Raw genomic sequence first — 141,373 nt, 5'->3', positions numbered from 1 at the left:
ATATAAAAAAACCCCGGTCAGCCATCCATCTTGCCGTCAGCAGAGAGCGGGAGGCCATCTGGGACTTCACTCGGGGAATGCAGTTTGAAATAGAAGAGTTTTTAAATCCCTTCTAAACTGGGCCAGGGAGGTGGCCGAGCGGAGCTCTGTGGGCAGCGTGTTCCAAAGGGTCGGGGCAACGATGGAGTATGTCCTCCTCATAGTAGAGGAGAGTTTGGCCCCAGGAACCCTAAGTAATTGCTGCCCAGAAGTTCTGAGGGTGCGGGGCGGAATGTATGGGGAGAGGCGGTCCTTCAGGTATCCTGGGCCCAAGCCATGTAGGGCTTTATAGGTAATCACCAACACCTTGTACTGTGCCCGGAAGCGAATAGGCAGCCAGTGCAGCTCTTTAAGCACTGGTGTAATATGGCTGGTCCTGGAAGTACCAGTGACCAGCCTGGCCGCCATATTCTGTACCAACTGTAGCTTCCGAGTGTGATACAAGGGTTGCCCCATGTAGAGCGCATTGCAGAAATCCAATCTAGAGGTTACCAGAGCATGTACCACCGTTTCAAGGTCCCTCTGGGCCAGGTATGGGCGCAGCTGGCGAATGAGCCGAAGCTGATAACAGGTGTTCCTGACCGTCGCATTCACCTGAGATGTTAGGTGAAGTGACGAATCAAGAAGCACCCCCAGACTGCGCACGGAGTCCTTCACAGGAAGCGTGATCCCGTTCAGGACAGGTGGAACCACCGCCATTCCTGGACCAGGGGAACCTATCACGAGTACCTCCGTTTTCTCTGGATTCAGACTGAGTCGGTTTTTCCTCATCCAGCCCATTACTGACTCCAGGCATGCCACGAGAGGAGAGACGCCATCCTCGGTCACTGCATCAGTCGGAGACATAGAGAAGACTATCTGGGTGTCATCAGCGTCGATCCTTCTGTTGAATTTGCTCCAGATTAGTACAGTATTTCTAAAGGACCCATAATCATAATTCCCACATACCATTGAATTCCCATATAACTTCAAATTACAATATCATATGTGCAACCTAAATGTATTTACAAATACATTGTAAAAATTTGGCTAAAATGTGATATTTTAAAAGAAAAAATTAAAAATAATATTTTTTAAAAAAATTAAAATTTTGAATTTTGATATTTGGAAAAACTTTGGGGCTTCTCCTTTCTCCTCCCACTGAGCTTCACCCCACTCCCACCATCTCTTAAAGCTTTTTAAAGGGAAGTAGGTGAATGCCACAGCCTGTTTCTTTCAAGAGGTAGGTGTCTGAAGAGCAGTAGTGTCACTCCTTCCACAGTCACCTGGTGTGCTCCACACCAGCTACTGACACCATTGGGTTTGAGCGCTGGACTAGGACTCTCTGGAGAACAGGGTTCAAATCCCTACTTGGGCATGGAAACCCACCAGGTGAGCTTGGGCAAGTCACACCCTCTCAGCCTCAGAGACAAACACTGTCTGAAGAAATCTTGGTATGTTTGTCTTGCGGTTGCCATAAGTCAGAAACAACCTGAAGGCACACAATGACAACATTGTGATTATTACTGCTCGTGTTATGTCCTTGCAGCTGTCAGAAAGCTCTGATGCCACAACAAACTATAATTCCATAGCATTCAGCCTTGGAAGTTAAAATGGTGTCAAACTGGATTATTTCTGCAGTGCAGATGCAGGCGATGGAGTTTCTTACACTAGAGAGATCCTGCTGAAAAATGGGATTTAAACTAGATTCGAATTTTTTAAAAAACCGCAAATGCGGGATGTTTATCACATATAATGATCCTCAAAATGAAATAATGCAGAGTTAAACCAAGAGCAAAGCAGAGAAAACTGGCAGCTTTTTACTTTCAGGAAATTCCAAAAGTAAAAAGCTGCCAGTTTTCTCTGCTTTGCATTTGGTTTAATTTTGCATTATTTCACTTTAACTGCGATGTTGTCTGATAAACTTCCTGCATTTGTGGGGTTTTGGTTTGGTTTGGTTTGGTTTTTTGCTTTAAATCCCATTTTTCTTTGGGATCTCCCTAGTGAGATAAACCTTATTGTCTCTGTTTTTTGAACAGTGGCTTCATATCATTCAACTACCATCATCAATCATCATCATCATCATCTCTCCTTTTTTCCCAGTCTAGGCTCCAAGGCAGCCTACAAAAGTATAAACAGATGCAATTAAAAATCCACATCATACAAAAGTTAAAAATACAATAAAACAATTGATAGTATTAAGATCAGTTAAAAGCATGGCCATTAGAAAGAAAAACAATATAGGCAATACAATGCATTAGGCAAGGCTTCCCCCCAGCAATCAGCTGTCAAATATTATGCAAATTCAACACATTAATCATTGCACTTTTTCTACCATTGTGTTTCAACTTCAGTGCCAGTACCAAGTTAAGAGTTCTTTTTCCCCTAGCTGGTGTAAAGAGAGGATGACTTCTAAGCAGCATTTTATTCCCTTCAACCTGGGATTTTCCAGGTATTCCAGGACAAATGGCAACCCTAATATGGGAAGACCTGCTCCATCAGATATTTGTGAATTAACTTTTGTTAATTGCATATGCATCTTAAGTTTTATAAACCTTAAGAATGCCACAAGCAAGAGTCCTACTGTCATGAGCCACAACTGAGTGTGTAGTTCCAGGCCTCTCCCAAGGGTTCTTTTGGTGCCAAACACTGCTCTATTGTACTGCTATAGCATAAGACTTATTGGTGGTAAATGATGCAGCAGGTTGTACACAGCTTTCAGTGATGGGTTCCAGCATCCACTCCCAGCCACTGGTAGAACTAGAACTCCAAACTAATTCTACACAAACTTATCTCTCAGCTGACAATCAAATAAGATCCCCATTGCTGGACATATGTAGAACCCTTGGGCTGAGATCCCCTCTCTGTAGGCAAGTCCCATGGAAGAAGAGCTCCCAAAGGTTATATAGTGCAAAATCAAATAAAGAAAATGAAAGTGTGCAAGTATGATCCGTCTCTTGCCCTCCTCCCCCATAGCTATGGTACCTGTAGAAGTAGGTTAGCAACATAGAAAAATTCAAACCCCCATCTATTATCAGCCTTCATATCTTTTCCCAGCCTCAAACTGCAAAGCAAAAAATATCCAGCTAGGTCACTAATACAGTGGGCCCTCCACATTCTCTGGGGTTAGGAGCACAGGACCTCTATGAAAATGAAAAAAACTATAAATAATAAAAAACCACATTTTATAACCTGAGAGAATACCTCTCTAGGAATCTCTGTGTCCTTCGGTGCAACTCTGTGGCCAACATCCAGCACATGTTGGCCAGAGAATTGCACTGGAGGACCTTCAAATGCCTAGAGAATTATTTTCTCTAGGAATCTCTAGGTCCTCCAGTGTGACTGTATGGTCAATGTCCAGTAGAGCCGTGCTTGAGGACCCAGAGATTCTTTGAGAGAACATATTAATCAAATCCATGAATAATCAAAGCCACAAAAGTCAAACCCACAAGTGTCCAAGTTAAGTCTTTCATGTTACTGGACAGCTGTTTACATTTGGCTAAGATGCCAATAAAACTGCCTGGTGGCAGAGCCCAGCTAACTACACCATCTCCTGCATCCTTCAACAACCAAAGGGACTTTCATATTACACAATGATACTGCTATGATTCCACTTTAACTGGCAAGGTTTCATCCTATGAAATCATAACATTCACAGTTTAGGAAGGAGCATTTAGAATTCTCCAAGAACTCTAGTGCTTCATCAAACTACAAACCCCAGGCTTCCATAGAATGTAATCATTACAGTTAAAGTGAAAACATAGTACTATAGTTGTGTAGTGTAGTGTGTAGTGTGAATACTAGCAAAATTCATTTGGCTGAGATAAAGAAGAAGGCCTTCTCAGCTGTGTTACCCACCAAATGGAAAGACCTTCCCTCTAAAATCAGGAAAGCTTCTCTTCTGAGATGTTTCTGCCACCAGCTGAAGACATTCATTTGCTCCCAACATTGCCAGTTATCTCCAGCAAAGCACTGGAGTTAGGGTTAGGGTTCCCAGGATTTAAGCCCTAGTTACTTTATGATTAGAAGAGACTGTGGCATCATCTCCCCCAACTCCACTCTCTTGTTCTCTTGGGGTTTAGCTGAAATTCCTGCAGTAATAGTAAGCAATGTTGATTTTCCCAGGAATTATATATTGTTATAACCTCTGCATACCCTTGCACTGCCCTGATTTGGCAAAGATAGTCCTGATTAATCCAGTTGCAAAAGAGCAGGAAAGGCCTTTGCCAGCCATAAATGCAACATATTGAGATGATTAGGCCAGCTGTGCTGCTTTATGGCTAGCTGTAAATTACCATGGCTAATGCCATGCCGTTGTTGTTGTTGTTGTTGTTGTTGTTGTTAACCTTTATTTATAAAGTGCTGTAAATTTACACAGCGCTGTACATACAATCTTTTAATTAGACGGTTCCCTGCCCTCAGGCTTACAATCTAAAAAGACACGACAGAGAAACACTCCAAAATCTCCATTTGGCATGGCTTCCCTAACTTGTTCTGTCACTTTCTGTGCTTCAACCCCAGACCACCTTAACCTGCTCTTCCCAATACTCTGAGAATGGTCTTAGACTAGCTTAGCTTTGCCACTGGCTGTTCCCTTGGAATATAAGTGCATTCATCTGGGCACTTGCCTCTAATGAGGGCATGTGTGCCATGAAATTTGTAAGACATTTTGGGTTGGTGATGGCTTGAGAGGCTTCTGTGGACCACAGAAATAAGCAGGATGGCATTTTAGCCACCTTAGGTCTCTATAAGATAGAAAGGCAGGATCAAGATCATCATCATCATCATCATCATCATCATCATCCTCCATCATGTTTCCCACCCCTAACCTACCATTCCTGAGGATATTGAGAAGAACTTGATGGGTTTGTGTAACCACCTGTATTCCTGACTGTTCCATACCTGCCAACTGTCCCAGTTGGGCAGGCACTGTCCCAATGAATCTTCACTTGTCCCACCTTTTCAGCTGCTTTTAAAATGTCCCAGTTTCCCTCCTCCTCCTCCTCCTATTTTCCCCCTTTGTCCTTGGCTTTCTTCTATTACTGCAATCTGAGTTCAAATCCAGAGGTACTAAGTACAAAGTACTGTTTGGGAGATCAGGTTTGACCCCTTGGACAGCTCATTCAAGGTTTGGGGAGCATCAGATATTGGCAGCCGCCACCATCACTGTGCTTATCTATTCAGAATTGCCCCCTGCTCATGTTCTCTTGCAAATGGTATTCTTGAGGCACACATGTGGCCTTTTGAAGCAACACTACACATTTTCATTCTTTGTCTATTTGTATTTGTTTCTTTTCTGTCTCTGTGGACAACATTTCTATTCAACCAGTCCAGCAAGCTCGCAGTCTTGGTTTCATCTTTGATTCTTCTCTGTCGTGTACCCCTCAGATCCAGACCACAGCCAAACCTTGTAGATTCTTTTTGTACAATATTGCCAAAATCCGACCATATCTCTCCGCCTCTACTGCCAAAATCCTGGTCCATGCCCTAGTGGTCTCACAACTTGATTACTGCAATGTCCTCCTGGCTGGGCTTCCTCTTTCTCACCTCCGTCCTTTAATCTCTGTCCAGCATTCAGCTGCTCGCATTATCACTTCCACCCACCGCTCTGACCACATCTCTCCTGTGTTGGCATCCCTTCACTGGCTCCCCCTCCCTTTCCACATTCAGTATAAGCTCCTGCTGTCGACATTTAAAGCCCTCCATGGACTGGCCCCTCCTTACTTATCAGACCTTCTTTCTCCTCACCTTCCCACTTGGGCCCTCCGTTCTGGTAGTCAAGGTCTGCTGTCCCAGCCCAGGATTTCCTCTGCCCCATCTCAGATTTGCCCCTTTTCACTCGCTGCCCCTCACTCCTGGAACCTTCTTCTCCCGCGAACAAGAGCCATCACTTCTTTAACCAGCTTCAAAACGGAGTTGAAAACCATCCTGTTCAGAGAAGCCTTCCCAGGCATTGCATAACTGTCGCTTACTATTTGATGTGCTTTTGGTGCCTGTTTATCGAACCATTTCCTGTATTGCTATGTACTGTATATGTATTATCCTACTTGAGAGTATGTATTTTCCCTGGAAGAAGATTAACCATCCATTATGAAGCCAAGCCCTCCCTCCAGTCCATCTGCCTTGGTCCAGGCCTTGGAGGTAGAGAGGAACTGCTGGACCTCTTATCCTTTCCCTCCACCACTCCCTTCTCCTTCTGTGTCATGTCTTTTTAGATTGTAAGCCCGAGGGCAGGGAACCATCTGATTAAAAAGATAGTATGTACAGAGCTGTGTAAATTTACAGCACTTCATAAATAAAGGTTAATAATAATAAATAATACTGTGAAGTCTCAGTTCTGGGGCAGGGATGATATTAACAAATATGATGATGTCAGTGATAATGATGATAATTCATTTCATCAATAATCTTTCTCTATTATTCAGTGTGTTGTCCAGTGAGAATCAATATTTCTCCTCTTTTTAAATTTCCTGTCAACATCCTTGCAATTTTCTAAACTTCTAATATTAACTAGGATTTTAGTTACAAAAATTGACATTACTTGAAGCATGCCATATTCTCCAGTGATGCCTCCTGGATTCCTTTGTTCTTGGGCAGAATCCAAATCATTAATGATCCAAAACTCCAGTTCGTGATGTCTGCTAGACTATGAAATCAATAACAAAAGGAACAGAGATGTCTTCAACCAACAATTATTTATTAGAATCTCCTGGAACACATCTGACTTAGAAGGAACAGTGTGTGTGTCTGTGTGTGTGTGTGTGTGTCTGTGTGTGTGAGTGTGCCTTCAAGTCACCTGTCAACCTATCATAGAATTATAGAGTTGGAAGAAACCACAAGGACTATCCAGTCCACCTCTTGCCATGTAGGAAGACACAATGCCATGAATGGGAGCCTCATTAATTTTACAGGATTTTATTAGGCAGGTTAAACCACATTGCTAAAAATTCACAGCACACAAAATGTAAACGAAAAAGCACCTTTGACAAATATTAAAACATCTTTAAAATATAAACAATATTTTAAAGCACATGGTGTTATACAAAGCCTGTTTCCACTTGAATAAATTTTAAAAATAAATCAGTTCTCAAAGGCCTGAAGAAATGCAGAAGGATAGCTTTGAAGGTACCAGTCTAACCTCTCTGAGCAAGAAGTATCAGAGTCTGAGAGCAGCCACCAAGAAGATCCTCTACCATATTTCCAACAAGTTTCCCTTGAGAGGGGTGGGACAGAGGGACAGGCCTCCCCAAAAGATCCCAAAACACAGCAAACTCATATGGGGTCATGTGTGTGTGTGCTGTTAGGAAGGATTGAATTAGGGGAATTTTAATTAGCTCAAATTACGAGAGGCATGTCCTAACAACACACGCACAGGATCGTGTCCCTATGTGTATACCAGAGGTCGCCTAGTCCACCCCCAAGAGAGAGACTCAAATGCCAATGATGTGAAATTAAAATATGAACATTTATTAAAGCCACACAACAAAAGGGATCACACACGCACACACACATTCAATGCTATAGCAAGGGAGGGGTGAGTTTGGGGAGGAAAGGGAGGAAGAGAGAGGCACCGTTGGGGATATTTATTTTAGACGTCTTCTCCAAGGAGTCGGATGTGATGGTGAGACACGGCCGTGGGGACGGGAAAGGAAAGAGCAGCCACGATGGCTTTGGAGCTGAGTTCCGACGGGCAAAGCTAACTAGAGGCCCAAATGACAGTGAGCTTGGCTTCACTCAAGTGATTTCAGCAGAGCAAGATGCTCTTGGAACTCAGGCTTGGAACTGGAAGCTCAAAAAGCCCCCTGAAGGGCTGGAAACTGGGACCTTATATAGTGTTAAACATATCCTCAGGCGATGGCTGCCTGCTGGACAAAGGCGTTGATGACTTATCTTTGTCTGAGCCTAAAGCTAAACTATGGCTGTACAATGCAAGAGGTCTGGCACTTTTCAGGAGAGCAAACACCTTAATGGCTGAGCCGTTAAGTTAATCACCGGCTCATTAGGGAGGAAGCCACATCTATTGTCTTCCATGTGTAGGTCTCTGCGAATCTGGTTTTGCAACTCCCGAGACTTCCTCTGGAAGATTTTTGAATCTATCCTTTTTCTGAGACCATGCCTTTGCAGGGCAGCTGTCTACATGGTCTGCTCGCCTTTAGGTTAATGGCGGCTTGCTGTGGGGTCAGTTAGGGGTCATCTCCCATCCAAGTACTAGCCAGGGCTGACCCTGGTCAGCTTTCAAGATCAGATGGGATGTGATGTCTTTAGGGTATTTTGGCCTCTACCATATGGGATCATACAGTCTTTTACCTGGGCCTACAATGGAAAATGTCTGTTCTGCTTTACTAGTCTATTTAGCTCATGAAATAGCTTTTGATTAGAGATACATCAGGATCATGACACACCGTAACGATCAACAATTCTCTCCTAGTATGGATCGGTTTGCATGCATGAATGCACATTTCTAAAATATGCAGATCTGGAAAGCATGAAGATGTGGTGAATCCTACCCTAAGGAAACCGACCACAGCCAACATTTGAACATGCGCATGGTCTGAGACAGCAGGTGAAAGCTGAATCAGCTGTACCGATTCATTCCTCTTATTTTAACAATGAAACCCAGCCTGACAGCCTTGGTGGTGCTATAAATAGTAGACAGCATGCCTAAGATATAGCTCACCAGTTTCATCTGGACTAGTTTTCACTCTCTGATGTGCCTTGCTTCCCAAGGGTTTAAAGCGGAAGTGCTCACGTCAAACCTTCCTGATGCATTTCTAGGCCACCCCAAACCTATTAAGAAGACAGCCTTAAATATTATTATTTTCTCCAGCGTGCACATGAGAATCAGTTCTGCGAGGCAGCTGCTATGGCATCTGCTTTCGGGGAGGAATGAACACTGGGGACACATGTCATTTTATATATATTGTATGTTTATTTACAGAAATATGTATGCAAGCCTGTGGGAGCAAAACACCACCAGATATCTTCGAGGAAGACAGTCATCTTTCAAACGACATCTGCACTTCCAAAAATGAGCAAAGTCATTTCACAGCTTCTGCTCCCAAAGGCCCTTATCACAACTAAGAAAAGCCAGTTGTGCTGGCTGGAGATACTGGGAACTGTAGTCCAGCAAACATTTTGAACATCATCGTCATATGCATGCATGGGGGGAATGTGGACTAAAGATTAAAAAAACTTACCTTGTGCAGTGATTTAAAAGAAAATCTGTGTAAAATATATAGATGGTATCTACGTAGCTCCAAATAACTGTTGAAATTATCCCAGAATGTTTCAAATCAATACGTATTTGGGAAATTCAAGGTAAGGAGGGCTTCTTTTTTCATATGTAGTGAGCTTGTAAGTAGATGAAATATTACTCTTCTAAGATTTATATGTTAAACAAAAAAAAACATAATTAAATATGTTACCAGAAATATTTTTGTTGGGTATCATGGATAAAGAACTGGAGACTAAATATGGATTACTTCTTCCATATATGACAACAGCAGAAAGAATATTGTTTGCTTAAACTTGGAAACAGGCTAAAACACCAACTATGGGGAAATAAATTAAGATTGGTGAATTAAACCAAATGGCCAAATTAACATGGGTTTTAAAGGGTAAGCCAATTGAAGACTTCTTTGAAAGATCGGAAACCATTTGTGGATTTTTATTTTTATATTTTGAGCGATATGAAATCTAACAATGTAATAATCTGTGGTTGTATTTTTTAATAATTTTAGTAGTATTATTTAGTTGGATCTGTAACTGGAGAATAATATTTTTCTTTATTTTATTTTTTTTTCTCATTACAGTCAGGATTGGGAGATTCAGAGTCCTAATATTTATTAGTTTGTCCTTTTTTTCCCCTTTCTTTTCCTCTTCTGTATGTATGTTATTTCGAATGTAAATTAGATTGTGTGTGTTAAAATTAAGTTTAAAAATTAATAAATAAATCTCTCCAGTCTGCTGACACTCTCGAACTGAAGTCAGGGGTTTAAAAATAAATCATGTGTCAAAAATGACAGCCAGGAAATCTTGAGCCAGCTGGATGCTATATTTAATAATGTCAAATTACGTTGTTATTTTGGAAGAGTATTTTAAACAGCAGCCCAGTGTAGAATGTGCCATTCTCCAACATGAACCCTGAAGCATTGTAAGTTGTGGCCATTAACAAAATGTTCAATCTCATTAATAATGCAGGGGAGAGAGAGAGCAAAGGAAGCATAGAGACAAGGAATAATCAACAATATATTTACAGTCAGAACTATAAAGATTTTTTAAAGTAGTTAGATCCTTTTCTTTATTATCATGTTTGAAAAATAATTCATTCCTGTTCCTCAGTTTTGTGTTTAAAACTGGATTCGGTTAATTTATTGGATTTGTCTGCTGACCATTTCAAACCATTCCAAATGATAAAACCATACAATAATACTACTATACAGTTACCATAAAAACATTGTCATGTCATATTATATTGAAGTTACATTGAGCCAGAGTAAAATTATCCCATCCAGTTTACGAAATACTTCCCCCTCTTTACAGTCGGCCCTTCTTATACACTGATTTTTTATACACAGATTCAAGCATCCACGGTTTGAAAATGTTCCAAAAAAGTATATACTGTATTTCAAATATCAAACCTTGATTTTCCATTTTTTATAAGGGACACCATTTTGCTATGTCATTATATTTAGCATCCACAGATTTTGTTATACATGGGGGATCTTGGAACCAAACCCCAGCATATAACAAGGGTCCACTGTACAACGCATTCTTCCTTGCTGGCAGCCTTGGCTACAAATAGTGTTCTTCCAGGGAAGATATAAGGACACATACCTGTGCATATGTCCTTAAAACTTCCCTGGAAGAATGCTAGAAGAACCCTCTTCTTCCAGGGAAAATTCCAGCAAGATTCTTCCACGGAAGATTCCAGGAATAGGCTGTGCATATGGAGTACCCGCGTAATAGAGCAAATTATCTCATCCAGTGCCATTTATAAAATGGGTATGGGGTGTGCAGCTCACATAATGGTTTCCAGAGGAAAACTGATCCTTTTCGCCCTCACACATTTGCCCACCCTTGCTTTAAGACTACAGCTGTCTGTGCACAGTATATTTTGATTTAACTTTAGCAGGAACTTATTGACAGTAAAAGCAGTTCAGTAATGGAATAAATTGCCTAGAGAGTTGGTGAGGTCTCTTCGGGACGTCTTCAATACCAGTCTGGACAGCTATCTGCTGGGGATGCTTTAGCTGGAGATCCTACACTGAGCAGGGGGTTTAACCTGGTCGTCCATAGATCTCCTCCGAACTCTACGATTGTATGGTAATGTGTTATATTTCAACATGGAAAAATGTAAGGTACTGTATGTAGGACTTTATCACATGAGGAAAATAGGGGGGAAGCGGGGGTTTAAACTAACATTATCCCATGAAAATCGTGTGATCACGGTGAAGATTTTCACATGCACCATGATTAAAGAGGAATTTAATGGGTAATAACCAGCAACCAGCAACAAATCAATCACAGGATTTCCCCGTGAATGATTTGTTGTTGGTTATTACCTGTATATTGCCAGGATAGGTCCTCTTTAATCTTGACGTCATGTTAAAATCTTCACCACAATCGCGTGATTTTCACAGGACAATATTAGTTTAAACCTCCACTTTGCCCCATGTGATAAAGTCCTCAGGCAGAAAAAAATGAAATGCGTAGATATAAGACAGGGGACACCTGGCTGAACAAGATTGTTTGTGAAAGGAATTTAGGAGTCTTAGCAGACCACAAGTTGAACAAGAGTCAACAGTATGATGCAGCAGTTTAAAAAACCAATGTGAATCTAGGCTGCATCAATAGAAGTACAAAATGACATCCCTTCAAATATTTAAACAGGACTATTACATAACCTTCTCTTCTCCAGGCTGAACATACTCTGCTCCCTAAGTCACTCCTCTCATAGGGCATGGTTTCCAGACCTTTCATAATTTTGGTCGCCCTCCTTTGGACACACTCCAGTTTCTCAACATCCTTCTTGAGCTGTGCGGCCCAGAACTGGACACAATATTCCAGATGAGGCCTGACCAAAGCAGAATAGAGTGGCACTATTACTCCCCTCAATCTAGACACTGTACATCCATTAATGCAGCCTAAAATCACATTGGCTTTTTTAGCTGTTACATCATACTATTTTAATCACACGCATCAGGCCCTGGGGTTACAAAAGATCCCCATACCATATGTACACTTTACTGGGGAGTAGCAATAGCACTTACATTTCTAAATGCTAAGCACTCTCTAAGTGGTTTACAATGTGTTAGCCAATTAGTAGATCCCATTCAGCTCAATAGAGTTACATTTGAACAGAGACATATATAGGATTGTACAGTTCCTCAGCTAACAGCACAATCATTCCCATGCATGTTTACTTGGAAATATGTCCACACTCATTCATTTCACTTACTCATTAGTGAGTTGCTAGGTTTGGGAAAATTGTATCCCACCCATAGGCTCGTTACAGACACGCTAAAGGGGCGTGCTAGGGTTAGGAAGGGGCATGGTAGGGTTGAGAAGGGGCGTCACTTCCTGACGCCCCTCAACCCTAGTACGGAACGAGTCCGTACAAAATGGCGGCGCCCGTCCACATGGGGGCCACCATTTTGACGTCGCAGATGCATAGCGTCCGGACGTCGCATGGAGGAAGTGACGCCGTGAGTGTGTGACTAGCGCCTCGCAGTGCCACTTCCCGGGCCCAGAAAGAAGCGCCATTTCGGCGCTTCTTTCTGGTTGCACCCGGGAACCGCGCGGTTTGGCCGCTGCGGTTCCTGGATGCAGCAAATGGCGGCGGCAGCAGACCGCCTATTTTGGGCGGTCTGTAACGTGCCAGTGTCACTGAACTACAGCTCCCAGCATTGGACACCATTGGCTATGTGAGCTAAAACCGCTGGGACTAGCAATCCTTCCATATCTGGAAAGCCACACAATACCTATCCCTGTCCTATGTTGAGAGGAAGGTTGACTGAACATAGGGGGACTTATTTCTGAATAACCAGGTAGCAATAAACATTTCACACAAGAAATCAAGTTGGTTTGTTTCATTTGGGTTGGTCTTTTGACAGTCACCACCACAGTAAATGCAGCCAGCTTGCTTTAGAAAATGAAAACAGCCTTGTTTTGTGTGTGTTGGGAGAGGGAAGGATAGGGCAGAATAGCCCGCAAAAAACCAACAAACACTACTAGTTTTTGTGTGTGTTGCTTTTAAAATGATTCAGCATTACAAGTCTCTCCTTACACAGAAGCACCCCTGCTCTTCAAGTGCACAAAGAATGTGAGATTCAGCGGTAGGTGAAAAGAGGCCTTCGCAGCTGCTTTCTCTTTTCTTGCAGAAGCAGGTGCTCAAATATTTCTCCCTACCCAAAACAGTCTTGTCTATTTAGCCGTGTCTGCTAGGAAATGCAAGGAAGGGTTTTTTCCCCTCTTTTCCGCTTGGTGTTTTGCAAAGAAGAGATGTGGCACAGGGTCACTATGGTAACCAGCTGCTTCCCTGAGCAACTCCATCAACATCTCTGGGGTTGTTGCCACAGTACCGAGCGAACCATCCTATCACAGAAAGGCAACCATCAGAAGGAAGAAGCCTCTGAGGAAATTAATTGTAAAAACTGAAGCTAAAATAAACCAGTTCTATGTCCTCCAATATTTCATAGATGAAATTTCACTAGGCTGTGTGTGACCATGCAATATCAGAGTGTGGTCAAAATTAAAAAACAAAAGTTATTAATGAGGAAGAACAGACATGCTAGGAGAGGCTGCAGCAATTTGCTTTTGCCTGAGCCTACTTGGGAAGGGCGAGATCCTGCCCCTTCCTCTCCTCTCCCTACTGCTAATTTTGTTGAGCGCACATTACTTTTGCACTTCAAACTCAGGCTGAAGCAACTGAACTGAGCTGAGGACAATGGAATCAAGTGTTAGAAAGAGAGACAAACTGGGACATGTTTAAAGCAGCTGAAAAAGTGAGACAATAGAGGATTAATCTAAACTGTCCCAAATCAGGATAGATGTCATATTGAGGAGGGAACAAGCTTGTTTTCTGCTCCTCCAGAGAATAGGAACAATGGATGCAAGCTCCAGGAAAAGAGATTCCACCTCAACATTAGGAGGAACTTCCTGACAGTAAGGGCTGTTTGACAGTGGAACACACTCCCTCGGAGTGTAGTGGAGTCTCCTTCCTTGGAGGTCTTTAAACAGAGGCTTGATGGCCATCTGTCAGGGATGCTTTGATTGTGATTTCCTGCATGGCAGGGGGGTTGGACTGGATGGCCCTTGTGGTCTCTTCCAGCGTTACGATTCTATGATTGTGTGGGATGGAGGATATGAAATACTGAAATAGTTGCACCAGAAGTAGATAATTCATGGAAGTCTGAGCGCTGCAAACATACACATACATACACACCTCCCCTAGAAAATGCAACTCAGGAATTATAATAATCATGTGACCATCCAGATTTTGCTGCATCTCAGGTCCAAGTCTTAAGCAAAGATAAAGAATTCTGGGAGTTGTGGTCATATGGAATCCAAAGAGTCCACTCCTTTGTCCACTCTCATCTAAAATGAAAAAGGCCTCACATAACTAGGGGAGGAGACAGTTTTGCTAAATTTTGGAGGGAGGACTGATGCATTTTGGCCTCAAAAGAGACCAGAGGCATTTTTGCATGACACAAATACAGCACTGTGACTCCACTGCAATTGCCATGGGTCTAGGACTGTCAGACTGGAAAGCAGAGAAGGCTCCTGTACCTTTAACAATGGAGGAAATTTCCACAGGTACAAGTTGAGTCTCCCTTATCTGAAATACTCCAAAAACCAAAACTTTTTTCATGGGTTGCTGACAGTGTGACATTGTTGCTTTCTGATGGTTCAGTGCACACAAACTTTGTTTCATTCACCAAGGTATTTAAAAATATAGTATCGAATTACTGTCGAATGTGTGTATAAAGTGTATACCCAAACATAAATGAATTTTGTGCTTAGACATCTCCAAAATATCTCATTATGCCCATATATGCAATTATACCCATTTGTTTATAAGGATGTTATCACACAGGAGAAATTGGGGGAAATTGGAAGGTCAATGCAGTGTGATCCTGGATGCAATCATGCAGATTCACGTTATTGCGTGAGAGGTTATCACACGTAATCGAAGTCAATGCTTGGTCAATTTGAACCCAATCCAGGGTCAACCGAGAGATGTGTAAATTTGGGGAAATTCAGAATTTACAAATCCTGTTCCACTCCAAAGTTACGTTCAATTCGAATTTGGCAGGTATGGAACACATGTCTTGGTCACCCTTGGATTGCCTTTAAATCAGACTATAATTCCCGAGCTCCTTTGCTGGCTGCAATTTTTTCCTCCCTCCTTCTGGATGTGGGGGGGGCTTTTCTCTCAGACTCTCGGAGTATTTCTGGAGCTGTTTTGGGGATGAAGCAGCCCTCCCTCCTACCAGAGACACACACACTGTTTCCCTCCTCCTCTCAACCCTTTCCGGCTCTTTCCCTTTGCAAACTCATCCTCTCCAACTGGAGGGAAGGGATTGGCTCTCTCTTTCTCTCTTGTGACCCTGTCACAGGGTTTTCTTGGCAGGTTTATTCAGATGGGGTTTGCCATTGCCATTTTCTGAGGAGGCTGAGAGAGTGTGACTTGCGCTAGGTCACCCAGTGGGATTCCATCCCTGCCTTCTAGGGTCATAGTTCAATGCTCAAACCAAGTACAAGGTTGCTTTGGACTGGTTTTGAATTGGTGAACTAAATAAGGGGTAATGAATGCACAAATAACGTGAATTGCATAAATAATGTGAAATAAAGGGTAATTAATGAACAAATAATGTGAAACAAGGCAAAACCACGGGAACTTGAGACAAGCCCTGCTGGAAGTGTAAAAAGATCATGATCCGATTCTGCCCTCACTGCGCATGTGCAGGGATGCTAATTCGAATTCTAGACTACGAAGGGTACGTACTCATATGATAACTTCTTTTGCATTCGCACTACTTTGGCTTTGGGATGGGCACTGTGTTCTTTTGTGGTGTGATAGCCATCCACTGTGTCCATTTCCGAATTGGCCCTACTTTCTTTTCTTTCGAAAATGAGAGACATTCCCCCCGTGTGATAATGTCCTAAGAGAGCATGAGGGGAATAATGAAAGGGGACCACCTATGTACCCTAAGAGGCTTTAAGCTTACACATACCTGAATTTTGTACTTAGGGAATCTTAAGCTAGCAGCCAGAGTGTGTAGTAGTTTGAGCTTTGGGCTACTACTCTGGAGACCAGAGTTCAAATCCCCACTCAGAAATAGAAACCTGCTGGGTGACCTTGGGCAAGTCACACTGTCTCAGCCTCAGAGAAAGGCAAAGGCAAACACCTTCTGAACAATCTTGCCAAGAAAACTCTGTAATAGGTATGCCCTAGGGTCACCATAAATTGTAAACAAGCACTTGAAGGTACAGAACTACAACAATCTCAAGCTGACATGAATCTGAATTATCAGGGAAAGCTATAAATAAAATTAATAACAACAATGCAGAGACATCTTCCATCAGATATGAGATGTCCAAAAACCAACACAGTAAGTTCCACTGAACAAAGAACAGACATCTTGTTAACTGACCTTCTAACTTGATAGCAGTGGCAGAAAGGGGAAGGTCCTAAACCACTTAGGGAGTGCTTAAGGGCACTGATAAGCAGTATAGAAATGTACTTGCTATTGCTATTGTTATAAAGCAATACTAGCCATAAGAGACACTAGTAGCCATCCTGATTTGAAAAGGAGATAGTAACCCAGGTCCCATCTGACAAAGAGCCATGAAATTAGGAGGGTGATGTGATAAGGAATGCCCAGATTATAAATTATTGAGAAATTATACCTTTCTCTTTCAAAATATATTTCAAAATAGTGTTTAAAAGGTATAATAAAATTGTTTTTAAAGGTGGAGTATGGGGGAGGGAATCTCTTATATAATTATATAAAATGGCAAAATCAAGGTTGCTTATTAGAATTTATATTTTTAAAAAATATTTTCATGCTGTGGATTTTGAATCCGTGGAGAAAAGAAACATGGATACGGAGGGCTGACTGTATCCCATCTTTACGCTTGAAAAAGAGAAAGTGGGAAATAAACAAACAGACATACAGAAACATATTTTGAGAGAAACTCCAAACTAAGGAATAATTTGTCACGGATGTCTGTGTGGCAAGGTCTGCTTTCTTCAGATAAGGGCAGAGCAGGCAAAGGAGCCCAAGCTGATAAAAAGTGCTTCTAAACTTTCACACTGCCTGCATCTCTGCTGATAGTAGCAAGTCTGGGAAATGTCTGAAAGTGTGCCTATAGTTGTTCTGGGCAGTGCAGCCGTCCCCTGCTTTGGTCATACTCCTGTGTTTATATCACTGGATTTTCCCACCCATAGAATTTCTGTCTGATCCAACTTAAGCTTTGGCTTGTTAGCTTTCCTCCATTCAAAACTGCCTCCAATCAACAATGCAGGAGGCTATATTTCAGAGGAAGGAACTGGCAAAATCATCTCTTGAGTATCCCTTACCTAAGAAAATACTATGAAATTAATGAGGTCACCATAAGTCAACAGGCGATCCCATAAAAAGTGTTGGTCACATTTACAAGATACTTTGGTTGGACTTTTCCCAGTGCAGCATGTGCTTGTTTAAAAGTCCAAGGAAGAAGCCCAAAGTTTGGGGAAGTAACAAGTTGCTCTTTTGGGAAACAACTCCCAGGAACTTCCAAGTTCTTGGAGTTGAACATTCGGCCTTCCTGATCCACTGACTTTTAATCCACGGAGTCAAGCAACCATGGCTTGAAAATATTTTTAAAAAATATAAATTCCAATAAGCAAACCTTGATTTTGTCATTTTATATAAGTAAATAGTAGAAAAGTAAATGTAAGATAGTAGGGGGGAAAAGGAAGATCACATTTCATATGGATAGACTCAATCAAGGAAAGCACAGCCCTGAGTGTGCAAGACCTGAGCAGGACTACTGATCACAGGGAGACTTGGAGGTCTCTCATTCATAGTGTTGCCTTGAGTCGAAGATTACTTAATGGCAATTAACAGCAGGCACCTCATTATCTGTTTCAAGAAAAAAAGAAAAGTACTAAAGTTTGTTACTGAACTTGTGTATCTTCAACGCATTTCTGACTTATGGTGACCCTAAGGCGATCCTATCATGGAGTTTTCTCAGCAGAATTTGTTCAGGGAAGGATTCCTTTTGCTTTCCTCTGAGGCTGAGAGAATGTGACTTGCCCAAGATCACCCAGAGGGTTTCCATGGCTGAGTGAGGATTTGAACCCTGGTCTCCAGAGTCATAGTCCAGTGCTCAAACCACAACACCATGCTGACTATTGTTGTTGTTGTGTGCCTCCAAGTCATTTTTGACTTACAGCAACCCTAAGGTGAACCTATCATGGGGTTTCCTTGGTAAGATTTGTTCAGAGGAGGTTTGCCATTGCCGACCCCTGAGGCTGAGAGCACGCAACTTGCCCAAGGTCACCCGGGAGGCACATGGAGGCAAATCCCGTGCAGAAATGGGATTTTAAAATTCACTAAACTCCCACAAGTGTGGGTGGTTTTTCATACATGTTGGTGGAAAGAGAAATAACAGAAACATAACCTGAACGGAAAGCCAACAAAAACCACTCCTTTCAACTTTCAGAATTTCCCAAAACTAAAAAGGAGGGGGTTTTGTTGGCTTTCTGTTCAGATTATTTTCACGCAAACGTCATCTGAAAAACAACCAACATTTGCTGGTTTTTCTACTTTCTGTTCGGGTTAACCCTGAACGTCACGTGAAAAACAACCCACAAAAGTGCATTATTTTCACTTTAAATCTAGTTTCTGCACAGGACTCGTCCTGTGTGATAAACTCCCCAGTACAGTTTCATGGCTGAGCTGAGAATTGAACCCTGGTCTCCAGTGTCTCAGTCCAAGGCTGAAACCACACTGGCTCTCTCATCATGCTGACTCCTTCAAGTATATTACTGAAAATATCTTTCTGCTGGTGTTGATCACTGTTTTTGAAAAGTACACAAAACACCTTGTTCAGGTTCTTGCTTTGGTGCGCCACCAGAGGGTGATGTTTCCTTGGAGGAAAAAAGCAGCCACGAGTTCTTAAAATAAGAACAACAACAAAAGATTGGGAAGACAAAGATTGGGGTTAAATGAGGCCTTTGCTTTGGTTATTGCACTAAACTGTAGTGTTTATTCTGACACACCCAGGCCCTGAACATATGACCTTGTTCTTCAGATTCATATTTACTTGGAAGAAAGTTCCATTTGTTCTAAGGAGAACTTAGATTCAATGCTTAGGAGAGCAACAAAAAATACATGTTCCAAAGTAAACAGAGACTCAAATCAGGCGTCAGTGTGAAGGATATTTGCCCATGTGAATATTAAATGGAGGGGGGAGGTCTTTTAAATTCATTTTTAAATTTTATAGATCTTTATTTAAAATATTTTCCATTTTAAAAAATCTAAAAGGTGTCTTGTTGACACCTTTGAGAGTACTATATTCATATCAGCATCCGCTTTTGTAGGTTACAGTCAATAGCGCTTTGATATCTCCCCACATAATTTTCACTTGGCACTGGAATGAGTCCAGCACTGGTGCCAATCAGGTCTCCAAAGGGAGAGCAATCCACAACCAGGGTGCCAAAGTTAAGAAGACCTTCCCTCATGCCCTCACAGTCATCCACCTTTTCCAGGACCTGTCCTACATTTCAACCTCCTGTCCAGGAGGAATTCTAAAATGTCCTCCATTCTGAGAATGACTAAGAAGCTCATTGAGTAACACCACATTTGCAGTTCCCCTTTGATAAATGCATCTACTTGGCATCTACTTGGAGCTGTGCATGTGATCATTCTTGGGTTGCAACCCTATCCTACTTTGGTCATATTCCTGTGTCTAGATCAGTGGATTTTTCTACCCACAGAAATTCTTGTTGTGATATTGGTGATGGTGTACCTCCAAGTCATTCCCAACTTTTGGGCACCCTAAGGGGAACCTATCATAGGGTTTTCTTGGCCATATTTCTTCAGAGGGGAAGTTGCCAATGCCCTCTCCTGAGGCTGAGAGCATGTGACTTGCCCTAGTCACCTAGTGGATTTCATAGCTGGGAATTGAATCCTGTTATCCAGAGTTCTAGTCCAACACTCAAATAAAGACTCTTTATCATTTATATGCTGGTCTTTTCATTTCAGCATCTGGGTAGATTTTCCATAGATGTATAGGCTGCTTAGAAATAATCACTAACCAGAACCACAGAGAAAAGCTTCATCATTTTTACTGGAGAATCCAAGGATGCACAACATTTTCGAAGTTCTGTCTGCTTCACTTGAATTCAGATGGCTGCACATTTTTTGGCAGGGGGAGGCTGAATAGATGCAAATTTACACAGGAAAGTGAAGACAATGAAACGCTGATGCAAATGTACAAAAATCCACAGCAAATCACATAAAACACTTACATGTAGACTAGCCACTACATTTGCCATTAACAGGGTTTGCACTCTTCCCTTTCCCAAAGGTTAATTCTATGTGGAAGCAATGTCTGGGGGCAAAGCACCAGAGTGGGAGACCCTATGAATGTTGCTGGTTTGTTGTTGTTGTTGTTAACTGCCTTAGAGTTGACTGCAACTCATGGTGATCCTGTGGATGAGACATCATCAAGATCCCCTGTCCTCCACTGTTCTGCTTAGGTCTTGTAAATTCATTCCTTTGACCTCCCTAATTGAGTCTATCCATCTAGTTTGTTGTCTTCTTCTCTTTCTACTTCCCTCCACCTTTCCTAGCATCATTTTCTTTTCTAGTGAATCATGCCTTCTGATGATGTGCCATAAGCCTCAGTTTGATTATCTTGGCTTCCAGGGAGATTTTAGGCTTGATATGTTCTAGGTCCCATTTGTTTGTCCTTTTTGGTCATCCACAGTATCCTCAGGACTCTTCTCCAGCTCTACATCTCAAATGTATTGATTTTCTTCTTATCCATTTTTTTCACTGTTCAGGTCTTGTATCCATACATGGTGATGGGGAATACAATGGCTTGGATGATTCTAACTTTAGAGCCCAGTTATGTATCTTTATTCTTTGGGGTCTAGTTCTTTCATGGCTTCCCTTCCCATTCCTAGCCTTCTTCTGATTTTTTAACTGCAGCCTCCTGCTTGATCATTGCTGGTTCAGCATCAGCCAATTCTAACTCCTTCAGCTCAGTTGTGCTCCCAAGCGATTGAACACTGGGATCTTTACAGCTAAGCTTCCAGGTCAGTGGGACAGTGATCTAGTGTGGATTTGAGTTCAAACTTTTTGGGAACTCCCCAAAGTGCTGAACTCAATCCCCCCAACAGTTTCAACACCTTGAATAATTCCTTTAAAGTTCAGATAAAATCCACAGCACATCCACCACTCCACTGAAGTAAGAGCAGTCAGCTACCACTTTGACCTGTTCCTCCGAGCAAAAAAGTCATGAAGCAATTGTCCCACTCAGATTTCACACCAGGAAATGCTCTGTGCTTACTGGCATCTGCCAAGAGCCCTCCTGTTTGTCTCAAAAGGACTGTGTTTTCTTTGTCTGTTGAAAGGGGTGATGCAACCCAGGGAGCTGGCTGTAAGTATAAGAGTCCCAGAAGAAATGAGGCAAGTTTCCCCTCTTGAAGAATCTGTGTTTGCAAGGAGGCTGCTTGTGAAACAGCATCGTATATTCCCATTTCTCCTGCAGATGCCAGACAAGAGAATATGCACATCACTCTTGAAGCCTGTTCTATTATATCATGGATTGAGTTGGGAATCATACAGCCCTCCAGATGTTGTTGGATTGTAAATCCCATTATACCTTGGTACTGATTATTCTGGCTAGGGTTGCTAAGACTTGCAGTCCATCGCCTGGCGAATGTTTCTCTGCAGATGTTCTTCCATTATTCCTTGTTCTAAGTCCTCCTCCTCACCAATCTCATTGTGCACAACAGTATCTTGTTGTTGTTGTTTTCATCACAAGAAGATAGAATGGAACAGTGCTTAGAAAAGTTATTTTTTGAAGTACAGTTCCCAGAGTTAGAAATTTTATTTTTTGATTGCAATGCCAGTGCTAGCTTCTCCCAGTGTGACCATGCATACTAGGTCCATTCTGGGATCTATCATACAAAAAGCAATATCTCCCAAGTTCTGGGAAGGAAGCAGCAGGGTTGGACTGGCTGCCACTGATCTTTAGCCTTGTAACTTCAGAGCCTTGTTTAGATATATTTTGCCAGGCAAGACCCTTTGGTTTGTTTAACTGAGTGATAGAAAGAAAGGATGGTGTGAAATAACTGGGTTATTTTCCTTTCATGCTCCATGTGTGTGCCACTCTAATGATTAATGGGCCTGCTTGCATTCTGACAAGGTCCAGAGCTTATTCAGCTCTCTGGTGTGACACAAACCCTCCGGGATTTCTTGCCAAGTACATGGTGTGTCTTGAAAAGCCTGTTTCTTGGTGTGTACCAAAATGATAAGAAAAACCCCCAACAATGAAGCAAGAGATTGCTTTAGGTCCACAGTTAAAATACATATGAAGATCTGCCATGGTGGCCAGGGTTAGATGGCACAAAGTTCAACCGTTCTCCTACCTTCCAACTGTCCTGATTAATCCCTTGCCATCTCATGTTTTCAGCTGCTTTTAAAATACCCCAGTTTCTCTCTTGTCCTCCCCCTTTGTCCTCAGCTTACTTCAGCTGCTGCAAACTGAGTTCAAAGTGCAAAAAATAGTTTGCATTCAATTTACTCAGCAGACAGGAGGAGAGGGGAGGTGGGAGGCAAATCTTGTCATTCCCAGTATGCTCAAGCAAAAGCAAACTGTTGCAGCTGCTCCTATCTTATGTCTTCTTCCTCATTAATAAATGTTGCCATTGTGACCATACTCTGATGTTGCTTGGCTACATGTGCCCCAATTTTTCACACATGGCTCCATTTTCATCCATTAAATGTTGGAAAGTATGTGTGCTGGATTTCCCCCATATTCCTTTAAGATTCCTTTAAGGAATAGAATCATAGAATCATAGAGTTGGATGTTGACAAACTGGAGCACATCTAGAGGAGGACAACTAAAATGGTGGTCTGGAAACCATCCCTTATGAGGGAAGACTTGGGGAGCTGGGTATGTCTGGCCTGGAGAAGAGATAGTTAAAGGGTGATATGATAGCCCTCTTTAAGTATTTGAAGGGGTGTCACATTGAGGAGGGAGCAAGCTTGTTTTCTGCTGCTCCAGAGACTGGAACACAGAGCAATAGATGCAAGCTCCAGGAATAGAGATTCCACCTCAATGTTAGGAGGAACTTCCTGACAGTAAGGGCTGTTCAACAGTGGAACACACTCCCTCGAAGTGTAGTGGAGTCTCTTTCTCTGGAGGTCTTTAAACAGAGGCTGGATGGCCATCTGTCGGGGATGCTTTGATTTAGATTTCCTGCATGGCAGAAGGGTTGGACTGGATGGCCCTTGGAGTCTCTTCCAACTCTATGATTCTATGATTATTTGTCCCATCTTTCACCTCCAACTCCAAAGGCGTCATTCAGCCACTTCATACCAGAGCTGGAACAGGTTAAGATTGTTAAAAGATGAAGAGGATGGGGAGGTTAAAATGGAAAGTAGCGAAGGGAAGGAGTAGATATGGACTGGAGTGGACAAAGAGAAGAGAGGGTTGAAAGAAAGAAGAAATATTCAAAGACCAGATTCTAGAGCCATGGGAAACACACAGAAAAGGAAGTGATTGTTCATTATTTTGAATGACACCACTGCCAATCTCTCCCAGCTTTAGCAAATACAGGCTAGCCAATAAAAGAAACCAGGGTGCTAGACTCAGACTCTTGGAGACCAGGGTTCAAATCCTTGCTCAGCCATGGAAATGTAATTTGGTGGCCTTGGGCACTTCATACCCTTTCAGCCTCAATGGCAAAACTCCTCTGATCAAGAGCTCTTCCACACTGCAGAAATAAAGCAGTTTGACACCACTTTAACTGTCATGGCTCTGTCTTCCCAGGAATCCTGGGATGTGTAGTTGTACAAGGTCTTTAGCTTTCTCTGCCAAAGTGTGCTGGTGCATCATCGAATTACAAAACCTAGGATTCTGCAGGATTGAGTCATGGCAGTTAAAGTGGTATCAGACTGCTTCATTTCTGCAGTGTGGATACACTCCAAAACCATTATTATTATTATTATTAAACTTTATTTATAAAGCACTGTCAGTGTTTCCAAAAAAACCCATTCTTGGTTTGCTTTAGGGTCTCCATAAGTCAGCTTGAAGGCATGCATCAATCAATCAAAGAGCTCAGCAGCATGAAAGTTTACACAATCACTGAAAAAAGATAAGCAACAATATTTTGTGAAAAGCCTGTAAAAGCAGCACAAAAGATAATCCCATCCACCTAAACCAGGAATTAATATAAACGCATGCAGGAATAAAAAGAGGATTTCCCAGAGGTAAATCCAATCAGAAAGTTTCCTGGAGTGAAGGTTTCACAACTATGCTCCATCTATTTACATGCTCCTTGTATCTCTCACCTTTCCACTTACTCCACCTGAGATAGGAGAGGCAGGGCATTGTAGCTACAAGTGGGTTGATGTTGACTGAACTCCCCTCCTAATTTCAGCATTAAAGAGAGATTAAAACACATTTAAAGCATGTTGCAAATAAAGCAAAAATGGCAAGTAATTGTGGGAATGATTATCCCACGCAATTGCGCAAATAAAGGGATGTCGGAAATGCAGTCGCTGAAATCCCGAAAGTAAAAAAGATGTGCATTAATGCTTCTTTGTGACCACTTTAATGGCGGGTTTTGTGCGATGTCGTGTGCAATCGTTTTGTGTAATTAGGTGATTTTTCCAGGATATTCATGGAATAAACTCTCCTTCGTGTGATAAACTCCTTTGGATTGTCCTCAGAGACAGGCAAGGAGTGAAACTACATGACGCACTAACATCAGTTTCTAAACTGAGGCTGTTGTACTTTGGACATGCCCAGGGTTGGACATCCTCCTTTTCCAGGACATGTCCTACATTTTGGACATCCTCCTTTTCCAGGACATGTCCTACATTTTGGACATCCTCCTTTTCCAGGACATGTCCTACATTTCAACCTTCTGTCCAGAGGAGGATTTTCTGGAAATTGGTAGTTTGTTATGGCACCAGAGCTCTCTGACAGAGAGGCCTAAATTTGTAAGATTTGTGTCAAAACACACTGGAGACATAATCCAGTTTGAGACCGCTTTAACTGTCCTGGCTCAGTGCTAGGGAATCCTGGGAACTGTCACTACAAAAGCCTCTGAGGAAAAAAGACTGAAGACTAGGAAAGCCCATGCTGCCCACTTCTTTCTTTCAGTCACGTTCAAAACACACTGCAGAAATAATCCGGTTTGAGACAGCTTTAACTGCCTTGCCTCAGTGACAGGGGATCATGGGAATTGTAGTTTATTGTGGCACCAGAACTCTTTCTGGCAGAGAAGTCTAAATGTCTCACAAAACCACAGTTCCCAGAATTCCCTAGCACTGAGCCAGGGCAGTTAAAGCGGTCTCAAACCGGATTATTCCCTGCCGTGTGTTCTGGGCCCTGTTGACTTCGAAGAAGGGCTTCCTCGTTCCCCAAAATCAAGGAGGCGAGTGGGCAGCCGGCTCCGAAAAGCGAGGTAGGCTCAGTTCCAAGACACGCGTGTCGGGGAGCGCGTGCACGGCTTCGTAACGTGTGAGCGGGAGGAAACGTGTCACCTACTTTCCCCCTCCCCCCAGGAGCCAGAGGGGCGTGGTTAGAACAGGGGGCGTGTCCCTACTCTCCCCTCCCGGAGCCTCTCCTTTGAGAAGAGGGGCGGGATTAGAATGGGGGCGTGTCAGTGTACTGTGACGTCACCACGGGCTGCATCTATAAAAGCCAGCGCCTGCAGCCTCCGCCTCGAACTCCCCCAGCGCCTCTTGGTGTGTCTTTGTGGACGTGGAGCGTACGCCCAGTATCTCCTTTGCAAATGGGCTCCGTCGCCTAGCCTTCCCCCCCCTGAGCCAGGTCACCTGTGGTCTCAAGCCGGTCGGGGTCTGCTGGGCCCAGCACTAAGCAGGGAAAAAGGTAAGCAGGACTTTGGTGGAAATGACACAGACATCTCCCCATGGAGGAGCCTCCTGCTGCATGTCTCTCTACCAGCGCTGAGACTTCAACTCCCAGGGTTCCTGAGCATTGAGCGCAGGGACTGGGACTTCTGGGAATTGAAGTCCCAAAATCTGGAGGAGGCTCAAAGGTTCAGAACCACTGCTACATACGTTGCATCTGGGGAGATAGTGCTTTCTCTGTCAAACACTGTAGTTCAATTCTGTTGAATGTTCCTTTAATTCTGATTTTGGGGGGCAGGTTGTGGAATGGCGGTGTGTTTTTCCCATTGTGAACCGCTTTGTGTCCAAATTTGTTTTTTTTTTGGGGGGGGGGGGGTTGAAATGTAAGTAAATATGATCATCATCATCATCTGTATATCTTCCTTCCTTCCTTCCTTCCTTTCTTGCTTTACTGGATAAATGAAGGTTTTTGTCCCACTTGGAGTCCCAGTTTTGTTGGGGGGGGGGGAATAAATAAATCATCTGTGTGTGTGTGTGTATTTACACACACATATGCATGTATTTATATATGTGTGTGTGTGTTTTTATTTCTTCCTTACTTTACTGGACAGATGAAGATTTTGCCCCACTTGGAGTGCCAGTTTTGTTGGGAAGGGAATATAAAGAAATAATGTGTGTGTGTGTGTGCGCGTACGTGCACCTATAGACACATACCTATATATGTATGTGTTCATCTCTGTGTGTGCATGCATGTATATTTCTCTCTTTTCTGGACAAATGAAGAGTTTGACCACTTTGAATCCCAATTTTGTTGGGGAGGAATATAAATAAACCGGTGTGTGTGTGTGTGTGTGTTTCGCTTTCTCACTTTTCTGGACAAATGAAGATCTTGCCCCCCTTTGAGTCCCAATTTTTTTTTGGGGGGGGGCAAGGAGGGTATAAATAAATGTTAACATCGTCTGTATATTTCTTTTCTTTCTCTCTCTTCCTTGCTTTCTGGACAAATAAACCTCTTCCTTGGCCCAAGGCTGCCTTGTCAAGGGAAACTTCTCTTTCCCACTTACAAATTGTTATTGCAGTTGCTAATCTGCCTGTTTTAAGAGACCTGCCTGAACCTGAAGCCAAGGAAGCTTGAAGCAAAGCAGGCAGAGGAATCCAAATGGACTCTGACCCTGAGTAGATTTTAGAAGGGAATGCCCCATAACTCCTCCATTAAATCTGGGGGGAGAATTGCAACCAGAGTATGCGGAGGACTTGACTTCTGAGTAATTTCCGTGCCATAGGACTGGGTTCTTTGGAGTCCTGAGAGAGGCTTTGGGAAGAGTAGATTTCAGCAGTCTTTGGGGCAGCCATCTCTTAAGTGCCATCTTTTCATTTTGGTTGTCTTTGCATCAGGATTTATTATTAAAAAGTTGGCGTTTAATATCCTTCAGGGTGACCAGACACGTCCTCCTTTTCCAGGACATGGCCTCCATTTCAGCCTTCTGTACAGGAAGAATTTCAAAATGTCCTCCATGTGGGGCATGGCTATGGCTGCCTCCACACTGCAGATATAATCCAGTTTGATGCCACTTTAACTGCCATGGCTCAGTGCTATGGAATTCCGGGAATGGTAGTTTAATCCAGTTGGTTTGACACCATTTTAACTGCCATGACTCAGTGCTGTGGACTTCTGGGAACTTGTCGTTTGTGCTGTAGTTGCAACAAACCACAAATCCCAAAACTCCATGGCACTGAGCCACGGAAATTAAAGTGGTGTCGAACCAGATTACTTCTGCATTGTGGATGCAGCCAAGGAAGCATGAGTTTATATTTATATGAGCATCTTTACCTTTTCTTTGCCTATCATTATTATTTTTAGTGTCCTACATTTTGCTGTGCCTTGTCCTCCTTGGTGGTTAGGATCTCTAGTCATCCTGTATATCCAGGGTCCCCTGTTTGTGGGAATCCAATTTAACTTGGAGGGAATCGTGTCCAACAGTGGCTTGCTTGCGGTCTTTGGTCTGTGGCCATATTGGTTAAGGACCTGAGAGTCAAGACATCACTTCCATGCGCGCCCTTCGTTTAGCCCAAGACTTTGGTTTTGTGAGAGTTTCTTGTATTTTTATTTGATTTTATTTTCTTCTCCCATCCTTAAAGTCTTGGCTCAGAAAGACACAGATCTCTGTCTTTGGGCAAAACAAGGTTGGGGAGGAATAGTGCAGGCTCCATATGGTTAGTGTGCAGCAGCTGCAAGCCAGTTCAGTCCGGTTTTTTGGCAGCTTAGCTGTGCAGTTTTTCCCATCAAGATTTTCTTTCTCTCCACCCCCTGAAAAACACACACTCACACACATGCACTCTTGATGTGAGAACTCTGCAACAAGGAAGACAAAGGATCTGAAGATCTTTCCACCCACAGGCAGTTAGTTGAAGGCAGACAGAGAAGTCACTGTTCTAATTTTTGCTTCATTTTCTTCCTCTTGCAAAAAGCTGCCACAAAAAAAATATGAAGAAAAGGGCTTTTCTGTCTTGGGGGGGGACACTTTAATATGTTTCTTTGTAACTGTCAGGTTAATGTTACGGCCCTAGACGATTTCCACATGAAAGGAAATGACTGTGTGTGAATCATTTCTACTAGTAGTAGGTCAGTGGGGTGTGTATGCGCTCCAAGACTGGTACAAACCAGATTTCTGGTTTCCTGTACACAGCCTTAACTCCTTTAATGCCATGAAACTCCCCATTTTAAAGCATAAAAGGCTGATCCGAGCATCTTCCTTGCAAAGCTCTTCACCAGTAGATAGTTCCTGGGACGGTCAAGGGGTTTGGTGAGACCAGCATAGAAGAGATTTGTCATCATCACATACTCCTTTAAAAGTCCTGCAAGGGTTTCTCATCTTGCCACTGAAGAGCTTAGAAAAGTTACTTTTTAGCCTTTGATACTCAGAATCCTCCTACTCAGTGTGGAGTACCATTAGCTGGTGGATTCTAAGAGTTGTAATTTCAGAAAGTAAGCTTTCAAGCTCTTAATGTATTGACTACTCAAGATTCATTGTTGTGTGTCATTTCTGACATATGGTGACCCTAAAGCAAACCTGTCATGGGGTGTTCTTGGCATGTTTCTTCAAGCAAGGTTTGCTCTTGCCATCCTCTGAGGCTGAGAGAATGTGGCTTGCTCAAGGTCATCTCATGGTTATCCATGGCTGAGTGGGGTTCAGACCCTGGTCTCCAGTGCCCTAGTCCAACATTCAAACCAGTACACCACACTGGCACTCAAGATTAGTGTATCCATATTTATACTGGTTGAGACGCCATTACCTGAAATGCTTGGGACCAGAGATATTTGGGATTTATTTTATTTTTGGAATACCTGTATTCATATATCCCATTATATATGTGCATCATGATATATCTTGGAGATGGGACCCATGTTTATACACAACATTCACATATGTTTCATATACACTGTATATATTACACACAGCCTGAAGGTAATTGTATGGAATAGTTTTAATAATTTTGTGCATGAAACAAAATTGGTGTGCTTTAAGCCATCAGAAGGCAAAGGTGTCACTTTCTCAGCCACCCATGAAAGAAGTTTTGGGTTTTTTGGAATAATTTGGCTTTTGGAATTCTAGATAAGGGAAACTCAAGCTGGATGTACAAATGGGACCTTGAACAAGCTATTGCTGTGCCTCCTAAGTAAAATAAAAAATATTCAGGCATTATTAATACAACATGTGCTATACTACTGTCTCCTTGGGATAGGTGCTGAGCTTGTTCTTCAAACCTGAATTGTCTGTGCATGCGAAATATCTCTTGTCTTTCATGAAGAGGCTTTACCTAGTTGCAAAGCATCCAGGAATGCCAGAGGGAAGATTCCTTTCATTTGACCAATTCTGCCTTCTTTTCCCACAACTGACCTACTTTTCTCTTGAGGTTGGCCTTTGTGGATTTGACCAGACCGGTTGGGTGACCGTAACCTATTAATTAAAAAGTTTTCTGGAAACGGGTAGTTCCCCTCTATCTTGCAGAGCAAGACAACTGACTACTAAATATGGGCAAAGTATCTGACAGTGTTTAGGAGAAGGATGCAGGCAAAATATTGGCTGGTTCTGTGAAGTTAATCCCTGCTCCCTCCTGTCTCTTGTTTCCATCGCCTTTCCAGGCGCCAGGTCTGCAGTGGCAGAAGCAATTCTCTGACAGGCAGAACCAACCTGTTTTTCTTCAAAGTCAACTCCAACTTACGCTGACTCAAGTCCTTGGCAGGACTTGCTCATCAGAGATTTGCCATTTGCAGAAGAGTTTACCGTATGCAAGGTCACCTGGGGGGTTTCAAGGCTGGGTGGGGATTTGAACCCTGGTCTCCCCTAATACAGCAGCCATACTACTACACCAGTGGTTCCCAAGCTTTGAACCTACAGATATTTTGGACTTCAATTCCCAGATTTCCTGACTGTTGTCCATGGAAATTATAAGAATTCATGAACAGGTGAAGTTCCAGTAGACTGGAAGAGGGCAAATGTCCCCAGTCTCAAAAGGCGGGAGGAGAAGAGGACCCAAATGATTACCACTCAGTCAGGCTGGTATCAATACCAAGAAAGATTCTAAAGCAGATCATTAAACAGGCAGCCTGTAAGCACTTAGAAAGGAATGCCGCAATTACTAAAAGTCAACACGGATTTCTCAAAAACAGGTCATGCCAGACTAATCTTATCTCTGTCTTTTTTGATAGTGTTAAAAGCTTACTAGGTGAAGGGAGTGCTGTGGATGTAGCATATCTTGATTTCAGTAAGGCTTTCATCAAGGTCCCCCATGACATTCTTGCAAACAAGCTAGTAAAATGTGGGCTAGACAATGCGACTGTTAGGTGGATCTGTAGTTGTTTGACAGACTGAACCCAAAGGGTGTTCACCAGTGGCTACTCTTCATCCTGGAGGGAAGGGACTAGTGGGGTGTCACTGTAGAGGACCCAGTGGTATTCAACATTTATCAGTAACTTGGATGATGGAATAGTGAACATGCTTATCAAATTTGTAGATGACACCAAATTAGGAAGAGTAGCTAATATCCCCGAAGAAAAGATCAAAATTCAAAATGACCTCAATAGATTAGAAATCTGGGCCAAAATTAACAAAATGAATTTCAACAGGGAGAAATGTAAGCTATTACACATAGTGACAGAAAAAAATGAAATGCACAGATATAGGATGGGTGACACCTGGCTTGAGAGCAGTGCATACAGAAAAGATATAGGAATCCTAGTACACCACAATCTGAATACTTGATTCTGCTTTGGTCAGGGCTCCCCTGGAATTCTGCGTCCGGTTCTAGGCACCACAATTCAATAAGTATTTTGACAAGCTGGCGTATGTTTAGAGGAGGGTGACCAAAATGGTAAAAAGGTCTGGAAACCATGCCCTATGAGTGGTGGCTTAGGGAACTGGGTATGTTTAGCTTGTTTCAGATACTTCTCCAGAGACTAGGAGCAATGGATGCAGACTAGAGGAAAAGAGTTTCTACCTAAACATTAGGAAGAACACTCTGGTTGTTCAAACCCCCCCCCCCCCCATGAAACACCGCCACAAAATATTTGTTGTCCTTGACCTGTTAGCATGACTGAAGGGGATTGGACTGGATTTCCTTGGGGTCTCTTCCAGCTCTATGATTCTTTGGAATGTAATGTGATAAAGGAAGGTAGTACAGTAGAGTCTCGATTATCCATACTTTGGTCATCTGATATTCTGGATTATCCGACGTTGCGGCTGCTTGGGGGGCGTGGCTGTAAGCATTTCTGCGCCCCAGACACGCTTCCAAACATGGTGGCTGCGGTGGGCAAGGAGAGAAGGGCGAGTGAAGCCTTGCCCCAAAACATGGCCCCAAGTGTGGCGGCGGCAGCAAGTAGGGTGAGTACCTTCAGACCCCAAAACAAGGGCCAAAGCATGGGCAACAGGGAAGGCGACAGGCACAGCCAGGCCCCCAAACACGCTCTCCGGATTATCCGACATTTTCGGTTATCCGACTGTCAGCCCAACTGTTTATGTCAGATAATCGAGACTACTGTACCTCTGCTAAATAAAGTTGGTAACAATGTGTGAATGTACAAAGTCCTCCAAGCACAAACTATTCATGTGTTAGTTTTTTGTGGGATTTTCGGAGTATGTGGCCATGTTCTAGAAGAGTTTATTCCTGACGTTTCACCAGCATCTGTGGCTGACATCTTCAGAGAATGCTGACCTGGAAGAGAGAGTGTGTGTATGTGTGTGTGTGCGCATGCGCACACACACAGAGTGTGACCCTGGGTAAGGAGGAGTGATTCCCATGGTCACACAGTATATATATACCCACTCTCTTCCAGGTCAGTGTTTTCTGAAGATGCCAGCCACAGATGCTGGCGAAACATCAGGAATAAACTCTTCTAGAACATGGCCTCATAGCCCAAAAAAACCATAAAAAACCATGGATACCGGCCATGAAAGCCTTCGAGTTCATAAATTATCCATATTGGCTGCAATTCCTCTCTTTTATAGGTGCTTTATTCTTTAACATCCATTTTTGATGTCTTTTTGTGCCATCTCAAACAGTTAGTGTATATTCTTGTGAAGTGTCTTGCTGCAGCATAGGGACACTGATTATCAGAACAAGTTGATTAAATAGATTCTTATGGTCAGTGAACTAGCCTTCAGAAATTGAGGCAGGTTCAGTGCTGACAGTCAATTCCTTGCACAGATGAGATTTCAATACTGGTGCCATTCTCTAAATGCTGATGACTTGTAAACTGAGCCATCGGATCATGTGTAACCATATGGAATAGAAGTTCACCTGAAATAGTCAGACACAGTGGGATACATGCTACATTTTAAGGGACTAATTCCCCACACACTGAGGGATGTTCAGATGATTACCCCTTGCTATCTATGTCTCATAGATCTCTTCTGAAATGCATGATAGCAAACAAACCTGTTCATATGGACTTGCTTTATAGCTTTTCCCACCTTCTGATATGTTTTTTGTTTGGTCTCCTAGGGTTTACAACTTGCACAAGAACAAAGATCAAGAAACATGGCAGCAATCCCGTCAAGCGGCTCCCTTGTGGCAACCCATGACTACTACCGAAGTAAGAAAAGGGATGGGGAGGGTGGTACTTGCATGATAGCCATTCCAGGTTCAGTCTATGGCCCCTCTCAGGATCTGGGTGGGTTTGTTGCTGTTGCATGCCTTCAAGTCATTTCCACTTTTGGCGACCCTGTCATGGGGTTTGCTTGGCAAGATTTGTTCAGAGGAGGTTTTGCTGTTGCCTTCCCCTGAGGTTGAGTGAGTGTGACTTGGCCAAGGTTACCCAGTTAGTTTCATGGCCAAGCTGGGAATTGAATCCTGGTCTCCAGAGTTGTAGTCCAGCACTCAAACCACTATGCCACACAAGCTTTCCTCAGGGTAAGTACGACTGAAAAACATTGGTTTCAGACTTTGTAGAGCCACTGCTGATCAGAAACTGGTATGGATGGGAATCATGCAGCCTTCCATGTGTGTCTGAACAGTAAGTCCCAACAGCCCTATCCAGCACAGCCAATGGTGAGGAAAGCTGGGAGTTGCAATCCAACAACATCTGGAAGTCAATGTGATTCCTTTTTCCTCCTAGGAAATGGATTGTTATTCTGTCTCTGTACAGTGCTTGAGCCTCGGACCTGGATTAGGAAAGCACTGAACTGGAAATGTCAGTAGCATATCTCAGAAAGACAACTGCAAATGTTAACTTCAGCACAAATACTAAGGTTTTAAAAATAGGGGTCAGGAGGACACTGGAAATGTGTAAGAGAACTAGAGAAAAATACAGTGTGCCCACGTTATATACGGGCGCATTATACGCTGCTTTCTGCATACACTGAAAGTAGTGCTGCTTCTTCCGGCACCATGCACCGGAAGAAACAATGGTGTGCATGGCCACCGCGAGCACAAGCCCCATTACTTATAATGGGGCTCGAGCCAGCATAGTCAGTGCAAAGGAAGGCAGTGAGCTGCATTTTGACAACACTTGGCATTCCACATGATTCGCACCTCAGCCTGGGAGGTTTTTATCTGAGTCTAGTGTTCTGGTTAATTGAGAGAAGGGGAGATATGGGAAGTATTTGTGTGTGACGATGGTGGGACTCTTTTGTAAAACAAAGTTTAAAGGCTTCAGCTTTTCCCTTGGGTGGATGCACCATGACTTTGATTTCTTGTAATCTGGATCATGATGCTGTAATCTAATAGCTGTGCCTTGAATATTGGCAGTCCATTGTCATCTGGATACCATGTTGTCAAATAGCATGTGATTAAAATTAGCTGGTTTTGGATAACATGGACAATTTGAAGGTATTGCCGGTGTTAAAACAAACCCAAAAGCTGTTTTTTTCTTCAGTTCTTCAAACTTTCTTCAATTTCCCCCCTGTATTTATAGCTCCTACAGTACTTGAAGAAATTATTATGCACAGAAATACATTTTTTGCAGAAATAATTTTGTGAACAACCCACAGTTTCCAAATGGTTCTGCAAATTTTGTGTGTGTGTGTGTGTGTAAAATTTGCTATTTGTTGTGTACAACCCAGCAGTCTTGCACATGAAACCCATGAGGATATCTTGAAACAGTGTTGTATTTTTAGAGTAAACGTAGTGTTTAGCTGAACCCCCATAATTCTCCCATGAAACCACACCTATTTCTTGTGCTGAATAATTTTGTGCAACACTTTGGGATTTCTGAATACTGGGAAAGAACAGTCCAGAAATATTTATTCCTAAGCAATGAGAGAGCTTGTGGAAATTATTGACACACACTACCATGAAATAGTTAAATATTTACATCCCTATGTTCATTGATTCTCAACCTTTGGCACTCCACATGTTCTGAGCGCTGAAAATCCCTTCCAATTTGTTATGTCTGCTTGGGGCTTCAGGGAGGTGAAGTCCAAAATACAGGGATCGCTGTTAACAAGTTGAAATCCTATTTGAAAAACCAGGTTCTATTTGTGCCACCATAGTTACGTCATGAGTGCGCCAATGGTGTGATGTACGGATGCTATGCATCTGTTATGTCATAATGGCAGCGCCTGTGTACATGGGACGCCACCATTATTGTGCCACTGGCACATATTAGGGTTAGGGACCATGTGATTGCTGCACGGTCCCTAACGCTAATATCAGCGCTTTTGCACGGTATGTACCGCACCAATATTTTGACAGCAGTTGATTCCAGGAGCCGGATTGTCATTTGGCAAGTAGTTTGGCCAAATGAAATTTAAAAACTGGAATAACGTTTTGGAAACATCTGGAGGACGAATGGTGGAGAACCACTGCTCTAGATAGCATTTTATTCTTTCCTTTGGTAAAATACTGTCACATTGGTGCTCTGGAATGCATTTCCTAAAGGAATACTACTGTCTGATAACATCAGAATAGTAAATGTGTGGGATTTTTTTTCAAATGACAAGAAACATCCAGAGGAGCTTTCTGGTGGTAAGAACTGTTTGGCTGTGGAATGGACTGCCTCTGGAGGTAGATGGACTCACTCCCCTCCACTTCAGGTTTCCAAATAGGTTGGATACCCACTTGGCAGGGATTTCTTTAGGAGTGTATTTGTGGAACTGGATAGATGGCAGTTGGAGTGTGTTTGAACTCTACAGTCCTACAACTTTACAAGAAAGGTGGAAGAGTTTTCTCAGACCAGGGTGCACAGATTGATCCATCTGTCTGGTTAGGAAGGATCTGTTTCTCTTTTTTATGATCTTGCAAGACCTCTGGCAGACAGAGTGTTCAGGGGAGAGGCAGAGATTTCCGTAGCTTTTCCTAGAGTGTATAAAAGCAGTGGATGAGAATCATGTGATTTCCCATGTCCAACAAAATCTAAAAGGACACATGATTCCCACTCCTTATTTACACAACGAAACTACTGTTTTGGATGACATCTCTTAGAATTCTCTCCCCATCATGACCATCTGACAAAATCTTTTTTTTCTTTCTCCATTTCTTGGTGCTAGTAAATAAGTGTATGCATCTTGCTTGACCACTTCCTCTCTAGATAGTTGAGGTGTTCCTTCACAGTAATGTCCATGAGTTTTTTATATGGAGGAAAAGATGTTGCATAGGTACGAGTTTCCTAAAAGGCCGCATCCAACACTTGGCTAAACAAAAGTTGCTGTTAGCTGGTGGATTCTGAGTTGTCATTAGCTGGTGGATGGATGCATTGATCTGAAAGTGGAACAGCAGTTGAGTTGGAGGTATGGATTGTCCAGATTCTACTATTCTTTGCCAACAGTTTGTGAGAGCAGCTATTGAACCAATGAGTCTAATGCTCCATGACAATTAAAAAATTCATTAATTGACAAATAGTGTATTTTAGACCATTCCCGTGCTCTTAAACCGGTGTCCTCAGACTTGTGGACTGAATTTCTCTTGAGCAATCCAGCTTTATGCAATTGGAAGGGGGCTCAAAGGCCATGAAGTCCAACTCCTGCCATTCAGGTTTACACAATTGAAGGGGTCTCCAGAGATGCCTATCAAACCTCTATTTAAAGATCTCCAGAGAAGCGTCAACCATCATTCAAGGCAGTTTATTCCAATGTGGAATAGCTCTTACTGACAAGACATTCATCCTAATGCTTAGATGGAATCTCAGTTCTTGCCATTTGACATCCATTAGCTTGTGTTCCAGTCTCAGAAGCAGCAGAAAGCAACCTTGTAGCACCTAGAACTGGTATTCTAGCTGAGGTCTGACCAAAGCAGAACAAAGTGATACTGTTATGTCTCTCAGTCTCAAAGGAGAAGCCAGTGCTGGAAAGAATGTTGTTAGTCTGTACTTCTGCTTCCAGACAATCTTTTGTGAAAAGTGGCACTAAGTCAGGTGGAAAACAAACAAACAAACAAGCTTCATTTATATACCGCCTAAACAGTGTCTAAGCGGTTTACAACTGTAAGCTAATTTGCCCCCAACAATCTGAGTACTCATTTTAGCGATCTCCTTGGAAGGATGCAAGCTTGAGTCAAGCTTGAGCCCTTTTGCTGGTCTTGAACTCACAACCTTGTGGTTTTGAGTGAGTGACTGCAGTATAGGCATTTAACCACTTGCAGAATCTTCCCAATAATGTCAACCTGCACCTCTCAGCATTCCTACACAGCTGGGAATTATAGTTCAGCAACATCTGGAAGCCATGCAATTTCTACCTTGGCATTAGATTTGTAAAAATGTATCATCCTCCAGGTTGAAATCAAAAGCTCCAATAAGTGTCAGTGTCTCTTTAACAGACCTCCATTTTGTTGTTGTTGTCTGTGTTCAAGTCTTATGACAAGCCTATCATGGGTCTTGTATGCTTGACAAGATTTGTGCAGAGGGAATTTGCCCTTGCCATCCCCTGAAGCTTGAGTGTGATTTGCCCAAAGTCACTCAGTGGGTTTTCATAGCTGAGTGGAGATTCAAACCCCGGTCTCCAAAGTTGTAGTCCAACCCTCAAACCAGAACACCATGCTGGCTCTTTAGACCCCCAGAGCAAAGATGGGGATGATAAATGATAGCCATTAGGGCTGAAGGGCGTGGTATAAAAACCACAAACAAACAAACAAACAAATGTTTTCTGAAACTTCTTAACCTATGGCCCCTTGAGTCTCATTCTTTCAAGAAAGGCAGGATAAACATTGACTGTATCAACAGAACATCCAAGCGTTGAAAACAAGCATGCAGTGAACTCTTGAGAATTCCACTTTTTCGTTCCAGCTGTAAATGCATAACAGAAAAATGGCACTTTTCTTGTCTCTTTCCCCATCCATTGTTACAGAAGGAATAAATTATGAGTGAGACATTAGCAAGCTGACACAGCCCTTTTCCATGAAGCTCAGTTGCACAAGAGTGCTATGCAAGAGCAATTACTGTGTCCAGAATACATATTGCATTGTGGGAGTCAACTAACAGTGAGTCCCTTTAGCTGAAAGTGTTAACTTCTGGCAGTGTAGGTGGCACATGGAACTGCACTTAAAAAGCCTTTAGAGCACAATGGTTCAAGAAAGTACAGAATGCTGGCTGTGAGTATTTTAGCATCCAAGGCTCTTGGCATTTGAAGCATATCCTTTTCATCCCTAGCACAAACAAGCTCTTTGCTTGGATTCTACCCAATCGCTGCACCCTCCCCACTTTAGTTATTTGCTAGAACAGAACCACAGTCCTTTGTTATGAATGTTCTGCTTCAGCCAGTTGTGAAATTAGGAGAATTGCCAGATGCTCTTAGAAGCAAATGTCATGTCAGCATAGAAGGCTGACTTACATTAAATAAGGCTGTTCATCCATCTTGTTTATCCTTGGTATGTATTTATTGAACATATGCACCACTTTTAACCCAGGATGGACTCCAAGGCAGCTTACAGTAATTTAAAACAGGATTTAAGCTAAATATCTTACTTCAGAAAAAGCTTTTTTTAAGTAGTGGGACACCTTAAGTTGTTGTTGGACTGCAGCTCCCAGAAGCCTCACCAGTATTAAGAACTGCTGAGAGTTGCAGTACAGTAATATCTGGAATACCCACAATTCCTCGCTAACGTATTCTTCTCTTGACAGTGTTATCTCCATGGTTCTTGTTTTAATATAAAGTCGAAGGCTTTCATTGCTGGCATCCATAGTTTTTTGTGGGTTTTTCAGACTATGTAGCCACGTTCTGGAAGAGTTTATTTTCTGAAGATGCCAGCCACAGATGCTGGTGAAATGTCAGGAATAAGCTTTTCCAGAACAGAGCCACATAGCCCCCAAAAACCACAAAAAACTATGTTCTTAATTTAGTTTGGTCTCAAGGGGTAGACGTGATCTTGCCCTCCAGAAGTTGGACTTCAGGTTCTTTAAGTCCTAGGCAGCATAACCATTGGTGAGGAATGGCTGGGAGTTTTAATCCAGAAAGCACCAGGAAGGCCACATGTTCCCATCCCAGAGTAGGCTCTCTTATCTTAATATCTTATCTTAATAATAGTATCATAACAACAAGAAGAAGTATCTTAATAATAAACCTGGGGGAAAACAAAGAGCCAGAGGCCGAACATTGTGCCAGGATGTGTGGAATTTTTAATCAGATGTATCAGATATCCAAAACATTTATGGTATAGTGCCATGATCATATACTCTTAACTCATTCTTTTCCAAGCAGGCAGATGTGTTGGACTACAACTCTCATTGCCAGCAGCCTCTGTGACCAATAGCTGGTAGTGATGGGAGCTGTAGTCCCAACCCATCAGGTAGGTGCCTAATTGGCAGACGCCACTCTAACCAGGAGTGTCTGTCTCTTCTCCCATTTTTGCAACTCATTGTGCATTTAAAACCTCTGAAGAAAGTTCTCAAATACTACAGCAGTGTTGTGAGCCCCATGACTTGTTGAGGTGATCTTGATTTTCACCTCCTCAGATGTTTTATGGTTGATACCTCTTGCTAAATCGCTTGGGAACATGGAACTCTACCTTGCATAAAAGTGGCCATTTCCAAAGTGCAACAGAAGTACCAATATTGTCAACAGGCTGTGTGGTTTGGGTGTCTCTAACAGGGTGTGGTGTGTCTTGCAGGGCGTCTGGGTTCCACTTCCAGCAACAGCTCCTGTGGAAGTGCAGAGTACTCTGGGGAAGTCATCCCACATCATCCAGGTCAGTATCTTGGCATCTGTTGTAAGCTAATTGAAGTCCCAGTTTTGGGGCAGGGATTGTTGTTGTGTTCCTTCAAGTTATTTCTGATCTTAAGGTAAGGTTTTCTTGGAAAGATTTCATCAGAGTGGGCTTGCCCTTGCCTTCCTCTGAGGCTGAGAGAGTGTGACTTGCCCAAGGTCACACAGTGGGTTTCCATGGCCAGGCAGGTAGTTGAACCCTGGTCTCCCAGAGTCCTAGTCCAGCACTCAAACCTCAACACCTGGAATCAGCTATGGAGGCAACATCTGGCCCATGGTTTAAACCACATTTTCAAAAAAAAAAGACTCCTTTTGATTTTTTCAAGATTAATAATTTGTTTTGGTTTTTTTAAAAAGTCTGGCTATTATAGCTATTTTCCAACCCTCTTACTGGAACAACAATGATGGTTTGAGTTTAAAAATTTTAACTTTAACAGTTTATAGTTGTTCATTGTTAGACTTGTATCCAGTGACAATTGCTTCTTTTTAATCACTAGCTAGCCTGATCAAACTCATTGAACTGAATTTACCGTAATCTCATGGTTGACTCTAACAGTTCAAGATGCATTTATTGGTAGCTAAATGTGGCTTGAAGGCACATGCACAAAGTAGTGTGCTACAGTAGTCAGATTGTAGGACTTGCTGCCACAAGGTGTAGCAATTACTGCCAGTTTATCCTGATTTTAAATTCATGGAGGACTGAGCTGTCATTGGTATCTTTTATAGTGGTTTGTATCAATTCTAGTGACACAAGCACTATGTGTGTACATCTGTTGGTGGAGAACCTAAGGTGGAGGGTGCAGTTACTAGAGTCCTGCTGGTGGGCATCCCAGAAATAACTAACTGGCCAGTATGCAAACAGAATATGGGATTAGATAAACCATCATGTTTTTATGAATTTATGAACTCTGTCTTGGAAACCCTCAGACTGGACTGGTCATCACAAGGAGTGCTACTATATATGAAATCTCCCAGTAATGAATGAATGTGCATTTTATAGCAGAAATAGCTTTGCTGTTTCACATAATGTGAATTGGCTCCATCTCTCCATTGGTAATTATTATTCGATTTATTCTGCTACTGTATTTTCAGAGGGTCTCTTTTTCTTAAAACAGGACTCCCCAAGTCTGATCCTGGACACTGGTGGGCAAGCTTCTTCTTTGGAAAACCAACCCATCCAGTCATGACAACTGTATCGGAATCCCCAGAGAAGTATGTGGCAGTGGGGTGAAGTTGGAAACAGATCCATATGTGTGAAAGGAGAGTGAGAGTGCACCCCTTCACACTACACAATTATAGTGCTGTTATTCCACTTTTATTGCCATGTTTCCATCCTATGGAATTATGGGATTTAAAGTTTGGTAAGGCACTAGAGTACTCTAAGAATTCTAAATGCCTGGCCCTGAAGTACAAAAGTCATGATTTCATAGGATGGGCTATGTCAGTTAAGTATAGGTTGCGTTTCTCTTATCCAAAATGATTGGGACCAGAAGCATTTGGAATTCTTTTTTCTGATTTTGGAATCTTGGTAGATACTTAACGAAATATCTTGGGAGATACACACATAGCCTGAAGGTAATTTTTTTCATAACATTTTTAATAATTTTGTGCTGGAAACAGTTATGTACACTGAAAGCAAAGGTGTCACTATCTTAGCTACCCATGAAACAGATTTTAGAATACAATAGTCCCTCCACATTCACTGGGTTAGCAGTGATGGACTCCCATGAATGTGAAAAAATACAAGTAAAAAAAAACCACTTCTTTTTACCTAAGAGAACACCTCTCTAGGAATCTCCAGGCCCTCCAGTTCAGCTCTATGGTCAACATCTGCCAGAAGTTGATCATAGAATCATGTTGGGAGGACCTACAAATGTTTTCTCCAGGAACTAATAGGTTCTCCAGCACAACTTTAATGGTCAACTTCTGGCAGGGTTGTGCTGGAGAACCTAGAGATTCATAGAGAGAACATATTTATCAAAATCGCAAATAATCAAATCCACAAAATTCAGAGCCGCATATGTGGAGGGTCAACTGTATTTTGGTTTGGAATTCCAGATAAGGGAGATTCACTCTGTGGCGCTTTAATTCTGTAGTGTGACTGCCAGATATTTGACCAGAGTTGAATGGTTGTTGGAAAACTGAAGGACCTTCTTACTGTGGGTGGGTGGGGGATACTGATTTTTGAGAAGCAAGGATGTTTTTTAACCCACCATGTTTTCTTGTTCTCCTTCCCTTTTGCTTTTACAACTATGTAGCTCAGGCACTTTCCAGGTGGCAAACGGCATGATCACATGTGGCCTGGCTCAGGAAATGATGAGGAAGCGCCACGCCAGCGAGCCCAGCAAAACCAACACTGGTCCCACTGCGTGAGGAAGCTGATGGCCCACCAGCTGGCCCTTCTGACTTGGAAGGCTAGGAGTCAGAGTCCATTTTCCACTCCCCCTCCCCGTAGAGTAGATAGGCTGCTTCGAGTACCACTTTAGACGTAGGTTTTTATAAAAACAAAAATGCCAACTTAAAAAAAACAAAAACAAATCTTCTACACCATCTTTTCTACTCTTTTCCTTTTTGGTTAATGCAGCTACGTCTTTTTTTTTTTTTTCAACAAAGCCTTGGTAACATGCTCTCCCTTTTTTGGGATTTTTTTTTTTTTTTTTGTATTTTGTACTCGTCTACAGAAATTAATAAAGCCTGAGCAGCCTTTTACATGATTAGTGTGTGACTTGATTTCTTGTCAAATTTAGCAAACTTTGAGAAACAAAAAAATTCTGTGCTGGTTTTCTGACTGGCCCTGCATTCACACTGCAGAAAAAGTCAAGTGCTCTGACATCACAAGAAACTACCATTCCCAGAAATCCATAGCACTGAGCCATGGCAGTTAAAGTGGTGTCAAACCAGATTATTTCTGCAGTGTGGATGTAGCTGATGCCATATAGCTCATTGTGGTCAATCCCTGAAAACCTGATAGAATCAGGAACGTTTTACTTGCTGGTGGAAGCAGAGCAAGGAGGGAGCCATCCTTGCCTTCTGAAAGAGGGCAAGGGGGAGTTCCAAAGCCTGAGATCAGCCAACAAGAATGCCCTCTCCTTGTTGCTACTAAATGAGCTTGGAAAGGATCAGAGAGAAGGACCCCTCCTGAAGATCTTCTCTTTCACTAATTTTATCATGCCTTTCCCTCCTAATGTGACTCAGGGCAGCTTAGAAATGATTAAAACCAGTAAAAAGCCAGTATGGTGTAGTGATCTAAGTGTTGGACTAGGACACTGGGAGACCAGGGCTCAAATACCTGTTCAGCCATAGTAACCTGCTGGGTGACCTTGAGTAAGTTACACACACAGCCTTTGAGGAAGGCAATCACAAGCCACATCTGAACAAGTCCTGGCAAGAAAGCCCCATAATAGGTTCAGCTTAGGGTCACCAGAAGTCAGAAATGACTTGGAGGCACACAATTTTTATACAGAACATAATTTTTTAAAAACTGATTAGATAGTCTATTGTTAAAACCACTTAAATTCACTTAAAGACTTAAAAAGTCAACAAAACAGTATAGCATAGAAAACAATTGAAAACCCATCACTGTCAAATTTAAGAGCTTTTAGGAAAGCTAAGAGCCTGATGGAATAGTAATGTTTCTGCTTGCTGAGGGAGGGAGTTCCCAAGTCTGGGAGCACCAACCAAGAAGGCCCTCTCCCTTGTTCCCACCAAATGAGCCTGATTGGGTAGTGGGATGGAGAGAAGGGCCTCTTGCAAAGTTTAGAGCTCTAATGGGATCAAATGGGAAGCTGTGGTTCTTCAAAAATTCTGGACCCAAGTAGACATATTGGTTGGGGGGATTGTTTGGAGATGCAGTCCACAAAAGTAGCATCAGGACACCTAAGGTCCAGGTTGCACACTGCCCTACTGTACCTCATCCTGGTGCTGTCCATTTTGATTATCCTCAGCTCTCAGAGGTCTTTTCCATCTCCTCTACTTGATATATTTTAGGTGGAGATATCAGGGATTGAATATAAAACCACTGTTATGGAAAATTGGTGGGAATTATGCAGCCCTCAGATGATGTAGAGACTGCAACTCCCTCAATTCCTCACCATTGGTTTGGCTGAGATTCATGGGCCTCACAGTCCAGCAGTACATGGAGGGCTACACTATTGACAATCTGATGAAAAATGAGATCTACCACTTTCCTTCCTAGCCAGCTCAAGATAAGCCTTGGTCTAGACCATCCTGTGTGTGTTGTAGAGGGGAGATGGTTAATTCAAAGATGTTTCCTTGGAAACCAGCATGTCTTCTTCCTTTGTGAAGCCACAGGTTCCTATATAGGTAGAGAACACTTAGGCCCATTACAGACGGGCCTGCAAATATGGACTGGGTCCGTATTAGGGTTAGAAAGGGGCGTCACTTCCTGACACCCCTAACCCTAATACGGACTCAGTCCGTACAAAATGGCGGCGGCCGTTCCACATGGCCACCGCCATTATGACGTCACGACCGTGCCGCCTCCAAATGAGCGCCCTTTCCACGGTGCAAGAAGGAGCTCCGAAATAGAGCTCCTTCTGGGATTTGCATCACTGGGTGCAGCCTTTACATGGCTGCGCCCAGCAACGCAGAGGAGAAAGGGGCCAAGCGGCCCCTTTCTCCTCCTCCCACCATTGCCGGGTGTCCTTGGGGCTTGAAGCCCCAAGGACACCCCTTTCCAGGCCGTGGGGAAGCGGCCTTTTGCCGCTTCCCCATGGCCTGCAAAGCAGCGGATTGGAGCCTCAGAGGCTGCTGGTCTGGCAGCTGAGGCCCTGATACAGCAGGGAAAGGGGTGGGTGCAGGCCGCCCTAAACGGGCGGTCTGTAACCCGCCTTAATTTCTCAAGATGTCTTCGCTATCTGAAGACTGTAGGCTTCAACTTAACCTCAAGGCTGCAGCTGCATGATAATGTTTTTCTAGAGCCCTGGTTTGAAAGGGGGATTGCTTTTCATATGGAGCAGTCTTTTGCAGCATTGCTCCATGGAAACATCTAGCTTTGGATCAAAACCAGGACTTCTGTGTATTGCTTTTGTTACTGGCCAGAGACATGGTGATCCTATGAATGAGACACTCCCAAGAAAAAATAAGAAGAGTCTGCTCAAGTCTTGCAGACTCAGGGCCATGGCTTTTTTGATTGAGCTAATCAACCTGTAATGCGATCTTCCGGAGATATGACTCATTAGAAAAGATAATAGAACTGGGGGAAAGAGGAAGACCACATTACAGATGGATAGACTCAATCAAGAAACCCACAGCCCTGAGATTGCAAGACCTGGGCAGGGCTGTTGATAGTAAGGTGATTTGGAGGTCTCTCATTCATAGGGTTGCCATGTATCAAAGTCAACTTGATGGCAATTAACATCAATGTTTTCCTACTGCCTTCTGCTTTGCCAAGAGTTTCCAAGTATGATAAACTCAGTTGTTTTAGCTTCTAGTGAAATTTCAGGCTTCTGTGTATAAAGCAGGTGTTCTGTTTCACTAAGCTGTGACCCTGTCTGAAAGTACATGATTAACCAGAGGCAGCTTCAAGACCAGTTGCATACACATGAGGCATGAAATTCCTGAAAACCCACTTTCATATCCATATTGTCAAACTCTTGCCTATATCCAGTAGCACTTGAGAAGGTTTTCTGTAGTTTTGGTTTTCCAATGGACTTGTCAGCTTCCAGTGACAACTAATCTAGCTAAACCCCAATATCAGGAGCAGAATACCAACCAGCAAGGCAATTGGACTGTGGGTTGATAATGGAATTAAAGCAGTTCTGAATGAGGGTGAATAAATTGCACAGAAGCGGAAAGGAAGTTCTAGATCTCTTTGACTGCATAGGCCTTTGTTCTGATTCAGTATGGCTTTAATATTATTGAAACACTAAATCTACAAAAACGTATGCTACTTCTTTCATACAGTCTCAAAGTTGCTGCAAGATCCCTTTGCATACTTGTATTCCAGACTAACATGGTGATGTCTCAGAATTCTTCAACTCAGGCTTTGGGCATAAAAAATTTGCTTGGCTTGCATAAATTAATTTTGGGGGGAAAGCCTCCCCTGGGCCTAAAAGGCTCAAAGGGGAGTGGAAACATGGTAACTATGCCCCCATTCTCCCCAGAAGACACTGAAGGGGGGATTTTTTAAATCCCTGGGGGCCACATAATGGCCCAGGGGGCCACATGCATCCCACAGCATGCGCTTCTCCACTGAACCATGAAACCCACTGGGTGACCCTGGGCAAGTCACACTCTCTCAGCCTCAGAGGAAGGCAATGGTAAACCCCCTCTGAACAAATTTGCCATGAAACCCCCATGATAGGTTTGCCTTAGGGTTGCCATAAGGGAAATAAGTTGGAGGCACACAACAACAACAACAACAACAAAACTTAACACAAGCCTGCAGCATGTCTAGTTCATTTGCTGGTGCTGCATAACTAGTTCACAAAACCTTTTCTCTGTTGCTAAAGCAACACAGAGACATTCTGCCCACAAGTGCTAGCCAGACAGTGCTGTGCAACTGAGGTTTCCCCTCAAACAACAACCCTATGTGTTTTCTTTGTTCTTTTTATAGGCGTCTGTTTGGTGCCTCTTGTATGCTTCGCACATGTAGATTGTGTCAGTTCCAGGCGGCAAGACAAAGCTCTTGAGAGCAGCAGCAGCTGTGGAGGCCCTTCTCTGTACAAGCAGCACAATGTAGCCAAGGGCAAGTCAAGTCGCAGCTGTTCTCTCGCAATTTAGGGCATGCCAAAGCCACAGCAAAACCACCTGGTATGCTAGCTGTTTTGAGGCAGCAGCGTACAACAAGCCTCGGCCTGCTTGTTGTCTTTTGATGTCTGCCTCCCTTTCAGTGGTGTAGTGATTTTAAGCCTGGAAGGCCAGGGTTTGAATCCCTGCTGTACCATAGAAACCCACTGGGCGATCTTGGGCAAGTCATACCCTTTCAGCCCCAGAGGAAAGTGAAGTCCTTTGAACAAATCTTGCCAAGAAAAGCCCATGGTAGATTTTGTCTTAGGGTCACCATACCTTTGAAACAACATGAAGACACTCAATGCATCCCTTTTACAGATTTCTCCAGATTAGACTTTAAAAAGACGATGCAAATCATTTCTGACTTATGGCAACTTTAAAGAGAACCTATCACAGGGTTTTCTTGGCAAGTTTTTTCGGGGGGGGGGGGGTTGCCATTGCCATCCTCTGAGGCTTAGAGAGTGTGATTTGCCCAAGTTCACCCAGTCGGTTTACATGGCCAAGCTGGGATTCATACCCTGGTCTCCATAGTCATAGTTCAACATTCAAACCACTACACCATGTTAGCTCCATAAATGTTGGTGCTAATGCTTTTTTGCCCCAAAATTGCACAGAATGCCATGTGAAAATAGACAAAAATACCCCCATCAATGCCCATAAACACACCAGGACCCCTGTAGTACTCTCAAATGCCTCTATTTTCCTCTGCAGTCCTTCTCAAAATGGCAACAGGGAAATATATACAGTGTCATTTGTTGTCACCATTTTGAGAGGAACTGCAGAGAAAAACAGAAAGGGCTTATTTAGGGTGGTAGAGCCTGCAGAAGAGTTTGGACAAGGGAATGGTTATCTAGGTATCCCTCCAACAAGTTATCCACCCTAGTTTAATCCCACAAGGCTTCTTTCTTTCAGACATATTACTGGTGGGGATTTCAAAATCTAGAAGTTATGTCAGAGCAGAGAGTCCCTTTTCACCACCATTGAAAGAGAGTGCAATGTTGCCAAGACATGTTTAGCAAGAAAATAACCAAAATAACATCCATCCACTGGCTTGTGTAATAAGCTTCGGATGTCTCTGTGAGTGTTTTTTTGTTCCAGGCAGAAACTGGAGAGGGAAAATGCATCCTTAGTCATTTCTGAGCCACTGGAAATTGTGCCATCAAAATAATAAAGAAGCCAAAGCTTCGATCCCATGCGTCATCGCTGGAGAAGAGGAAGTTTGTAAATAGAAAAATCCAGTCTGACTGTACAATTCCAGTTTTGCCCTTGTGTTGCTACATACAAAATTAGACCTGCCAAAAGCAGTTTTTAGTATCTTCGGCTAGAAAGGATGTGTTTTTGGCTGCATATGGAAAGCTAACATCACATGCTAAGTCTAAGACATTTTAAAAACACATTAAAAACCTATGTGGAATGTGGGGCCCTCTGATGTTCTTGTAACCCTCATCATCCTTTGGCACTGGCCTTGCTATTCATGATTTATGGGAACTGTAGTCTCATTGTATTTGGAGAGCCCCATGTTCTCTAGCCCTGTAGTAACTGTAGTGTGCACAATATGAAACACCTTTGGGAATGTGCATACTCATCACAATGCTAAGGATGCCAAGTCTTGCTCGGTTCATTTCCAGTATAGCAAGGCTGTAGGAAAGCATACAGTTTTTCCGCAACAAGCAGCAAATACTGGAAGGGCTGATTGGAGAGGCTCCATGTTGAGAAACATTTGGATTACAAAATAACAGGAGTTGTCAGTGAGGATCAGGTTACATTGCGTTTACAAAGCTTAAAACTGCTAAATGCAAAGATCATTTGCAAATGCAGCATATGGTCCAAATTGCTGTTCCTGTTTCCATTGTAGGTTGTGAATACAAGGACTCCAGTTTTAAACATTTTGAAAGAAATGATTGCACTGTGTTCTCAAATTGTTATTGGAGCTTTTTCTTTCTACTGGGTGACCTTGGGCAAGTCACATCCCCTCAGCCTCAGAGGAAGGCAATGGCAAACCTCCTCTGAACAAATCTTGCCAAGAAAACCCCATAACAGGTTCACCTTAGGGACGCCAGAAGTTGGAAAGGACTTGAAAGCACACAACAACAACAAAAAGGACTTCACCCCTGTGTGAGAGCAAAGGGAAGATGAAAAGAAGCCCTGCCTAAAATTAACTTAACATTTCAGCAGAGCAATCCCAAGACATTTTGCTGCCTGAGGCAAACAGTGAGTGCTCCCTTCTGTTCCACCTAACCAACAAAGCTTCAGCACTGGAGACAGGGCATACTCTTTTATCACATGGAAGTAGTCATAAATGCCTAAAACGGTTTGCCTCTTCACATATCATTGTGGGATTTTTATAAGCAACTTGTAAGGGAGCATCATTCAACGCCTGTGTTTTTTGCAGGGTGGGGGGTAGAATTTCAGAATACTTGTTTCCCCAATCCATTATATGCTCAATGTTCTCAACAACTCTTCAGAAAGTTAATTTTTTTCAACCACAACTCCCAGATACCCTCTCAACCAACATGGCCCTTGGAAATTCTGAGAACTATGGTCCAAAATAAAAAAGTAACTTTCTCAAGCTCTGGTTCCCAAATGCACTGTCCCAGAACAAAAGTTGGGGCAGAATTCCCCATGTGGGTGGAATCAATGGAAAGCACAATGCATCCATAGGTGTGCAAGTAAGAAAACAATTGTTTTATTATCAATTGTTTTGATACGTAGACCAAGAAATATTTGAGCCCTATGAGTTTCTGATGCAGTTCATCAGTGATTTGGGGACAAGGGAGGAATGTTCTGATGCCAGAAATTAAGCTTCACCAGCTAGGCATAGTTAAGTAATAGAAAATATAGAGGAAAAAGCGAGAGTTTAAAAGGGCCTTTGAGGTTGTTTAGGTTTTGCACAGTCAACATGCAGGAACCTGCAAAGCTGGTTTAATCATTATATCAAAATAAACAGCAAAAACAGAGGATATTTGGCCAAGGTGAACTAATTCATGTAGAATTTCGCAGCATGCAGAACACTTCTGTTTGTGAGTGTTAATGGTGATACATAAGTAAATGTAACCTCCAGATTCTGTATAGTTTAGCTCCCATTGCCAGTTGCTTGGGTACAACTAATAGGGAATAGCGATTCTTTCATGTCTTGCCTGTTCTCTGCCTGATCATAGTTGCAAAGAGGTTGCAGGCATGGATTGCAACTTTCAGAATCCCTAACTAGCATTACCAATCCCAGCCACCTCTGTGGATGCTGAGGATGGAAGAAACCATAAACTGTACATCCCAGCAAGCCAAAAGGTCACAGATTTGACACTGAACCATTTGGCAGCTGCAGAGGTAAACAATGACCAAGCCACTGGGACAGAGTTTAGGATTCTTCATTTTTCCTCCTCCATTTTGTTACCATGTTTTTATAGCTAGTTTCATATCCTTGGAGCCACTTTTATAGCTAGTTTCATATCCTCACTAACAACAACTGCTCATTGCTGGCCTCTTTTGACACTTCTGATTCAGTAGTGATCTTATTTCCTGTAACTAAATGCTTGCTCTCTGTTTCTGTATATTTGACCAGCAGTGGGCTGATGAAAGAAAGGAACAGACAAAGATGATCTTTAGAAGTCATGTTTGCTGTAGTGTGCCTTCAAATAATTTCTGACGTATGATGACTCTAAGGCAAACCTAAATGGATTTTTCTTCGCAAGATTTGTTCAAAGAAAGTTTGCCATTGCCTCCTGAGGCTGAGAGTGTGTGACTTGCCCAATGCCACTATGGTTTCTTGTTGCTTGAGCCCTGGCAGCAGCAGTGCATGGGAAAAGACAAAAGGATCTGGAAACATCCCCCCAAAATTAGAAGTGAAATAGAATTGGAATTTTGGGATGTCTAACAAAAAACAGATTCCCCCCATAAATTAGTCCAAAGCATTTCAACAAAGGGACATTTGTATAACATTCCTCAGTGGCTGTTAAAAGAAAAGGGCATATGTGAAGTTACAGTGTTTATAATTATGTCTCTCTCTCTCTCTCTCTCTCTCTCTGTGTGTATTATTGTCCTTTTTTTCTTTTTAACAGTCCCAATAGAAGGCTTCACAAACATTTCTTGCTAAAAAAAGAAAAAACTCAAACATACACAAAAATACTGTTTCTCTGTTGCCAACTGCAGCCAAACCAAAGGTTTGCCAGGGGTTCCATCTTTGATGGAAATCTTGCAGAGAAGCCTTTTACTCTGTGTTCTGCTACTAACATAAACATAAGCATGGAATTCAGTGGTAGCCTAAGTTCAAGATAAGGGACTTGGTACTAACTGTCTGTACCTTATGTGTTGTCAAGAACATTTTGAGAACATTTTCTAGAGACTCTTACATGTGTAGTTTGTTTTTCCTAGTTTAAACATGAGAATAACATATGCAAAGTGTGCTGTTGGTCAAAGAGGTTTCTCTCTCTTTGCTTACACATTATGCATTGTGGAATACAAAATGTTTTACTTTTTGGAACGCATCTACCAGAATCTTCCAATCAGTATGGTGAATACTCCAAATTGTGAGTTAATGTGTGTACGAGGTTCCTCTTGCTCATTTCAACAATCTGACCTTAGTTTAAAACCTTAATTACTGAAGTTTTAAACTAAGGCGGGATACAGACGGGCAGGGGAAGACGTCTTGGAGATGTATTCTGCTGAATACAGAGCCTCCAGACCGCCCACCCCGGGGGCGTGGCTCAGGTGTATGGGGCTTCCACATGGGGGGCAGTGAAGACGCCTCACCTGGGGCTGTTTCTGACCCGCAGTTTCCAAACCGCCACCTCGGAGGACGCTGCAAAGAGAGAGGCAGCTTCCTCACGGGCGGCCAAAAACGGGGCTTTTTTTTTTCCTTTGCCGGCTGGCGGATGCGCAGCTGCAGCGCTAAGCAGCGGCGGCAGAAAGCCTATGGGCACATTTAAAGTGCCCAAGCCCCTTTAAAACTTTTTTCCCCGCTCTGCCCAAGAACAGTGGTGGTCTCCTGCCAGCTGGTGATCAGCTGGTGTTGGCATCCTTGCCCGCTTGCACTTTGCCAGTGTCACCAGGATCATGGATGCCTCCTCTCCTTTGGTCCCCGCGCTCCTGCTGAATCTGCAATGCACAGCCACAGCTGTCGCCGCTGCCACCGCTGTCCCCCTGCCATCCCCCATCACCTCCCTTGTACATATGTAAATATTTACAGTTTTAGGGGTTTTTATTGTTAGGTGAAAATGGCACAGGAATGTGTGTAGGGGCTCACTTTAAAGTCCAAACTTTCCAAGCAGCGCATGCGTACATGTTGCTCTAGGGTTAGGGTTAAGGTTAGGGTTAGGGTTACGAGTCTTAAAATGCACTGCAGCTGTGCTGCAGCTTCCACACCTGCATGGCAGCTGACGCTGCAATTAAAGCCTGACTGCAAACTGCGCATGTTCCAGGACCCCGACTCATTATGCGACGCAGCAGACACAGAGCTTTTAAATGGGCAACTTAAATTAGCGGCGTAGCTATTCTGGCGTACCGGTGCAGCAGCTTACAGACGGAGCTGTGCAGCTGCGCGTCAAACGGAAAAGAAGCGGAGAAAAGCAGCACCTTTTTAATGCCGCCTCTTCCCGCTTGGGGTGTGCGGGGGGGGTGTTCATGGCGGCATTCAGGTAAGGCCCGTCTGAAGGCTCTACCTTCATGACGTCATGAATACACCCCTTTTTGCCCGTCTGTATCCCGCCACTGATACATCAGTTGTTCTTCAGAAGCATTGTAACTTTTCAGTTATCAGTTGTGGCTGGACTTGGCCAAAGAAGGACCTTATCGCACACACAATTTTAAACGTTCTGGGGATGAAAGGAGGACGTTCGTGTGCGCGCGCGTGCTGCAGAAAACGGAGTTTATCACACACGAATACGTCTTCCAAGAGGCCCTGTTCCGTCCCCCGGCGCGCACCCGTTCGCATCCAGTCCTGGCGGGCGTGATTTTTTGCTGACGGATGTGACCTGAGTTGTGCATTCAGCTACATGTTCTGTTGTCCAGTGTTGCCATTTGACACACAAGCCTTGCTTTGCAGAATCAATGTGCCATTTTGCCCATGGGTATTTACCTGATTCAACCCCCAGTTTAAGACACTGATCAATGTTTTTGTAGAAACCTTATGTGGGAACTGCCTCAGGGGAAACAAACACATTAAAAGCCACATGTATGTTTAAACCAAGCCCTTTTATTTGCTAAAGGTGTAACTCCAATTGGCAGTTCCCAAAGCAGCCCTGATCGTATCAACTATTTGTTTGATGTACTACACAATTGAATTTGGCCTCACTCAAACCTTGATCCAGTTATACAGTCCAGTAAACAGGTTTATACAAGGCTACACACAAGGAAACAGCAGTCTGATAGCTGTTGTTATGTACAGGGATGACTGCACAACTTGGAGCCCATTAAGGCCCAAATCAATACTATATTGCACCTTTTGCCTTGACAACCTACTTGTCTACCTGGTATATTGTTGTTGAATCTCTGGGTCTGGCCCTGAGTCTCCAGTTTTCATGGCTCATCTCCAAGTGGGAGATAAGGGCTGCATCTACACTGCAGAATTGATGCAGTTTGATGCCGCTTCAACTGCCATGGCTCAATGCAATAGAGTTCTGCAAATTGTAGTTTTGTGAGAGATGTAGCCTTCTCTGTCAAAGAGCCTTGGTGGCACAACAAATTACAAACCCCAGGATTCCATAGGATGAAGCCATGACAGTTAAAGCAGTGTCAAACTGCATTGATTCTGCAGTGTGGCAGCAACCAAGGCTGTAAACTCTCCAGTTCTGAGGGGTTCAGCTCCAGGCAAGAGGAAAGGGCTTGTGTTCAAACGTCTTGCTCAGCTCATAGAGTAACAGCCTGCTATAATTCACAAGGATTAATTGATTTATTGCCTATGACAGAGTGTCTTGGAAGTCTCTCATTCATAGAGAGACTTCTCTATAAGTCATAAGTCAAAGCTGACATGATGGCAAATAACAAGGACAAAGATGATTTGTTGCTGCAACCTGGAAAGGCTCCCCTGGGTGTTACTTAGGGTTTGTCTATACTTGCCAGAATACTCTGTCCCCAGAATATTCTGACCATGAATTTCCCAAGATTTCATCCATTACCTTGTGGGTTTCCAGCTCTCTTCCCCAGCAGCAATGGGTAGCTGCTTCCCCATGCAATCCTTGTTCATTGCCCAGCTCCACTGCTGAGATCAGAATGAGGTGCCAAGCCATGCTATCAACTCTGGGCACATTGTTCTGATCTGAAAATGATGGACCATCAGTGAAAAGTGAAAAGGAAGGGCGGGGGGACAGAAAATCTGCAGCAAAGGATGAGTTATTTAAATGCAGTTTAGGGGGGGAAAGCCCTGAATTGAGTGCAGCCATCATGAAGACAGTCCATACCCAATTCAGAGTTTTGGCCCTGGTGTAACCAAGATGCAGTGAGCCCATAGGGAATTTGGTGTAAATCATCAATGCAGACAAGACCTTAATTAGTGTTCTATTTCTCTCCCTGTCTTTGTGGTACCAGAGCTCACCCTCTATCCTACTCTGCATCTACCTGCTGCTTAGATGCAAGTAGGCTAGATTAAATATTCCTCATGCTGGCTCCCTAAATATGTAAAATGAAATAATCCACTCATTTCATTTGGAAACAGCTCTTTTAGCTAAGATTCCTGTCTTTAATTTTCAAACAAGCACATAGGTCCTCTGTGCATGTCTGGGTGTTTGAATGACAAGCTGTCAGCAACTGTGGTTGGTTCTTAATGCATAATGCTCAATGCCATCACCAGGAGCCACCCCTAGGTCTCAGGTTTTGGCCCAGAAACCTCAGAGCCTGGGATGATCCTGAACAGGCAACCCTGAAATGAACTGAGATGTCTGGGTATTTTATTATATTGAAGCATTGTCATGTAAACACCTATGCAGACTGAAATGGTACAGCCAGGACATGTTTTACTACCCCTTTAAGCAGCTGGGATGGGAGGCTGCCAATGAATACCAAGTGCTAGAGGCTATATTTAAGAGGAAGGAACTGGCAAAGCCACAGCTGAGTATTCCTTACCTAAGAAAACCCTATAAAATTCATGGGGTCAACAAGCAACTTGAAGGCACATACATGGGCTTCCCATACATGGACTTGAGGTCACCCGGATAGGAAGCCCCATTTAGATGAATGGTGTGTGTGCCCATGGCACGAATGCTGCACTATGCACAGGAGTGCACCCCATTAATCTAAATGGGACTTGAGCATGCGCAGAATTTGCTTTACGCGGGGGGTGGGGTTCTGGAACAGATCCCCTGCATAAAGCAAGGGTCCACTGTATATACACAGACACAAAATAGTATTTGCCTTCTTTGCTGCAGCATCTCACTGCTGGACCATATTCAATGTATGATCAAGAATAATCCCAAAGTCCTTTTCACATGTAGTACATACTGAACCATGTATCCCATCTGTGCATTTGGTTTTTGTGGCTTAAATGTAGAATTTTGCATTTGTATCGAATTTCATTTCATTAATTTAGTTTTATTAATTTCCACCTCTGTGTATTCCTTGCCTAAGAAAGCTCTATGAAAATAATGGGGTCGCTATTATGGGGTCGTCAAGCGAATTGAAAGCACAATACATACACATGCCCTTCAGCATTTCACAGATGAAAATCAGCACACAACTCGCCAAGCAATATCAGAGTGTGGTCAAGCTGCAGAAATTATTAATGGGAAAGATCCCATCTAAGAGTGGTTTCAGCAGTTTGCTTTTGCCGGAGCCTATTGGGAAGGGCAAAATTTTCTTCCCCTCTCTGCTAAGTGAATTGAGCACACTTTGAACTCAGGGGTTATTCAGATGTTGTTGTTGTTTTAAAATGCAACAATGCAAATAATCTCACTCACGTATTCCAGTTTTGTTGTTCACACTACAGAACCATATTTATGCGCATCTCTGCAAGTTCAGTTGCTCACACATGTCAGCACTTGAATAAAGATTGAATCAATGAGGCGGATATATTCGAAATACGTTCAAGCCATGTAGAGTTTTATCCTGGTTTATCCTGAGTCTATTTTCATCGGTTATTCACACAGCCAACGATGGGAATCTTTTGAAAAAACTTGGGAAAATACTCATGATCGATTATCCCAGGTTAAGTGGGGTTTTGAGCAAAAAACTTAATCAATGCATTGGAAATGCATGTGAACAACAAAGATGCTTCCTGGATTATTTTCACTATCTGAATAACCAGGTTACAGTAAATGAAGTAAGTGGAGGACAAAGGGGAAAAGTGAAAAGTGAAAAGAGAAGTGTGTACACTTTAAAAGCAGATGAACATGTGGGAAGACAGAGGATTAATTGGGATTAATTGAGGAAGGAAATGGCAAAACTACCTCTGAGTAAACCTTGCTTAAGAAAACTATGAAATTCATGAGATCACCAGAATTAGCAGGTGGCTTGAAAGCAGTTCTGAAGGCCTTATGAAACTAATAATAGATCAAATGCTGCTAGGTTGCACTATGTGTTCTCTGCCCTGTACTTCCCAGAGAGTATTATATCAGAAATTCAGCTGCTCCTCCCTCATCCTGAACTGAAACCAAAGTTATTTTTAGATGTAATATTTTTGCAAGTACTTGCAAGAGCCAAGAGTAGAGAGGGGAGAGCAGCTTAAAAAAACACCATTTGCCTTTGGAAAGTTGGTATTAATAAGTGCAGGAAGGACGGTCTGGTTTTCATTACAATCTGCCCAAAAAGCTCTTGCTGTCAAAATAATAACTTTGGGCCATAAACTGGGAGAGGGAAGGAGAGGATGCACCTGTTGAATATCTGCCTGAAAACATATATTGCTTACCATGTTGCTGTTAAAAGGCACACAGGAAAGAGAAGAACATGATATAGTAGTAGACCATATGAAAAACATGATGCTTTTCAAAATGTTCAACATATTTGAATTTGTTGAATGCAGCATTCAACAAAAATGTGGGAGGAGGGTTTAACAACAAAGTGGCAATACAAGGGATCACTGAAGAATGAGATGAAAGCTCCCAAGAAAGCAACATATTCTCTTCTAAAGTCATCTGTGCCAATGGCCATCTCCACACCCTGGAGCAGCAAATTAATTCACTATATTAATTATGTGTTGTGCATCCTGTACATCTACTGCCAGTCATTTCAACCAGCTAATGAGTCCCAGTATTAAATCTCTCCCACTACTTCTTCATTATCCCAAAGGCACCAGATCCCGCCTGATCTTGGAAGCTAAGAAGGGTCAGCCCAGGTGCCATAGTGTCTATTTCAGAGGAAGAAACTAGCAAAACCACTTCTGTGTATTCCTTGCCTAAGAAAACCCTAAGAAATGCATAGGGTTGCCATAAGTCAACAGGCGGTTTTAAGACACACACCCCACTTCCTCCATATCATTCCTAACTTGATTTCCTTTTCAGCGAAACAAACAAATGAAAACCTTTTCAAGTAGGGACAGTTTTTCTTGTTCTGTACCTTCAAGTCATTTGTGTGTTAAGGTGACACTAAGGCAAACATATCATAGAGTTTACTTTGGCAGGATTTATTCAGGGAGAGTTGCCTTGGCCTTCCTCTGACAAGAGTGCGATTTGCTCAAGGTTATCCAGTGGGTTTCTGTGGTTGAGTACACATTTGAACCCTGGTCTCCCAGAGTCCCAGTCTAACATTCAGATCACGGCACTGGCTCTTGTAGGGATAATATTCCAATAATTTGATAATTTGCCCTGCACTTTTCTGCCCCTTTGCTATCTCTATTATATCTATTTTTAAAAAGTACCAGGACCTGAAGCAAAATACACAGGATTGTGCAATGTTTCTTGCTGTCTATGTATCCATGGATTCTTATCCCAGCATCCATGCTTGAAAATATTAAAAATATATAAATTCTAAAAAGCAAACCTTGTTTTTGGCATTTTATAGCTAAGGGACACTATTTTACTACATCATTGTATTTAATGGGACTTGAGCATCTATGGATTTGGGTATCCATGGGGGATCCTGGAACCAAACCCCAGCACATATCAAGGGCCCACTGTACTCTCCAATATTTCACAGATGAAAGCCAGGACACAGCTGCCTGAGCAACATCAGAGTGTGCTCAAGATGGCAAAAGTTATTAACGAGACAGGAGAAATAAACTGGGAGAGGTTGCAGAAGTTTGCTTTTGCCTGAGCCTATTGGGAAGGACCAGATTCCACCTTTCCTCTTCTCTCCCATCTGATGAGTTAATTGAGTGCAAACTACTTTTGCATGTTGAAGTTTTGCATGTTGGCCTTTTACAGCAATTGAGGTAAGCTGAGGACAAGGGGGGAAGTGCAAGGCAGAGGAGGGAGAAACTGGGACATTTTAAAACAGCTGAAAAGTGGGAAGACAGAGAATTAATTGGGACAATTGAAGGGCATGTAATTATTGTTGCCAACTCTTTAAAACCCTCCAAAAATCAGTATATTATCTATCCTGCAATTGCACTGGCAAACAAAGTAGATGGCATTTCTTACTTTCTGTAAAAGTTTCGCCTGTATATCTCTGCTTAATAAGCAGCCTTTCAGGCCAAGCTAAGGGTATGTAGCTGTGTGTATGTGTGTGTTCTGGCCAGTTGGCAAACCCTACAGCTAATGGCGGCTGACCTTGCGTTGTTTCTAGTTGGCCAAATAAGGATTGGGAAAGGTTTGCTGGAAAAGCAGGCAGGCCACTGTGCTATCAAAATTAGACGGAACCACGTGCTGCGAAGCCTGATTCAAATCAAAGACTCTTGCAAGGAAATTGCAGTCCCTTTCAAGATCCAAATGTCACTAAAGGCCTGCTGGCTGCAGTCAAAGCACAAGCTGGTTAATTATAATCAGTACTTCATGATCCTCATCACACAAAACTGCTCCATATCCATCATTGTTCCCTTAAAGTTGCCAAGTCACAATGTTGCAGTGACAGCAGATGCTGCAATTAGTGGAAATTCTGGTGAGACTATTTTAGACGTCTGCTTCAGTAACTCTTTGCCTCCTTTGCTTTGACCTGCTCTCTTCTTTCCTGCCAGGCTGCACCTACCTTTGCCTCATATTGGTTCAGCCACCTCCCTGTTCCCCAAGCAAACTGGAAAGGGTATGTCCCTGGCTGTACTGGCTTAACCAGTCAGGTCAGAGGCTCAACAGGTTTATCACACTGGGACTAATTTTGGCATTAAAGAGAGAGTAAAGTGCATTTAAAGCAACCCGCAAATAAAGTGAAAATGGTGAATAATTGCATGAATAATTATCACACACAATTGTGCAAATAAAGTGATATCGGAAATGCATCACTGAAATCCCGAAAGTAAAAAGATGTGTGTTGATGCTTCTTTGTAACCACTTTAATGGTGGGTTTTTTGCGACTTCGTGTAAAATCGTTTTGCACAATTACACGATTTTTCCGAGATATTCACAGGATGAACTCCTGATCTCCTTGATGTGATAAACTTCTTAGTGCAAGATATCTTTGCAAGATAGCTAGCAAAACTAATGCTAAAGTCAAGTCTAGGAGGAGACAAATCTCTGCATGCTCCTGATCTCCTAACAGACTTCAGTAAATATTTCACCATTCCATGTCATTTTGTTTCACCATTTCATGTCATTCTACATTTTTTAGACCTTCATAAAACTTTTATTTCAGAGCCAGCATGGGGTAGTGGTTTGAGCATTGGACTATGACTCTGGAGACCAGCTTGGCTGTATAAATCCACTGAGGGACCTTGGGCAAATCACACTCTCTCAGCCTCAGAGGCAAACCCCTCTGAAGAAACCTGCCAAGAAAACTCGATGATAGGTTGCTTTGGGTCGCCATAAGTCAGAAACGACTGGAAGGCACACAACAACAACAATTTTTATTTTATTTTGTGCAAGATAAACATCTTGAACAAACAGGTTTGGGGGCAATAGGGAGTGTTTGAGCCTGAGGCTACTTGCCGCTGTATTTTATTTTTTCCCTTGGGCTATGGCATTGCTGATCTGCTGTTCATTCTGGTTGTTCAGGCAACAAGAAAAGCTGCAAGTGCAATTATTATGAAAAGTGTCCATCAGGAGCCGCCTCTAAGGAAAGTTGCCTAGTATGAACCCTTGGCTTGGCTGAGGGACAATATGCAATTATGTAAGAGGCAATTTGTCCTTAAAACAGTCACTATGGTAATCTCTGCTCCCTTTTTATATCCTTAGAGCCCTTGCCCCATACTCCTCTGCGACCGAATTTGCACAAAGCAAAATGAATGGCAAACTGTCTTCTGCTTCTGGTTTGTTTTGTGAGTTCAGATGAAGTTTTGATATCACAAAGTGAAACCACATCGTCAGTTGTAAGAAGAAGAAGAGTCAGAATGACTGGACTTTATCACACGGAGGAAAATTGGAAGTTTAAATGGGGTTTATCCCATAAAAATTGCACAATTACTATTAAATCGCAATTAAGGTTTTCAGACACGTGTTTAAAAAGCCATTATCCTGGGAATAACCAGAGAATAACCAGGCAATAAACAGCAAGAAAGCATTTTTGGGATTTTCCCATGAATGAGTTGTTGTTGTTTATTGCCTGGTTATTCACAGGTTAATGACACTTTAATCGCTTTTCAATGTGACGTCGTGTGAAAAGCTTTATCGCAATTGTGTGATATTTCTGGGATATTCCTGGGATAATGGCCATTTAATTGCAACATCACACTTCACTCCTTTCTTCTCTCTATCTACCTGAATTACTGAAAACGACATATCAACTGGCATCCAAACTGTCATTCCAACAATCACTACTCACTCCCAGCTTTCCTTAATACAAGGTGGTGTAGTGGTTTCAGTGTTCAACTAAAGCTCTGTTGAACTGGCTTTGAATCCCTGCTCAGCCATAGTAACCTACTGGGTAACCTTGGGCAAGTCACACTCTCTCAGCTTGAGAGCGGGAACAGCCCCAATGGTCCAGCCAGGTGCCCAGGGTTGCCCTCAAACTCCTCTCTTAACACACAATCTGTTTTGCTTTCCCCTATCCAGCTGCATAATTTTTCATGCCCCCTATTTATCTGCTGCTGAACCAGAAACACTAAAATACAGTAATGTCATGTCTTGGTACACTGTTTTTTGCTATGTGAACCTGACACTGGCATCTTCCAAGTTTTTAGTACCCTCTGCTGGGAAAAAGAAAGAATTACAACATCATGGAAAGAGCCAACTTGGCATAATCAGTGGTTTGAGTGTTGGGCTATGACTCTGGAGACCAAGGTTCAAATCCATGCTTAACCATGGAAACCCACCTTGGGCAAGTCACACTTGTTATTGTTGTTGTGTGCCTTCAAGTCATTTCTGACTTATGGCAACCCTAAGGCAAACCTATCCTGGGGTTTTTGTGGCACGATTTGTTCAGAGGAGGTTTGTCATTGCCTTCTCCTGAGGCTGAGAGCATGTGATTTGCCCAAGATGACCCAGTGGATTTCATGGCTGAGCTGGAAATCAAACCCTGGTCTCCAGTCGTAGTCTGGACGCAAACCATGTAATGTCTTGATACACTATTTTGCACTATGTCATGCTGGCTCTACTTAATTAAATTGGTCTAAAAGTGATATAGTTTTGCAGAATGGATACATCCCTGAGTTGGCATCCTTTTAGTGACGTTGTTGTTGTGTGTCTTCATTTCAGATTTAGTGTGACCCTAAGGTGAATTTATGTTGACAATATTTCTTCAGAGAGGGTTTGCCATTGCCTTCTTCTTGGGCTGAGAGAATGTGCTCTGGCCAAGGTCACCCAGGGGGTTTCTGTGGCTGAGTAGGGATTTGAGCACTGGGCTTCAGAATGATAGCCTAATGCTCAAACCACGAAACGGCACTGGCTATCTGCCTTCTACCTTCTGGTTGTTGTGTGCCCTCAAGTCATTTCCGACTTCTGGCAACCCTAAGACAAACCTATCATGGGGTTTTCTTGGCAAGATTTGTTCAGAGGAAGTTTGCCATTACCTGTCCCCTGAGGCTGAGTAAGTGTGACTTGACCAAGGTCACCCAATGGGTTTCCATGGCCTAGCGGATCTCCAGAGTCCAATTCCTCTGCTCAAACCACTAAACCAGGGGTAGGCAACTGTTTTGAGCCGGGGGCCGGGTTGCTGTCCCTCAGACAACTGGGGGGCCGAAGCCAAAAAATAAATAATTAATTTTTTTTTTTTAAAAAAATTAAATAAATAAATAAACCGGGACAAATGTAGGACAACATTTTCAAATGGTGGACACTTTTTTTAAAAAAAGTGGAGGACACGCAAAAAAATTTGCTGATTTTTAAAAAAATGTTAATATAAATGCATGTTTCTGAGGCGTCTATAGACAATTGCTCCCCTTGCCCCTGCGCGCGAGAGGCCAAAGGCCCCAGCGGCAATCGGCGGCAGGACTGGGCTGGGGCCGGTCCCAAGGCCTCGCCGGGCCGCATCCGGCCCGTGGGCCGCAGGTTGCCTACCCCTACACTAAACCATCTTATTCTTTTTCTAGTGAGCAGGGACATAGCTAGGGGGGGTTCAGGGGTCCAGACCCCCCCCCTTCAACAGGAGGAGAGAAAAAGGCACTTGTTAGAGCATGCGCGTACATGCTCTCAGCCCCAAATAAATGCCAGGGCCCACTTGCTCTTGCTCTCCTCTAGGCTTCAGGAGGAGCAGAAGTGGTGCCCTGGTGTTTGTTTGGGGCTGTGCGCATGCACGCGTGTGCTCTAACAAGCGCCTTTTTCTCTCCTCCTGGTCCTGGCAAAGCCAGGAGGAGCGCAAGTGCCGCCCCTAAACTTTTTGCGGGGCCTGAGGGGGAGGAGCCAAAAAGCCCTGGAGGAGAGGGAGGGAGGGACAAGAGGCTGCTTCAGGCTGCATCCACACTAAAGAAATAACCAGGTTTGGCAGCGATTTAACTCTTTTGTGGCTCATGGCTATGGAATTCTGGGAGTTAGAGTATGTTCTGGGGTCCAGATATCGAGGCTTGGCTCTATTCTGGCTCATGGCTATGGAATTCTGGGAGTTAGAGTATGTTCTGGGGTCCAGATATTGAGGCATGGCTCTTTTCTGGAGTCCTTTTATAGGACACATCCTACATTTCAGACTTCTGCCCAGAAGGAATTTCAAAAGTCCTCATTTTTTGTAAGATGACCAGATGTCCTCCTTTTCTAGGACGTGTCCTATGTTTCAACCTTCTGGCCTGGATGAATGTAAAAATGTCTTCCAATTTTGGTAGGATGACACACATCCTCCTTTATTCAGGATACGGCACACTTTTCAGCCCAGGAGCAATGTCAAAACATCCTCCGTTTTATCAGGGTGACCAGACATCATCCTTTATCCAGGACACGTCCTACATTTCCACCCAGGAGGAATTTCAAAACATCCTGGTTTGTTCAGAGTTTGCCTTTGCCAGTCTTCCCTTAAGGCTGAGAGAGTGTGACAAGTGCTGTGATGTCCCTTGTGCGCCACACCATATGGACATGATGCATGAGCCACATCATCGACACGTACCCCATGTAAGATATTTAGCCTTCTCTGTTGGAGAGAATCGGATTTTCATCAAATCCTGGTCTCCAGAGTCATAGAATCGTAGAGTTGGAAGAGACTGCAAGGGCCACCCAGTCCAACCCCTTTATTCTGCCATGCAGGAACTCTCAATCAAAACATCCCCATTGATAGATAGCCATCCAGCCTCTGCTTAAAGACCTCCAAAGAAGGAGACTCTGCTGCACTCCAAGGAAGGAGTGTGTTCCACTGTTGAACAGCCCTTACTCTCAGGACGTTCCTCCTAGTCTAAAACACAAAGCTATATCCCAACCTCTTATCCAGGAAGAATGTCAAAATGTTCTCCATTTTGAGCATGACTGAGAAACATGAATTTATATTGTTTTTTATTAATGTTTTTGGCTTTTAGTTGGGTGTGTTCTCCATTTTTGAACATCCTACAATTTGTCCTACATTTTATCGTGCATCATGTCCTACATTTTTCCTACATTTTGTGTCTTGGGGGTGCTCTTAGCCTCTCAAAATGGTGGCACTTAGTCTGGATCCCCCCTTCCCAAAATCCTGGCTACGTTCCTGTAGTGAGTCATGCCTTACTTGATGGCATTGTTCACATGTGGGTTGCCCTGAAAGATGCATGCCGGGTTCCATCAAAAAGCCTCCAAGTATGCTCATCTTGTCAAAGGCACTCATTAACCGTCTGCCTCCTTCAACCACAGACCCATTAAGGAGTAATATTTGCTCAGAGAAAAGAGCCAGGCACTCCAGTCTGTTAAAGAACAACCAAATCTCATCCACAGTGCAAACATTTTTTTCCCCCAGAGGTGGTTCTCCAAGGTCTGTCAGGAGGGGACTCATGGCTTTCTGTTTACTGTCAGGATGGACTAGAGATCAACCATTCCCCCAGCCATCTGTTAGGCCAGCACTGATGGTCTCATTAACCTAGTTGGCAAAGCAGGCATTTCGACAGCAGATTGGATGCATTAAGTGTGGTTTGCTGGACTTGGGCAAAAGCAACCTTCCTCATTATAGTGCAGGTGTTCGACTCAGTGGCCCAAGAGGCACCTTCCTGCGCTATTGAGTCCTAGTCCAGCACTCAGACCATTACACTACACTAGTATTATTCAATATTGCTAGTTAATCAAAATTATTTAAATACAATGGTCTGGAATATTTCTAGTAGCAATTATTATGGCTTATATAGTAGAGAGTGCAACAACATCCGAAAGTCCTGATGAGAAATCTATACTCAGGACAAAAGGCTACTGAGAACAAGGAGAAACAGAATGATTCCCAATTGGAAAAGGAGTCAGACAAGGCTGCATCTTATCACTCTACCTGTTCAAACCTATATGCAGGACATATTGTAAGAAAAGCAAGCTTGGACATAGGAGGAGGAGGAGTGAAAATAGGAGGAAGAAATATCAGCAATCTAAGATATGCAGACGACACCATAACATGAACAGAGAACCTCCCAGACCTGGAACAACTGCTAATGAAGTTCAAGGAAAAAAGTGCAAAAGCAAGCTTACTGCTGGACGTAAAGAAAACAAAAATAATGACCACAGAGAATCTACACAAATTCAACCTAGACAATGAGGAAATGGAAACAGTAAAAAAAATTTCATACCTCGGATCAAACATTGATAAGAATGGGGATTGCAGGCAGAAGATTAAGAATAGGGAGACTATCAAAGAATTAGAAACAACTGTAAAATGTAAAGATATACAACTGAGCACAAAAGTTAGAATCGTACAAGCCATTGTATTCCCTGTTACTATACCATACATGGATGTGAGAGCTGGACAGTTAAAGAAGAAAAGAAGAAAATCAGTTCATTTGAGATGTAGTGCAGGAGGAGAGTGCTGAGGATCCCGTGGATGGCCTAAAAGACAAACAAATAGGTCCTAGAGCAGATCAAGCCAGAGGCTCCCAGGAAGCCAGAATGACAAAACTGAGGCCGTCGTACTTTGAACATATCATGAGAAGTCATGACTCACTGGGAAAAAACAATAATGCTGGGAAAGGTGGAGGGAAGAAGAAAGAGAGGAAGGCCACATGATAGATGGATGGACTCTATTAAGGAGGTCACAGATATGAGTTTACTAGAACCAAGCAGTGGAGGACAAGGAGGCTTGGAGCTGCCTCATCCACAGAGTTGTCATGGGTCAAAGTCGACTTGAGGGTGGTTAACAATAACAAATATTGGGCCAAAACAGATGTCTGTAAAGGGGCAGCTCTACACCACCCCTTTGAGCACCGGATTGGGGCTATAGCAACTGCATGCCACAGCCCTAATCTGGCAATTTTCTGGCCCAAAAAGAAATAGCAAAATACCGCTCCTTTTGGGGGTGGAAAAAAGGTGCCTTTTCTGCAGTGCTTTTCAGCATTTCTGCGGTGCGGCACATATGCCTCAGAAACACTGCGACGCCATCTGCTGTGTGGTCATTGAGGTAGCATGGCATCAGCATGTGTGCTGTGCGTACACCATGTCAACCCAAAGCTGGCATTTTTTGCTGGTCTGTTTTGGCCCATAGCAGAGATATTTCAAGTGAGAGTCATCATGGCAATCAGTGGTTTGAAGTAGTTGGTAAATGTGTCCTATTTTTTCCTTTTAAACATGGTAACCCTGGAGCAGCTTTTTCCAAGCTAGTGCTGCACTGGAACTTCCAGAATCCACTGGCTTGTGTCCTAATCTCTGGAGCATCAGAAAACAAGCTTGCTCCAAGTTCTTCAGATATTTAAAAAAATGGCTATCATTTCACCTCTTGGTCTTCTCTTACCCAACTCCCAAAGCTGTTCTTCATAGTGCTTGAAAATGGTAGTTTCCGTTGTTGGTGTACGTGCTTTGAAGTCACCTGTTGGTTTATGGTGATGTCACTAATTTAATAGGATTTTCTTAGGCAAAGAATACTCAGAAGTAGTTTTTACCAGTTCCTTCCTCTGAAATATAGCCTGCAGCACCTGCTATTCTTTGGAAGTCTCCTATCCAAGTACTAACCAGTGCTGACCTTGCTTACCTTCCAGGATACACAGGGTTTGGTGCCTTCAGAATATTATAGGCCACTCAGTTGCATAGAGTCCATCAAGTAAATATAGTTGTTACTTCCCACTGGATCAATGGGAACTTGGTAAATCTATTCCAGAAAGGACTACCAATGAGATTTAAATCAAGAATGAAAACTTGGCAATGCTTTGGGGGTTCTTCTGAGATTGATAGGATCCCCAAACCTCTGACTTGCCAGTCTCCTTCCCCAGATCTCTGCTAGGAAAAAAAAAAATCTGGGGAAAAAAAGTACATTTTTTTGTAAATTTAGCCCTTCGGAACTGTTTTAGGGTCCCCTCTCCCGACCTGATAAATCCTCCAAACTCTAGAAAACAGCATTTGAAATGACATAATGAAAGTATTTCGGTCAAGGAATACCAGGTGCTGTAGACTAGATTCAAAGGCAGGCAATGGAAAAGCACTTCTGAATAATCCCAGCCTAAGAAAACCCTATGAAATTCATGGGTTCACCATAAATCAATAGACCACATGAAAGCACATACTTTAGTTTTTTATATCCATTTGCTAATTAACGATAACACTTCATGCCTTGGATGACATGTGTTCTGCCTTAAGAAAACATTTGTTGTTGTTGTTGTTGTTGTGTGCCTCTAAGGCAAACCTATCATAGGGTTTCTTGGCAAATTTCATCAGAGGGGGCTTGCCATTGCCATTCTCTGAGGCTGAGAGAGTGCGACTTGCCCAAGGTCACCCAGTGAGTTTCCATGGCTGAGCTGGGATTTGAATCCTGTCTTCCAGTGTCCTAGTCCAACACTCAAACTACTACATCACTGACTCTATGTTATAAGAAAACAGGCCACCACAAATCTGCGAATCTTTGTTGGTTTCTACAGCCCACTTATAGGATGAAATAAACTGTGTGGGTTATTTAAAAATAAAAAGGGACAAATTGAATTAATCTTTTAATACAATAAATTAACCGATGGTGTTACAGTATTTATTTGACCTTCCTTCACAAGTGAGGTAAAGAAAACTGTCCCCCCACCTACCCATAACATATTTTCAATAAACACAATACAGCATACCAGGCAGCATGGAGCTGTTTTTAATAGTCCCCAGAAATGTAGCCATTTATTGTGAAAGATTTGGTTAGCACATATTTCTCTAAACGACTGCATCGCTAAAGGACTACATCCTCATCAATTGAGGTTCTTCACTTTTGTTGTTGCTGCAGACACACACAGTATCCAAAGTCTCCTCTTTGGGCATGGCCCCATGCAATTCTAAAACCACCGTAGAAAAAGTGCAAATCTGAATTACAATATTGCAGATTGAGTATTGCACCATCAGACAATATTGCAGGAAATACAAGAATCCACTGAACTTTTTCTTCAGAATACAGCCTTCATTTTTGACTGGACTTCTCTATTTTCTGCTTCACTTACTTCTTTCAAATCCAGTCACAGATACAGAAAAACATATAGTTGTCCCATTGTGCATGAGTTTACCTTCCTTGTGCATGATTGTGCATGATGATTTCTATATCCAGGTGGACATCCATGCATCTTTTGTGAGTGCCAATTACACATGTACTCCTTGGATTACAATGTGCAGTACAAAGTAGACAAAGTGACATTAATATCCTGTTTCTGTTATCAAAGGCCATTTTATGCCACTATCACATGGAGTCTTGCTCACATATCCATTAGATGTTTGTGAATTTCAAAGATGCTGGTGATTTCCTTTCCATACCAAAGTTGTTGTGAAATATTAAAATGAAGAGGGGTCGCTTTCATTCTGGATTCTCATAGTTGGTGATACTCTGAAGTTCCCCTTTGAGATTCTTGAAGTCTGGCCGTTCATTTGGATTAAGTTTCCAGCATTTACACATGATGCCATAGATTGTGGGAGAACACTTTGGAGGGCAGTGCATCTTGAAGCCAGTTTGGACATGCTTGAAAACTTCACTGTTGGTCATACCTGGCAAAGAAGGTAAAAAGTGTGTGGTTAATAATAAAAGATGACAAACAAAATGCCACTGTATCAGTGATCCTTTTTTGGTTGATTGATCTCTTTCAAAATCTGATATTTCCCCCCAAGTAAAACCACATGAACCACAAGGTTTGTGTCTTTGTACCTGGGTATGGATTTTGCCCAAGGGTCATGATTTCATAGAGGAGAATTCCAAAGGACCAAACATCAGATTTGATGGAATAGCGTCCATGGGAAAGTGCCTCTGGTGCTGTCCATTTGTAGGGAACGTTGCTGGAGTAAGAGAGGTAGATGTCATCCTGTAAAAAGAGAAGAACCAAATGTACTATATTGTTGTATTGTAAGTTTTTAGTACAGTGAATTCCATATTTCCCTATATCAGCCTGCCCAGACCCTGAGATTTTCAGGAAAGGATCTTCTTTCAGTTCACATTTTATTTATTTATTTATTTATTTATTTATTTATTTATATCCCACCTTTCTCCCAAAGTGGGACCCAAGCCGGCTAACATACATGGCTTATTGGGAGGTATGAGAGGACCTTCTTAGTGGTTGACCTTCACCTCTGGAACTCCCTCCCCAGGGAGGCTAGAATGGCCCACACTTTAGAGTTGGCCCTCCACATCTGTAGCTCTGTAAGTCCTCCAGCACAATTCAGCTGGAAGTTGACCATAGAGTTGTGCTGGAGAACCTAGACAGTCCTAGAGAAAACACTTCTCTAGGCATTTGTAGGTCCTCCACCATGATTCTATGATAATCTTCTAGCATATGTTGACCATAGAGTTGCACTGGAGGACCTGGAAATTCCTAGAGGGGTGCTCTCTTAGGTAAAAAAACAATAGGTTTTTTTTTTTTAAAAAATGTGTTTTTTCTGCATTCACAGCGGTCCTCGACCTCTAATCCCCACGAATGTGGAGGGACCACTGTATTATTCTTCCCTGGACAGTCTTCTTCTTCTTCCTCTTCTTTATTATTATTATTATTATTATTATTATTATTATTTTCTGTGATGGCACCCGATTTGTGGAATTCTCTCACCCTGGAATTCTGATTGTCACTAACATGCAAATAAACTTAGCACTTAGCTTTTTAAAAAAGCCTTTTGGCTTAACTGATTTTATCCAGGCTATTTTATACTGACTCCCATCCTACACACACGCACGCACGCACGCACGCACGCGCACACACAAATCCCATGCTAGACTGCAAATATACCTTGATAAGCCTGGCCATTCCAAAATCTCCCACTTTGCAGATGTTGTTTTCTCCCACCAAAATGTTTCTGGCAGCCAGATCCCGGTGGATAAAATTCTGGGACTCTAGGTAGCACATCCCCTCTGCCACTTGAGATGCCAAATCCACCAACTCTACTTTTTGCAGCCACTCTCCTTCGGGACCTAGAAAGAAGCACAGGAGGACTTTCTTAGATGTCCATCTCTTGCCACACAGGGTTCTTCTGAATGTTTTGTATCAGCCAGTCAGTCAGATGAAAGGTTTTCCCAGTGTACTCATAGGCTTGTTTTAAGCTCCTCCAAAAGCTAGAACACAAACTGATTGATTCAAATCCAGTTATTCAAAAACAGGAAGAATGCCTCCCAACTTTCCTGTGGGACAGAGTTCAACAATTTAAGAGCAGCTACCAAGAAGGACCACTCTCACACCCTTCCTAAAAATATCTCTGAGGACTTTATCACACCAGCCAGTTGTCTTGCATCAATCATGTCATTGAAGCAAACAGAAAAATACTGGCTTGAAAACAATCACTATTACGCTTCTCTGTAAGTGTACTATTCTGCTGCTTTGGTGATCCATGGTCCTGCACTCGCTTTTCTGCACCTCTTCACTAACCTCACCTTCCTTTCTGTGTACAATCCTATCCAGTGCATGTATCCAGTACCTTTTGATTTATTTACATATTCATTTTGCTATGATTGCCAGATGATGAAAAATATATTTTTTAAAAAAATAAAGAATTAGAAAAGCAAAGGAAAACTAAGTAAAAGCAACCTCAATCTGCTTGGAAGTAGTGAGGAGGGCAGGGGGAGAATCATACCCACTCGTACCAAATGACTGCCAAAATATCAGGACTACAGCAAGAAGGACTTATTACTGCACCAGAGGAAGTGATATTGGGAGCCATTGACAAGTTTTTCCTATCAGTGAAAAGGTGCACTCCACAAACAACTGAAATGCAAAGCAGCAATAGGAGAGACATGATAAATACCAGCAAAAGAGGCCATTATACTGCTGTAATTGTGATTTACCAGTCTTGTGTGATGAAGTCCCTCCCCTGAAGGCCTCATTCTTTCTTGTCGTGACGAATGTAGCAGCATCGGACTACATATAAATGTGTGATCATATACAAAAACACAAATGCAAGAACTTTCAGATATAGGGAATAAAAGACAGTGCTGCCACCAGTGAATGAGAAGAGTCAGCAAAAGGCCTCACCTCGGAGGAATTCCAGTAGGTTCCCTTTGCTCATGATCTCTGTGATGATGTACACAGGGTCCCCGAGGGAAGAGATGGCATATAGTGAGAGAATGTGTTTGTGCCTCAGTTTCTTCATTGCCTCGATTTCATTCTTGAACATTTCCTGGTGCGTCAAGTCAGCTGGAAAAGGGGAGACAATTTAGATATCCACATATGAAAAAAGGACAAGGAACTGAGGCATGATATTCAAATGGAAACTTCCTTGTTTTCAAACTCCAACAAGATGTGAGAAGTCTTGTTTTCCTCTTGTTCTTACCCATCCCTCCAACCACCTATTCCCACATTTGCTTTCATGGCTCCTCCATTACTTTGTCTCTCTCAAATGAAGACAAAGAGCATATCTCTTACATATCACAGATCTCATCCAGGACACATTTAGCCGAGCAACATCAGAATGTGGTCAAGATGACAAAAAATATGAATGGGGAGGAATACACAAGCTAGGAAAGGTTGCAGCTGTTTGCTTTTGCCCGAACTTCCAGGAAAGGGCAAGATTCCACCTTTTCTCTAATCTCACTGAGTTAATTGAGAGCAAATTACTTTTGCACTTTGAACTCAGTTTGCGGTAATGGAAGTAAACTGAGAACAGAGGGGGAAAGTGGGAGGTGGAGACAGAAACTGGGATGGTTTTAAAGCAACTAAAAAAATGGGGTAACAGAGGATTATTTGGAATTCTCCCTGCCAAAATGGGTCAGTGGGAGGGTATGTATTGTACATATGACCTTTAGTTTCTTAATAGAGGTTCTGTCTAATATGATGCACAGGGGTAGTTGTTATGCAGGAGTATAAAGGGACAAAGCATAAAATTTAACTTTAGAAAAAGAGAGAGGATCATCCTGAAGTTGTATCCATCCAAAGGAGATTTCCTTGGGTACTTTTCTTATTGTTCCTGTTTGACTTTCTGGTTTACGTTTTGCATACTTATTATTAACCTTTATTTATGAAGCGCTGTAAATTTACACAGCGCTGTACATACAATCTTTTTAGTTAGACGGTTCCCTGCCCTCGGGCTTACAATCTAAAAAGACATGACACAGAAGGAGAAGAGAGTGGTGGAGGGAAAGGGTAAGAGGTCCAGCAGTTCTTCTCCAAGGCCTGGACCAAGGCAGATGGACTGGAGGGAGGGCTTGGCTTCATAATGGATGATTAATCATTTCCCAGGGAAAATACATACTCTCAAGCAGGATAATGCATATACAGTATATAGCAATACAGGAAGTGGTTTGATAAACAGATAACAAAAGAACACCAAATAGCAAGCGACAATTATGCAATGCCTGGGAAGGCTACTCTGAACAGGATGGTTTTCAACTCCGTTTTGAAGCTGGTTAAAGAAGTGATGGCTCTTGCTTGTGGGGGAAGAAGGTTCTTTCAGTAGCAGTGTTACTAGGGAGCTAAACTGCACATTCCTTTTTAAAATATGCCTAAAACATCTTCAGAGATGGCAAAGTATGGGTCTCCCAGTGCTGTTTCTGTGGCCCTTCACACCTCTAGATTTCCATACCCTCCAATTGTCCCAATTTAACAGAGACAGTCCCAATTAATCCTCTATCATCCCACTTTCTCAACTGCTTTTAAAATGTCCGTTTCTCTCTTCTCCTCCCACTTTGCCCCTTTCTCTGCATCTTACACCAATAGCTGCAAACTGAGTTCAAAGTGCAAAAGTGGTTTACACTCCATTAACTCAGCAGTGGGAAAGGGAGAGGAGGAGACATAATCTTGCCCATCTCAGTTGGCTCAAGCAAAAGCAAACTGCTGCAAGCCTCTCCTAGCTTGTATTTTCTTCCTTTTTAATATCTTTTATCATCTTGACCACACTCGGATGTTGAAGCCAAATGCATCCTGGTTTTCATCTGTGAAATGTTGAAGAGTATTGAGCCAGTATGGTCTAGTGATTTGAGCAATGGATTATGACTGTGGAGAGCAGAGTTCGAATCCCAGCTCAGGCACACCTGCTTGGGAATCTCCACCTTGTCCCTCAAGGCTGGCTGAGATAGATTCGCCAAGACAAGAAAGCTATGGTTGGTACTTGAACTCTACCCCACTTATATAATCAGTTGGAAACCCACTGGCATGCTAAGCATGCAAACGCAGGAACCTCTCCAAATGTCACACCGATGGCTGAGTCACCCAAAACCTGCAAATCTTCTTGGATTGTGAATCACTGTTCTCACGAAGCTATCCAAGATCCTTTTACTTAGGCCAGCTCAACTTGGGAGTTCACTTGTTGTTTTCTGTTCCCCTGGGCACTTGCCTCTGGATCTATTTTGTTATTAAGCTTTATTTTGGTTGTGAGTGGAAGAGACGGAGAAAGGAAAGGCAAGTCTCAGGACAAGCAGCATGAGAGACAAAAATGTATGGGGGGGCTTTAAAATCGGGGCACTCATCTCTCCCGATCCCCATTTGGTTCCACCAAAGCTCACTGGCACTACATGAAAGGTCTTTGCATCTTTGTCTAATTGTGCAAGGTTCGTGCTCCAAAAAAATCTGGTGGGTGAGTGCACTCGAGCACCTTGTATATTTGGAGGGAAGCAGGGAGTAGGACATTAGCATCATGAAGCTGTGAGCCAACTTTTTGGCCAGGTCCTGGAAGAAGCAGAACACAGCCTAAGGGGAGAAACTTCTCTGAGCCATCTTTCAGTCCCAAGAACAACAAATGGCTTGGGAAAACTCACCATGTGTCATAACATAAAGCTAGGTGGGATTTGAAACTGTTGCAACTGTTGATTGTAGCTACTGTCACATTTTGATGCATACCTTACCTGCCAAATTTGGGTAATCCTCCTGTCACCCTGGCTCCAGGTTGCCCTATTACCCACTTTGCTGGGTTTTACCCAGATTCTTGACCCATTCACCCAAATTACAGAAACAGGCACAAGGATAATCATCTGATTCAAAAGCAGTTCTAGGCTGCTTGTCAATTCTTGCCTGCCCTGGCCCATGAAATCATAGGGGTCCTGCATTGTGACATCACAATGCCTTGCCTCTTGGGGTGCATCTACATTGTAGAAATAATGCAGTTTCACACCACTTTAACTTCCATGGCTCCATCCTACCAAATCCTAGGGTTGATAGTTTGGTGAGGCACCAGCACTCTTTGGAAGGGAAGAGTAAAGACTTTGTAAAACTATAAATCCCAGGAAATCGATAGGATGGATTTAAGTGCTAGAACACTTAAAGTGGTGTCAAACTGCATTATTTCTACAGTGTAGATGGACCTCTGGTCTCTGCTTTTGTACCTAAAATCTCAGGGGATGCTGCTGAGTTGGCCAGTGGCCACCCTGGTCTTAAACTTGTGGAGTTTGCTCACTCCTGGACTAAATGAAGTATATAAATGAAGCTGTTATTGCTATTGCTATGAACCAAAAGTCTGACTTCTTCCTACGCCAAGCCAAATTCTCACCTCTAGGGAGGACTTTGATTGCCACTTTGACTTTGTTCTTCCAGTATCCTTCATAGACTTCTCCAAAGTAACCTGCACCCACCTTCCGGATGAGGCTGAACTCTTCCTTTGGCCTTTCCCAGTCATCCCAGTGTGGCATTGACTTTGGTTCTTGCTGGAGTGAAAAAGAAATGGCAAAACCTTCATGAAGGGTTACCCAGAGAGCTACATCAGGGCCTTTTAAGCTGTCTATTGTGGGGGACTGTAGATTTTTTCTCTCTGACATGTTAGGGACCAGAATCATATTTGTAGCCATTGGCTGAAACTGTTTCTTTCTTTCCTAGAAACTTTGTATAAATCAGCAGCCAATGGTTTGTGAACAAGCAGCAATCCACTACTTTGACCAACATTGATCTGCATAACAGTGGAGTCTTTGAAAGGATTTCTTCTTTGGTTTTTTCATTTAAAAAAATAATATGACAGTGACTTTTAGTATTCTCTCTGTGTTGCTTAACTGCTCAGCTGTTGAACCACAGAAGAACTTGGACATATTTACACTACATGTGACTGTTGGTTTCATATAAGCTTAAGAGTTAAACTGTTTTAATTGGTTTTGAATGGCTTTAGGAACTAGTTTAATCACTATTAACTACAGCTGGCTCTCCATATCTACAGATCCTTTACTCACAAATTCAATCAACCACAGCTTGAAAATGTTTTTATAATATATAAATTCCAAAAAGCAAACCTTGGTTTTGCCATTTTATATAAGGGATATCATTTTACTATGATGTTATAATAAATGGGACTTGAGCATCCACTGATTTTGATATCTGAGGCGGTCCTGGAACCAAATCTCAGCAGATACCGAGGGTCCACTGTATTTATATCCTGCATTTTCAGAACAAAAGCCATCAAAAACTGATAGGTAAGACAATTAAACCAGCAGATCAATAAAGTCTACAGTAATGTGCAAGAAAAGCTACACAAATCCCAGTAATGAAGAATTATATACCTGTCCCAATTAATCCTCTGCCATCCCACTTTCTCACCTGCATTTAAAATATCCTAGCTTCTTTCTCTTCCTCCCACTTTCCCTCTTTGTTATCAGTTTACTTCAATTGCTGCAAACTGAGTTCAAAGTGCAAAAGCATTAATTAAGAATTAACTCAGCAGGGGCACGGCAGGAAAAGAAGGGGGCAGAATCATGCAGTTTGCAAAAGCTGCAGCCACTCATAGCTTGTCTACTGTCTATACCATTCTGACCATGGTCTAATGTAGTTTGAGCATCTGTGTCTCAGTTTTCATCTGTGAAACATTGGATCGTGTGAGAAATGGCTGAGCAAGAGGCAGGATGCAAAGAATCCCTGCTTGGGCATGGAAACTTGCTGGGTGACTTTAGGCAAGTCACACTCTCTCAGCCTCAGAGGCAGGCAAAAGCAAACCCCTTCTGAACAAATTCTGCCAAGAAAAACCTCATGGTAGGTTTATCTTAGGGTTGCCATAAGCCAGAAAAGACTTGAAGGCACACAATAATAACAAAGAATAAGAGGAAAAAACAAGACTAGCCAGGTCCTACTTTTTTCCACTTCTCTTTCTGGCAACTGGAAATTCTGGTTTGGAGTGGTCATATGCTGTCTGGCTGGAATGTTTGACAAGAGGAAATAAAGCACAATTCAGCCAAGGTCTGATTTCTTTTTATCATGTGCTCTTCCATCAAATCTCAAAGGGCCAAGTAAACCACTCCAGAGCCTGGTATTATGTTGACTAGCAAGACACAAGAGCCAGTGTGGCATAATGGTTTGAGTTTTGGACTGGAAACCAGAGTTCAATTTCTGCTTGGCCATGAAACCCACTGGGTGACCACCAGGGCTTGAAGGCACACAACAACAACATCATCAAAGCCCCAGTTACTGTCAGGAAGAGCTTTAAGCCATCCATGATGGTATTTAGGCCTATTAAGGGTATTACTAGAGAGCCAACATGGTGTAGTGGTTGGAGCATAGTTTATCGCATGCAAAACTAAAGCGACTTACTCCTGCCAGCATACAGTCACTTACGGGATGCTACTGGGAATTATCGCACAAAAAATGCCACCGATGCCACAGGGTGACTGCATCTTGGCTGCATCCAGGCTCCTAGCTGCGCTCAGCCAGCCGCTTTCTGTATTTGAAAAGTGGCCAGCTGAGCATGGCTAGGAGCCTGGATGCAGTTGCCCGGTAGCACCGACAGCATTTTTTGTGCGTTAATTCCCAGTTGCATCCCATAAGCAATTGTATCCTGGCAGGGGTAAGTCGCTGTATTTTTGCATGCAATAGCATTTGATTCCTGCTCAGCCATGAAACCCACTGGTGAACTTAGGCAAGTCACACCCTCTCAGTCTCAGAGGATGGCAATGGCAAACCTCCTCTGAACAAATCTTGCCAAGAAAACCCTATGATAGGTTTGCCTTACGGTCGCCATTAAGTCGGAAATGACTTGAAGGCACACAATGCACAATACAGGATATAAGTGTGATTAGCTGGAAGTAATACTGGAACAAAGTTATGCTGCATTGCCCTGTAGGGAGTAATGTCTTTCTACTTTCTACCCTTACCTTATAGCAAGGGATCAAGAGCTTCAGCCCATGAGTGAGACCTTTCCCTCTGTAGTGCTCAATGAGAGAAGGCAGATCTGGAAAGGACCGGGTGGCATTCATGTAGAAATTCCCCTGGGTGTTACGCAAAATCTTGTAGTGCCTCACCAGTGAGTCATCTCGCACTGTGAAATTGTGGGAAATAAAGATGAAGGGCAGAGTTGTAGGAGGGAAACACCCATGTCATTAAACATGTTGATATCTTCCAATTCTCATAAGTGCTAGCCTTTAAACATTGGGCAAGATGCCAGCTCCCACACACAGCATGGGCACTCAGGAGAGTCTCTTTCTCTCTGGTGGCATGACTGTGGGTAGGGCTTTGGAGAAACATTCCTCCTACTTTGTCTCTCTGCTATACACCTGCAGCTGACTGATGCCACTTTAACTGCCATAGCTCCATCATCTGAAAGGCCATAGAGTTCCCCCAGGCCTAATCTTCTGTGATCTGTTTCTGAGTATATCTATTGTGTGTTACATTCTTTTATTGTACACTGCTCCAAAAGCAGCCAAGAAATAATAGCAACAAATAAAAAATGAGTATGAAAATCACAGATGGCTTCTCTTTGTTTGCATCTGGTCACTCCAGTAGGAAAGAAAATCCAACATCCTTACCTGACAAAACATATTCAGCTCCCTTTTTCTCACTGATGCGGATCAGAAAGGCCCCTGTTTTATTTTCTTCTGACATCAGCCGATGTACTGTTTCAGAACGGGAGATCTGTCCAAAAAACCACCTATAGGAGCAGGATATGAGCATAATAAACTGAATATGTGGATCAGATCTACAGGCCTACATAATCCAGCATTTTGCTTCCCACAATGGCAAAAAGAGTTCATACTCTTCAAGTCCCAATTTGGCAGGGACAGTCCCAATTAATCCTCAGACACCCCACTTTTTTAGCTGCTTTTAAAATGTCCCAGTTTCTTTCTCCTTCTCCCGTTTCCCCCCCTTTGTCCTCAACTTACTTGAATTGGTGTACATTGAGTTAAAAGTGCAAAAGTAGTTTGCACTCAGTTTCCTCAGCTGGGGGAGTGGAGAGGGTAAAAGTTTGGTCTTCCCGGTAGAGTTAGGCAAAAGCAAACTGGAGCACGCTCTCCTAGCTTCTCTGTTCTTCCTTATTAATAACTTCTGCCATCTTGACTGCACTCTGATGTTGCTTGCTCACACATAAGGACAGTATGCTCAGTGGTCTTGGAATTTTAGCTAATTCTTGGAACAGAGGAATTAATTTTAAGAAGTGTGAGTATATTGGAATGGAATGGTGCCCTCTGGAAGAGAGCATGACCAGTTAGCCTACAACTCGAACATGAGCACTCCACACTAGAACATCTCTACTAACATAATTTCATTATGAAAGGGAACACACCTAAATGCAACCTTCACCCCTTGTTCACACACAAACACACATTGAGATTTCAGTGTGGTCAAATGCAAATTTATTTGTTTTGTGAACATGCAGTCTCATAATGACATCTTTCAGTGGAACCCCTGTGATAGCTTACAACAAAGCAATAAAAAGAATCAGTGCCTCTAACAACACATTTTTTAAAAAATTAACAACAATTCAAATATGTTAAACTTCTGAGAGCAACAGCTAAAAAGCTACTGTTGTTTTTATGTGCCTTCAAGTAGATTCTGACATATGGTGACCCTCCCCTAACATTTTCTTGGCAAGACTTATTCAAAGGAGATTTGCTATTGTCTTCTTCTAAGCCAGTGGTTCCCAAACATTGGTCCTCCAGATGTTTTGGACTCCAGCTCCCATAAAGTCCAGCCAACTTGGTCAACAGTCAGGAATTCTGGGAGGTAAAGTCCAAAATAATGGAAAAGTTTGGGAACCACTGCTTTAGGCCAGTGAGAGAGTGTGATCAGGTCAAACAAAATGAAATAATCTAAAGGTACTTTGTTATTGTGTGCCTTCAAGCAGTTTCTGATTTATGGCAACCCTAAGACACCTATCGTAAGGTTTTTTGTGGTTGAGAATGTGTGCCCAAGGTCATCCAGCAGATTTCCATGGCTGAGTAGGGAATCAGTCCCTGATCTCCAGAGTCATAGTCCAGTGCTTAAACTACCTCTCTCAAGTCAAAAGGGGAAACCTGTGAAAATCCAGATATTGTTGGATGTCCACTCCATCACCTCAGTCATGGAACAGGCCGACTGGAGCTGATGGGATAAGAATGTCACGAAGGTCACAGAGTCCCTAACTTTGTGCTAGATGACTAAAAAACCCAACTTTTTTTTGCCAAAAAACCATAAAATAATCAAGGTTCTAGCAAAGAAAAAAAATCCAGTCTTTTGTGGGTGTGCAACACACCTGTTCTAGAGTTGCAACATGAGGAAAGATCACATCAGATGGTCTCAAAATGATGGTGCCAAGATCCCTGTTTACAGAAAATGGTTGTAATTACTCTGGTACTCATGTGAAGCAAATTCTGAATCCTGCTGCAGTTTTGCATTAGTGAGGAGACTTGAAGATGCTGTGTAACACCTGTTAGCGTGCTACAGTTCTTTCTTTCTTTTTTTCCTTCTTTCCTTCCTCCCTGGAAAAGACGCAAGGCAGCTAACACAGCTGATATTAACAACAAAATTTAAAACCTTCTCTTTGAAATACTGTCTTTGAATAGGGAATGACTAAAAATTAGGAAACGTTTCCTGATCACTAGAGTTGTTTGATAGTAGCAGTCTTCAGCAGATGGGTCCTCTACTTTCCTAGAGATTTTTAAGTAGAGGTTGGATGGCCATTAGGGGCCATTTCACACTACAGGTACTACACACTTATAGTTTTATGATTCCAATTTAACTGCCATGGTTGCATCCTAGAGAACCCTTGGTTTGTAGTGAGGCACTAGAGCTCTCCGGCAGATAATTTTCTCTAAGTCTCCCTCCTTATACTGCAAATCCCATTATTCCAAAGAATGGAGCCATGGAAATCAAAGTAGAGGTGCTATAACTGGAGTATGAAAAAGTCAACAGAGATGTTTCAGTTAAGAATTCCTATGCTGGCAGAGATGGCATGCAAAGACACACCCAGCATCACAACACCATATAGTGTGCATTGTGTCATTTCATGTATATGTATTAATATGCCCTGGCCTGTTCTCTTCCACCAATCATGATATAAAGAAGTACCCTGGTTCTTTGTCAGTGTCTAAACATCCAGCTTTCCATTTCAGGCAAATCCACAGTGGCTGGGTGAAAAGAAGGCCACAGCCTGGAGTATTAGCCACATCCAGGCCATCAGAAGGACCCCCAAAGAAAGTTCTTGCCAAGTCAGCTTGGACAAAGTCCTGTTTAGCTCAGGCAATGATCAATAATACAAAGGCATGTGTATCTCTCAATACCTTCTGCAGGACCTCACATTCCTGCCAGTTGTTAGTGTTGCAGTAGCAGAAACCAGATACTTTTGCTTTAAAGCAAGGTGTATAGGAAGCATGCACCTTGTTTTTAATCTAAGACAAATCAATGATTCCAGAAGGGTACAGGAGATGACAACATATTCCTTTGACTCCTGGCATGACCCACCCCAGTCTAGGGGCATCCATTTGTTTTAGGGCATTTTAGGTACTTTCACTTTGTACATACAGCTTGGCTTGCATACTTGAGATCACCCAGACCCTGAAATCTCTCCTTCTGGTGCACTGTGCTGAGTTTGCATTTCACAGGCTTATCTTGGGAGGTGGGGAAAAACATTAAAATATGTTATCAGTTGAAGATAAAGTCCTCATACACTAGAAAGAAATCTTTTTTCTCTCTGGGACAATAGGTTGGAATGAAAGTCATTTGTTCCTTTTTAGCTCTGTTGTTCTCCATCACAGATGGGAATTATGCAGGCCTCCTGGTGCTGGCTGCAAATCCCAGAAGCCCTATCCCATTTAGCTAATGGTGAGGAATACTGATCGTCAGGCAGTTCAAGGTGCTTGAAGTCACAGGATCCTAAACCTTATGTTTGATCAAACTTATTTCCAACATTCCTTCAAGTCATAGGAGGATCTCAGACTTCATGTTTTGTAAAACCTAAATAAAAAACTTATTGGACTTGGTATTTTCTTTGAGGGCTTACATTTTAATTCCTGGATATTATACCTTACTCATATATGATTGTTCCCTTGATATTATCTATTTAAAGTTTAGGAGTGGGATGTCTAACATTATGGTCTGTTTAAAATATTTTTTCTCTATTTTTCTTTATTTTCTAGATGTCTTATATGGTTTTATTATTCCACTGGATGGTTAAAATGTATTATTGGAGTAAACATATGCAATTTAAGAGTTTAGTGAATTTGTGCATCATTATTAAATCAGTGTTCATAAGTAGCAGAGTTTCCTTATTTGTCTTTCTAGTCACAGGGCAAACAAATCTGAAAGACTACATGATTCCCACCCTTATTCTATCTATAGTCATGTTTCTCAATGACAAGCTTTGTGCAGAATGCTTTGAAACTGCACCGCACACATTGTTGTAATTCCTCCTAAGAGCCAAATAAATAAATCAGAAAGTGAGTGGAGCACTCAGGTTTCTATATTTTATTTTGTGATTATGTTCAAATCATGTTTCTAGTTCCTTTGGTTAAAAGGAATAGGTTTGACAGTAAGTACATGATGCTCAGATGCTGCAAAGGTGGTAACATGTAATTCTCACAGTGGAATTGCTGTCTTATTATACACTCCTGAATGCCTTTTCCAATGGCTAGCCAAAGTGTTGCATAAATGTACACTCATATCATATCAACCCATACCCACCAACATTTCATAGATGAAAACTGGGACACATGTGGTCAAGCAATACCAGGGTCTGGTAGCAAAAGTTGTTAATGAGAAGGAATAAACAAACTAGGAGAGGCTGCAGCAGTTTGCTTTTGCCTGAGTCTACAGGAAAAGGCAAGATTCTGCCCCCTCCTCTCCTCTCACCAAGTGAATAGAGGGCAAACTGCTTTTGCATTGAGAATTCAGTTTGCAGCAACTGAAGTAAGCTGGGGAGAAACTGGGAGGAAGAGAGAGAAACTTGGTTCTTGTTGTGTGCCTTCAATTCGTTTCTGACCTATGCCGACCCTAAGGCAAACTTATCAAAGGGTTTTCTTGGCAAGTTTCTTCAGAAAGGGTTTGCCCTTGCTTTCCCCTGAGGTTGAGAGAGTGTGACTTGCCCAAGGTCACCCAGTGGGTTTACATGGTCAAGACAGGATTTGAACTCTGGTCTCCAGAGTCATAGTTCAATGCTCAAACCGCTACACAATGCTGGCTCTCACTTTGACATTGTGAACTCAATTTGCAGCAACTAAAGCAAGCCAGGGATGAAGGGGGAAAGTGGGAGGAAGAGAGAGAAACTGGGACATTTCAAAAGCAGCTGAAAAAGTGTCCTTGTATGTCTTTCCCAAATGACCAGCAGCAAGTGTAACATATACATATATCTGTCCTTGTTTTGCATATCTAGCCAGCTTTTATAAGTGCAAAACAAGATGGGAAGAGACGGATGGAGGGATGGTGAAATCCAATGCACATAGAATCCAAGTCTGGCCTTTTTAAAAAAAAACCTGTCTACCACACTCTCTCAGCCTCAAAGGATGCCAATGTCATTATCAAACCCACTCTGAACAAATATTGCAAAGAAAACTCTGTGATAGGTTCGCTGTAAGTCCGAAATGACATGATGGCATACAACACACACATAGCAGTTTATCACATGAAGGAGATCAGTTTATCCCATGAAAATCCTGGAAAAATCATGTAATTCTGCAAAACTTTCACACAACCTTGCACAAAACCTGCCATTAAAGTGGACACAAAGAAGTATTAATGCACATATTTTTTACTTTGGGGATTTCAGTGACAGTGCCTTACCAGTATCACTTTATTTGCGCAAGTGCATGTGATAATCATTCACGCAATTACTCACCAGTTTCGTTTTATTTGCGGGATGCTTTAAATGTGCTTTAATCTCTCTTTAATGCCTAAATTAGCCCCAATGTGATAAAACTCTATAGATACACACACACCAATGAGTACTTACGGTTCTGCTTCCATAGTCTCTTGCTTGGCCAAGTAGTTGGAGGGAACATAACCTTCCTGGAAATTCTTGCCTGCGGCATCTAATTTCTTGGCCCACCACCATTCTCCTTTCTTCTCAATCACCTGGAAAAGGTCTCCTGCCCGGAAGCTTAATTCAGTTTCTGTCATACCATTAAAATCCCATAGACTGGTATAAAGCCTGTTCCTCATTCTTAGTGGTGGGACTGGCTTGGAAGTCATGATGCTAATCAGGGCAAGAAGGTGAAGTCCTAGCAGACCAAGGGAAAAGGCCTCTCTTTCTCTGAGATGCACCACAACTTCACGAAGCCTCTTCACAGATACATACTTGTTCAGTGAGGTTCTCCACACTGATCCAATACAAGGAAGTCTTTGCAAACCTGCTGAGTTGTCTTCTTGGTACCCGGTCAAGGCGAGACTGCCAGGCGGAGACTCTGACATGTGGGAAAAACCCTTCTCCACTTCCTCTTTATGGGAGAGCAATGGTAATAATATATCCCAGACCTGCCTTTTTGCTGCTCCTTGAACAGAGAGAGGGAAAAAAAGAAGAGGAAGAAGGTGGTGATGACACACAAAAACAATGTGAAATGCTCTCTGGTACAAAGCTGAGCTGGCTTGTGGAACCTGTTCTAGGGATGCTTAAGTAGGGGGGAATCTTACCATACCGCCCATGTTTCACAGGTGAACACTGGGACATGTATGGCCAAGCAACACCAGAGTGCTGTAAAGACAGCAGAAGCTAATAATGATGGAGAATACACAAGTTAGATGGGGATGTGGCAGATTGCTTTGCCTGAGCCCATTGGGAAGGAAAAGATTCTGCATTCCTCCTCTCCTCTCTGTCCCCACTATGGAGTTCTAACTACTCTGGTCCAAAACACACTAGAGAAATAATCCCATCTGAGACTGGTTTAACTGCCCTGGCTCAATGCTAAGGAATTCTGGGGACTGCAGTTTTGTGGAACATTTAGCCTTTTCTGTCAGAGGTTTCTCGTGCCACAGTAAACAACAGTTTCCAGGATTTTTTAGCATTGAATCAGGGCAGTTAAAGTGTTCTCAAATTGGATTATTTCTGCAGTGTGTTTGGGACCTTAGGGACTTTGAGTTTGCAGCAAGTGAAGTAAACCAGGGATAAAGGAGCAAAAGTGGGAGGAGGAGAGAGAAACTTTTAAAAGCAGCTGCAAAAGTGGGGCGGGGGAGAATTAATCAGGATTAAACCCTATCAAATCAGGGGTCAATGTCATGCAGCCCTCCAGATGTTTAAAGACTGCAACTCGCAGCAGTCCTGTAGCTGGCACAACAAATGCAAAGATTCCTATAGCTGGCATCTACAGTTTACAATGACTGAATGGTTGCAGAATTCTCACAGCTGTTCTAAAATGTCAGAGGGAACATGGAAGGCTGCTCATCACCCCCATCATTTCCAGAGGTATGTTAATTGCCTCTGCATATCAGTTACTGGGGATGATAGGTCCTGTGGGACTCGCTTCTTGTTTGCAGAGGCAGCCCCATGAAAACAAGGGCAGATCTTCTGCGAACAGAGCAAATTTGTCTGCTTATCAAGCTTTTTTGTTGCTGTGTGCCTTCATGTTGTTTCCAACAAATGGCGAGCACAAGGCGAACCCATCATGGGGTTTTCTTGGCAGGATTTGTTCAGAGGAGGTTTGCCATTGCCTTCCCCTGAGGCTGAAAGAGTGTGAATTGCCCAAGGTCACTATCAGCAGGGTCAAACCTTCTCAATATTTGGATCTCCAGTTGGCTGAGATGGACCAATAAGTCTGACTCAGGGCAAGGCAGCTCTGTTTTGCAGCAGAAGCAACTGGAGAACAGAACTCATGGTGACAAGGTACCAGGTGCAGCACAATGAGCTACACCTGTTGAAATTCGTTCTGCTAAACATCTGTTAGAGGGCCCCACCCCCTTTTTTGTTTCATTTGGCTTCCTGTCCCTATTGGCTTGTAAGCTCCCCATAGGCAACTGATAGATCACTGTGGGAACAGATTGATGGACTAGATAGATAGGCCTTTCATCTAATGATCTATCCAGGGCTCCTCTGATGTTCTTGAGAGAAGATGGTGGGTAAGAGCTGTTGTGATAAGCCAGCATGCTGTAGTGGTTTGAGTGTTGGACTATGATTCTGGAGACCAGGGTTCACATTCTAGCTCAGTTATGAAAATCCACTGGGTGACCTTGGGCAAGTCACACACTCTCAGCCTCAGAGGATGGGAAACAGAAGAACCTTGTCAATAAAACCCCATGATAGGCTCACCTTAGGGTCATCATAAGTTGAAAATGACTTGAAGGTGCACAACAATACCATAGGGCTGTTCTCCCTTAATTTCATTCTACACTACAATTATTGGTCCTGCTGAGCCACTGCTACCTGCGTTTCAACCTGTACTTTGTAATATGAGGTACCAGCTTATTATGTACTAATTGGAACAAACCTGTGAGTTATTAGGCTTTTTAGCCTGTTGCAATGTGCTGTCATGTTGGTTTGCATTTATGCTAGACCTATAATAAAGGTCTTCTAAGAGATCCTGTTATTAACAGCCCTGCGCAGGTCTTGCACACTCAGAGCTAGGGCTGCCTTGATTGATGCAATCCACCTGCACTCCACTCTTCCTCTTTGCAAACTTCCTTCCACTTTCCCCTGCATTGTTGCCTTTTCCAATAAGCATGAGGTTGTGGTTTGAAAGGAAGGCAAAAGCAAAATCTCTCTGAACAAATCTTGCCAAGTAAACCCCATGATAGGTTAGCCCTAGGTGCAGCCATAGACAAGCCCTTGAGTGCATAAATTCAACGGAGCAGCTGGCTGTTCGAAGCTGGAGTCTTGCATCCTTGCACCCCTGGGGCAAAGCTTGGAGGATAGAAATATTACTCTTTGTAAAATTATAACTCCCAGAATTCCCCAGCTGGCATTCTGGAAGTCTCAATCCAAATTTCAGTTCTTTCTAAAATAGAGTTGGAAATTATATATATATATATATATATATATATATATATAATCTCTAAACTCTGTTTTAAAAAGATCTGATATATATCCAAGCTCTACTTTAGAAAGAGCTGAACGTGTCCCTAGTTGCCTTTCCACAGAGAGCCATTTTACGCAGATTTACTCGGGGGGTGAGCCTGACAGTTATGAATGGAATTTACTTCTGAGTCAAGGGCTAGCCTACAATCAACAACAGCTTAGATTACTGCACTACACTCTTATTACAGTACTGCTATTCCACTTTTATGGCTGCTGCCTCCTGTTGCATTTTGGGGGTTGTTGTTCAGTGAGGCCTAAGAGTTCTCTGGCTGAAAATTCTAAATGTCCCTCCCTCAACTTCAAATCCCCGAATGCAACAGGAGGCAGCCAGAGCTGTAAAAGTTTAATAGCAGCACTATAATAAGAATGCACTGCAGTACTCTCACGATTCACAAGCCTGGTTCTTTCCTAACCAGTCAAGTCCCCGTTGAGATTCTTGCAAACAAGCTTGTAAAATGCTGGCTAGACAAGGTAACTGTTACATGGATTTGTAATTGGTTGACTGGGCGAAGCCAAAGGGTGCTCAATAATGGCTCCTTTTCATCCTGGAGAGAAGTGACCAGTGGGGTCCCACAGGGCTCTGTCCTGGGCCCAGTGCTATTCAACAGTCCAACACCATTGGGACTGCCCTGAAGGGACAGAGCCCTCCCTCCACGGCCAACTGTCATCGTCCAGCCTGGAGGGAGGGAGAGGGCGGGTAGGGGCTAATTTTGTATTGCAATTTTTATTGTACACTGCTATGATCATTGCGGAATAGTGGTCTATAAATAAAACTTCTTATTATTATTATTATTATTATTAACATCTTTATCAATTACTTGGATGAAGGAATAGGGGACATGCTTATCAAATGTGCAGATGACACCAAATTAGGAGGAATAGCTAATATTCCAAAGGACAGGATCAACATTCAAAATGACCTTAATAGATTAGAAAGCTGGGCCAAAACTAACAAAATGAATTTCAACAGGGAGAAATGTAAGGTACTGCACTTAGGGCAGAAAAATGAAATACACAGATATAGGATGGGGGACACCTGGCTTAAGGAGACAACATGTGAAAGGGATCTAGGAGTCCAATTAGACCACAAGTTGAACATGAGTCAACAGTGTGATGCGGCAGCTAAAAAGGCCAATGCAATTTTAGGCTGCATCAATAAAAGTATAGTGTCTAGATCAAGAGAAGTAATAGTGCCACTGTATTCTGCTCCGGTCAGGCCCCACCTGGAATATTGTGTCTAGTTCAGGGCACCACCATTAAAAAGGATGTTGACAAACTGGAGCGTGTCCAAAGGAGGGCGACTAAAATGGTGAAGTCTGGAAACCATGCCTTGTGAAGAATGGGGTCAGACTGGATGGCCCTTGAGGCCTCCTCCAACTCTTTAATTCTCAGTCAATGGGGGGAATGCAACTGCAGTACTAGTAGCTTTGATGGTGAGTTCCTGCATGGCAGAATGGGGTCGGACTGGATGGCCCTTGAGTCTCTTCCAAAGTCAATGGGGGAAATGCAACTGCAGTACTAGCAGCCGCCGTGAGGGGGCGCGCGAGAGAAGCCCTTCTCTCCTCCCGGCCGAGGATTCCAAGGGGCTCCTACGTCATCATCATTTGCATACCGCTGGGACCACAATGCACTGCGCGGAGGGAACCGGGAACCGGGGCCTCTGTTCTCCTCTCGCGGTCCTTCCCCGGCTTTGCTCCTTCCCTCCGTTCACTGGAGAACGGGCCCTGGACCTGCAGCCCAGGATTCCCACCGAGGCAAAAGGGCCACCATGACCTGAAAGGCAGCTGCCATTGATGGGGCCGGGGAGGTCTGGGGCTGGAAGGCATACTCTGGTTTCTCTTCAGATCGTATAAATCTTTCGCCTTTTACTAAAGATTTCCGTGGAGAGGAACATTTATGAGTTTCGAACTAATTTTTTGAGGCCCCGCTTCGGTGGGGCTACTTTCTGCTGGTTTAAAAATAGACTCAAAGCGCAGGTCGGAAGAGTAGCTCCATTGTGGGAGGAGCCTCGGCCTTCAGCCCCTGTTTCGTCTGTCACTCTATCGGCCTGAGAGCGAGGCTTCAGTCACAGCACTGGCTCCCAGGCTTTGCTCCTCCTCCAGCTCTTTGGACTACGGCTCCCAGAATGCCTGGCTGTGGGCCAAGATGGCCAGGGCTTCTGGGAGCTGTAGTCCAGAAAGCCGGGAGAAACAGTGTTGGGGAATCCCTGGTTTAAAAAGAGATTTCCTCCTGGCCTCTGCTGTGTAGTTTGAGTTGTTTGTCCTGTTTAAACTTCTACTCTTGGAAGGCATTGAAAGGCATAGCAGGGCCAGCCTAGCATAGTGGCTTAAGTGTTGCACAAGGAGATCAGGGTTCGAATCCCTGCTTAGCTATGAAGCCCACTGGGGGACCTTGGGCAAGTCACACTCTCTCAGCCTCAGGGATGGCAATGGTCAACCTCCTCTCAACAAATCTTGCCAGGAAAGCCCCCATGATAGGGCTGCCTTGTGGTTGCTATAAGTAGGAAACAACTTGAAGGCTCACAGTAAACAGCAGCCGTGTTGAGCCTGGAAAATTAGTCTGCAAAGGGATCTTGTAGCACCTTGGAGACTAAACGCATTGCTGCACTGCGCTCTTTGAGTGCTGCCATTCCACTTTTGCTGCTCTGGCTGCCTCCTGTTGCATTCTGGGGTTTGGAGTTTAGTGAGGCCTAAGAGTTCTCTGGCTGAGAATTCTAAATGCAGATCCTTAAACTACAGATCCCAGAATGCAACAGGAGGCACCCAGGCCAGTTAAAGTGGAATACTAGTGCTATAGGAGTATGCGGTCATCTACATACTGAACGGACGAAGCTAGTAGCATGAGTTTCCATAGACTTGCGTCTGCTTCCTCAAATGCATGAGGGAGATTGTTGTGCGCCTTCAGATCCTTCCCTGCTTATGGCGACCCTAAGGAGAACCTATCACAGGAACTGATTATTGAAAAACTTTCTTGGCCAGTTTCTTCAAAGGGGGTTTGCCATTGCCATCCTCTGAAGCTGAGAGAGTGTGACATGCCCAAGGCCATTCAGTGGGTTTCTATGGCCAAGCGGGGATTTGAATCTTGGTCTCCCAGTGTCCTAGTCCAACGCTGAAACCATTGCACCATGCAGGTCCTTGCATGAGGTGGAAAACAGGGAAAACATGATACTGTACTTAAGAGCGAGAGTTTTAACTTTTGTGTGTTTTTTTAAATCTAAATTTTATATTGTTTTACCTGGGTTATTTTAATTGTTTTTAAAGTGCTTTTTTAATCTTGTGAGCCATCATGGGTCCCTTTTTGTGAGAAAGGTGGCATACAAATAAATAAAGTGGAGCTCTCTGACCAAATCTGTTAGTTTTAGGTACCTTCAGTGAAGTTGATAGGGTCACCTCTAAGGCCCCTTGTCCTCCATTGCTCTGCTCAGGTCCTACAGCCTCAGGGCCAGGGCCTCCTTGGCCGAGTCCATCTTGAATGTGGCCTTACTCTCTTTCTGCGTCCTTCCACTCTTCCCAGCATTATCCAGTGATCCATGCCTTCACCTGATGTGGCTTCCAGGGAGAGTCCAGGCTTGATCTGTTCAAGGACCATCTTGTTTGTCTCTCTGGCCATCCAAGGGATCCTCAGTGCTCTTCTCCAGCACCACAGCTCAAATGAATGGATTTTCTTCCTATCCCCTTTCTTCACTGTGCAGCTCTCACATCCAAACATGGTAATAGAGAATACGATCTCTTGTATGATTCTAACTTTTGCGCTCAGTTGTGTATCTTTTTGCCTTTTTAGGATCTTTCCTAGTTCTTTCATGGCTGCCCTGCATCTGAGAAAGTAGACTTTTTAGTCAACAAAAGCTCCTGCTACCAACCTCTTTCTTTCAGTGAGTCTTAAAGGTGGTACAAGATCTCTCTACAGACTGATTGCACAGACTAACACGGCTATATCTTTGAATTCTATTACTGTAAAGCCAAACACTGGTTTTCCAGACTGTGGAAGCAGAAAGAGAGGAAGACTGCATGCCAGAGGGATGGACTCTATTAAGGAGGTCATAGGTATGAGTTTGCAGGAACTAGGCAGAGCAGTGGAGGACAAAGACCTTGGAGCTGCCTCATCCACAGGATCACCATGGGTTGAGATGATAGAATAATAGAGTTGTAAGAAACCACAAGGGCCATCTAGTCCAACCCCATTCTGTCATGCAGGAACTCTCAATCAAGGCACTCCCGACAGACGGCCGCCCAGCCTCTGCTGAAAGACCCCCAAAGAAGGAGACTCCACCACTCTCCGAGGGAGCATCTTCCACTGGTGAACAGCTCTTACCATTAGGAAGTTCTTCCTAATGTTGAGGTGGAATCTCTTTTCCTGCAGCTTGCATCCATTGTTCCATGTTCTAGTCTCTGGTGCAGCAGAAAACAAGCTTGCTCCATCCTCAATATGCAATACAAGTATAAGGCTATCACATCATATCATGTCAGGGGTGCTTTGATAGTGATTTCCTGCATGATAAAGGGTTGGACTGGATGGCCCTTGTGGTCTCTCCCAACTCTACGATTCTATGATCACCCCTAAACCATCTCTTCCCCAGGCTCGTTCAACTTGTGATCGAGTCGAGGGTGGTTAACAACAAAACTAGGAAAGCTTATGCTCTGAAAGGTACTACAAAATCCCCTTGCTAAACGATTAAAGGTAAAGATATTCCCTGTTGACAAGGTTGTCAAGTTGTGTCCGACCGTCGGAGGCGGTGCTCATCTCCGTTACTAAGCCAAAAAGCCAGCTTTGCCAGAGACTAGTCTGTGATTATATAGCCAGCATGACTGCACAAAACACTGCTTACCTTCCCACTTAAGTGGTACCTATTTATCTACTTGCATTTCTTAGAGTCGTAGAACTGGAAGAGACCCCAAGGGCCATCCAGTCCAACCCCATTCTGCCATGCAGGAACTCTCAATCAAAGCATCCCTGACAGACTGCTCCATTGGCAGAAGCTGGCACTAGTGAGGGAGCTCACCCATCATGCGGCAACTGGGCCTTGGATATAGTTTTAATGTGTTTTAAGCATTTTAATCTTTTTAAACTTGATTTTAGCATTGGATTTGATTTAATTATTGTAGCAATTTAATTCTATTTTAATATACTATTTTTGTAAGTTTTTAACTTTATGGTGTTTTTTAATGTTGTAAGCCACCCTGAGTCCCAGCCTTGGGAGAAGGGCAGGATATAAATAATAAGAACAACTACTACTACTACAACTGCCAACCTGCCGATCTTGCAAAACAATTACTGTATTATATATTATCCCATAGTATATTGTATTGTACCTCCAGCTGTTATCCTTACTATAAAGCGGTATGGAGAGAGAGAGAGAGAGAGAGAGAGAGAGAGAAAGAAGTTGGCAGCATGAGCTTTTGCAGACTTAAGTCTTAAGACAAAAAGACAAATGCATCTGAGGATGTAGACTTAAATCTACAAAAGCTCATGCTGCCAACTTCTTTCTTTCGGTGAGTCTCAAAGGTGCTACAAGATCTCTATATTCATTCTACAGACTAACAGGGCTATATCTTTGAATTCCCCAACACTGTTTCTCCCGGCTTTCTGGACTACAGCTCCCAGAAGCCCTGGCCATCTTGGCCCACAGCCAGGCATTCTGGGAGCCGTAGTCCAAAGAGCTGGAGGAGGAGCAAAGCCTGGGAGCCAGTGCTGTGACTGAAGCCTCGCTCTCAGGCCGATAGAGTGACAGACGAAACAGGGGCTGAAGGCCGAGGCTCCTCCCACAATGGAGCTACTCTTCCGACCTGCGCTTTGAGTCTATTTTTAAACCAGCAGAAAGTAGCCCCACCGAAGCGGGGCCTCAAAAAATTAGTTCGAAACTCATAAATGTTCCTCTCCACGGAAATCTTTAGTAAAAGGCGAAAGATTTATACGATCTGAAGAGAAACCAGAGTATGCCTTCCAGCCCCAGACCTCCCCGGCCCCATCAATGGCAGCTGCCTTTCAGGTCATGGTGGCCCTTTTGCCTCGGTGGGAATCCTGGGCTGCAGGTCCAGGGCCCGTTCTCCAGTGAACGGAGGGAAGGAGCAAAGCCGGGGAAGGACCGCGAGAGGAGAACAGAGGCCCCGGTTCCCGGTTCCCTCCGCGCAGTGCATTGTGGTCCCAGCGGTATGCAAATGATGATGACGTAGGAGCCCCTTGGAATCCTCGGCCGGGAGGAGAGAAGGGCTTCTCTCGCGCGCCCCCTCACGGCGGCTGCTAGTACTGCAGTTGCATTTCCCCCATTGACTTTGGAAGAGACTCAAGGGCCATCCAGTCCGACCCCATTCTGCCATGCAGGAACTCACCATCAAAGCTACTAGTACTGCAGTTGCATTCCCCCCATTGACTTAGAATTACAGAAACCTCAAGGGCTATCCTCTCCCCTCACTTTCTCCCTTTGTCCTTGGCTTACTACACTCACTCAAAGTGTAATAGTAGTTTGCACTCAGCAGGGGGAGAGGAGGGGGTTTTTCATGGCTAAGTTTGGATTTGAACCCTGCTCTCCAGAGTCATAGTCCAATGTTCAAACTACTACACCACTTCTGTATGTAGTTAGCCACATACATTCACTGCTGTAACACTCATCTGCTGCTGGTTCTTGCAGAGAATAAGAAATGGCTTCCAGTTTCCTGCTGCATGCCCAGAGAAAACATTGCAAGAATCACTTGCAGTTTGGTGGTAGTCCATGCTGTCTGCAAGGTATTGGCTGCCAGTCTGTGGCACGTTTTCAGGAAAGAAAGAAAGAAAGAAAGAGGTGTAATGGGCACACATATGGTGCCGGTCCTTGATACACTGGAAAAGAAAAACCCAGCTTGTCCCCCACATAAGATCAAGTCCACAAATCAAATCCACTCTTTCCCAATTTAGGAATCCACAGCTAAAGCATCTGTGACAAGTGGTGGTTCAAGGAATGAAGTGGGAAAATACAGTGGGCCTTTGGTATTTTCTGGGGTTTGGTTCCAGGACCCTCCCTGGATACCAAAATCTGTGGATGCTCAGTTTCCATTAAATATAATGGCCTAGTAAAATTGTCTCCCTTACATATAATGGCAAAATCAGGGTTTGCTTTTTGAAATTTATATACAGTCGCCCCTCCTTTCTCATGGAGTTGAGATCCATGGTCTTGATTATTCATGGAGGGGCGACCTCCGTTATCTTCAACTGAGCACAACTCCGTGGCGTGCACACACACCCAGCAAGCTCACAGGGGTGCACCCCATTCAAGCCTATTGGGCTTGAATACATGAAAGTCTCCGTTTTCACGTGGTGGTAGTGGTCTGGAATGGATCCCCAGGTAAACAGAGGGTCGACTATATTTTAAAAATATTTTCAAGCTGTGGATGCTTGAATCAAGAATCCATGGATATGGAGGGCTGATTGTAAAGCCTGGGGTTGAGTGGCCGGGGCAGCTACTTTCTAACTCATTTCTTTATCCTTTGTGGCACAAGTGTAATGCACTGTGTGTGTGTGTGTGTGTGTGAGAGAGAGAGAGAGAAATTTACTACTAAAGCATGTCAGGACTGGCAAATGCTCCTTCACATCTAATGTGTGAAAGAAATTTACTACCATCTTTGGCACTGAAACAGGTCAGGGCGGGCAAATGCTCTTTCATACCTAATGTTTTCGCCACCCCACGCTGCTGCTTCATTTGCATGAACCAAGAAAGGAAAATAGGAAAGCTTGTGTGCAGAGTTTTTTGTGGGTTTTTGGGCTATGTGGCCATGTTCTAGAAGAGTTTATTCCTGAAGTTTCACCTCCTTCTGTGGCTGGCATCTTCAAAGAAGTTGCCAGCCACAGATGCAGGCGAAACGTCAGAAACAAACTCTTCTAGAACATGGCCACATAGCTCGAAAAACCCACAAAAAACTATGGATGCCAACAGTGAAAGCCTTCAAATTCACTTATGAGCAGACTCTGAAATTCTGGATCTGATCAGAGCGGTACTGGGTTTGCCACTGCCTTTAGCTGGGTGGCACTGGCTTGGGGCTGGTAGTTCAGCCGGTATTGTAGTGCTTTGAATGTTGGACTAGAACTCTGGAGAGCAGAGTTTGAACCCTTGCTCAGCTATGAAAACCCACTATCTTGGGCAAATCACATGCTCTCAGCCTCAGGAGGAAGGCAGTGGCAAACCCTTTCTGAACTTATCTTCCTAAGAATACCCCAAGGTAGGGTTGCCTTAGGATCACCATAAATCGGGAAGGACTTGAAGGTACACAATACCAACAAAGTTCAGCAGGAAGGGAGCATACGTGTGTGTTTGTGTGTGTCCAGAGTCATCCAATGAAGCTAAATGGTGGGAAGTTCAGAGCAGATAAAAGGAGGAGTTTTTACACACCTTACACCATATAGGTTAAAAGCTTTTCATACCACATTCCTAATGTGGGGGATTTTCTAATGTTGGCTTTAGATGGGGTTGGGACACATCCAGTTCTCTAAACTTGGGAAATTTTCTTAACTAACTACAACCCTGCTCTAAGTCAATGCCAGCATCGATAGGTGTACTTTGACACTCTCGAATATTTACTTTCACTTTTTATTGTAGGTCACACCTTTTTTCAGGAACTGCATTCCAGCTCTGTTTGCATTCTTGAACTGTAACATGAAGCATTTTCTAGTAATGAAAAAGTGAACCTATTCAATACTTCATTGGTTACAGAGTGATTTTATATATTATGGTGCAGTTGTCATAATGGTAAAATGTATGTGTTATATGGTTGCTCTAGAGCAGGGGTAGGCAACCTACGGCCCACGGGCCAGATACGGCCCGCCAAGGCCTTCCCAGCGGCCCCTGCACAGTCCTGCTGCCGATTGCCGCCGATTGTCCCCGTTTTTCTGCCGCTCTGGGCGCCAATTTGTTTTTCAAAATGGCGGCAGAAGTCTCGCGTGACCTCAGGATGGCAAAAGTCATGCAAGACTTTGTCGCCATTTTGAAAAACAAAATGGCGGCGCCCATCTAGGAGGCCCGGTGCAGCCCCTGGAGCACTCCAACAGGGCTCCAGGGGCTGCAGTGGGCCTGCAGCAGGCTCCACCTCACCCTCCACCCTCCTCCTCCTCCTCCCTAAGAGCAGAGGCAGAAGGAGTGCAGAGCCAGGGAGAAAGGGAGCCAGGGAGCCAGAGCCTCAGCGAGGCAAGAGGTTGGTTCCTTGGGGGAGGGGGTTAGCTGGGTGTTCTTTGTGCAAACTTCCCTCTCAGCACCCTGTGGCTTTTCTGGGTTGAAACTGTGTGCATGCTTGCTGCACTTTATTTTCAATTGCATTTTAGTAATTTCTTTGCTTGTAACTTTATTCTTAGTATTATTATTTATTATTACTACTTGCCCTGGGTGTTCTTTGTGCAAAATCCCCTCTCAATGAGAAAGAGGAGGAGAAAGAGGGGGAGGAGGTGGAAAGGTGAGTCGTTTCAGGTCTGCCTTGGGGTTTTTTCATTAATTTTTAAAAATATATAACACTTATTTTTGGTTTTTTATTTCATTATTTTCATTATTGCTTTTTATTTCATTTGATTATTTTTATTATTTATGAAGGTGAGACAGTGTGACTTTCCAAAGTGCTGTAACAAAGGTCTGCTGTAACAATGATAGTGGTGATGATGATGATGATGATGATGCTTCGGTGGAAGCTCCACCCCTGGCATGTGGCTCCACCCCCGGAGGGTGGAAGCTCCACCCCCCGGCTTCGGCCCCCCCAGTTGTCTGAGGGACAGCAACCTGGCCCCCGACTCAAAAAGGTTGCCTACCCCGGCTCTAGAGAGTTTGATAATGGGGGGGGGGGGGGAGGCACAGCAATAGCGAGTCCATTTGAAGATATTTGACTCCACCCAGTACTGGAACTAGTGCTGTGATAATAATATTCAGCTCTATGCTATTCTATTCCATAGGATAGATTTTTCATGTTTTTGTATGCTTTGTAAATAGAGCAACCCTAAGAGTGTGTGTAGTGGAGTGGCTGGACTAGAAATCCCCCCAAATGGCCCAAGAGGCAACAAAAACGGATGCAACATCACTTCCTGACACCCAAAATGGTAGCCACAATGATACCTTGGAGCCTTCTGGAACTTCTTAATATTCAAAAATCAGGTGTTGTGGCTCTCTGAGCTCCAAACTATCCATACCCCAATTCAGGGTAAAATGTATTCCATTTGATCAGTTAATTCTGAGAACATGCTATGTGCCTCTACAAAAAACAAAAACACCAAAAACCATTGGTAATTTTTTGGAAGAAAACAGAGGGGAGGGGAGGAGAACAAATGGGTGAAGTGGTTTGAGTGTTGCACTAAGACTATGATAGACAAATGAGGGGTTTGAATCCCCTCTCCAACATGGAAATCCACTTGGTGCCTTCAGGAAGTCACACGCTCTCAGCCTCAGAGCATAACAATGGCAAACCTCCCCAGAATAAATCTTGCTAAGAAAACCCTATTGTAGGGTCACCATACACAGAAGTCCACTTGACACCACATATCAGCAGCACAGCATTTTTAAATCCTGAGGTGAGAAAGAGCAAAAACATGAGGCATGCTGCATCCTGACTCCCTGCCACTGCTTAGCACCTGCAATAGGTAGTAGAACCTGCCCAGAAATTCTCCAAGTACTTTGCTTAACCAGTGTATTGAAGAAGTATGTTAACTAATAGGTTGTTAGTTTTTTGTGGGTTTTTCAAGCTATAATAATAATAGGTTGTTGATGATGACTTCAGTTGCAGGTAGGGTTGCCATATGTCAGGCGCTCCAAACCGGGACAAATGTAGGACAAATGTAGGACACATTTTATAAAAATGGAGGACGTGCAAAAAATTGAGGATTTTAAAAAAATGTTAATATAAATGCATGTTTTTAAAGCATGATCAAAATGGAGGACATTTTGGCATTATTCCTAGACAGATGGCAGAAATGGACTTGCCCTCGGGTTCAACTGTACTTCTCAGAAGTGTGTACTTGGTCAAGGGACTGTGGTTTTTCTTCACTGTGCATGAGTTTGTAAAAATCACAGCAAGTTACATTGGCCGTGCCTCAGAGGCTTGTTGATATCAATATCACCACCATCATCATCATCATCACTATAATTGTCCAAGAAAGGCAGACTTGTTAGCATTCAAATCGCCATAAATACACAGAAAATGCACTTCCATATATTTAATAATAAAAAATAACGGGGAAAAAATAAAAAATAAGGCAGGGGTGTATATATTTAATTAAAAATTAATATAATAAAATAAAACAAGCAATAATAAAAATTAATATAATAAAATAAAACAAGCAATAATAAAAATTAATGAAATAAAATAAAACAAGCAATAATAAAAATTAATATAATAAAATAAAACAAGCAATAATAAAAATTAATGAAATAAAATAAAACAAGCAATAATAAAAATTAATAAAATAAAGTAAAACAAGCAATAATAAAAATTAATGAAATAAAATAAAACAAGCAATAATAAAAATTAATAAAATAAAGTAAAACAAGCAATAATAAAAATTAATGAAATAAAAAAAATAAAAAACAATAATAAAAATTAATAAAATAAAATAAGTATTTTATATTTTTAAAAATAATTTAAAAGCCCCAAAAAACCAAGGCAGACCTAAAGGCCACTGACTCAGCTTTCCTCCTCCTCCTCCTCCGCCCCAATTCTGCCCTGGCCCCTTCAAGGCACCCTTCCTCCGGCTCCTTCCTCCTCCTCCTCTCCTCCCCTCCTCCTCCTTAGGATGGCTGGCGCGCACGCGCGGGGAGAAAAGCTGGGCAGGCGCGCGCGCTGCCGCTGGCCCCTGCTGAGGCCTGGGCGGCGCGCGCCGAGGAGCCCGTCCTCTTTGGCCAGCTGGCCAATGACTGGCTGGCCAAAGCAAGGGATGAGCTCCTGTTTTGGAGCCCTGTGTGTGTGCGAGCGGGTGGGCAAGCCCTGACGCGGTGGCGGCGGCGCTTCTGCTGCCGAGGAGGAGAAGGAAGGCGGAGCTGGAGGAGGAGGTGGGTTGGCGCTGCCCAGCCCACCACGAAGAGGAGGAGGAGGAGGTGGGTTGGCGCAGCAGCCAGCCGCATTAGCGGCAGCGGCTATGGCCGCAGGAGGAGTGGACCCCGAACCGGGAACAAGGCGTGGGGGCCCCCAAACCGGACCATGACCGTGAGGGGCCCCCCAAAAGCGTGATTGTCACGGGGGCCGCCGGGTTATGGCATCCCTAGTTGCAGGAGGTCTATATCTGTATTCAAATCATCATCTTCCTCTTCTTAATGTATAGCCCCCTTTTAGCAGAACTTGGAGTCATTACTTACATATACGTAACTTCACTGGAGCTTGGAGAGGTTACCTTTTTGGACTACAATTGGCCCTCCACACTTGCAGCTTTGACTTTTACTAATTTGATTATTTCCAGTTTTGATTGGTATGTTCTCTTGAGGAATGTCTAGGTTCTCCAGCACAACTTTGCCAGAAGTTGACCATAGAATTGTGCTGGAAAACCTAGAAGTCCCTAGAGAAAACACTTCTCTAGGCATTTGTAGGTCTTCTAGCACGATTCTGTGATGAACCTCTGGCAGATGTTGACCATAGAGTTGCACTGGAGAAACTGTCTTAGATAAAAAGAATAGTGTTTTTTATTTGAGGTTTTCCCACATTCATGGGGGTCCTTCACCCCTAACCCCAGTAAATGTGGAGGGGCCACTGCACAGATCTTAGACTCCCCAGGTTAGCATAGGAACCCGGGAGTTGCCTCCAGACAAGTAATATTTCCAAATTCTGAACCTCACAAGATAAGTTCAGGCAAGGCTCTGGCCCCAATCACATTGTGGTCATGAGTAATACAGTAATTAGTCATGCATCTCATTGGTATGAGACAATGCAATCCAACAAAACTTGGATGGGTAACACAATCCAGGTGGAAATACGGACCTGTTCCAGGACAGAGCTGGTAGGAAGCTATTTCAAGTATGCGCTGTTGGTTCTTGCTAGATCAAGACTATCCACATCTGCAAAATGAATGCACAATATACATAACAATAGTTACTAGTAAGCTGTTTTGGCACATGAAGCAGAAAGTCCCACAAATTACTATTATTAGTCTTACCCTAGCCCCAGGCCCCCAATCTCCCCTCTCATATTTGATATCAGTCTAATATTAAAAGGGACACTGAGGTGAGTGACCTAGAAAAGCAAAATCTGGCCATAAATCTGGTTGGCTCAAGGAAGGGAGTAAGCAAGACACTCACCACAATGAGATCACCCAAGGCATCAACATAATCCCTTTTGTCTGTGGAGGGCAATGACAGTACTCTGGCCAAAGGAAATGGTAGTGCATTCACAGACAGAGGACTCCTCTCCAGCAGCAAGAGGTTTGCTTTTGTCTGAGATATTTACACCAATCTTCTGAACATTTACTACAGCTCCCAAACTTTCTTTTCTCCTGGAAAACCCTTTAGCAGAGAGTTAATCCATTCAGTCCTTCATTACTGCTCCAGAATATGATTTTGAGTATATATACCACCACCTAGACACTAGCAATTTGGTCTAGCTTGGATCCAGGCAGGCACTCTGTTGGGTCTACTAGGCACCTCAGTAAGCCAGCCACCCCACTTGCCAATGCAGCTATTGAGTCTTCTCTGTTCTGGATTCCCATCTATTTGAACCACAGTTGCTATCACTTGCTATCACCATTAGCAAGGCCTACACTATTCACCTTCCCCTACTTTTCTTCATTAGTTCTAGAGTGTGTGTATGTGTGTGTTATTTTTAAAAATAAAACTACAAAACCCATTTGGAATTGCCTCTGGAGTTCTATGTGATTTGGAACTGTTATACATAGGGTTGCAATCCCATAGCCGACTGTTGCCCTGCCTGAAATATAATTTGAGCTATTAAAATTTCCCAAAAATATATTAATTCATGGGTGCCCTTGTGGGACCCCAGAATTTTGGGTAACACGTTTCAGGTGCGTTTCGGGGAAACAATAGAGAGGACCTTCTCGGTGGCTGCTCCCAAGCTTTGGAACTCCCTCCCTAAAGAGGCCAAGATGGCATCAACCTTACTGTCCTTCCAGTGCCAGGTAAAAATGTTCCTGTGCAGGCAGGCCTATTAAGCTGAGAATGACTGGGTTTTTAATGCTGAGCTACCCACATTTTAATGGTTTGGATTTTAATTTATAACTGTTTTAATTCTTAAAATTGTTTAATTTTTTTTAAAAAAATATATTTATGTATTTTAATATTTTGTATTGTTTTTAAATTGTATTGTTTTATACTTGTTCGCCGCCTTGAGTCCCTATATTGGGAGAAAGGCAGGATATAATAATAATAATAATAATAATAATACAATAATAACATATTAAATAGCTAACAATTCCTTATCCAATAACTGTCCTGAAATTGGAATAAAAGTTGCAGTTAATGCTCTGCTGTTCCACTTTCAGCCATTTTGAAAATGTTCTTGTTTCTCTCTCCTCCCTCCACTTTGTCCTTTCTTCCATTGCTGAAAAATGCAAACTGACTTCATAATCCAAAAGGGATTTGCGCTCAATTACCCCTTATGGGGAGAAGGGAGGTTGCTTGGGCAAACTGCTGCACCTCCTAGCTTGTCCTCACGGATAATTTTGGCCACCTTAGCCACACTCTGAGGTTGACTGGCCACACATGTCCCAGTTTTCATCTGTGAAATGTCGGAGGGTATATAATTTTCTGTCCTTTTGTGGCAGACAAAATCTGTTGTCAGAGGCAGTTGCCTCATTCCACATGAAAGCAAGGCCAATCCCAAATACCTGTATCACAGGACTGCTAACAAGACAAAACACCATTCATTGTACATTGCTACACACTCCGGATAACATCACCTCCGAGGTCATTTTTTTATATACATGTTTATTGAATAATTAAATACTACTGGCACACACAGCAAGTGAAACAGTCCACAGCTGTTAAATGTGGAGAGCATTGCAGGTCTGTTTCTCTTCACAATGACATCTTGGCTTCACATAGAACACCGATAGTGAATGATCTTCTGGGAAACACAGCCAGCAAAGCCAAAGGGACCTCATCCCAAGCCAGAAGCAGAGAGTTACTACTGTCCCTCCTGAGAGTAAAGTCTTCATCTATTCCAGCTTCAAAAGCACAAATGTTCTTTGAGGCCAAGACTAGCTTGAACTGGTCATTCCAGGCAATGAGCTGTCTATTCCTAGCAGCTAAATCCTGTGGAGGAAGCAGGATTTGCAGCCCATGTTAAACACCAATGGCAATGGAGTTTTCCTGTTCAAGAAAATGGATGATGTGCCCATCTGTAAATAGAGAAGAGTGTCTCCCTCAAAGTGAGAAAACTCGGTCTGTCTTCAGGATGGCTCTTCCAGCATTCCAGCATGATGCTGTAAATTTCAGGAGAACAACTATTCGGACGAGGAAGGCGGAAACCCCGAGTAATCTGTTGGATAGTTTCTTGGTTGGTCATCCCTGGAAAACAAATATACACGCAATCTGTTTAACGGAAAAACTTCCCAAATGGAATTTGGGAATATAATGCAACTGAACATAACTCAATTCAGCTTTTTCCAATACATTATCAGAGCTGTGAACAAAGATAATGGTTTCATGGCACACAGTGTATGCTAATATATGAGTCCTTACAAATGTGCATCTTTGGAATCTCTAAATAGGACTCTCCAAACAGGAAAAAACGAATCTCCAGAAAGAAAATTTTGATCCCACGGAAACCGACTTTTGATAAACCAGTTTATTGCTTCCACACGCCAATATTATCTATAAAACTCTAAAAGACCTGTATCACTTCAAACACAGAGCGAGGGTCATGATTTGCAACTCTCTGGATCCTATTACATTCTATCCCACTCTCACAATTGTACAAAATCAGGCTTACTGTTGTATATGAAGGCAAAAATAGTGACCAGAGATGATTTACATACCTTTAAAGAGGGTAAGAAAGACATTGAGATAGTTAAAAGATTTCCTAGACCTTGGGTTAGTCAATCAAAATGGAAACTGCAGTCGAGAAGTAGAAGACTGGTACTTGGAAAGGCAGCCATGAAGGAACTAGGTAAGATTCACAAGTGGAAAGACATACGTTAAATACCAGAGTCAAAATCCTCCTGGCCAGAATATTTCTGATTTCTATGTATGAATGTAAAAGCTGGACACTGAGGAAAGCTGACAGGAAGAAAATCAACTCATTTGCAATGTGTTGCTGAAGAAGAGATCTATGAATACCATGTGATAAGTTATTGGGTCTTGGAGCAAAACAAGCCTGAACACTCAGTGGAAGAAAGATGACTAAACTGAGGCTGTTGAACATATCAATATGACTCAGTGGAAAATATGATAATGCTAGGTTTATGCAGAAGATAGTAAGAAAAGAGGAAGACTGCAATATAGGAGGACTGACTCAATCATCGAAGCCAGAGCCCTGCGTTTGCAAGAACGGAGCAGGACAGTTGATCACCAGCACGCTTGCAAGTTTCTCATTCTTAGGTATGTGATAAGTCAAAGTTGATTTGACATTATTTAACAACAACAACAACAACCCACAACTACAGGTTGAGTCTCCCTTATCCAAAATGCTTGGGATCAGGATTTTGGATTTATTTATTTTGGTTTCTGGAATACTGTATTTGCATATTCATAATGAGATATCTTGCAGATGGGAGCCAAGTCTAAATACAAAATTCATTTATGTTTCATATACATCTAATACATGTAGCCTGAATGTAATTTTGTACACAATACAGTATTTTTTAAAACAATTTTGTGTATGAAACAAATTTCACTGAACTGTCAGAAAACAAAGGTGTCACTATATTAGCCACCTAGATTTGGATTTTGGAGTATTTCGGATTTTGGAATTCTGGAAAAGGGAAACTCAACCTGTCTATAAATATGCTTAATAACCTGAGGCTTTAACACCACTCTGTCATGGCGTTTGGAGAAATGCATTGATATCTACGACAGCTCGGTTTAAAATATAAATGAATTAGTCTTAAAGGTGCTGCTAGATTCCTTCTTCCCTTCCTTTTCCACTTTTTACGCTTTACCAGACTATCATGGCTAGTCCTGTGAAAAATATACTTTTCATAGGTATAGAATTATTTTCTGAGCCTGAAGGAGTGCTAAAATCAAAGAAAGCAATTGAGAAATATTTTCCACATTTCACACTTCCTGCAAGTTTCAAAGGTGTGCATGACTCATATTCCTCTTCAAAACTGCAAATTCTGTGCAGATGTTCAAAATTTTGAAAAACACTCTTTTTAGAAAGCTGTTATAGAATGTCTTTGGCAGGACAGGCCAAAACGTTTTTGCTGTTTGGGGTGAAGCAACAAGTACTCACTTGCCTGCTTCCTGCTGGCCATCTGACATGTAATGGCGCATAGTTTCCAAAATTGGAAAAAGTCTGGCATCTGAGAGGGGGAAAATACTATAGGCACTTGTAGCATTCCTCTCCTGGTAGTAAAAATACAACTCTAATAAATCAGGAATAATGATTGGGCTTTTTTTCTTCTACAGTTGCCCTTTGTTCCAGGAAAAAATCCAAGCATTGTACCTATAGCACGCCAGTATTTCTTCTACCAGCACAGAGCAAAGTTCAGATTTTCATGTGTTTGTGTGAGAAATGAAATTTAAATTGAGATGCTGGTTTTGGGTGGCTGCGGGGAGGATCAAATATATACAAAACTTTGAAAGAGCAAATCAGTATTCCCCTTCAACTGCAACATGTGTTGTGTATTTGAATGGCCAAATCATCTGGTGAAGTTCAAATTGCTGGAGCTAGAGCAATAACACTTGTAATGATTATATTGAACCAGTGGAGGGTGACAAACAAAAAGTCAGGCAGACCAAACTCTCTTTCCTCTTGTGTATCTACGGCTGCATCTGCATTGGAGAAACAATCCAGTTTAACACCACTTTGCCACGGCTAAATGATACGAAATTCTGGGAATTGTAGTTTGTTGTGGCACCACTGCACTAAATGTCTCAAAAAACTGTTATAGTACTTCCCAAAATCCCATAGCATTGAGCCATGGCAGTTAAAGTGGTATCAAACTGGATTATTTCTGCAGTGTGGATTCAATTTAAGTAACTTTTTGTTTGAACTGTAGAATGAAGTCATTGGGTTTTTACTTTCTCCCTGATTCTAATCCAAAGCAGGTTGGTTGTTGTATTTTCTTTGCAGGAGGCATCTGCATGGCTTCATAATGGCCGCAAGCCCAGACACACTCAAGAAAGCCAGCTTCGGTGTCCTTTGTGAATTAAGTTTGGATTTCTCATTTCATCAACCCATGAATGGATTAGCAATTTCTTTCTCCAAATTTCCAGCACCTTCCTAGAGCATCTATTTTCTTTCAATGGACTCATGCTTGGCACCAAATTACTATACTTTGTTCCTATAAATACCCAATATTCCTACATCTTATATCATTATCCTCTTATGGTGGCTTGGATTGTCAGGCCAGGACTATCCCAAGCTCTGGGATGTCAGGGACCAAACATGAGACTGAGAGATGACACTTCACTTTGTGATGTCATGGTGCCTTTTCTTGGTGATATTATTGAGGTGATGGTTATGAAGGGTAGCCCCTAATGACTGCATTCAGCACAATATACTAAGCATCAGCCACATCTGCATAGAGTATACAACTCAAATAAAAATAACTAAGTAATGAGGAAAAACACATTTTTGAAGAAAGCACTCTTGCCCTCAGATTCCCCCCTTTGCCCTGAGAACTAGTGAAGAGGAGTCAGGCCCTGAAATGCAGAGCCAGGTCCTGAGATCTGGCAACCCTAACGATGACAGAGAAAGAAAAACCATTTTACTATCAATCTATATTCTTGGAGCCAAGATCTATACCTCATAGTCTCAGATCAAATCAGTGGGAGAACTGGAAAGGGGAAATTGGAGGAAAACCTTGAGTGCTACAGGGCCTTCTGTGATTGTCCAAAGGAGCTCCAATAATACCGTTGATTAAATAGAATAAACATTAATAAAGCAGATACATGAAGGCAGAGCAATCCTGAGAGGCATGGAGGTACAGAGGCAGATCTTTTGTAAACCACCATGAGTCCCAGCCTGGATAAAGATGGTATATAGATAACGGATGGATGGATGGATCTTTTCTCTGATTCTGGTTCAAATGTCACACATCTGAGGAAGTAGACCTGAATCTACAAAAGCTTATGCTACATCTTTCGCCTGGTTAGTCTCAAAGGTGCTACAAAATCCCTTTGCAAAACAACCTGTGGATAAAAATAAAAATCACTGCTCATTTTAAAAGAAAAGTTCCAGAAAAATAAGATACTCATAAATATAGCTCTTAAATCTTAGCAAAGAAAGGCTGATGTTGACCTCCCTGTGGAGGGTTTCTGATTCAAAGGGTGCCACTGCTTAGAAGCCCCTTTCTCCAGAAGCTACCTTTTTCATTTCTGACTGATGCTTGTTTAAATGATACTATACCTTCATATGGACACTGCCCGTAAGTGAAAACCTCATAGAGAAGAATTCCATAAGACCAGACATCTGATTTAGGTGAATAGGTCTGATAGATGGCCGCTTCTGGTGCTGTCCACTTCACAGGGATCATACCATTGCTAGTGGTGGAGTAAATATCATCCTGGAATGAAGCAAGAATTGGGCCTTTAGCAAAAAGTTTCTTATTTTTCAACAGGCTTGGAGGAGGGAAACTAAAATTGTGGTTGCCGAATCATCTAGGAGCTAGTTCAGCAGCTGACTTTAGTGTTCTTTGCACAATACTTTATACTTCACATGACAGAGGCATGGAGCATAAAATCATGGAATTGGAAGAGACTCCAAGGGCCATCCAGTCCAACCCCCTGCAATTAGGAAGACACAATCAAAGCACTTTGGGCAGCTGGCCATTCAACCCATTTGAAAACCTCCAAAGCAGCAGACTCCACTACCCTCTTAGGCAGCATGTTCCACTGTCAAACAGCTCTTACAATCAGGAAGTTTTTCCTAATGTTGAGGTGGAATCTCTTTTCCTGTAGTTTGAATCCATTGTTTCATATCCTCATCTCTGGAGCAGCAGAAATCAAGCTTCCTCCATCCTCAGTATGACATCCCATCAAATCTATAACCATGGCTATCATGTCACCTCTTAACCTCCTCTTCCCCAGGCTAAACATCCTCAGCTCCCTAAGATGCTCCTCAGAGAACATGGTTTCCAGATCTTTCACCATTTTGGTTACACTCCTCTGGAAACGCTCCAGCTTGTCCACATCCTTCTTGAATTCTGATGCCCAGAATTGGTTGCAGTATTCCAATGAGGCCTGACCAAAGTGGAATAGAGTGGTATTATTACTTCCCTTGATCTAGACACCATACTCCTATTGATGCAGGCTAGGAGATTATCGCATGGAGAAAAAGACTAGAAATTTTCGGGATTGCCAACTCAAAAGTGGGTATTATCATACGTAAAATTGCTGCTGCTGCTGGGTGACTACAACCCGGGTCCCAGCCGTGTTCAACTAGCCGCTTTGCAAAAATTGGAGCTTTCTGTTTTTGCAAAGTGGCCAGCTGAGCTTGGCTCACACTTTGGTTATAGTTACCTGGCAGCAGCAGCGGCTTTTTTTGCATACAATAATACCCGCTTTTGAGTTTGCAATCCCGCATCTATTTTGGGTCTTTTTCTCCATGTGATAATATCTCTAGAATTGTATTGACTTTCTTAGCTAAAATCCACAGAATCGACAGTTTGGGAAAACTACCTTAGTGGACTACAACATCTCAGAAGATGCTGGGAGATGGATTCATGCAGCTTGCACAACTGATTTAGAGAGGACACTATAGCTCTGTGGTGTGGCCCATGTTTTATTCCTAGCTTCACTCTAGCCTTGCAAGCTAAAAAGATCAGAGTGCATCAGCTGGGACCCCAGAAAGGTGCTGCTTGTTAAAGCAGACCAGGGGCCCTTTTACACTATATAGTTAGAACACTGTGGAGTTTATCACACGTGAGGAATTTCTCTTAATTTCGAATGAAAAGAAAGTGGGGCCAGAACGCATTCACGTAAAGTCGCTAGTTTAGCAAAATTACGTGAATGCTCACTGCATTCGAACTGGCTTCCCATTTCCCGAAAATAGCATGCCATTGCCCGAATTTGCGTGTGGCAGTATATCACACAATAACGTAAAACCCCATGATTGCATTCGGACTGACTTCCCATTGCCTGAATTTGCGTGTAGTGGGTTATCACGCAATAACGTTAAACCCCATGATTGCATTCAGATTGCCATCGGATTATACTTCCAATTTCCCTTGTCTGATAAACTCCTGTGATTCCACTTTAACTGCCATGGCTGCATCATATGGAATCCTAAGAATGGTAGTTTGGGTAGTTACTAGGGCTCTCTGTCAGGAAATTTTAAAATCCCCTCCCCAAACTGCATATCATAGGATTTCAGGTGATGGAAGCATAGCAGTTAAAATGGAATCATAGTGCTTTAACTGTGTAGTGTGAAAGGACCCTAAATGTAGGCAAAATGTACACTTCGAACCTCAGGTGGCCCCAAGACTGTTTTCCTGGCCACTGATCTCTCTACACTCCCTGAACTGCCCATTTTGCTGCCCTTCATCTTTTGGAAGAAGTCTTCAGATAATCTCTAGAAGGTTCAGATGTTTTGCTTACACTTGTGTAAGACTTACCTGACCTGGTTGTTTCATTTTGCACATGTATACCATTTAAAAAATGTGGAAAAAAATCTAACTACTCCTCTTTCTTTGTGGTGTGGGAGCCTATCCTCATTCTTTCCATTTTATTTCTGCCTCGGGTACCACATTTTCAATTAAAGAAGCTACACCCAAAACACTTCTGCTTCATTAACTGGGGTACACCTGTACAGGCCTGGGGCCCTGGTGGCGCAGTGGTTAAATGCCAGTATAGCAACCATAACACTGAAAGTTTGATCCCACAGGGCTCCAGGTTGACTCAGCCTTCCATCTTTCTGTAGGTTGGTAAAATGAATACCCAGCTTGTGGGGGAAAATTGGCTTACACATTGTAAACTGCTTAGAGAGGGCTTAGTTCACTATGAAGTAGTATAGAAATGTAAAGTGCTAAGTACTACAGGCTAGAAAAGAAACAAGCCATGGGCTGTTTCATACATACATGCAGAAATATTTAATTCTATAATTCTCCCAGAAGAGATTGCGTGTGGATCTACACTGGCCAGAATACTTCAGGTGGCCCCCAGCATATTCTGGCTCCAAATTGCCCTGACTTCCCCCTGCAACCTGCATGTTCCAGAGCAACAGAATCCCACTCTGCTGTCCACTGCCACTGCTGGTGCCAATTGCTCCCTTTGGGGCCAAAAATGAGGTGCCCAGTGCCAATCACATGTCTGGGCATCTTGTTGTGACCTCTGAGGAGTGATCTGTGGCAGTGGGTGGCACAGTGGGACAATGTGTAGACAGTCACCCAGTGTTGCTCTGGAGTGCTCTGGATTTTCGGGGAAGAGTGGAAGCAAATGGTGAATCTTTTATATTCATTTTACAACAGAAATAGTCCAGTTTCATTGTGGGACTGCTCTTCCCATGTGTAGATAGATGGTTGAATGTGGCTCTGAAACATCAGGACAGGATGATACAAGGGCAAGGGGAAACCACTGTAAATGGCCCATGTAGACATGTCCTAAGAGGATAGGAAAAAAAAAGAGGGAGAGAGAGAGGGAGAGAGAGAGAGCCTGAACAAACCTTGAGGAGTCTGGCTAGGCCGAAATCAGCTATTTTGCAAGCAAGGTCATCTCCCACCAGTATGTTTCTGGCAGCTAAATCTCTGTGGACAACATGCTGTTCTTCCAGATAGGTCATCCCATCAGCCACTTGGCAAGAAATGCTAAGTAGGTGATGTGTTGTCAGTTCCTTCCCTGCAACACCTGTACAAAACAGAAAGGAGGGGAAAAGAAAGATTCTGTTGGTCTCTGAAAACTCTGTTGTTGTTGTTGTTGTTGTTGTTGTTGTTGTTGTTGTTGTGTGCCTTCAAGTCATTTTCAGCTTATGATGACCCTAAGGCGAACCTATCAAGGGGTTTTTGTGTTATGTTTCTTCATAAAGGGTTTGCCAATACCATCCTCTGAGACTGAGAGAGTGTAACTTGCCCAAGGTCACCCAGTGGGTTTCATGGCCAAGATGGGAATCGAACCCTGGTCTCCAGAGTGATAGTCCAAAGCCCAAAGTGCTATGCCATGCCGAAAACTTTACCAGGCTTCTTTGTGGACTTCCAGTGTGTTTTGTTTTGATTGAAAAACAACATATTTTGGCTGAAAGATATTTAGTGGTGTGTCAGGGAAGTCCATGGTGGTCCCAAGGGCCACAATAGGGTCCTCTCTCTCTACACAATTATAGCACTTGAATTGCCATGACTGCTATGTCTGGTGAAATCCTGAGATTTGTAAACTGAATCATAGAATTATAAAATCATAGAGCTGAAAGAGACCACAAGGGCTATCCAGTCCAACCCCCTGCCATACAAATATATTATAGAACCATAACTATGTATGGTTGTGAAAACTGGACAGTGAAGAAAGCTGAGAGGAAGAGAATCAACTCATTTGAAAAGTGATGCTGGACACTGTACACTGCTTAAAAGACAAATGAAAGGGTCTTAGAGCAAATTTTCTCACAAAGAAGGAAGCTGGCTATGCTCCTTTAAAAAAACAAAACAAAACAAAACCTTTCAAACCTGTATTGTTCTGGATGATGTAATGCAACAAGGAAACTCATCGCCTGACCAAGTTCATGTTTACCAGTCATTTGCCAAGAAGTCAAGCTGCTCCCTCATCAATGTGGCTCCAGACCTGTTCTCCCTGGGAGTTGTCCCTCCTGAGCTAGCCAACTACATCTCAAAAGCAGGTCAAACTATTTGCTACAGGGGACCTCTTGTGAAAGGATGCCCTACTTGGAACCCTGAAGCTGTCTGACTGCCTGCCTTGGACAAATATTTCTCAATTGGAAATAAAACCTGGAAGAATCTGATGGAGTAGCGTGTGACTTATTTTATAGACCGATGCTGAAATTATAATTGACCCCCAGAGATTGTTGGGGGATTTGAGGTTGATGTTGTTGTTGGGTGCCTCCAAATCATTCTTGACTTATGGCAACCCTAAGGTGAATCTCCCATAAGGTTTTCTTGTTTCTTCAGTGGGGGGGGGGGGGGGTGTCCCATTGCCATCCTCTGAGGCTGAGAGAAAGTGACTTGCCCAAGGCCAGTGGGTTTTTATGCTTGAGCAGGGACCTGAACCCTGATCTCCAGAGTCACAGTCCAACACTAAAACCACTACACCAGTTCATAAGAAGAACACATTGTCTGAGAGAATCCACAAGTTGCTCATGTTGCAGAACAAGTTTGGGAAGCAACACTGAACATTTTCAAAGGGATTATCATGCCTTGGGAAATAAAGGAATACACACACACACACACACACACACACACACACACTCCAAAGATTAAGCCAACCAACCAGGAATCTTAAGCTACTGAACATTTCATGCCAAGAGAAATCAGGAAGTCCTCCTACAGAGATTGATGTGTTAATAATGCATCCATTGATTGCTGTTGGACATGGTGTTTGGCTGTGTATCATACAGCATAGTGATCTGAAAAGGGACACACAACTATTTGTGTATTTGTTGTTGATGTTATACACCTTAAAGTTAATTTTAACTTAAAACAGAGGTGGGCTGAATGTTGTCCTCCATGGCTGTTTTGTAAAGGTCAAAAACAATTGCAAAATGTAGTTTTTTGACATATTTTTCCTTTCCTGTGAGAGAGCTTTGGTGCTCCACCAAACTACAAATCTCAGAATTCCATAGCATTGAGCCATGGAAGTTAAAGTGGTGTCAAACTGCTTTATTTCTTCAGCAGCCTCATTCATAGGGTCACCAGAAGTCAAAGTCTGCTTGATGGCAATTGACAAGAATAACAATGTGCTAGAATTGTGCAGTGTGAAAGATAGACAAATCTTGGATTTTCACATAATCTTGAAAAAGTTCCTTTTTTGGACCACAATTGTAGCAGACTATTCATGGACTTCTATTTTTTTGTGTACATGGTCTGTTTCAACAGTTTCAACTGGTTTTCAAATTATCTTAAATTGTTCCGAACTATGTAAAACTGTTCTAAAAGGGTATTAAATGGTTCCAAATTGTTTTAAATCAGTTTAATGTTTTACTACTGCTTGGACTCCACTGTCCCATCTAGGGATATAGGGCAGGATATAAACGTAATAAATCAAACTAAAAATAATATGTTTCCTCTTTTGGGAAGGGACTTGTGGCCCAAGGAAAATACCACTGGGCATAGAAACAACAAAGGGAAAGAGATTCAGAGTGGCTTTTGGAGCGATACTAACTGTTGAGGTAACTGTGTAAGTTGCCCTTCCTCATCAGCTCAGTGACGATGTAGACGGGTTCACCCACGGAACAGATTGCGAGGAGTTTGATGAGTCTCGTGTGTTTCAGGCATTTCAAGTTCTGGATCTCTTTGGCAAAGTCGTCTCTCATGTCCGCTGTCATGAAAAAATACAAAGAGACCCCCAGAAACAGGGTGAAAGGACTTTTCAGGAATCAAGCAATTCCCTAAGTTCTGTTATTTAGTTATATAGCACTCTGCATTGGACAAATAGGCTGGTCTCTACATTAGACAATAAGTGAACTGAAGTTGGACATTAGTAATGGGAATAGGAAAAGGACAGTTGCAGAACACTTCAACCCCCTGCATTTCATTTCAGACCTCCAAATGGTAATCCTTAACCAATTTTTTTCAAAGGGAGATTAGAAAGAAAAACAGCTAACCAAGGATATATCAACAAAATTCAGTCCATTGAAAGTGGTTTCCATGATTGGGGTGGGATTCGAACGCTGCACTCCAGAGTTCTAGTCCAGCCTGTGGGATTCTGAGAGTAGTAAATTTGCCAAGCTCTGGAAAAGTTTTGAAGGCTTAAATCCAATTCACTAGCCTCAAGCAGAGCAGGCCTATTGAATCAATTGTGAAATGGCAAGTGAACCCCATGCAAATCTCACTGATTCATTGAGCCTATTCGCATTGGGTCCAGCCATCCAATTTAAACTGACGAGCACAGTTTGAGAGTAGTCATGCAAAGATAATTTGAGTCACCTGTTGGGAAACAGGAAAGCCAGAGGCTGAACAGGGAAAAGAATTTCACAAGGGAGCAACAGATTCTGCACCCCCACCAACCTTGCTTCATGATTTTGATGGCCACCGGCACTGTGTTCTTCCACATTCCTTCCCATACCTCTCCGAAACATCCTTCTCCCATCTTCCGCCAGAGCTGGAATTCAGAACGGGGCCGCTCCCATTGGTCTGTCTCCAGAGGCCTCTGTAAGAAGACAACACACAAAGCCATAAAGCCCAAAAGACAGTCCTGAACAAGTAGGTGGACACGTAGATCAATTTGTCAACAGGAATATGCCAGCCATATAATGGGAATGGCTATTTCACTCCCTCCAAGCAGTGGCATCACTAGAGTTGGCATCACTCATTGTGGTAACGCATGGTGTCACTCCTATCATCCATCTCCTTCCATACCACACCATACAGAATCCTTAGCAATGTTTTTTGTAATAAGGTAACTCATAAACCTAATTCCAATATACAGTGGACCCTTGTTATACGCTGAGGTTTGGTTCCAAGATCCCCCGTGTATAACAAAATCCGTGTATGCTCAAGTCCCATTAAATATAATGACATAGCAAAATGGTGTCCCTAATAAAAATGGAAAATCAAGGTAAATTTATACTTTTTTGGAACATTTTCAAACCGTGTATGCTTGAATCCGTGTATAAAAAATCCGTGTATAAGAAGGGCTGACTGTACCTCCAAATGCAATGGCAATACTTGTGACACAAACAACTAGCATAATTTATACTTTAAAATTACAACTTCACACTTACATCATTTTGTGCGGTTAAAATAAAAATTAAGTAAGATGTGATGTTTTTTTAAAAAAATTTAAAAGTCAAGAAATCAGAAGAAGACTAGGACTGGGAAGGGCAGCTATGAAGGAACTAGACAAGATCCTGAAGTGTCAAGATATATGACCGAATACTGAAGTTAGGATGGTCCGTGCCATCATATTTTCCATTTCTATGTATGGTTGTGAAATCTGGACAGTGAAGAAAGCTGACAGGAAGAAAATCAACTCATTTGAAATATATTGCTGGAGGAGAGTTCTGTGGATACTATGGACTGTTAAAAAGACAAACTAATATGTCCGATAACAAATCAATCTTGAACTCTTCCTAAAATCCAAGATGACTGTTCTACTGAGACTGTTGTACTCTGGCCATATCATGGATTTGATTAATATGTTCTGTTTAGGAGTCCCTAGGTCCTCCAGTGCAACTCTCTCAGAAGTTGACCATAAAGTCACAGTGGAGGACCTAGAGATTACTAGAGAAAACACTTCGCTAAGCATTTGTAGGTCCTCCAGTGCAATTATATGGTCAACGTCTCCCAGATGTTGCCCAAGAGTTGCACTGGAGGACCTAGAGATTCCTAGAGAGCTATTTTCTCTGGTTAAAAAAGTGTGGGGGTTTTTTATTTATGTTTTTCCCCCACTTTCACTAGGGTCCTATGCCCCTAACACCAATGAATGTGGAGGGCCCACTGTACTTTGCAGTCTGCAAATGGTTTTTACTTTTGAAGAGGCTGCACTAGGGAACAAAATTTAACTGCTGTTGTTTTTTTCCTTAGCAGAATAAGAATGCAAAAGATTTTTTTAAAACCTTGCTTGAGCAGAGGTAATTGGATGGATGAAAACAAGTGAGATAAATAAACAGGTTTCTAAGCGAGGTGTGGCTGGGGACTAGAAAAATCTGACAGGTGTGCACAGCTGGCTGGGTGGAGTAGACTCTATAGCAGGGAAACTGGGTGGGTGAACATGAACAGGCTGGGTGTCAGTGTTCTTTTTTTAGCCATTCCTAGGGGAGCTCAGATTTTCAGATAGGGATGGAAATTATGCAGCCCATCAGATCTGCTTGGATGACAACTCCCAGCATTCTTCACCACTCTCTAGGCTGGCTAGGATTGATGGGGGATGCAGTTTAACATCTGGAGAGTTGTACAATTCCAAACCAAGTTACGTGAAGGAATAAGGAGGAGAGACCCATAGAGGAAAAATAAGAAGAATAAACTCCCAGATTATGGAACGGCCTGCCGGATGAGATCTTTCACATTACCATCTTGAACAGCTTTAAGAAAGCTATTAAGACAGATCTCTTCTGGTAGGCCTTTCCTGAATAGATCCCTGGCCACCCAAAAGACCTAACTTTCTATACCCTGATTTCTGCTGCAGTTAATGTTTGGGTTTTTTTTGTTTATTTTATGCTGTGTTTTAAATTGTAAATCGTTTAATTCTGTTTTAGGGGTGGGTGGGGTTTTGGGATACGGGAATGTATGTTTTAATATTGTCAGCCACCTCGGTTGTGTTCCACAGAGGGGTTGGATAGAAATAAATTTTAATAATAATAATAGTAATAATAATAACAACAACAATATGTTGTTGTTGGTGGTGGTAGGACTATAGGTCTGGTCATACGAGCTGAGAAATCTGGGAAGCTGTACTTCAAAGACACATTTCTTACTGCTGGATTATAATTTTGTCTAAATTAGAAATCCAATATGTTTCTCTTCATTTGTCAGTGTCAAAACTGTATGCCTTCCAACAGTTCATAGACGAAAATAAGACACACATGGCCAAGGAACATCAGAGAGTGGCCAAGATGGCAAAAGTTATTAATGAGGAAAATCATATGAACTAGGAGGTGCAGCAGTTTGCTTTGCCTGAGCCTACTGGAAGGGCAAGATTACCCCCTTTGGCCCCCTCCTGTTGAGTTGAGTGCAAACTACTTTTGGATTTTACACATAGTTTAAAGCAATTGCTGTAAGCTGAAGACAAGGTGGGAAAGTGGGAGGTGAAGGGAGAAACTGGAACATTTTAAAAGCAGGGACAGCAAAGAATTTATTAGGACTGTCCCCATGAAATCATGACAGTTAGAAGGTATGAAAATGAATAAAAATCCTTGAAATGAGGTGTTGTGGGGGGAGGTAAAACAAAAAAGAGGGACCCATAGAGATCAAAATTCCAATTTCACCGTCCATCATTGCCTTCTCAAGCATGACTCCAGAATTTCAAGAGTCACAGAAAAACACAGATTGAGTTAAAAAGGTCAAGGTATTCCCCATTGACAAGGTTGTCAAATTGTCTCCAACCATAGGGGGCAGTGCTCATCTTCGTTACTAAGCCGAAGAGCCAGCATGTGGCCAGCATGACTGCACAGAACGCTGTTTATCTTCCCATTGGAATGGTACCTATTTATCTACTTGCACTGGCATGCTTTCGAGTTGCTAGGTTTGCAGAAGCTGGGCCTAGTGATGGGAGCTCACCCCATCATGCGGCACCTGGGCCTTGAACTGCCAACCTGCCGATCTTGCAGTCAACAGAGTTGGCATCTTAACCACTTTAGCCACCATATCCCAGTGCATTTTGAGTTACTCTTGATTTTAAAACTTTGACCACAATTTTCAAAGTCCCGCAGATTCAAATACCAACCTTTTGGATGCAAGGCTGTAGCAGAGGGCTCTGTATGACCTTCCAATTGACTGTGTAATACTCAAGGAGCTGTTCTAGCGTGGGAAATATGTGTCCCTTTTCTAAGTAAAAACTTCCTCCAGGGTCCTTGTAGATTCTGAAGTGCCGCACTTTGGAATGATTCCGAACTAGAAACCAAAGGACAGGAGAGAATGGCAAGACATGTGACATATCACCAGAGGCCATCCCTAGATCTCAGGCTTTAAACTGGAATCCTTCGGGCCTGGGATGATCCCAAACTAGCAACCCTAAATTTCAGAAATGTGGAAATTGATACTTTATTCATGGTGGACACCATCCATCTGACAACAAGGTATTATATTCTATCTCACTTGTCAGTCTTTTGATGCATAAACTTTGTTAGTTTTGAACCAATGGGAGTGAAATGCTAAAGAAAGGTTCTAAGAAATTCTGGTTTAGTCACCCAGAAGGAGGAGATCTGATATCCAACAGTTTCCCTGGGGTTTGAGCTCCTCAGACAAGGAACCATCTCATCTTCCAGGGCCAACCCAAGGCACTTTGTCACTTGAGGCAGACAAGATGCCCTGCCTGTCTCCAACTCAAGTTCCACCAATATGGAACTATGAGCCTATTTCCTCAGATGCACAATCCCTTTGCATACTGATTTCCAAGACTAACACGGCTCAGTTTCTGAATTTTACCACCATGCTAGCAGCTGAATCTTACAATGGAAACAGGTCAGCATTCTTTGCCATATGGCAGAGCACCAGCCTAGGTTAGGGGACACAGGGCAAGCCAATTGGCACTGCTGGGAGATCTCCTACTGCTCTCTCTCAACCCACTCTGTATGTTCCCAGCAAGTCCCAGTTCTTGCTAAGAATTTACAGAAGAGCTAGGAACTATTGTTTTTGTATTTATGTGTCTTCACATTCACTCCATCTCATGGCAATCCTATCCTAGGATTTTCTTGGCAGGACATATTCAGAGATCTAGAGCTGAAATGACTTGCCCAAGTTCACCTGGTGGGCTTCTATGGCTAAGCAAGGATCCAGATCTCCTGGAGCCAAGGTCCAACAAGTCAAATTATGCTGGCTCCTCAAGGGACCATGGGACTCTGGAAAACATCAGGACACTACTGGTAAGCAATGAGGTGGCTGCCTCAGGCAACAGATGAAATTGCCCTACACTTTTCCCTGGGAAGAAGATATTGACAGTGTGGAATGTGTCTTGAGAAGGGTGACCAAAATGGTGAAACATCTGGAAACCATGCCTTGTGACAGGTGGCTTAGGGGATCTGGGTATGTTTAGCCTGAAGAAGAAAAGGTTACAGGGTGACATGATAGCTATGTTTAAACATTTTAAGGGATGTCATATTAAAGATGAAGCAAGCTTGTTTTCTGCTGTTCCAGAGACTAGGAACAATGGATTCAAACTTCAGAAAAAACACATTCCACCTAAACATTAGGAGGAACTTCCTGATGGTAAGGTCTGTTTGACAGTGGAAGATGCTGCCTCAGAGAGTGGTGGAGTCTCCTTTTTTGGAGGTCTTTAAACAGAGGCTGGATTGTCATCCGTCAGGGGTGCTTTGACTGTGTAGTCTTCCATGGGAGGAGGATGGACTGGTTGGCTCTTGTGGTCTCTTCCAACTCTTCCAACAAGGACCTTATCACACTAGAGGAATCCCACTAAGAAATGGGATTTAAAGTAAATTTAAAGCAGAAAAACCCACAAATGTGGGAGGCTTATCACATGATGTTTCTGCAAACCTGAAATAACGCGAAAATAATGCAAATGTAAAAAGGGAGGGAAACGACACCTTTTTACTTTGGGGAACTTCCGAAAGTAAAAAGATATCATTTTTCTCCCCTTTACACTCACTTTTTGCTTAATTTCAGGTTTGCAAAAACATTGTGTGATAAACCTTCTGCATTTGTGGTTTTTTTCCTAGTTTACATCTACTTTAAATCCCATTTCTGAGCTAGTGTGATAAGTCCTAAGACATTGCAGTTAAATCAATTAAAAAACACTGACATGTCTTCCCCTCAAAGCAGTAGATAAGGCTGTTTCACACATTTCTCATGATTCCCTGGGAAGAAGAAACCAGAAGGTAAAGCTATAAAAATGTGATGAGTAGTTATTTCTGAAGAATACATTGCCTATCAAGTTTCTGGGTATGGCTTTCCCACATAGAAAACCTGAAGGATCCATTGCATGTTGATATTTGACATGGGGTTGGAAAAGCAGGAGGTTGGGGTGGGGAACCTCCTGGCCTGTTCGTACCATGAGACTGCCATTGATATGAGTCAATAGTATGGAGCCAATTGATGTGAGTCAGTCATAGGCAATTTACTACAGATCCAGTTGTGGTCATGGAATATCAAAATTACTAAGGCTGGTCTAAGGACTGAAGGTTCGTAGCCATTGCTTATGGTGCCTAATTACAGCTTAGTTTGGGGCTGGTTCATCCCTTGCTCCATATGAGTGGTGTGGGAAGTATACCATTGTTTATTGCACCACTGAGTATAATTACACATGAGAGAGGGAATGTATATGTGACATAGTAATGAACATTTACATCATGTAAGATATTGCTTGCTGAAAACCTGCGGGAATGAGCTCGTCATGCAATCTGGAGGCAGATTTTCACATGGGTTCATATTTCAAAGGGACTTGTTTTCAGAATGCCTCTAAGATGATTGCATAATAAAAAGAAAGAGAAAGAAAGAAGGAAAGAAAGAAAGAAAGAAAGAAAGAAGTATCTGTCTATTTTGTGACACAATTTGTTCTAACAGAAATAAGAGCCTTATCATATGAGAAGAGAAAACCAAGATGCAGTGAGAGAGAAGTGGCTTTCTCCATGCCTCTCCGCAGGGACGTTCTTCTGTCATTGTCTATCAAGTTTCTTTGTGTGCTTCTTTAGTGTATAATGAACACCATACTGGTCTAAAGAAGATTAGTCTAAAGCAGTGGTCCCCAAACTGTGCCATTTAAGAGATTCTGGACTTCAGCTCCCAGAAGGCTCAGCCATGTTGGCCAATTGTATGGGATTCTGAAGTCCAAAATCTCTTAAAGAACACAGTTTGGCGACCACTGATCTAAGGCAAAGGTGGGCAGAATGTGGCCCAGGGGCCGCATGAGACCCCCAGGGCAGGTTTTGGGTTTCTGATGGCTTGGAGCCATTGGCCTAAAGGAACTATGTAGAAAAGATGGGTCTTGGAAGTATCTCACTATGAGTCAAAATTGATTTGTAGGCAGTTAACAACAACAACCATTCATTGAATCAAATTGCTTTTTTGAATGCTGAGTCAACATGCCAATTTTTAAAATTTGTGTGGTCTTTAACTTATAATTTTTCATTATAAGTTAAAGACCTTGGTTCCTACAGATTTCTTTCTGTAATTTGAAAGAGAACATTGCAAACACTCAAAATCCATGCTTCACTTCCACCCCCTTTCCCCCCAGATCACAAGATAGTCATTAGAATTACTCTTTTCCTGATCTTCCCTGACACTCCTTCCTATGATAAGCAAGAGAGTTTCTGCTGTCTTGCAAAGTCAAAATCTACTTTGACACCCTATGAGTATCCAGGGTGATTGCAAAACATGAGTTATCTGTTGTTTCACATATACAAAAAGATACATATGTTGCATGAAGTCTAATTGTCTCTCTTTGTGAGGGAGAGCAGGTATTTTCTAGCACTTGACCTTGGCAGAAAGTTTACCCTGATTTTCATATTTTTGCCTTTTAGGTGGATCAGTAAGAGGGAATATGCTCACATACCCTCCTGTAAATAAATGCAACCTGTAGCAAGTAGAGGAGAGATTTAAGCCATGCGAAGGCATGAGACAATTAAACAGTGCTGCTTATTGTATGACTACAGTATTAGGAATCGAAAAAATATTTGAAAATATTCAATAGTTGGTCAAAAAAAATGTGTCTTGAAAAATCCTAAAAAGAAGAATCCTGAGATTCTTTGCAGTTCAGCACTTAACTTGCGTAAAATTCAAATGTGGTTGATTTACACCAGAAAATAGCATTTTCTTTGCAGAAAATAATTTTTCTACACAGAAATATTTTTTTCAGAAAATAATGTTTTCTGAGCAAAGAAAATGTGCAAATTGTGTGAAGAATAAGTCCTGAATTACAAAAAGTTTTCAAAAACTGCAGTTTTCAAAGACTTTCTTGCAGCAAAAATAAAATTTCTAAATTTACTTTAGAAAATTACTAAATTTAAAATTACTTCAATAAAAAAATAGTGAAGAATCACATCCCTAGGAATCACATGGGTGTTAAAAGTTTCCTTTTTTCATTTGTAGAATGAAGAAAGCTGCATCTATGATTCTGTTGTAAATTAAAGTACCAATGCCATAGCAAGTAACCTGATCAGGAGGAGTATGAGAACACACAGGAAGATATCCTTGGTGGTTTACTCTCTTTTCATTCCTAAATGTATATGCACATTGCTGTTTGTTGTTGTTATGTACCTTCACCTCAACTCTACCTTACAATGACCTTATCATAGGGTTTTTCCTGGCAAGATTTATTCAGAGGAGGTTTACAACTGACTTCTTCGTAGGTTAAGAGCCTTATCACACCAGAAAACCAAATAGGAATGGAGCCAGAGAGTAGCTTATTTCTCTGCGCCTTAATGCATGACGTCTTCAGAGGGTTTCCATGGTTGAGCAAGGATTCAGAGCTTGCTCTCCCAGAGTCCAAGTCTAATATTCAAACCAATATACCATGCTGGATCTTAGACTTTAATGCTTTTCTTTTTTCTGTGTGGCCATTCCTAAGCTGCAGCTACACTGCAGAATTAATGCAGTTTGACACCACTTTAGCAGACATGGTTCAATGCTATGGAAGTCTGGGAGTTGTAGTTTTGTGAGATATTTAGCCTTCTCTGTCAGGGAGCTCAGGTACCCAAAGAATATATCCCAGGTTTACATAGGAAGGAGCCATGACAGTTAAAGCAATGTCAAACTGCATTAATTCTGCAGTGTGGCAGCTGCCATAATGTTGTTTCCTTAACAAAGAGAGTCAAAGTCTCTATGATGGTTGCCACAACAGATCCTACACTCAGAGAATCCAACTTTAGGGGTTTCTATAAACAAATCTAGCTTTTTTCTCTCTCCTGTCCTATCATTTCAATAGATTTCCCAAAACAATAATCTGGAATAATATTTAGTCCCAACTAGAATGAGTTTATGGAATCATTTGATAAATCAACAAGTAGAAAAACTCAGTTGAATCGGTGGTTTTATCAGGACTAGCAATAGGATTTGGCCCCAAATGGTTTTTTTTGTAAACTTACTGTAAGTGCTAAGAGTAGTTACTCCTGTTTTATAACCACAAAACCACTGCTGAAACACAAAATTGTTACACCATGGACTGGCCCTCCTTCACCCCTAGTCAACCTTTGATACCAACTTAATATTAAAGGATGTTTTAAGCAGGTAGCCAAGAGTAATGTCATATACGGACCATATATGTAGATGCTGCTGGCTCAGCATGGGAGAAACTGGAGCACTTAGCTAGGATAGATCATTTAAGATCAGAATCTTTATAATCCCTTCATTGATAGGAGTGATGGCAGGTGATAAACCTTGGGTTTACATATGAACAGTACTCCAAGATTACCTCCCTCTGGGAGTGTGACTTCTTTGACAAGGGACATTCATGGTGATTGTCCAGCCATTTACAGTCTTTCAGTTCTATTTGTTCCCTCCTGGGAACTTCACTTTAATCCCAAAACTGCTCAAGGATATGTTTTGGCCTATAAAAGTGCCTGCCAAAACACCACCAACTTGGTCTCAGTTGAAGTCAGACAGATACCCTGTCAGTATCTCCCTTTACTCCTCATCATTGCAGGATCCACAGGCAGCTGCTGAGTCATTTCACTTCACATAATCCCCAACTGGATCTCTGCTTTTGGAAACGGTACATTATCATATTATTACAATATCTGCTACCACTTTTTATACTGTTAGTTCTTTATGTGCATGTGAGTGTGTGTTTTTGTGTGAAAGTTGATTTCCCCTATTGTTGTTATAAATAAAACTACATTTGGAACTTCCATTCTGGAAGCTCAGGTTTTTGGAACTGTTATACACAGGTCTGACCCCAGCGTTTTAGTGACCCCAAGCCCTTTTGCAGCCATCATTTGAGCTAACTAAATCCCCCTTTGTATATTTATTGTGGGAACCCTCATGAGACCCTTGCATTTTTAGTGAGAAGATATTCTTACATATTTAACTATTTATTTATTGAATGTATACCTCACCTTTGCCCCAGGGTTGGATCCAAGGTGGGATCCCCTGGTGGCGCAGTGGTCAAATGCCTGTACTGCAATCACACACTCAAAACCATAAAACAAACAAACAAACAAAAAAAACAAGCTTCATTTATATACCGCTTCATACCACCTAAGCAGTGTCTAAGCAGTTTACAACTGTAAGATAATACCAACTTAATATTAAATATTAATTAATATTAATATTAATATTAATATTAATATTAATATTAATATTAATATTAATATTAAGGTTGCAAGTTCAATACCAGTGAAAGGGCTTAAGCTTGACCCAGATTGTTGGGAGCAATTAGCTTACAGTTGTAAACCGCTTAGACACTGTTACTTCAGAATGAAGCGGTATATAAATGAAGCTCTTTGTTTTTTATTTTTGTCCCGAGTCAACTTAACATAGGCTCGGAACAGATGGGCCTTTGCGGCGACCTCGTCACGTGCAAGGTTGCCTGGTCGGCGGAGCACCCACACGCCCAGCAGCTCTTGCATGTGATGAGGGCGCCACAGCTGCGGCGCACCCACCAGACGGAGTGTGTAATGATGACGTTGCAGCTGTGCCACTTCCAGACAGGGTGGCGCAGCTGCGACATCATTGCAATGTCTCTCACACTTTGTGGCGTTGCAGCGATGCCACAAAAAGGAGCAGCTTCCGGGCGCTCCTTTTTTGCTCCGCAGCAGTGCCACACAATTTGGTTGCTGCAGCGCTCCTGCAGAGAAAAGAGTGGTGCCGGGGAGGGCTTCTCTTTGGCGGTTTGTACCCCGCCATAGAAACAGATGACCCATGCTTCTTTTCCCCACCAGCCCTGCTAAACTGTCCTTGTCTACTTCATAGTGTAGTGGATTGGGAATACAGGAGAGCCACAGTTCTGTGATACTTTCAGAGCAAGAATGATGATGAACCATGCAAATTACAAGGGGTTAATGATGGATCTTCCTTGATCTAGTAGGTGACTGAGATACTAACAGGGTTTTCAAATTTTTCTACAGTGACACAGACTCATAAAAATAATGAAACCGAGGTGGGATACTTCTTTTTGATGAAGTTCATCCTTTATGTGTGTAGTTGAAGTGGTAAAGTGTGTAAACAAGAACTTGTTTAGAAAGATTGTTTGCATTTCTAATTAGAAGCCAAAGGCTGCATTTCATCTTGCTGAAGATTTTTTGTTGAAGCTCAACATGTTTGGCAGGTTGAAGCACTGCTGTCAAAAGGATGCATGCACCCACGGAGTTCAGTGGAGCTAGCTCCCAGGTAATTGTCCATAGGATAACAATCAATGAACCATAGCATTAATTCTCAAATCCTATTTGTGGTTTACTCATTTGTTTTGGATGTCTGTATCATGAAGATGTTAAACCAAGGTATCAGCTCCTTTGACTGTCAACAGTAGAACACCAGGAATGTATGACTATGGATTTTCCTTGGGAAGTGGCTACAGGGACTGCCATGATCATAGAATCATAGAATCTCACAAGCCTTGTAAATTAGAATTAAAGCTGGATAATTGTGCCTTTTGTGATACTTATCACATGATGTCACCTTCAAATAATTGCTTCTGTCCTTTTAAAGTGTGGTTAGGGCATCCCTTGTCATTGACAGGGAACATCCATCGATAAGCTTCCAATTATGCTTTCGTGGGATTAATCCTCTGGTGTGATAAATTTCTCCAGCTACATTCATGAGACTGGGCAGTCATGTAGTTGCAGTCTCCTCCTCCTCCTCTTTCCTTCTTCCCCTTGATATCTCCAAACAGTCTGGCTTTCTTTTTCTCCACTTTTTTCTCTTTTTTCTTTGTTTCACTAAATCACATTGCTATTAAATTGCGTTATCCCTAAAATTAAAAATTAAGAAACACACACACACCAAAGGCATGCTGGGTAGGGCAATAGGGCAGGGAAGCAGGGTTGGAGGCAGTCCAGAAGAGGGCCAAAGTAGCATCAATAGCTGAAACAGCCCCAGTCGCGCTATGGATGGAACGTGTGATACTGAGCAATCCAAATGGATATGTATCCATTTACATGGTTGTAGAACGTGCAATACTGAATGATCCTAAATCAATATGCATTCATTTACTTTTGTAAATGGATATATATCATGGTGACAACAAGGCTGTGTGATAATATCCTTAGTTGGAAGAAACCGCAAGGGTCACCTAGTCTAAGTCCTTATCATAGAGGAATATAAAACTACAGCACTTCTGAAAGATGCCCAACCTCTGTTTAAAGACCTCCAACAAAGGAGAGTGTGTCACCCTCCATGGCAGTCTATTTTACTATCGAACATTTCTTATGGTAAAGAGGTGCTTCCTAATGTTTGGGTGGCAAAGCTGACTGGGGAATTTTGGACATTGTAGTCCAAAAAGGTAGGATTTTCAGATCCTGCAGGGCTGACTAAGTTTCTCAAATAAATTCTAGAATTTGGAGAAGAATCCATGCACAGAATTACACTTTCTCATACTTCTCTGGGGGAAGCGTTGACATTTTAAAGCTGGTTTGCAATTACAATGCAGGAAATGTAGATGTTACCTGAGAGAGAATATTCCCCTTTGTTACTTTCACTGTCACGAACAAGGAAGGAGCCATGCCGGTTGGGAGGTGAGAGTAGAAGGAGACTGGCTTTGTTCCGGCTGATCCCACTTATATACCAGCTAAAAGAGAAAGGGGTAGATATGAGCTGACTGAGAAGATTCCTTAGCAAGGCAGGCCACACTTTTGCATATCTTCAGAAACAGAACAAGAAAAATATCTTCTTTTGTGGTTCAACAATTCACACATCACCTGCCTCCTCAATCTGGACCCACTTATGCACATTTTAAATCATAGGTAACATACCTACCAATATTTCAAAGATGAAAACTGTGATACCTGTGGCCAAGCAACATGAAAGTGTGGTCAAGATGGCAAAAAACGAAAAACTAATGAAGAAGAACATGCATGCTAGAACATGCTGCAGTAGTTTGCTTTTGCTTGAGCCTACCGGGAAGAACAAAACTCTGACCTCTCCACTCCCCCTGCTGAGTTGAGTGCAAACTATTCTTGCTTTTTGAACTCAGTCTGCACTGCAGCAATTGAAGCAAGCAGAGGACAGGGGAGTGAAGTGGGAGAAGGAAAGAGAAACTGGGACATTTTAAAAGCACCTGGAAAACTGGGATGACAGAGGAATAATCAGAACGTTCCCTGCCATATCTGTACAGTTGCAGAGTAAAGGGCCAGCCTTGCCATTAGACAGAATGCGGTGGTTGCCTCAGGCAACAACTTCCATGTGTTATGCAAGAACAGTAAACATTTAATTATTTAATTCATGATCTACTCCTAAGCAGAGAAAACACTCATGAGATTTTTTGCCTTGTATGTCAAATATTTTGGCTGGCTTTAATTTATTGTTGTTGTGAGCCTCTAAGTCATTTTTTACTTATGGCAACCCTAAGGTGAACTTATCATAGGGTTTTCTTGGCAAATTTCTTCAGAGGGGGATTGAAATTGCTATCCTCTAAGGCTGAGAGAGTGTGCCTTGCCCAGCTGGGAATTGAACCCTATCTATTAATTGTAGACTCTAACTTTTCTTGCATCTGGAATACTGTGTTTGAGCTGGTTGATCCATCATGAATTAGGGTAGGTGTGATCCATTGGTTGTTCTGCCTCATACATCATGGATGGGGAGAACGTACGTTGCTGACATTTTCAGGTTTGCAACCTCTGGTTGTGGTCACACCAAGGAACTTCTTATTATCCTTCAGACACAGTCTGGACGCTAAACTAAACTAGCGAATTCACGTGAATGCGTTCTGGCCCCACTTTCTTTTCATGCGAAATTAAGAGAAATTCCTCAGGTGTGATAAACTCAAATGCATTAAAAATATTCAAAAGTATATAGAATATACAATGTTGTGGCAAAATGATATTGCAGACATTAACAATGTTTTACCTATCACCCCCAGCTCCATAGCTTGTTATTTATTCCTATATTAAAATAAACTTTATCAAGAAGGCAGGAACAGAATGCAAAATGACCTTAACAGATTGGAGAGCTGGGCCAGAACTAACAAAATGAAATTCAACAGGGATAAATGTTCATCTAGATAGGAAAAATGACACGCACATATATAGGATGGATGACACTGGCATGAAAGTAGTATATGCAGAAAGGATCTAGGAGTCTTAGTAGACCACAAACTGAATATGAGTCTACAGCAGCGGTGGGCTAAATGTGACCGGCGGGCCACATGTAGCCCTCACAGCTGATTTTGTGGCCCCTCAGGAGTCAAAAATCTTTTTCTTTTCTTTTTTAAATGCAGTTTTTTTTATCTACAAAAGCACTCTCAAAGGACCAGGATAAGAAGAGTTTTGTCCTGACCTTCAGAAACAACAACTCACTACCATTTGTCATTACAGTGATGAACAGCACTGGGTTTTTTCTAGTCTGGATGAAGCCTTAGTTACTTTTGAAAATCTGGATGTTTTTCATTCAGCATCACAAATGCATCAGGAGTCAGGAGCTGAACTGTGTGATATTCTTTCCCCACCATTTAATAAAGCTGGATTTAAGGTGGTTGGGACAATGAAGCAGTTCTCAAAATAGCTTCCTACTTTCTATACATGTAAGAGCTCTCCTATTAGAAAGCAGACTCCATACTGTGGTGCATCTGATCTGATGGTGCTGCTGAGCCAAGAGAAACCCTCCTTGGGGCCAGAGCCAGCTCCTTTTGAGCCTGAGGGATGGGGTGTGTTACTCCAAGGTCTAGCTTCCCTCCACACACACCCTTTTCTGATATCAAATTGATATAAGAAGGATGTTTTAGGCAGGTAGCTGAGAGGGCGACCCCAGTTCAGGAAACTAGCCATGATGTGGAGATCTGCCAGACTCACCATAGAGGATGCCAAGGCACTTAGCTGGGAGAGACTAAGATCAGCATCTACATAACTCCTTTCATAATAGGCGTGATGGTGGATGATAGACCTTGTACATACTCATGAACAGAAGTCCAAACCAGGGACATTCAAGGTGATTTGCTGACTTCCAGTTCCATTATTCCTTCCACAAACCTGATGTCTGACCAATCAGTTTAAGCATATAAAGTAATAAGTTGGGTGAAGCTCCGTGAGAGGAGAAAGGAGAGGCCCCAGAATTTTTTAAATTTCAAATTTTTAAATTTTAAAATATATATTTTTTAAAAAATTAAAATTCTTTTAAAATTTTGTTAAAAACCACATTTAAAACAAATCTTCACTATGTTTATATAAATACATTTAGATTGTGTGTATGATATTGTGATTTGAAGGTATAATTTTAATTTTGCTAGTTGTTTATGTCACAGCTATTAGCATCACATTCAATGGCATACAGGAATTATGATTTACGAGTAACTGTGGGACTCTGGCATTTTCAATAACAGGTGTTGTTGGGCACCGCTCTTATCTGGGGCCCAAATAGCATGATTAATGAGGGAATCTGAGAGGAAGCAACCCCAAATGTACGATCTTCTTATTCACTCCCAAAAGTTAGGAAATAAGCTTGTTGGGCTGTCATTGCTACTACCCTTGGAGAGGGCAAAGGGAGAGAGATCTCAATTTTTCCTTTCCCCAGGAGCATTTCTCTCTTGATAGCATCACAAAACCAGATGTTTGTGTGCAGCACCACTGAAGGGTCTCGAGTCGATCATTTCCTCCAACTAACAATTAATCACTCAAAATGACTTAAGGTGTAATCCACACTCCCAAAATAATGCAGTTTGGCACTGCTTTCACTGCTGTGGCTCAATGCTATGGAATTCTGGGATTTGTAGTTTTTGAGATATTTACCATTCTCTGTCAGAGAGCTCTGGTGCCACAACAAACTACAAATCCCAAGATTCCAAAGGATGGAGCCATGGCAGTCAAAGCAGTGTCAAAGTGCATTATTTCTGCAGTACAGATGCAAGCTAAAAGGTTGCAGTTCCACCGCCTAAGGAATAAAGTTAATGTTCCTAATTAAGATGCACTTGCTCTAATGTTGAAATGCCTTTCTTAGTAAAAACATGAATTTCCAGACTCTTTCCCCAACATTTACTACTACTTATCTGCTCACAGTTTCTCATCAAGTTAACTCCTAATCTTTTTTACAAACCAGGTTAGTTAGGACATTTCCACGGTGCAGTTCAAGATTACAACAGTCCTCCTGTTGCAGTTGGTGGCTATGGTTTTACAAAGGGGAAATGGACATGAAGAGGAAGGTGGATTTCCCAAGGCAATTTCCCAAACAGTGAAACATTTACATGTCTTGCTTCCTGTTCTCATACATATGCTTAGCGTCTATCTTTTAGCATAATGGTTTGGGGCGGAGACCGTAGCAATGGAGTGGGGATGGAAAGAGTATTTAAATATGTTTGGAAAATGGTAAAAATATTGTTCTGTGCTGATATGCTTTGGAGGGATATCTATGCACCTCAACACACCAATAACATCTTGACAAAATGAAGGCCTGTGACTAGCATCGTCATATTTCCCCCCCTTCTGTATGATTTTTAACACCTTTGCCTGATGAAGAATTCAATGGCTCTTCGAAAGCTTCATTATGTGTTTTGTGCATTTTGGTTGTTTGAGTAAAGGTATCACTGTTTTGTAGCTTCATGAAGGCTTCTATTATGTGAACTTTACTCTCCATTGACTAAGAGGCTCATTTGCATTACAAATGTCACTCCTTGATTCGTAACTGAGAGATGCCCAAAGGCAATCTAGATTCCCATGGTTAAAACTCCCCAGCTCTGAGCCTTACACAATAAACCACTGAGTAAAAAAACCCAGAATCCACCTCAAAGCATACAAAGGCCCCATTAACACTATGGAAATAACCTGGTATGAAACAAGTTATTTCTGCTACAATCACACTGGCTCTGAATGTACCCAGTGCTGTTTACAGGGGGACCATGGAGAAACACACTTACCTGGTGTATTTGACAGCGGGTCCCTTACCACATCTTTTTAAAGGTCTGGAGCATCCAGATCTTCAGTAGTGTGAGTACACTACCAAATTGATCCAGATTGCTTGGTATAATTTCCGGAAATTGAGGCACTTCCATTTTGAATCAATCTGGTGCATGTATGAATGTCGACCAGGGTTTAAATGCCACGGAGAAATTCAGGCACACAAACCATAGTGGGAACATTGATTCGGTGTTGTGTCACCATGGAGAGCCCAATCTCCTTGGGACAAAAACCTAAGTGTAAATGGCCCCAAATAAGAAAAAAAAATAGGGCCAATGAACTATGAAGTTAAATTCTATTAAAATGTTGCACTAGGCTGTATAAAAATACATCAAATATAAATAGTAAAGAGTTGTGAATAATAATCATATTCCTGAATATTCCTAAACAAGAAAATTGATATTCTGCAAAACACAACCAAATAGCACCATCCCATAGAAATATCTAATCAAAATTACACAGGTTTATGAAAATTTCCATTATGATACAAACTGATGAAGACATTTATTGTCCCTTCATTGTTTATGGATTAGAGAAGCATTTTTTAAAAACATAATTTGTTCAGAATGGAATTTCCACTCAGATATTTTTCTCAGTCTGGTCAAGTATTTTGCTATTTGACTGCTTTCTGTAGTGTATCAGTTTTCTTGTTGTGAGTATTTATCCAAATGTAGTGGGTGGCCATCTGTCGGGAGTGCTTTGATTTGTGTCTTCCTGCATGGCAGATGGGGGTTGGTCTGGATCACCATTGTAGTCTCCCAACTCATGATTCTATGATACTGTTATTGGTGTTTAGAGATGATCCTCGACCTGACAGCACAGTGACACTGTCTGACTCAGGCAACTGAAAGTGAGTGTTAAGGAAAGGCAGTAAATTTTACTTATCGGACTGTATGTATAAATAAGGACTAGCATTCTGTATTGCAGTTGCAAATGGTCCACAGAGTTATCGATCTATATTTTTTCTATATTCAGTGGCTGGCATCTTTAGAGAACGCATTCTCTAAAGATGCCAGCCACAGATGCTGTCAAAACGTCAGGAATAAACTCTTCTAGAACATGGCCCCAAAGCCTGAAAAACCCACAAAAAACTATGAATGCCGGACGCGAAAGCCTTTGACTTCACAGTGGAGCTCTGTTTTGCTGGTGAACAGGGCACAGCAGGATGACATTTCCAGCCCCATCCTCATCAGTCATCTGCAGTTGGAGGCAGGAATTGCCAGAAAATTTTATTGTGCCACAGATTGGTGATAGGAGATGGCTGCAAACATCATTCTTCTGCACCTTGATCATAAGCAGAATAGTTCTCTTATTCAGAGTGGCTGCTGGCTGTTGAGGTAGCTCAGAGGGGCGCAGAGAGGATACTGTAACATCTGCCTTGGTCCAGGCCTCGGAGGTAGAGAGGAACTGCTGGACCTCTTATCCTTTCCCTCCACCACTCCCTTCTCCTTCTGTGTCATGTCTTTTTAGATTGTAAGCCCGAGGGCAGGGAACCATCTAACTAAAAAGATTGCATGTACAGCGCTGTGTAAATTTACAGCACTTCATAAATAAAGGTTAATAATAATAATAATAATTGACTATGTAGGATCTCAGCCAATATTTCCCTATTATTGCTGCTGCTGCTGAATAAACCTCTGTATGGCTCAGGTTTAGATGATCAGAAGGACCACAGATGTGAGTCTTCACATGTTTTAAGATTTGCTGGAGAGGTTGACATCTCAGCCCCATCAAGGTCAGATGTATGTTCCATAGGGGCAGGATATTTTTTGGTGACTGCTTCAAGATCATGGAATGTCCTTAGAAAGCAGAGGGAGATGGGCAAATATCAATGCATACTTTTAATACAAGGGTGGGCAAAGTGCAGTCCATAGCTTGGGACCTTTAGGCGTGACCCCTGAAAACTGCCAGACCTCCTCAAATTTTTAAAAACATTATGGGTCGATTTTTGCCCAAACATTGCCCCCAAACAGTCCCAAGCTTCCAAAACCACCTGAAAATGCAGTGGTTTGATTCCCTTAATTCCAAGGGCCCTCTCCTGAAATTTCAGGGATTAAAAAGCCAAAAGAAAAAACCAGCTGAAAATCTGCCAAAATGTAGGCAGAAGTGATTTTTCATCATTTTAAGTGCACTAAAATGTGCTGGTACAGTCCATTTGGCAGGCGCAGGGGAGAATTGTTTTAATAACTAAATGTGTGTAAATGGATGTGTTAGATTTTTAATGTTTAATGTATTTAATGTATTTATTAAGATGACATTTTAAAGTGTCTGGTAAGATACAGACTGTTGAACTGTTCCAATTTGGTAAGGACAGTATTAATTAATCCTCTGTTTTCCCACATTTTCAGCTGCTGTTAAAATGTCCCAGTTTCTCTCTCTTCCTCTTTCTTTGCCTTCAGTTTGCTTCACTTGCTGCAATTTGAGTGCAAAGTGCATAAGTAGTTTGCATTCACTGAACTCAGTTGGGAAGGAGAGGAAGGGGGCAGAACCTTATATTTCCCAGTAGTCTCAGGCAAAAGCAAACAGCTGCAGTCTTTCCTAACTTGTCTTCTCCCTAGCCATCTTGACTCCATTAGTCACGTGTGTCTCCGTTTTCATCTCTGTAATGCTGCAGTATATGAAGATATCATTTTATGTTTATAACTGAATGTAGTTTATAGCATTTAATAGGATGTAAATGCCTTGCATTCCATCCTTGGGAGAAAGGCAAGATGCAAATAAAATAATAAATTTTATATGTACATCCACATACATTGTCTGCTGGAATAGGGAATAGTCCCTTGTGGGGTTTTCTACTTCAGCAGTGAAAATAGGTATGCTCAATTGAGATAATATATAGCTTGACTGGTCTATGGGTGTATGCGTGGCACCATTTGCTGCTTTATTTCAGGCATAAAAACACCTTAGGTTGGGCTTGATCTTTGATGTGTCTCAAGAATAGTGGTTTTATGAGGATGGCACTACTTTTAATTGGACAGATTTGTAAAATGAGTTTGTAAGATTAAGTAAGCTTGTGTACCTTCAGGTCATTTCTGATTTATGGTGACCCTGTCCTGGGGTTTTCTTGGCTGAGAGAGTGTCACTGCCCAAGGTCACCTTTGGCTGTGGCTTTTCATGGCTGAGCTGGTATTTGAACCCTGTTTTCCAGCTCTCAAACCATTACACCATGCTGACTCCAGTCATACAAGAAGTAAGCTAGTCATACAATAGTGAGTACTGTAGAAAGTATCTCCATGTTCAGCTGCTGCCACACTGCAGAGATAGTGGAATCCTGGAATTTATAGTTTGTTGTGGCACCTCTCTGAGATATATAAATATCTGACAAAACTACACATCCCAGAATTACATAGCATTGAGCTATGGCAGTTAAAGTGTTGTCAAACTCCATTAATTCTGCAGTGCAAATGCAGCCTTTATGATGCATAGCAACAGTTCAAGAGACCCCCCTTGTTCTACCTGCTTCTTCACAGCATTTAAGATTTTTTCTAAAACACAGTTGCTACCATTTATAAATATTTCCACGGTGGGGACCTACTATATGCCCTCAAGATTCTTGTTGAGAATATTATGCCATGTCAATTCACACTGGACACAAACTCTCCTTATCCTCTGTTGTCACCTCAGACTTCAAGTCTGAACCCTATCTATCTATCTATCTATCTATCTATCTATCTATCTATCTATCTATCTATCTATCTATAGCATTAAATGCAGGCTGAGTCTCCCTTGGCTGAAATTCCTGGGAGCAGAAGTATTTTGGATTTTGGAGGGGTTTTTTGGATTTTGCAATATTTGCATATACCTAATGAGATATCTTGGAGAAGGGACCCAAGTTTAAACATGAAATTCATTAATGTTTCCTATACACCTTAAAAATGTAGCCAGAAGCTAATTTGGTACACAATATTTTTTTAAAAAGTTTGTGCATGAAACCAAGGATATGTTCACTGAACCGTCAGAAAGCAAAGATGTCACTGTCTCAGCCATCCATGTGGACAGTTTTGGATTTTGGAATATGTTTTGGATTCTGGAGTTCTGGATAAGGGAGATTCAACCTGTATTTCATTAATGGAAGTTGAACATAAAACAGATTCATAATGGAATACATTAAAGCAAAGGTATAGTGGATTGAATGTTGGACTATGACTCTGGAGATGAGGGTTCAAATCTCAGCTAGGCCATGAGTGACCTTGGGCAAGTCACACACTCTCATCCTCAGAGGAAGGGAAAGGCTAACCACTGTCAAACACACCTTGCCAAGAAAATCCCATGGTAGGTTTGCCTTCGGGTCACCATAAGGCACACAACAACAACAACAAGAGGGAATTTCAGCAGACATTGCTTGACATGCAACCAGGTAACAAGCATTAACTGTTGTAATGCCCTCTTTTGCATGATTAAAGGTACAGGAGCCATATTAAATTTTCAATCCAGCAAGCCTAGTTTCTATGAGGGAGCCATGCAGTGGCATAAAGGAGCCAAGTCTTGCAGTGTTGAGTTGACAGGGCTTTACCTGCCACCTCCTTTGGCCTTCCTTTCCTCTCTGAGCTTAGCTGCAATTCTCACAATTCTGGGAGAGGCAACGGAAATGGATTATCCCAACAACAATACATTATAAAAAGCTGTTCTTATTGGAGTATTTTGGTTTTAAGTGGCAGGTTAGCTTTGGGCTTGCTCTTGGTGGGGATGCCACCTCCTAGAACTGCTGGATGTAGAACAGCGTGTTGAAGTCGAAGGCTTTCACAGCCAGCATCAATCATTTTTTGTGGGTTTTTCGGGCTACGTGGCCATGTTCTAGAAGAATTTTTTCCTGCTGTTTCGCCAGCATCTGTGGTTTGCCCTCCTCTAAGGCTAGGTACCTTATTGCACACACATTTTGGGGATGGAAGGAGGACACTCATGTGGGCGCGCGTGCTGAAGAAAACGGAGTTTATCGCACACGAATACGTCCTCCAAGAGGCCCTGTTCCGTCCCCCGGTGCGCACCCGTTCGCGTCCAGTCCTGACGGGCGTGATTTTTTAAATCACGCCCATCAGGACTGGACGCGAACGGGTGCGCGCCGGGGGACGAAACAGGGCCTCTTGGAGGACGTATTCATGTGCGATAAACTCTGTTTTCTGCAGCACGCATGCGCACACAAGTGTCCTCCTTCCGTCCCCAGAACGTTTAAAATTGTGTGTGCGATAAGGTCCTAAGAGAGTGTGACTTGCCAAAGATCACCCCAGTGGCTTTCCATGGCCAAGAGGGGATTTGAATCCTGGTCTTCTAGTGTTCACCATTCAAACCGCTGCAGCACACTGGCTCCAGAAAAACTGCAGAGCTATAGTGCTATGATTCTGCTTTAACTGTCATGACAACATCTGAAGGAATCTTGATATTTGCCATTTAGAAAGGGGTATTTAGGATTCTGAACCAGAGAGCTCTACTCCTTCACCAAACCACAAAGGGCAAGATTCCATAGAATGATCTGAAGAGGGCTGCTTGCTAAAGCAGCTGTGTCCTTCCTGGAGTAGTCCATCAATTGAGGCTACCACTTCACCGTCATAAAAGCACCTATCCTGGTAATTTATACCCTCTGTTTAACATATCAGAAAAATTAATCTCATGACCATGTTTGCATGTTTGTTGTGCATAGAGCCTTTGTTTTGCATAGCAGGATAACAAACGTAGGATGGGATAACTTCACATGACATTCAAACTTGGGACTATGGCTCGATTGATGTCCCCAGACAAGCCAGGATTGCAAACCATGTTTAAAACGCCAGTTAACATGCAAATGGACTTTAAATTTCCTGGACCTTGTTAAACTCCTAATTCCCATATGGCCAAAAGGAGTAGGAGGAGCGAGCCTGCAAAATTTACCCTCCTCATACCATCTTAACTAGAAACAACAACATGCAGGGATCTTACTAACATCTACATTTTTTGTTTGGTTTGTAACATCTTGCCTGATGAAGAAGCCAGTGGAGCTTTGAAAGCTTGCAACAAGTATATTGTGCATTTCGGTTGACCAATAAGGTATCACTGTTTGGTAGATTTTTGTTTGAACAGGTTTAAACCAGTGTTTGTATCGCCCTATGGATCATGAATTTGCAGGGTGAACTTAACCATAATTCTGGGTTCAGGTGTCATATGAAGTTATCCCTTCTTGAGTTGTTTACTTGCTTATCTGATGGCAAAGTGAATGGGCAACATGAACCATGAAGCATTGACACAGTTGTTTATGATGCCATACTTTTGGGCTTAAAATGCTTTGCAAACAGAGGCTGAGTCACCATGATAAGACAACATGAGTCCATCCAAATAGTTTCTCATCCAGCTGGTTAGGGAAGTCACCCAAAGTCCACGCATCGAACAGGTCACATAGCACCCATGAGCAGTATTTGCCATTGAAACTGGCAGGTCAAAACCACATCCATCACAAGCCATTACACTTGTGGCTCTGGATGGGTTTCGCTTTAACATGGAAATGTGACTGCTTAGCATATGTTTTTTGTTTGTAGTGCATAAGATACATTTACTTCCTCTTCCCTGTTATTGTATCTTATAATTAGCAAGAGGGAAGGAATTCAAATGCCACGGTAAATTTATTAAATTTGAAATTAATTTTGTGAGGACAATCTCCACCCCCATACACTCTCAAAACATTTATGGGATCATATTTACCCAAATTCTCTTATTTTGAATTCATGTGTTGGTTTTTAAAATCTCCCGTTTGAAATTCTGAGTGTTTAAGAATAAAAACACAAGATTTTTAACACTAAATGCAGATCTAATTCATGTAGTTGATTGCTTCAGTTTGTGGCTGCAGCTTTTCATATGTATGCCTATATGATCTGACCAATGAAATATACGATTTGGGTCCAAACTCAGCTCATGTTTCTCTATTCTTAATTTTTGATAGGATACTTTACATCTTCAAATTAGATCCTATATGAATGGACAGGGAAGGGAATAAATCATTATTGAATTTTAATGTGAAAATGCTTTTTTCATAATCTATGTTTCCAACCTTGAAAATTTGCCAGATTTAGGATTTAATAAAAAGTAAGTTTGTGATAGCTAAGAATGGGTGCATCTACAATGTAGAAATAATGCACTTTAACACAACTTTAACTGCTGTGGCTCCACCTACAGAACCCTGGAATTTGTGGTTTTGTGAGGCACCAGCACTTTTTGTCAGAGAAGGCTTAAGACCTTGAAAATCTGCAAATCCCAGGATTCCATAGGATGGAACTACAGCCCTTAAAGTAATGTCAAACTCAATTATTTCTGTAGTGTAGATGCACAATCAAATAAGACAAAGGAACAAGCATTTTGAAGAGCTTACTCTACCTCTTTATTTCTGCCTCCCTTCCATCCACCCCCTGTTCCCCGTTGCTCTTATAGCCAAGATAACAGAGGAATAGTCAAGATGGTTGTGGGTTGCCTAGAGTGGGCTACATTGGTTCCTTGAAGATGGTACCATTTTTACTTTCAGGTCAGTGGATCTGGTGGGAGTACAGAATATGGTGCCACTGAGGAGAGGAACAATAATAAACAATGAACAAAACAAAGCCAAAAAACAGCAATGACTATGGACCATTTTATTAGGCAAGCATTTGCCCTTTGTGCCATTCCACACTGAATACAGGCAGAAGAAGAGGATCCAGATGTTCAGAACAAGATTAATATTTTGCATAGGAAGAATCCCTTTGCCATTTTCTTGACCTAATCACGATGCTCTAGACAACACATCTGTCTGTACTCTAAGCAGCTTCCACTTCTTCTTAAAACAGAATAGGGCACCCCTTGACCTAGCATCATAGAATCGTAGAGTTGGAAAAGATATTGAGGGCTATCCAGTCCAACCCCCTGCCATGCAGGAATACACAATCCAAGCATTCTCAACAGATGGTCATCCAGACTCTGTTCAAAAGCCTCCAGAGAAGGAGACTCTGATGCAGTAGTTTCCACTATCAAACAGATCTTATTGTCAGGAAGTTCTTCCTAAAATTTAGGTGGAATCTCTTTTCCTGTAGTTTGAATCCATTATTCCATGTTCTAGTCTCTGGAGCAGCAGAAAGCAAGCTTGCTCCATTCTCAATATGACATCCCTTCAAATATTTTAACAGGGCTATTATAACCTTCTCTTCTCCAGGCTAAACATCCCCAGCTCCCTAAGTCCCTCTTCATAGGGCATGGTTTCCAGACCTTTTACTATTTTGTTTGCCCGAAATGCTTAATACTAGGCAGCATTTACTCAGTCGTGAAATAAATTCATGTTCTACTCAGCAACGCTTTTCTTGATTATTACTTCCCCAGTGACAGGACTGTGTCCTAGCATCACAAATAACCTTAGTGATGAATTCATAAAGGTATGAGTTCCAGTGATAACCTGTGGCAAGGGTAGCATACGAGCCTCAGTGATCTGTTGTTATTGTTGTGTGCCTTCAAGTAGTTTCTGACGTATGGCAACCCTAAGGCAAATATATCATAGGATTTTCTTTGCAAGTTTCTTTAGAGGAGGTTTGCTAGGCTCCATGCCAAGCTCTTCCAGAAATGTTGGTCTTAAAAATCTACCAGACACTTAAAAATATGGAGAAAGCAAGTCTGACAAAGTAAGAAGTCATACTTTGAATAATCTTCCCATTGCTTTCTAGTACTGCTGTCCCTTTAATAGATTTGTAGAAGAGGAAATTTCAACAGGTGTTGCTTCTTACCTGCTTGTACTACAAGCAATATCTGCTGAAATTCCCTCTTCCACAAATCTATTAAAGGGACAGGGAGGTGTGTCAATAGGGGATCCCACGAGGATGTCCCCCTACATCAGCCAGGGTGCTTCTGCTGTCCATGGTGGGGTTTTGCATTGGGCAACAGTAGCAGCAGCGGCCATGGACTCCTTTCCTAGCATGACATAGTGGTTTGTGTGGTTGGGAGGTTCAGGGTTGAATTCTCATCTTGGCCATGAAATCCACTGGGTGATCATGAGCAAGTCACATTCTCTCAGCCTCATACAATGGCAATGGCAAACCCTCTTTGAACAAATCTTGCCAAGAAAACCCCTTAGGGTCGCCCTAAGTTGGAAACAATTTGAAGGCACAAAACAATCAACCAACCAACAAGTAACCAAGACCTCCATTTCCTGGCATGGCCACCAGCCCAGCCAGACCAAGAAAGGGCTGTCAGGCAGCAGCAGCCCACCTTTACCAGAGCCAAAAGTAGACTGCCTTGTCCTATATTCCTACCCAGTGCCCTGCCCACTCTCCGCCCCAGAAGGAAGTGCTGGGCAGGGCAGTGGGGGGGGGGGGGGGGAGGTGTGGCAGACATCTGGGAACAGTGCTGCTGCCACCTGGCAGCCCCTTCTGAGTTTGACAGGGCTGCTGGCCAGGCAAAAAAGGGAGGTGATGGTGGCATTAGCAGCCATGGGCTCCTTACCTGGGGAGTAAAGAAGGGGAGCAGAGGCTGCCATTGCTGTTGCTGTCAATATCACCTCTATTTCCCAGGCCAGACAGCTGCTCTGCTAGACCTAGAAGGGGCAGCCAGAGTGCATCAGCACCCCACTCCTATCAGTGGCTGCAGTAGGTGAATGGTAGAGGCACCTTGACTGGTAGCTGGAGGTGTGCCCAGCAGCTTGGCGGGCACAGGCAGGCTGGTGAGGCAGCCAAGGGGAAGAGACAGGTGGCAGGCACCCCTTCTTGCCTGCTGCTGCTTTCCCTTCTGCCACACCTCCCCTCCTATCCCTCTCTCTGCCCACCTGAGACTCTCTGGTGATGGGGGGTTTGGGCTGTTAGGCTGGATGGAGCTACTACAGTGGTGGTTGCGGCAGCATTCTCCTCCTCTTGCACACCTCTCCTTCCCCCTTCTACAGGGCTAGGGGAATCCCTGGGAGACTTAGTCCAAGCCACTTCCACCCCTGTCTTTGCTCCATGGGTGGAGGGAGACAACCAAGACCACACCCCTCCCACTGCTTGCAGCTCCCACTCCTTGAACCTGTGGGGCAGCTGCCTGCCTGGGAGTGACAGCTTGAGGTACCACACTGGAGTGACACCAATTAGTGATGCCACTGTGGACAGCAGCCATCTCCAGTTTTCAGTGTTGCGGCCCTAAGGGGTGACTGTTGTCGTTGTTGTTGTTGTTGTCGTTGTTGTTGTTGTGTGTCTTCAAGTCATTTCCAACTTATGGCAACCCTATCATGGATTTTTTTTTTTTTGGCAGGTTTCCTGGGGGGGGGGGGTTGCCATTGCTATCCTCTGAGGTTGAGAGAGTGTGACTCACCCAAGGTCACCCAATGGGTTGACATGGCCGAGCCAGGATTTGAACTCTGCTCTCCAAAGGCATAGCCCACCGCTCAAATCAGTACAACACTTTGCCTCTAAATAACAAGGAAATTTATCTGACTTGGCCTCTACTGATGTGAATTATTTCACTTATCATGTGAATGAAGCAAACATTTTTTTCTGGGAGCACCTACTGTCCTTAACATTTGTTTCACCCCATGTTCTATGCAAAATGGACTGAAAACAATAATTTTCTGGGGGGAAAAGCGAAAGCTTGCTGATTGGGCTCAAACGTGCATGAAAATATTCTGAATGGCAACCTTACTATTTCATGTTTAGTCAAAATGTGCCTCATACAGATGTATGGCAAGGGGGGGGGAGTGAATTTTAAAATGTTTGACTTTAATCTTAATTTTGTATATTTTTAACTGTATGTGTTTTTATTGGAATTTTCTGCCTTTTTGTAGGCCTCCTTGAGTTGCAATCTGGAAAGAAGGTAGGAAATAAATAAAGGGATTGATGGATAGGTCCAAAACCTTACTAAAACCATCATTTTGGTCCCATCAGATAATTCACCAAGTCTGGTGATTCTATTATTGAGCATGTGGCTCAAGCATAATAGACTAAATTATAGGATTAGATGCCTTGCGTGTGTGTTGCCTCGGCTTCCTGACTCCTACATTAAAATTGGGAGGGAGAGGAAGTTATAAGATTATGTCTAAGAACCTGGAGCTGTTCCCTGGGATAAAACAGGCTTCCAAATAAGCTTCCCGCTTAGAATCTGCACAGAGGAATACCATGAACTTCCTATAATTTATGGAGCCACCAGTGACATCAACCCCAGCCAATACTTACCATCAACTTAGACCTATTTGTATAAGAAGCATCTCCAAACATCACACACTAAGGAAAGAAGTAAAACTTAACATACCCTCTTTAACAGGCCGGAAAGCAAGAGTCCAAATTGAAAGCAGTCATAAGGAGGTGAGCAACAACCAGTCAGCAGAGCTTTCACTAGACCTGTTTCCACCATTTGGAGTTCATTGGGCTACTCATAATAATGACTTATGCTCCAGGATGCTTCTATGCCAACAGGTGACATATAAAGACAATCAGGCCATCAGTAATAAAGAACAGGGTAACTCCCCTGCTCCCAGCATAGGCTGTTTCACCAGCTCACATGGACATCTCAATGAGCCCCTTTATTTATGTCAACTCTGTGTATTCTCAGTAATTCTGCCTGAGTTACTGTTTTCAGCTGCAATTGCTAATAAAAATTGCTTTGCAAGACTGAAAGTGCCCTTTGAAGATGGTTATGTAAGTCCCAATAAATTGTCTTTCTTTTGAAACCTTGCCTTCTCATCCCCTCTCCTCATAGTCTTGCTGCACCAAGTTCAGGATATTTTAGAAATACAGAAGACCCTCCACATGCACAAGGCCCCTGTGAAAATGGAAAAGCCACACATTAAAAACACACTAAATTTTTATCTGAGAGAACACCTCTCTAGGAATCTCCTCTGAAGTTGACTGTGAAATTGCAGTGGAGGACCTACAAATGCCTAGAGAAGTGTTCTCTCTGGGAATCTGTAAGTCCTCCAGTGTGACTTTTGGCAGAAGATGACAATAGAGATATGCAGGAAGACCTGTCCTAGAGATTTCTAAAGAGAACATATTAATCAAAACTGAATAATTGAATCCGCAAAAGTCAAATGTGGAGGGCCAACTGTAATTAGGAGTACCAGACAACTAATGATCATTAGCAACAATCAAAGATTTAGATACTTACGGCTGTTGGGAAGCAGGTTCCTGACAGATCTTGCTGATATAATTAGCCGGGACATAACCCACAAGTGGGTCTCCAGAAAGCCGCCTTGCTAAGACATACCCTCCCTCTTCTTTGAGGACACATAGTTTGTCCCCTCGGTTGACACTCAGCTCATCTGCCTTCCTGGCTGTGAAGTCATGGAGCACGTCAAAGAGGGAGAAAGAGGGCTCAGCAGGATCAGGATCCAGGGTGGGGTGCAAGGATTCTCCCGGGATGGGTTCCCAAAAATCTAAAGAGTGGTTATTCGGAGCCGTGTTGGGCAAACATTTGTTCCAGAAGGTGTTGAGAAAAGTCAAGTGTTTCCGGATGAATTGGTCCATCCCTTTTTATGTAGGAGAGGGGGAGAGAGAATGTCAGATTCAGCTGTGCTCTTCCATAGGTCTACTTGGAAAAAAGAAGAAAAATTCTAGATTCTTCATTGCCAGGCGTCTCATCGGCTAATATCCAAGTGCTGGTGTCGTCTTACCCCCTTCCCAAACCAAGAAAGCAAAATGAGATGGTGTTCTCAGTCCTGGGATCCCAGAGTGTGTTTCTTGTTGGCTACTGACAACTCCCAAGTTCCAAAAGTGAGACTGGACGATCAGGTGCAACTAGTTTGCTGCAGGCTAAACTCACAAGTGCAGGCCTGCCAACACATCCGTCTAGGCAGCCGCAGCTGGGGTTTGCTTAATTATCAGATTTGCTCATGTTCTGAGCTGCACCCAAATTAGCACTCATTTCCACTCTGTTGCTTACAATGTGTGTAAATTCACGACTCTTTGGTATGGTGCCAGTTGCATCATTTACAATCTACTTAAAATGCATGTTTAAAAACAGAATTTGGGAGCCAGTGGTAGGATTCTGCTTAAAACAATAACTTCTCCCACACAAAAATTGTGGTACTTTCACAAATTACTTCTTTCAAAAAA

At 42.6% G+C, this 141,373-nt stretch overlaps 3 protein-coding genes and 2 non-coding genes across 5 annotated transcripts; 2 read left to right on the top strand and 3 right to left on the bottom strand.

Moving 5' to 3' along the window:
* Positions 1-25,983: 25,983 nt before the first annotated feature.
* On the top strand, positions 25,984-42,474 carry PPDPF (pancreatic progenitor cell differentiation and proliferation factor). Its single transcript, XM_089513611.1, has 5 exons — positions 25,984-26,148; positions 33,132-33,222; positions 39,666-39,743; positions 40,876-40,972; positions 42,019-42,474. The coding sequence occupies exons 2-5, from the start codon at positions 33,168-33,170 to the stop codon at positions 42,131-42,133; spliced, it is 345 nt and encodes a 114-aa protein (XP_089369737.1). The 5' UTR covers positions 25,984-26,148; positions 33,132-33,167; the 3' UTR covers positions 42,134-42,474.
* Positions 42,475-66,951: 24,477 nt separating this feature from the next.
* PTK6 (protein tyrosine kinase 6) lies at positions 66,952-82,900 on the bottom strand. Its single transcript, XM_089518464.1, has 8 exons — positions 82,492-82,900; positions 77,099-77,220; positions 76,448-76,611; positions 73,873-74,026; positions 70,428-70,589; positions 69,192-69,373; positions 68,123-68,276; positions 66,952-67,965 (listed from the first exon to the last, which is right to left on the bottom strand). The coding sequence occupies exons 1-8, from the start codon at positions 82,728-82,730 to the stop codon at positions 67,778-67,780; spliced, it is 1,365 nt and encodes a 454-aa protein (XP_089374590.1). The 5' UTR covers positions 82,731-82,900; the 3' UTR covers positions 66,952-67,777.
* A 4,466-nt stretch (positions 82,901-87,366) lies between these two features.
* LOC149315536 (U5 spliceosomal RNA) lies at positions 87,367-87,482 on the top strand. The gene has a single exon (XR_016280761.1). It is a non-coding gene; the product is annotated as a U5 spliceosomal RNA (small nuclear RNA).
* A 3,879-nt stretch (positions 87,483-91,361) lies between these two features.
* LOC149315535 (U5 spliceosomal RNA) lies at positions 91,362-91,477 on the bottom strand. Its single transcript, XR_016280760.1, has one exon. It is a non-coding gene; the product is annotated as a U5 spliceosomal RNA (small nuclear RNA).
* Positions 91,478-100,408: 8,931 nt separating this feature from the next.
* SRMS (src-related kinase lacking C-terminal regulatory tyrosine and N-terminal myristylation sites) lies at positions 100,409-140,785 on the bottom strand. Its single transcript, XM_089513610.1, has 8 exons — positions 140,427-140,785; positions 123,948-124,069; positions 115,121-115,287; positions 111,745-111,886; positions 110,900-111,055; positions 108,243-108,424; positions 104,991-105,147; positions 100,409-100,984 (listed from the first exon to the last, which is right to left on the bottom strand). The coding sequence occupies exons 1-8, from the start codon at positions 140,783-140,785 to the stop codon at positions 100,791-100,793; spliced, it is 1,479 nt and encodes a 492-aa protein (XP_089369736.1). The 3' UTR covers positions 100,409-100,790.
* Positions 140,786-141,373: the final 588 nt, after the last annotated feature.

The sequence above is a fragment of the Sceloporus occidentalis genome, unplaced genomic scaffold (genome assembly GCF_023333645.1).
Source record: "Sceloporus occidentalis isolate IW3139 unplaced genomic scaffold, rSceOcc1.0.p SCAF_3, whole genome shotgun sequence".
NCBI classification, from domain to species: Eukaryota; Metazoa; Chordata; class Lepidosauria; order Squamata; family Phrynosomatidae; genus Sceloporus; species Sceloporus occidentalis.
Note: the sequence above shows the minus strand (reverse complement) of the source record. Positions and strands in the feature narration are given on the sequence as shown.

Coding starts and splice junctions, on each gene's coding strand:
- PPDPF (XM_089513611.1), top strand. CDS start 33,168: ATGGCAGCAATCCCGTCAAGCGGCTCCCTTGTGGCAACCCATGACTAC. Junction 39,744..40,875: donor AGTCATCCCACATCATCCAG/GTCAGTATCTTG, acceptor TTCTTAAAACAG/GACTCCCCAAGTCTGATCCT. Junction 40,973..42,018: donor GTATCGGAATCCCCAGAGAA/GTATGTGGCAGT, acceptor ACAACTATGTAG/CTCAGGCACTTTCCAGGTGG.
- SRMS (XM_089513610.1), bottom strand. CDS start 140,785: ATGGACCAATTCATCCGGAAACACTTGACTTTTCTCAACACCTTCTGG. Junction 111,056..111,744: donor CATCAAAATCATGAAGCAAG/GTTGGTGGGGGT, acceptor TTTTCATGACAG/CGGACATGAGAGACGACTTT. Junction 100,985..104,990: donor CGGGCAGTGTCCATATGAAG/GTATAGTATCAT, acceptor TTTGTTTTCCAG/GGATGACCAACCAAGAAACT.
- PTK6 (XM_089518464.1), bottom strand. CDS start 82,730: ATGACTTCCAAGCCAGTCCCACCACTAAGAATGAGGAACAGGCTTTAT. Junction 74,027..76,447: donor TCTTGATCCCTTGCTATAAG/GTAAGGGTAGAA, acceptor TTTTCACTCCAG/CAAGAACCAAAGTCAATGCC. Junction 68,277..69,191: donor GAATGGCCAGGCTTATCAAG/GTATATTTGCAG, acceptor CTCTTTTTACAG/GATGACATCTACCTCTCTTA.